Source organism: Triticum aestivum, chromosome 7D, assembly GCF_018294505.1.
Source record: "Triticum aestivum cultivar Chinese Spring chromosome 7D, IWGSC CS RefSeq v2.1, whole genome shotgun sequence".
NCBI classification, from domain to species: Eukaryota; Viridiplantae; Streptophyta; class Magnoliopsida; order Poales; family Poaceae; genus Triticum; species Triticum aestivum.
In genome coordinates this window covers 11,880,607-12,017,257 of record NC_057814.1, presented here as the reverse complement: position 1 = coordinate 12,017,257, position 136,651 = coordinate 11,880,607, and the positions used below count along the sequence as shown (strand labels likewise).

The window sequence follows — 136,651 nt, the reverse complement described above, 5'->3', positions numbered from 1 at the left end:
TGTTTCTTCCTTTTTCTTGTTGTTCTTCTTTTTTTTCTTCCTTTTTTCCTTTTTCCTTTTTTCTTCTGTTTTTTTCTTCTGTTTGTTTTTTTCTTCTGTTTTTTTCTTATGTTTTTCTTCTGTTTGTTTTTTTCTTCTGTTTTTCCTTTTTTTCTGTTTTTTCTTCCTTTTTCCTTCTTTCTTCTTCTTCCTTTTTCCTTTTAAAATCAGAAAAATAAAACTAATTCATTTTAAAATCTTAAAAATACAATTATATATCAAAAAATCAGAAAAATAAAACTAATTCATTTTAAAATCCCTTGAAGGTTTGACAAAAGGTTTGATACATCATTCAGTTCATTGACCAAATACAAAGTTTGGTACAATAAATTATTACACATCAATTCTTCCCTTGTGTCCCTGCTTGCTTACGATTGTGCCGTATCCATGGAGCATCCTCATCATTTAACTTAATGCTTGGGTCAGTGTTCACTTTGAAGGGCGGAATTTCACCAAACATATTATAATCTTCTGACATGTCTGTCTTGTCCTCCACTCCCACGATGTTTCTTTTCCCTGAAAGAACAATGTGGCGCTTTGGATCATCGCATGATGTACTGATCGTTTTCTTATCTTTCCGTTTCCTCGGTTTGCTACTCATGTCCTTCAAATAAAAAACCTGAGCGACATCTTTGGCAAGGACGAATGGTTCGTCAAGGTAACCAAGATTGTTGAAATCCACCATTGTCATTCCGTATTGCTCGTCCACCTTTACCCCACCTCCTGTTAGCTTGAACCATTTGCACCGGAACAAAGGGACCTTAAAGGAGGGTCCATAGTCAAGTTCCCATATCTCCTCTATGTAACCATAATATGTGACCTTTTGCCCATTCTCGGTTGCTGCATCAAAGCGGACACCATTGTTTTGGTTGGTGCTCTTTTTATCTTGGGCGATGGTGTAAAATGTATTCCCATTTATCTCGTACCCTTGGAAAGTCGTTATAGTCGAAGATGGTTTCTTGGCCAACATGTACAGCTGATCTCCAACATCATTGTCATTCATTAAATGTTTTCGCAACCAACTGCCGAAAGTCTCCATGTGGGCCTTTCTAATCCAGGATTCAGGCTTCCCCGGGTTGTCCGAGCGTAAAATATTCTTGTGTTGCTCGAAGTACGGAGCCACGAAGCTGGAATTTTGCAGAACTGTGTGGTGTGCTTCAGTCATAGAATGACCGTCCATACATATCGTGGATTCCCTTCCGATCTTGCCTTTTCCACTTAGTCTCCCCTCGTGCCGCGATTGAGGAATACCAATCGGCTTAAGGTCAGGAACATAGTCAATACAGAACTCAATTGCCTCCTCATTTCCATAGCCCTTGACGATGCTTCCTTCTGGCCTAGCACGGTTACGAACATATTTCTTTAATACTCCCATGAACCTCTCAAAGGGGAACATATTGTGTAGAAATACAGGACCGAGAATGGAAATCTCTTCGACTAGGTGGACCAGGAGGTGCGTCATAATATCGAAGAAGGATGGTGGGAACACCAACTCGAAACTGACAAGGCATTGGACCACATCGTTCTGTAACCGTGGTAGATCTTCTGGATTGATTACCTTCTGAGAGATTGCATTGAGGAATGCACATAGCTTCACAATGGCTACTCGAACATTTTCCGGTAGGAGCCCCCTCAAAGCAATCGGAAGCAATTGCGTCATAATCACGTGGCAGTCGTGAGACTTCAGGTTTTGGAACTTTTTCTCCGCCATGTTTATTATTCCCTTTATATTCGACGAGAAGCCAGACGGGACCTTCATACTGCTCAGGCATTCAAAAAAAATGACCTTCTCTTCTTTGGTAAGAGCGTAGCTGGCACGACCTTGAAACCATTTCGGATGCCGGTCATCTGGGTCTTTCAAAAGTTGCTGGTCCTGCCGTGCTTCCTTTGTATCATTTGTCTTCCCATACACGCCCAAGAAGCTTAGCAGGTTCACGCAAATATTCTTCGTAACATGCATCACGTCGATTGCAGAGCGGACATCTAGGACTTTCCAATATTCTAGCTCTCAAAATATAGATTTCTTCTTCCACATGGGTGCGTGCCCGTCAACTCCCCGCGGAACTGATTGTCCGCCAGGACCCTTTCCAAAGATGACTTTCAAATCCTTGACCATATCAAATATCTCAGCACCAGTACGTTCCGCAGGCTTCGGCCGGTGATCTGCCTTGCCGTTGAAATGCTTGCCTTTCTTTCTTACGTTATGATTTCGGGGAAGAAATCGACGATGACCCAGGTACACGTTCTTCTTACAATTAACCAAACGTACACTTTCAGTCTCATGTAAGCAGTGCGTGCATGCATTGTATCCCTTATTTGTCTGTCCCGAAAGGTTACTGAGAGCAGGCCAATCGTTGATGGTTACAAAAAGCAACGCTCGTAGGTCAAATTCCTCTCCTTTGTGCTCATCCCAGACACGTACACCAGGTCTGGCCCACAACTGTAAAAGTTCTTCAACTAATGGCCTTAGGTACACATCGATGTCGTTGCCGGGTTGCTTAGGGCCTTGGATGAGAATTGGCATCATAATGAACTTCCACTTCATGCACAACCAAGGAGGAAGGTTGTAGATGCATAGAGTCACGGGCCAGGTGCTATGGCTGGAGCTCTGCTCGCCAAAAGGATTCATGCCATCAGTACTTAGACCAAATCTTATGTTCCTTGCGTCAGCTGCAAAATCTTTGAACACTCTGTCGATCTTTCTCCATTGCGTTCCATCAGCGGGGTGTCTCAACTCCCCGTCGGACTTACGGTCCTCTTTGTGCCATCGCAACGACTTGGCATGCTTTTTGTTCATGAACAGACGTTTCAACCGTGGTATTATAGGAGCATACCACATCACCTTGGCGGGAACCCTCTTCCTGGGTTTCTCGCCCTCAACATCGTCACCAGGGTCATCGCCTCTGATCTTATAACGCAATGCAGTGCATACAGGGCATTCATTCAAATTCTCGTATTCACCGCGGTAGAGGATGCAGTCGTTAATGCATGCATGTATCTTCAGAACCTCTAAACCTAGAGGGCAGACAACCTTCTTTGCTTCGTACGTACTGGCGGGCAACTCGTTATTCTTCGGAAACATATTCTTCAACATTTTTAGCAAATTTTCAAATGATGAGTCACCTACACCTTCCTGTGCCTTCCATTTTAGCAAATCCAGTGTGCAGCCCAGCTTTTTCAGACTATTATCGCATCCTGGATACAACGACTTTTTGTGATCCTCTAACATGCGATCCAAATTCTCCCTCTCATTGTCAGTTTCGCAGCGTCTCCGTGCATCAGCAATGGTCCGACCAAGATCATCAGCGGGCTCATCATGTGCCTCTTCTTCACCTTCACTTAACCCTTCCCCACCTTCAGCATCATCCTCCATGAAAGTATCACCGAAATGATCATGATAGTTGTCATCGATATCATCCCCTTCTTCATCTTCTTCCATTCTAACCCCTCTTTCTCCATGCTTGGTCCAACAATTATAGCTTGGCATGAAACCGTGCCGAAGCAGGTGCATGTGAACGTCTCTTGAGGAGGAGTAACCCTTCTGATTCTTACAGACAGCACATGGACAGATAATAAAACCTTGCTGCTTGTTCGCATTTGCCACTACGAGGAAATCTTTCAAACCCGTAGTGAACTCGCCGGAGAGTCAGGGACCGTACATCCATTGCCGATTCATCTGCATTATTATTATATAAAGTATATAATTAACCATCATGCATTTGTTAAACTAACTAGCTAGAAATAATACAAATTAAACAATGAACTACACACATGCATATTTTATCAATGACACATGAAAGGTTCAAGTTGCTAACCGCGATCGCGGAGGAAAAATAAATGAGAAAGCTCAAGTGTGGCTCGGACACTTCATATCATGTTTGTTTCAGGCTCTCGGGCATTTCATCAAACACCTTGTGTGCATAGGAGGAACCAAAAGCAAACCCACCACCCCTTCTGAAAATTGTGAAGTGAGCTGAGTCCTATATATAGGGATGGGCGTTAGTCCCGGTTGGCCTGGCCAACCGCAACTAAAGGCCTTCGGGGACTTTAGTCGCGGTTGGCCAGGCCAACCGGGACTAAAGCCCCTCCCGTCCGCCAGCTGGATGGGCCTTTAGTCCCGGTTGGCCTGGCCAACCGCGACTAAAGGCTTCGGGGACCTTTAGTCCCGGTTGGCCAGGCCAACCGGGACTAAAGCCCCTCCCGTCCGCCAGCTGTCGACCGAGCGCGCTGGGCCCAGATAGTTGGTCGCGGGTCTCCTCCCGAACCGCGACTAAAGACCCCTTTGGTCGCGGTTCGATTGTTTTGGGGACTAATGGAGGCGTATGGAAGCCTCTTTTTCTACCAGTGCTGGATCATTCTAATTTCTGTGAAAACCCTCTACATTTTTGTTTAAGGGCATGCACCCTCCTCCCCCCCCCACCCTTCAATTGCCACTTTCTTGGCAGATACTAACAAATGATGATTTGATGTTTTTTTATATGTGGTTGTATATTGTGGATATTAGGATTGCTTGGGTCTTTTATGCTCTCGTATATATTGATGATTTATTATCTTAACCAAGTTCATAGTGATGATGCCTGCGACTTGACACGGCAAATGCAAAGACATTATCCAGCTGTGGTCATCTACTACACACTGAGCTCAAATTGCTATGACCAGGGAGGGGATAATCGTAGTACTTCATACACGCCCACATGCTCATTTTATGGTGAGCATGAAAGCATTCATCGCATGGTTGTTCCACATATTGTATCAAGTGGTACGGTAATGTTTGTGATAGTGTTCCTATTTAAGCATGAGAAGAGAGATGGAACATGATCATAACTCACAACAAAACTATTCTGCATAGGACACGCAAAGCGTAAAAGCTTAGTTGTTGCTAGGTTCATACTAGCATATACCACATAAGCAATGTACCCAAGTTTTTCGTCTTGGTTGGAATAGATTTTGATATGCTAGGTTAATACCAACATACATCATGTGTGTACGTGATGGAACAAGTTTTGCACTTAGTTGGAAACTTCTTTTGCCATGTAGTCGAAACCCAAAGACATCCTAGGACTCGGAAGCATTAGGATCTCCGACTAAACTAGATTGTTTCCTCAACCAAGTTGCATTCCCCCTGTTAGTTAGCTTGAGGAGTCTTATTTGGAGTACAGTAACGGAACCGGGACACTTGATTGGCGAAGTACAAAACATCACCATGTGTGTTCTGCCCATGCGCTCAATCCGGGTCAGCATACCGCGGTCCATGGTGTGTGATTTGATCTATGTGTAAGACTTGGTCGAAAGTGGACTAGACTGCAGCCATAACCTAAGCCATATGAGAGCCTATAGACAACTTCAAATACCGCCGCCGCGTTTACTCAATTAGAAAATGACATGTTGGCAACACGAAAAGGCTAGAAACGAGACCATTTTGCTGGAGGCCACAATTGTTACTTAAAGTGAGGCCCATCCAGAATTTCTTTGTGAGATTTATGTATCTGCTAGTAGTAGTGATGTTTATGCCTTGCTACTTGGTTCCAAAATTCTCTGTCTTGCTAAACACAAACACTTCTTTTCTTATATAGTCGTAATAAAAAAGAGAACTAAGTAGGCTTTGACCCATTAAAGGAGTCAATGGCATGCACGCAAATCAGGAGGAAATCGGTGCCCTACGAGGCCAGCGAAGTCGACACTAGTAGGCGGAGTAGAGGCAGCAGTTGCAGGCTCTGGTGCAGATGAATCGCAATCAATATTCCTACTAGCGCACATGCCGCGCGTTGCAACGGGATAATAAAGTTACATGCCTCTAGCTCAATATAAGAATGGATCAAGAGGGATATTCCCTTTTGCTCCTACGTGCATATGCACCCATTGTCGAAATACACATTTCGAAAAGTTGAAAAATTCGGAACAAAAATCCCGCGTGTATATCCGGACATTTTATGTCCGTTCACAAGGTTTCGGTGAAAATCGACGTTTTTTGTGGCTTGTGTAAAAAAGACAATTTCTGATGCTTCGTTCTAACTATTCACGAGGCATTTCTTTATCTTTTTTACACAAGCCACAAAAAACGTCGTTTTTCACCGAAACCTTGTGAACGGACATAAAATGTCCGGATATACACGCGGGATTTTTGTTCCGAATTTTTCAACTTTTCAAAATGTGTGTTTTCGACAATGGGTGCATATGCACCTAAGAGCAAAAAAGCCGCGTCCTGGATCAAGACCCCTACATGTCCATATTCTCTAGTTCAACATGGCGCCATTTAATTAGAACCAAACCAATATATTCTCTTTTATCGGCACGTGCCCACAATTTCTTTCAATTATAATTAACCACTATATTCTTTTTTATTGGCACTGAAAGCTACCACCGTCAATAATTTATGATGTCCCTTGTTCTGAACAATCCGACTTAGCTCGATGTCCGGATGCGGAGCAAGCCCAGTATGTGAGTAATCAAACTCATGACCTCAAAGACCCGATCACATGTTGCTAGCCACTAAAACAAACACGTCCTGCTAACCAATGCTCAATGTGAATATTTAAGAGTATAGTACAACATCAGATTCGAAACATTTCTTCATTTTTTTGAACTTCCCAAAAAATCATAATGATGAACTACAAAATATAGTTGGCAATGCGAACAACTTTCCAAATTACAAACAGTTTATTAAAAAATCCATACATTAAAAAACAAAAAAAGTTGAACGGAACATTTTTTGAAATTCACAAACATTTCTTAAAAGCATGAACCTTTTATAAATATACGAACACTTTTCAAATTTGTGAACATTTTTTGAAATAGGGACATTTAGAGGAAATTTAGAAAATGTATTTTTAATGGAAAACTTATTTACAATTTTTGAACATATCACTAAAACAAGAATATTTTTCAAATTTGTAGCATTTTTTAAATGCATTTTTAATATCTTGAACAAATATGGAAAAATTCAAACATTTTTTAAAAAATGGGAATATTTTTTAAAATTTCAAAAAAAAAATCGGAACGATAAAATATTCAAGAATTTTTTAAATAGGAACACAATTTTAGAATTCGTAACATGAACTACCAAATACACTTGGCAACATGATTTTTTTTTCCAAATTATGATTTGTTTTTGAAAACTCAATGCATTTTTGGGAATAGCAAGAGCAAAAATTTGAATGGAACATTTCTATAAATTCACATATTTTTATTTATTAAAATAGGAATAATTTTGAAGTTTTTAACAATTTTTAAATGGGAACATGTTTTCAAAATTAAGAAGAAATTTCGAAAATGTGTTTCTTTATGTAAATATTATTTTCAACTTTTGAACGTATCGCCAGAACAAGAATATTTTTTGAATTTGGAACATTTTTAAAATCTTGAACAATAATGATAAATTTTATAAAATGTTGACCATATTCTGGATAGACAAAAAGTAAAATTCCAAACAATATTTAAAATAGGAAAACATTTTTAGAGTTCGTTACTTTTTAGAAAAATTTAACAAAAATTAAAATTCTGAACATTTTTCTAATTTCGAATTTCAGAGAAAAAAAGGGAAAAATAGACTTGTAATGTGAAAATTAAAAAAGAAATACGAAATAAAAAGAGAAGGAAACAGAAAAAGAAAAATATAAACATTAACATAACACGGAAAAAATGGGCGGCCCAGTTTTGGGCCTCCTGTGCATAGCTTGAACTATTTGCCGCATTGCGCGGGAAATAGGATATTTTATTGCTGCATGGGCAGGAAAAAATGGGCTGACCTTACTGGGCCATGGCACACGCGGCCCACCTACGAAATTCTGGACATATCGTTTTTCCTTGGTAACAGATGCACGTACAAAAGTTTAGTACCACCTCGGATAGAGAAAATATTTTTTAGCGGTGAACAGATGAAAAAATCGGAGAAACACACCTTGCTTTATTAGTAGGTATAGATTTGGGGTTGGCAGAGTTGGTTGAAAGCATAGTTGTCGATAAGCTGGTATTAGTTTCATTCTCTCTATTCAAAAATCCAATACCCAGAACTGGTAAATCAAACAATGTAGGCACATTTCTGTAAATAAGAGATGTCTCATCTGGTTGAGCTGTCGCAATCAGCCTTTCTTTTCCTTTCTTAGTAACAGATCACATGACTGTATTAAAACCTTAAGAAATCAAGGTTAAGCTAACTCATTGCCTGAAAGTGGAGCTCGCATTATACACCTTGACCCCCACAATTTTTTGAATCATTCCACCATATATATTGTTATATAAGATAAGTCCCATAACTTCCTCATTCAGAAAGCCATAGTAGGCATTACGTTAGTACATTCTTAGGCGAGCAGTGGCTTATATCACCCCTATTTTGTTTGGACCTTATTCCTGTTTTAGGCATGGGACCTAACCGGGGTTGATCGGAGTTGAGCATTCCAATATAACTCCCCTTCAGACGACTTTTCTGCGCTTTCCCAACAACTTTGGTTTTATGGACCAGTACCAATTTAAGCTTAGACCATGGTCAAGTCATAACTGATTGGATAACATTCTCTTAAGCACCTGCAAAACTCTATAATGTGGATGATCAAATGTAGCTTCCGATGTGTATGAGAAGGAAGCGTCTCACATGACTCTTACATAGAAACCAACATGGTCTATGAATTAGCATGAACTGTTTATTGAATTTGCTTGCCCTTGTAAAGCGATCGTGAAGAGAGTAGCAAAAGAAGCCCATGAAACATATCGATTTTTTTTCCTGACTAGCAAGTGGATAGGCTCAGATGGCATAGTTGATGTGTTCTGGTATGTATCTTTTATTTGCCATTTTTGTCTTTGTCTCAAGGGATTGATGACTTTCCTCTACACTGACGGAACCATGGGGGCTGGTAAAATAAGAAGGAAACATGCCTGCGTACAGTTGGTAATAGAACCCACTAGAGATCATTCAATCGGACGTCTTCCACAAAGTAAAACTAGAGTAAGTGGCGTAAGATAAGATACATGTTCACTTTCATCGACCAATATACTTGAAATTCCTATACTTAAAGTCGAGAGCTAGAGAGAGTAAATGAGACGTTTAAAGGATGAAGCTAAAGCTTCCTTTGCCTTCCTTGGCCACTAGGGAGTCATCAAAGTCTAAGTCCATACACTTTCTAGCTAGTATTGAATCATGGAAGATTTGATTCTATTTTTGTATGTCTCCCAAGGGATCCAATCAGAAGGAAGTCCCTCGCTTCGCTCATGATAGTCGGTTGAGTCCCCTTTTTCTTTTTCGTTGAGTTTCTCCTCTCCTCCGTTCCTTGTCTCCGATCTGATTGATTTGCATCTTCACGGAAGCACTTGGTTTGCCCCTTACTATAACCATCCCACTCAATCTTTTACACCGATGTTTCATATTCTCTCAACCAGGTCATGATAAGAAATACTGCCAAATCTTTCCGAAATGAGAGAAGAATGAAAGGCACGCTATAACTAACTGCTGAAAAAGCCAAGATTAGCGCTAAGAAAGAACCCTAGTTTAAGTACCAGCATTTCACCCCAATGTTTTTGTACTTCAAAATGCTTTCCCCCGCTTCCTACTTGCCTTAGTCAGACATGGCTTATGTAGTGGTGGCACTCCTACGTGCTCCAAATGATCCTCATTGGAGATTATATGAAAGGTCTTGAAAACTGTCGTGACGCTTTGGTGACGAAGGTCATCAGGGTGACTATGGAAGGATTTCCCGGTAGTCGTTTCGTGGGAAAAAACATCACATTTCACAAATTCAAGGTGGGCCAAGGATCTAAAAACAGAGAAGTTAATATACACAGTGTTGTACCACCGCACAAAACATGATAAAGCCACCAAAGGCCAAACTAACCCAAATGTGATGACTTCGACAACACTCTCACCTTGACGATGACATGTACTGATACAACTAAACACAATGGTTGTGACGGCGTGTGCAATTTGCAGTTTTCATGGGTATTCATCTTTTGCAGTGCTTTGCCAAAAAAATCAAGTATTCCCCCTTTCTACATGATTTAAACATATTTTTTATACTGTACTATTATAGGGTGTAAAACGGAGGACCAAAATACCCTTGTTGCCCACATGAGGTCAAAGCTGGCCAAACGGGCCGGGCCGGCCTATCGTAATTGTGCCTGGCACGACACGGCCAGCCGGGGCATGATTATTATACGGGTCGTGTCGTGCTGGCCTACGTGCTACAGCCTGCAACCCAGGCACGACCCAACTGCTAATCGGGCCGGCACACTGGCCCGCCTGCTGTTTAGCCTACTGGGCATTTTTTGGTCCTATTTTTACCTACCGGGCTAGTATTAGGCCATATATATACAAAATAGAAAATATATAAAAAAAGATGATTGGGATGTGTTGTGCCGGCCCGCGTGCTCCGCCTAGCAGCCCAAGCACAGCCGAGGGCGTGCCACGCCTGGACCATGGCGGGCCGTGCCGGCGTGCTCACGGGCCGGCCTGGTTGGCCCGGTCCATTTAGCCAGCTTTGCATAGGCTTGAACCCTAGGCAGTTCCAAAAAAAAAGGTTGAACCCTAGCCCCCGATCCCCATTTCCTTGTCCCTTCTCTTCCTCTCCCACGGCGGCGCACGAACACGCAGCAGTCGCCGATTGTGAGAGAGAGAGAAGAGAGGGTGAGAAGAGAAGCGCCACGCCTTTCCTTTAGAAGACCAAACCGAATCCCCACCCGACCACCCAGATGGCACCGCCGGCGACGTCCATGGCCGATATACCGGATGTGATGCTCGAGGAAATCTTCCTCCGCCTCACAGCTGCCGAAGACCTCGCCCGCGCCTCCACCACCTGCCCCTCCTTCCGCCGTGTCATCGCCGACCACGCCTTCCTGCGCCGGTACCGCGCTCTCCACCCGCCGCCTCTCATCGGCCTGCTCCAAGACACCTTCAGCCCAGCCCAGCCGCCGCACCCCTCCGCTGTCGCCGCTCGCGCCTTCCTTGGCTTCGACTTCTCCTGCTCATCCATCCTCCCCTCCACCCCCGGCCATACCTGGCGTCCAGTTGATTTCTTTGACGGACGCGCCCTCCTCGTCGGCCCCCCAAACAAAGAAGACCGCCAATTTTGGGTCAAGGACCTCGCTGTGTGCGACCCCATTCACCACCGCTATGTCCTGCTGCCCGCCATTCCAGACGACCTGAAAGCGCTGGCTCCTCAGCTGGACCTCCTCACTCTGGAGGCCTTCCTTGCTCCCGGCCAGAATGAGGAGGGCCCTTTATCATTCAGGGTGATGTGCGTGGCGCAATTTGGATGTTTTTCTGTGGACGTCAAGACATTGCAGGTCGAGTTTTTCGCTGAGCTTAGCAAACACTTACCTGGACGACTATATGCTGGTTTCCCACCATCATTGTGTGCACCAACTATTTGAAGCGGTGAGCGTCTTATCTCTTACTCTTTGCTTACTCTTATTTAATTTGGTATCCGTGTTTGTTATACAGCAAATAGCAATGTGTTGCAGGGATTTGTTTGATGATAACATGCTTTGCCACTTTGCTCCTTATATGCTTGCAAACAGTGCTGGTTATGGATGCAGCCAAGTCATATCTTGCCCAGCATTTGCCGTGTATTAATACTAACCTTGTCTGCAGTTCAATACTAACCTCTGTACCAAAATGCAAGACATTTTTGGTTTTGCTTTTTTTTTTTTTTGCATAAAAACGTCTTACATTTTTTTATGGAGGGAGTAGCAAACCCAACCCCTTGTTTGTAGGACTGTCAAAGGCGATGAGGTAGTTCTGCCAGTTCGTTTTTACATGGTTACAACCACTGGCTGTTTACAAGACCTTTGAATCTCTAAAAGAATAGGTGTGCCCTACTTAAAATATGAGTTTGCTTGATTCAGTGTAATCCTGTAATGACAAGATCTAAACGAAATGATTTGGCTTGGGAACCAGATAGCAGATTGGTTTCAAGTCACCATGTGTTGTGGATGTGAAAAAGATTTACGGCAGGAGACCTTGTACATGTTCAACTGAATTTAAATACTAGATCGTTGATTCGCTGGGCATAAGGACGCTTAGAAAAAATGCATTTTGCAGCAGATCTACGGTGCAATTGAGCTTTCAAAGCCATGTTGCTTTTCAAGCTGCAGGAGCACTGCTGCTGAGAAGCATTCAAAGGGCGTCAGAAAGAAACGACGAGGCTAGCAAGGGTATTATGAATGAGAAACAGCGCTCACTTTTCACAAACAACTAGGCCACTTTTTTTCTGATGCTAGTTTTCACAAATGGCTAGGCTAGCATGGGTGTTATGAAATCTCAATTTCCAGTTGATTACCTTGGTCAGCTATACCTTGTGTGAGTAGAAACTAGAAATTATCGAATACCGCCTCTTCGGGTTTTTTCTCCTCTGAATAGTAGTTTTAAAAGTAATGAGGTACTTCTATTGTCAGTTTGTTTCCTACAAGGAATTGAAATCCACTATAGTTGTACAGTTGGATTTTTACGTATAACTTTTTTTTTTGCGGAAGTGATGAACAGCTAGGAAGTTGCATATAGTGGAAGTTATCATAGGACTACAAGGAGAATAATAGTGTTATTCTAAGAAATACTATGTGCACTATTTGTTCCCTCGCCTCATATATTCAATCAGTTGGCTTCTTTTATAGATGACCTTTCTACATCTATCATTTCTTGAAAAGCATCTATCTAGGAGGATGACACGTCTCCGGCGATATGCCCCGGGCGACTCCAACGATCGATGGTGCCCGGCGTGGTACATCCCAACCAAAGGGTGGTCGTAGTACTCATGTACCACTGGGTGGCGGTGGTGCGTTGCGCCTCTAGCTACCACGAAGCTGCTCCTCGTTGACGAGAGCGTATGTGTGGTTTGACTCACGAGTGAGTCGAGGGGTGCTCCTGACCCTGTGCGCTATGGTCACGTTTTCGTGTCACTTCGCGTGCATCGAGGATGCAGGGCAGTGCGATGCGACGCCCACCTCGGGACCCGATCATAGTAGAAGTGCGGGCCATGGGGGATTTAATTCGAGTGGTTGGCCACGTGGGTTAACTCGCTCGCGTTCTGTATTCCACTTCATCCCCTACCTTGGTCAGTGTGAGGCGTCTGCTCCCAAACCTCCTAGTGCAAGCGAGCGTGAGCATGGTGGAGATTGAGGAAGAGAAGATGTGGATGTTTATGGGTGGGGATGCGAGGAATTGCGCCCGTCTGCTCGAGATCGAATCTTGGTTCAGCGGCAAGGGGGAATTGCAAGCGGAAGCGTGAGCGATTCTAGATGGCCTGACAAAGGAGGTGGCAGGGCGAGGCGCAGGCACTCACTAAAGATCCTCATGTGGGTGATGGATTAGGCCAATTCGTCGGTGAGGGCGACGACGCAGAGGTGGGTAGCGTTCGTCTCGTTCGACACCACTCCATTGGCTCTGGCTATGCGGGCATGGGCACTCAGATCCCACGAGACGGTGCTAGCCCTTCTAGCGCCGGCGTCGGCTCTGGCCCCGATTGTGATCCAGGACGGGCCGGTGGTGACTCACATGCCAGAGATGGTGCCCCAGACCGCTCCACTTCGGCGTTCCACCCAGCTAGCACCACCTCCAGCGACTCCGACCCCCCACCGCTCGGCGCAACTCATGGGAAATGATGCATGAATTCTACGCTAGCCAGCAACCGCTTCTGGATGCTGGCTAGCGAGGATTCAGGTGATGATTCTGATGGGGGGGGGCGTTAGTGGCTCCAAACTAGGTTTGGATTTTCCAGATCGTATTGATTCTCGTTACCTTCACCTAGTTACTGATGTTGATAGTGGGAGTTGGGGTAACAATATGAAAATGCAACGTGGTCGTATTAGAGGAGCGAATCATAGAATTAAAACTCAAATGAACGAATGTGTTCAGAGTTTGCTCCTTAAAATGGAGAACAAAAAATAGAGGATGAATAGATTGGGGGTGCTGTAGATTGTCAGAATCATCTCCTGTCTGTCAATTCTCCTGATTGGGGAAGATACATAACAAAAAAATTGATTTAGCATTGATAAAAATTAAGCATCCCATTCCCAAAGCTTGTGATTTATGTCGTCTTCCTGGATATTTGATGGATATAGAAGGGGAAGATGATTTCACTAGAAAGGGATTAGAGGAAAAAAATTATGTATCACGGATGTTGAGCTTGAAAAGATTGGGATGACTAACATAATACCTATCAATGAGATGTTTGAGGATTTTTCTTCTGAGCTCAATTGGGAGGGGGATTCAGATATTTGAGATCTGTAGCTTGAGAAGTGAAAGCGGATTGGGCCTAGGAACTACTGATGAGGGCTTTGGGCCTACTAGCGCTGGGCCTAGTGGGATGCCTTGGTGTGGAGGTCCAGATAAAACTGGGGGGCTAGGGGTATTTAACACCTGGACTCCGCTCCCTCCCTTGTCGGAGCCACACTTGTCATCAAAAAACCCTAACGAGAGTGTGGCGGCGGATAGAGCTGGGAGGGAAGAAGTAGAAGAAGATCTGTTGATGGAAGAAGCAAGGATGGCTGGGAGACAAGATAATTGGCGTCTAAGGATGAGCAGAGGTGGTTTGGGGGGAGAGGGAACTCGTTTGTTACATTTGGGAACAATTATAGCAGAGATTTTGGAAGGAGAGATCATAGAGACCCGGATAATTTCGACCATAGAGAGGGAGATGGTGGTTTCAGAGGCGGATCTGGGACTAATAGTAGTGGATCTGGAAGAAAAGGGGATACAATTGGACAAGGGAATGATTTTGTTGGTTAGGCAAGAGGGTATAACTCTGTTAGATTTATGGGTCAGCAAGATAGTTTGCAATTTGGGCAGAATTGTTTTGGGACTGGTAATGGATTTGTAGAAGGTAATTCAAGTTTTCAATAGCCTGGTGGACTGGGGAGCAATTTACAGATGCAAGGGGGGGTTGTTGTTATGCCGAACCAGAATTACCCTCAAATGGTTCATGTTGGCTTGGGTTTGGGCCAATTTGGATTTATGCATTAGGAACAAATTGCACAGCAATATTAGTATTTGCTTGCCAATGTACCTAAGCAGGCGGTTCTACAAACTCAAGGAGCTGGAAAAGAAGATGAGGGCAAAGACTCAAACAAGAAAAATGATGCTAGTGGGTCAAAGGAGTTGTTCTGTGCCAAGTGTAAGGGAGAGGGGCATCTAAAAAACGAGTGCAAGGTAAGGTGTTCAGTGTGGTCTGCCAAAGACCCTCACATAGCACAAAAGAGTGTATTGTGTTGAAGCAGACTAAACTTGTTGCAAAGTATATAGGATATAGTGCTAAGGGGCTTGGTTGTCTGCTGGTGCAAAATAAAAAAAGACATCTCTATTGTAGAACATGCTAATCCTAAGGCGCTGATAACTGTTTACTCAGGACAGCTGAATCAAACTACTATAGCTCAAGGTTTCAGCAAAATAATAATAATGGGGATGGACATGGAGAGATAAATTTCAAAGTCCAAAACCTTTCTTAATGAGATTACCTAACAAGGCCAAGTTGGCGGAATTATAGTTTTTCAGAAATTCACTCTGTTGGGAACAGGGGCCATAGTGGAGGTTGACTTCTGGAGCCTGACACTTTGAGACATTATCGAGGAATCTATGAGATTGGATCTGCTTTGGGGCCTGTGGTGGAGGTTGATGTAGAACATATTCATTCAAACGAAGAAATTGGATTGAAAGTTGGGGTGAGAGACTTGCACAAGATTCTAGCTGGGACTAAAATCACTACAAAAGATATGTTGGTGTATGACATTGGTTTTGAATTCGAGTCCATTGCAGAACAGGGATGGTATAAGTTTGATGATGGGAACAAAAGGAAAACATTTGACTTCTTATCTTTGGAAGGTGTGCCTAAACAAAGAGACAATGATCTGCATAAGAAAAACAAACAAACTGACCCTGTCAAACACAATGTAAGTTTGGGGAGCCTGGGGTTTGTACAGTACGAACATGTTGTGCATGGGGATGGGTAGAGCAAAGCTTTTGTTGGGAGGCTATAGTGGTAATATATATAGAGCAAGAGGTAGTTGTGAACAAGAAAGAGGAACATAATTTGCTCATGAGTCTCAGATTGGCAGAGGAGATGGCTGCCAGACTGGCTGCTCAGCTAATGATGGAAGAGAAAAAGAGGAAACAAATAGAAATTATTAAACAAAGTCTAGAGAGAGAGGTTAAAAGTCATCATGAACTGCTACAAATTAATCTAAAGCCAGTTGATGAAGTGAGAGAATCTCAATCTGATGATAAAAGTCTAGAGAGGGAAAATGAGACTTTGGATGGTGGTGAGCTTAAAGGGGATGGTGTGGCTACAGGAAAAGGCATGACATAAATGGAATTGCTTGAACAGGAAATAGGGATGGGGTACTTGGAGGCACTTGATTATAATGTCAGCCAGGAACAAGATTCCTTTGAAACTAACGTCAAAATGACAGGAAGAGGAGAACTAGACCCAAAAGAAGAAGGGAGACTTATAAGATGTGAGAGGCTCAAAGGAAAAGAAGATCGCAACATTACTGCTTTAGCAAAGAGAGAGCTGCTAAGAAGGACAACTAGGGTGAGCATAATTCTCTTGCTTTATTGCTTCCATCTCATAGTTACTTGCGGAAAGTGGCTAGTCGTGTGGAGGTTAGTTTAGGTAAAAATATTGATGTGATTGAACGCAATATTAAGCTTATTAAAGCAGTGGAACATGCTAGAATTGATTTGTGGGTTGCTAATAATAATACAAATACAAAAGATGTCCACATTCCTGAAATAACACATATTATTGAAACTGGGGAGCATAGCTTAGAAGAATTGATAGAACATGATGAAGAAAGTAATGATGAAGACAATGTTGATGATTGGGATAAGTTGAGAGGGACTTTCTCTCCAAAAAAAAGGGAAACATAAAGACGGAAACACTAGAAATTCTGGTGGCAAAACTTTTATTATTATCAAAACCTTTGAACAATCTGGGGAAAAAAGATGAGAGGTGTCTTTTGGAATATGAGAGGTTTTGGTGCTGATATTAAGAAAAGATTTCTTAGATAAATGATCATGGATATGAAAGTTGATTTTCTTGGCTTACAAGAAACTATGAGACAACAATTTTCTAGAACTTATTTGCAAAGTGTATGTGCTGGTAGAGATTTTCATTGCACTAGTAGGAAAAGGGGCTTTTACCCCGGTTCATAAGGGCCTTTAGTCCCGGTTCAGGAACCGGGACTGAAGGGTCGTTACTAATGCCCTAGCCCTTTAGTCCCGGTTCTTACACCAACCGGGACTAAAGGCCGTCCACGTGGCCGGTGCGGGGAGCCCAGGCAGGAGGGCCTTTGGTCCCGGTTGGTGCCAATAGGCATCCACGCGTCAGCACCTGGCAGGAGCTGAGGTTTTTGTTTTTTTTTTGAAAGGGGGGGGGTTGGGGGTTTTGGGGGGTTAATTTAGGTTGTTATTAGGTAGCTATTAGAGAGAAGTGTCCTCTCTTATATCTCCGTGCTTGGTTCACCAACGCTACGTACTGCTATGCCTAAACATGGCTTAGATTGAAGTGAAGGCAACATGTGGTGCATGTCGAAAGTAATACTAATCCGGACTTGATCAAGTTTGGATTGTACTACTTTCGACACGCACCACATGCATGTTGCCTTCACTTCAATCCAATCCATGTTCATTTCACCCGCTGATATATAATAACTCTTCATGCACGCATCATGCATCATCATATATAATAACAAGTCCTACTAATCATCATCATACAACTTCTACTCGTTATTAATAACAAGTCATACGATCGATCATCATCCTCACAGTCATCGAACCAACCCTACTTAATTGTTCTTAGCACATGATCATCAGTATTAGGTAGGACCGAAATACCCTCTTTAAGGTAAAATAGCATAAAACAATATAGACCCTGACTCTCCATTATGGAGAATGGAGATCATCCTGTCTCCAATTCTTGTGCCTCGCTTCCTTTTGCTTCCAAGAAGCTCCTTGCGACTGTCCATACATTTTTTCCATTCTTTGATTTGCATGTCTCCACTTCTTTTAGAAATCCGGTATGGACAGTTGAGATTCGTAGGATGACCTGGTTGTATATTCAAAACATCAAGCCTACCATTCTGATACATCAAATGAGGCACACAATCCTCTGGGATTATCTGTTGAAAAACATAGTAATAACTTCATAGTTAGCAATGATAATGCACTAGTTTTAGAACTATGCAAAATATGCACGGATGTCGTAATAGTAAGAAATCTTACCAGGGTATCTCCATAGTAGTTACCGTAGTTCACCACGTGCACTAGTGGCACGTATGGAGGACCATAATGATGAGGAGTTTGATTGTAGATATTGTAATTCTCAATATCAGTACAAAATCCGACCAGATGAGTTTTCTCCTTGTAAGTTAACTCAGAGCCATCGGTGTAGTAGGTTCTGTCTACCATGTTCTGCACATTGTTTGAACAATCAAAATAAGCTGTCAATGAAAATAAGCTATCAACTATTTTGAAATGAACAATATAAATTAGCTAATAACTATGTTTGAGAAACTCACATAGCGGTAGAATTGGAGGCGTATCAACAAGGACCCAAATGTCCATATTGTCTTGCTCGATGTCAGGATCACCAAGATCCATGGTGACAAGCATACCCTCATCAAAACCATACATCTTGCAAAATGCTTCCCAATTTTTGCAACCAAAATGGGTTACGCTCTCAGAATTATATAGCTTTACTTCAAAATCTATATCATGATGGGTCCTTAGGTGAATTTTCTTTGTTTCCATACTTTCATGGTCTTCAAAACCCATCCTCTCCAAGACGTAGCGTCTTGCATGGCATGGGATAAGCTAGCCGAATTGTAAAAGATGAAAAGTACACGTTGAAATAGTTGAAGTCGTGCTTAATTACGAAAAAATAACACTTGTCGTCGTTGCGTACCGTTTCAACATCGAACGTCTCCTCCAGCTTAATACTGAAGCGCCGATCTTCGTCCAGGTGAGGCCTGTCGCACTGACCTCGGTCGTCGTGGCACCAGTCGCACTCCCCCGGGAGACTTCCGTCGTCCGAGTACGACATTTCCTATGTTCATATATAATTCAAATATTAAACATCTACAATTAAATATATGTACTAAAAAACTTAAGTTAGATCATTATTATTCATCACGGGTTGACTATCGGTTTGTCGAGTCTTTTCTTGAAAACTCTCAGCTCACGTGGTGTATACATTCGACCATTGGTGATGGTCGCTCCTCCCTTTGTCCCCGTGTGCATTACACCAAAATGTCTAGCTAGCACATGGGAACAAAGGAGAAGCGACCCCCACGACAACAGTCGGGATTCTTCGTCCTCTCATATATATATGGTGGAACTCTCCTTCACTGATTCCTCTCTGACATTTGCGACCGTCGGTGATGGTAGCTCCTCCTTTCGTTCTCGAGTGCATTACACCAAATTGTCTAGCACACGGGAACGAAGGAGAAGCTAGTAAGAAACTCTAGTACCGGTTCGTGCCACGAACAGGTACTAAAGGTGCTCGTGGGGCCACAGCCTCATTAGTACCGGTTCATGGCACCAACAGGGACCAAAGGGTGGAATTGGTCCCGGTTCGTGCCACCAATGGCATGTTACAAAACGGACAATCTCTTTCAAAGTATTAGGATTTCATCCGGAAACTCGTCTGTTACAAAGGGATTTCATTTTTTAAAACTTATTTGAACTCCTGACTTTTTGTGTGTTCAAAATGCACCATTCAAAGCCACATCATCATTTGTCAATCCTTTCTGACTTCATTTGTTATTTTTCATGCATTTACTAATTATTTTGAGCTATAAGACCCTAAAATTGAAAAGCATTTCAAATGAACTCTGAAAATGTTGAAAATTGGCATGATATCATCATTTCATCCATATAGCATGTGCAAGAAAGTTGAGAGGGTTACGGCATAAACTGGATGCACTTCGTGTACAAAACGGACAATCTCTTTCAAAGTATCAGGATTTCATCCGGAAACTCGTCTGTTACAAAGGGATTTCATTTTTTTAAACTTATTTGAACTCCTGACTTTGTGTGTGTTCAAAATGCACCATTCAAAGCCACATCATCATTTTTCAATCCTTTCTGACTTCATTTGTTATTTTTCATGCATTTACTAATTATTTTGAGCTATAAGACCCTAAAATTGAAAAGCATTTCAAATGAACTCTGAAAACGTTGAAAATTGGCATGATATCATCATTTCATCCACATAGCATGTGCAAGAAAGTTGAGAGGGTTACGGTATAAACTGGATGCACTTCGTGTACAAAACGGACAATCTCTTTCAAAGTATCAGGATTTCATCCGGAAACTCGTCTGTTATAAAGGGATTTCATTTTTTAAAACTTATTTGAACTCCTGACTTTTTGTGTGTTCAAAATGCACCATTCAAAGCCACATCATTATTTTTCAATCCTTTCTGACTTCATTTGTTATTTTTCATGCATTTACTAATTATTTTGAGCTATAAGACCCTAAAATTGAAAAGCATTTCAAATGAACTCTGAAAACGTTGAAAATTGGCATGATATCATCATTTCATCCACATTGCATGTGCAAGAAAGTTGAGAGGGTTACGGCATAAACTGGATGCACTTCGTGTACAAAACGGACAATCTCTTTCAAAGTATCAGGATTTCATCCGGAAACTCGTCTGTTACAAAGGGATTTCATTTTTTAAAACTTATTTGAACTCCTGACTTTGTGTGTGTTCAAAATGCACCATTCAAAAGCCACATCATCATTTTTCAATCCTTTCTGACTTCATTTGTTATTTTTCATGCATTTACTAATTATTTTGAGCTATAAGACCATAAAATTGAAAAGCATTTCAAATGAACTCTGAAAACGTTGAAAATTGGCATGATATCATCATTTCATCCACATAGCATGTGCAAGAAAGTTGAGAGGGTTGCGGCATAAACTGGATGCACTTCGTGTACAAAACGGACAATCCCTTTCAAAGTATCAGGATTTCATCCGGAAACTCGTCTGTTACAAAGGGATTTCATTTTTTTAAACTTATTTGAACTCCTGACTTTGTGTGTGTTCAAAATGCACCATTCAAAGCCACATCATCATTTTTCAATCCTTTCTGACTTCATTTGTTATTTTTCATGCATTTACTAATTATTTTGAGCTATAAGACCCTAAAATTGAAAAGCATTTCAAATGAACTCTGAAAACGTTGAAAATTGGCATGACATCATCATTTCATCCACATAGCATGTGCAAGAAAGTTGAGAGGGTTACGGCATAAACTGGATGCACTTCGTGTACAAACGGACAATCTCTTCCAGACGCATTTTATTTTTATTTATTTTACTGCTGCTATTTTTATTTATTTTACTGCTGCTATTTTTACTTAATTTATTAAGGTTTATTTATTGTAGTTACTATAGTTTATTTTATTTTATTTTATTAAGGTTTATTTAGTTTTATTTATTTTATTAAGGTTTACTTATTTTATAAATATAAGAAAATGAAAATAGATGCGCTTATAGAGAAAATTCAACCTAAATTCATAATAAATTTCTATGAAATTTACTGTGAATTTAGGTCAAATTCCCTGTATAAGGGCATCTATTTTCACTTTAAAAGGCAGAGAGGGACGGGCTTATAAACTGGTGTGAGCCCCCTTCGGTTGGCGAGGTGGGACTAAACACTGGCCGCAACTAGGACCAGCCCTTTAGTCCCGGTTTGTGGTATGAACCGGGACTAAAGGGTGGTGGGCCAGGAGCGTGGCCCATTGGTCCCGGTTTGTACCACCAACCGGGACCAAAGGGTCCGTACGAACCGGGACCAATGCCCACGAGAGGGCCCGGACGGCCCCCTGGGCTCACGAACCGGGACCAATGCTCACATTAGTCCCGGTTCGTGACTGAACCGGGGCTAATGTGAAAACTGCCCTGTGACCTTTGCCCCGTTTTCTACTAGTGTTGGCATGTTTCTCCTAGAGGTAAATATGGGGGCATGTTACTGGTGGTCAATTATACTATGCTTGATGTGATTTCACAAGGTGAAGGTGAACAACACATCAAAATGACTGTTCAAGATTTGAAAACAAGGCTGATTTGGGACCTGATAGTAGTTTATGGGGAAGCCCAACCAGATAGAAAGGCTGCTTTCCTTGCTGAATATATAGAATTTGCCAAGATAATGTTAACCCTATTTAAATAGGTGGAGATTTTACCTTAAATAGAAAAGTCGCTGACAAAAACTACCCAGGATCTCCTGATCACTGGAGCTTCCTCTTTAATGCTATTTTGGAACAAGCTGGGGCTAGAGGATTAGAAATGCATGGTAGATAATTCACCTGGGGAAATAATCTCCCTGTCCCCACCTTTCAAAAGGTTGACATAATTCTCTGTAGTGTGGAATGGGAAGAGACATTCCCTTTGTCACAGGTTTCTGCCTTGGTCAGAGAAAAATCTGACCATACTCCTCTTTTTCTAGATTCTAGTGATATACAGAGATCTAATCCTATATTTAGAATTGAAAATTCCTGGCTTTTGAGAGAAGGAATTGACAAAATTGTATGTGATGTTTGGCATGATCCAAACATTACTGGTAGCAATATAGATAAATGCCGAACTAGGTTTAGATTACTTAGACCTAAATTAAAAGGGTGGAAGAGGAACATGAATGCCTCGTACATAGAGCTAAAAAAGATGTACTTTGTAAGCTTGATGCTATTGATAAGCACTATGAGATTTTTAGGCTCACTACTGAAGATAGAATTGAACAAATGGAACTTAGAGCCCCATTGGATAGGCTCCTTGAACAGGAACAAACTAAATGGAAACAAGGTGCTAAAGTAGATGAATTGCTAGAGGGGGCTCCTCCAACATGAAGAAACTAAATGGAAACAAAGTGCTAAAGTAGATGAATTGATAGAGGGTGATGGCAACACTAAACATTTCTCATGCCAAGGCTAATGGCAGGCGTAGGATAAAGAAAATTATTTGTCTAGACCAAGAGGAAGGGAGAATTGAAGGAGATAAAAACTTGATCAATTACATCACTCTCTTCTACAAAAATATTTTTGGTCCTCCTGATAATTCCTCTTTTTCATTAGATGCTGATAATGCCAAGAAAAACTCCGAAGAACACAGTGACAAATTGACTAAGAAATTCTCTCTAGAGGAGATTAATTATGTTGTTTTTATGGCTCATAGTAAATCTCCTTGTCAAGATGGCTTCACTACTAAATTTTATCAGCGCTTCTACGATTTATTTTGAGAAATGATTTGAAGGCTGTTTTAGATGATTTTACAGAAGGATCAACAGATATCAGCAGACTGGACTATGGCATTATTACCCTAGTGCCCAATATAAAAAATACAAATCAAATTCAAAAATTCAGATCCGTTTGTCTGTTACATGTGAGTTTTAAAATTGTTACCAAAGTCTTGATGAACAGACTCAACTTGGCGGCTGGTGAAGTTATTTCTCCAATTCAAACTGCTTTTGTTATAGGTAGATATATTATCGAAGGGGTCCTGACTCTTTATCAAGCTCTAAATAGTATACATAGAAAGAAACAAAGTGCTTTGCTTCTTAAAGTAGATTTTGGAAAGGCCTATGATAAAATAGTTAAATGTGAGTTTTAAAATTGTTACCAAAGTCTTGATGAACAGACCCAATTTGGTGGTTGCTGAAGTTATTTCTACAATTCAAACTACTTTTGTTAAAGGTGGATATATTATGGAAGGGGTCTTAACTCTTCATGAAGCTCTAGACAGTATACATAGAAAGAACCAAAGTGCTTTGCTTCTTAAAGTAGATTTTGAAAAGGCCTATGATAAAATTAAATGGTCTTTTTTTCAAATGTGTAAAATGAAGGGATTTCCATACAAATGGATAGATTGGGTTATGAAAACTATTAGAGGAGATAAAGTTTGTGTAAGGTAAATGATAACTTGGGGACTTATTTTCCCACTAAAAAATGATTAGGACAAGGGGACTCTTTATCCTGCCTAGTATTATGACTCGTCTGCAATTGTATACGTAGTTAATTGGTGTTATGTATTGTTGGTGCATTTTGTGATAATGTACTGTCCAATTTACATGTAACTGGAAGCTTTACTAACCTCGGAAAGCAATTCTCATCAAGTGAACGCGCATATGATCATCTTATGACTGCATTACTCATAAAAGGAAACAACTTTACTGTTATCTTCTAGTAATCCAAAGTTGGCATCGGGCTTGTATATTTGACTGGCCCTTGTTTTGACCAGCATGCTCACATCATTTTCAATTTATTGCCTTAATCGATACATTTGTATCTTTATATATAACATTTGTATTAGTATAATCAAATAACAACAACCCTTTGTTTGCTCTCTGAGTAGCAATTTTAAAACCGATGAAATAGTTTCGTGAGTTTGTTTTTACATGGTTACAGTCCACTGGCTCTTTTATAAACCCTTGAATGTCTAAAAGAATAGGTTTGCCATGCTTAAAATATGAGTTTGCTTGATGCAGTGTGATCCTGCAATGACAATATCTAAATGAAACAGTGTATGTATTACTGAATGAACTGATTTGGCTTGGGTGAACTAGATAGCAGATTGGTTTCAAGCCAGCATGTGTTGTGGATGTGAAAAAGATTTGGGGCAGGGAACATCGTACATGTGCAACTGAATTTACATACCAGATCGTTTCACTCAGCAAAAGGATGCTTAGAAAAAAATGCATTTTGGAGCAGATCTACGGTGCAATTGAGCTTTCAGAGCGATGTTGCAATTGAGTTTTTTTCTGAACTGATAAACAGCTAGGAAGTTGCTGCATATAGTGGAAGTTATCATAGGAGTACAAGGAGAAAAATAGTATTATTCTAGGAAATACCGGTGTACTGTTTGTTTCCTCACCTAATAATAATATATTCAATCAGTTGCCTTTTTTTATGATGACCTTTCTACATCTAAAGTTCTTACTGTTTCTAGTCTTTCCATAATTCCTTAGTGTTGGAAATATGCCCTAGAGGCAATAATAAATGGTTATTATTATATTCCTTTGTTCATGGTAATTGTCTATTATTCATGCTATAATTGTATTGTCCGGAAATCGTAATACATGTGTGAATACATAGACCACAACCTGTCCCTAGTAAGCCTCTAGTTGACTAGCTCGTTGATCAGCAGATAGTCATGGTTTCCTGACTATGGACATTGGATGTCATTGATAACGGGATCACATCATTAGGAGAATGATGTGATGGACAAGACCCAATCCTAAGCATAGCATAAAAGATCGTGTAGTTTCGTTTGCTAGAGCTTTTCCAATGTCAAGTATCTTTTCCTTAGACCATGAGATCGTGCAACTCCCGGATACCGTAGGAGTGCTTTGGGTGTGCCAAACGTCACAACGTAACTGGGTGACTATAAAGGTGCATTACGGGTATCTCCGAAAGTGTCTGTTGGGTTGGCACGGATCGAGACTGGGATTTGTCACTCCGTGTAAACGGAGAGGTATCTCTGGGCCCACTCGGTAATGCATCATCATAATGAGCTCAATGTGACTAAGGCGTTAGTCACGGGATCATGCATTGCGGTACGAGTAAAGAGACTTGCCGGTAACGAGATTGGACTAGGTATTGGGATACCGACGATCGAATCTCGGGCAAGTAACATACCGATTGACAAAGGGAATTGCATACGGATTGATTGAATCCTCGACACCGTGGTTCATCCGATGAGATCATCGTGGAGCATGTGGGAGCCAACATGGGTATCCAGATCCCGCTGTTGGTTATTGACCGGAGAGGCGTCTCGGTCATGTCTGCATGTCTCCCGAACCCGTAGGGTCTACACACTTAAGGTCCGGTGACGCTAGGGTTGTAGAGATATATGTATGCGGAAACCCGAAAGTTGTTCGGAGTCCCGGATGAGATCCCGGACGTCACGAGAGGTTCCGGAATGGTCAGGAGGTAAAGATTTATATATGGGAAGTCTTATTTTGGTCGCCGGAAAAGTTTCGCACTTTATCGGTATTGTACCGGGAGTGCCGAAAGGGGTCCGGGGGTCCACCAGCCCCGGGGGGCCACATGGGCTGTAAGGGGTGCGCCTTGGCCTATATGGGCCAAGGGCACCAGCCCCAAGAGGCCCATGCGCAAGAGATAAGAAAAAAAGGGAGAGTCCTAAAGGGGGAAGGCACCTCCGAGGTGCCTTGGGGGCGAAGGACTCCCCCCTGGCCGCACCCTTCCTTGGAGGAAGGGGCAAGGCTGCGCCCCCCCTCCCTTGGCCCTATATATAGTGGGGGGAAGGGAGGGCAGCAATATCTAAGCCTTTGGCGCCTCCCTCCTCCCCTGTAACATCTCTCTCTCTCTCGCAGAAGCTCGGCGAAGCCCTGCCGGAGACCCGCTACATCCACCACCACGCCGTCGTGCTGTTGGATCTCCATCAACCTCTCCTCCCCCCTTGCTGGATCAAGAAGGAGGATACGTCGCTGCACCGTACGTGTGTTGAACGCGGAGGTGCCATACGTTCGGCACTCGGTCATCGGTGATTTGGATCACGGCGAGTACGACTCCGTCATCCACGTTCATTGGAACGCTTCCGCTCGCGATCTACAAGGGTATGTAGATGCACTCCTTTCCCCTCGTTGCTAGTAGACTCCATAGATGCATCTTGGTGAGCGTAGGAAAATTTTAAATTATGCTACGATTCCCAACAGTGGCATCATGAGCCAGGTCTATGCGTAGTTACTATGCACGAGTAGAACACAAAGCAGTTGTGGGCGTTGAGTTTGCCAATTCTTCTTGCCGCTACTAGTCTTTTCTTGTTTCGGCGGCATTGTAGGATGAAGCAGCCCGGACCGACCTTACACGTACTCTTACGTGAGACAGGTTCCACCGACTGACATGCACTAGATGCATAAGGTGGCTAGCGGGTGTCTGTCTCTCCTACTTTAGTCGGAACGGATTCGATGAAAAGGGTCCTTATGAAGGGTAAATAGAAATTGGCAAATCACGTTGTGGTCATACGTAGGTAAGAAACGTTCTTGCTAGAAACCTACAAACCACGTAAAAACTTGCAACAACAATTAGAGGACGTCTAACTTGTTTTTGCAGCAAGTGCTATGTGATGTGATATGGCCAGAAGATGTGATGAATGATATATATGATGTATGAGATTGATCATATTCTTGTAATAGGAATCACGACTTGCATGTCGATGAGTATGACAACCGGCAGGAGCCATAGGAGTTGTCTTTATTATTTTGTATGACCTGCGTGTCATTGAATAACGCCATGTAAATTACTTTACTTTGTTGCTAAACGCGTTAGCCATAGAAGTAGAAGTAATCGTTGGCGTGACGACTTCATGAAGACACAATGATGGAGATCATGATGATGGAGATCATGGTGTCATGCCGGTGACAAAGATGATCATAGTGCCCCGAAGATGGAGATCAAAGGAGCATAATGATATTGGCCATATCATGTCACTATTTGATTGCATGTGATGTTTATCATGTTTTTGCATCTTATTTGCTTAGAACGACGGTAGCAAGTAGGATGATCCCTTATAATAATTTCAAGAAAGTGTTCACCCTAACTGTGCACCGTTGCGAAGGTTCGTCGTTTCGAAGCACCACGTGATGATCGGGTGTGATAGATTCTTACGTTCGAATACAACGGGTGTTGACGAGCCTAGCATGTACAGACATGGCCTCGGAACACACGCAATACACTTAGGTTGACTTGACGAGCCTAGCATGTACAGACATGGCCTCGGAACACGGAGGACCGAAAGGTCGAGCATGAGTCGTATAGAAGATACGATCAACATGGAGATGTTCACCGATCTTGACTAGTCCGTCTCACGTGATGATCGGACACGGCCTAGTTGAACTCGGATCATGTTTCACTTAGATGACTAGAGGGATGTCTATCTGAGTGGGAGTTCATAATCAGATGAACTTCATTATCATGAACATAGTCAAAAAGGTATTTACAAATTATGTCGTAGCTTGCGCTTTAGTTCTACTGGTTAAGATATGTTCCTAGAGAAAATTTAGTTGAAAGTTGGTAGTAGCAATTATGCGGACTGGGTCCGTTAACTGAGGATTGTCCTCATTACTGCACAGAAGGCTTATGTCCTTAATGCACCGCTCGGTGTGCTGAACCTCAGCGTCGTCTGTAGATGTTACGAAACATCTGACATACACGTTTTGATAAGTACGTGATAGTTCGGTGCGGTTTAGAATTGTGGCACCAAAGACGTTTCTGAAACGTCGCAGAACATGTGAGATGTTCCGAAGACTGAAATTGGGATTTCAGACTAGTGCCCACGTCAAGAGGTATGAGACCTCTGACAAGTTTCTTAAGCCTGCAAACTAAGGGAGAAAAGCTCAATCGTTGAGCGTGTGCTCAGATTGTCTGAGTGCCACAATCGCTTGAATCGAGTGGGAGTTAATCTCCCAGATGAGATAGTGATAGTTCTCCATAGTCACTGCCACCAAGCTAGTAGAGCTTCGTGATGAACTATAACATATCAAGGATAATTATGATGATCCTTGAGCTATTCGCGATGTTTGACACCGCAAGAGTAGAAATCAAGAAGGAGCATCAATTGTTGATGGTTAGTAAAACCACTAGTTTAAGAAGGGCAAGGGCAAAAGGGATACTTCATGAAACAGCAAGTCGTTTGCTGCTCTAGTGAAGAATCCCAAGGTTGAACCCAAACCCGAGACTAAGTGCTTCTGTAATGAGAGGAACGGTCACTGAAGCAGTACTACCCTAGATACTTGGTAGATGAGAAGGCAGGCAAGATCGACAGAAGTATATTGGATATACGTTATATGAATGTGTACTTTACTAGTACTCCTAGCAGCACCAGGGTATTAGATACTGGTTCGGTTGCTAAGTGTTAGTAACTCGAAATAAAAGCTGCGGAATAAATGGAGACTAGCTAAAGGTGAGATAACGATATGTGTTGGAAGTGTTTCCAAGGTTGATGTGATCAAGCATCGCATGCTCCCTCTACCATCGAGATTTGGTGTTTGCGTTGAACATGATTGGATTATGTTTTCCGCAAAACGGTTATTCATTTAAGGAGAATAATGGTTACTCTGTTTATTTGAATAATACCTTCAATGGTCTTACACCTAAAATGAATCTCGATCGTAGTGATACACATGTTCATGCCAAAAAGATATAAGATAGTAATGATAGTACCACATACTTGTGGCACTGCCACTTGAGTCATATTGGTGTAGAACGCATGAAGAAGCTCCATGTAGATGGATCTTTGGACTCACTCGTTTTTGAAAAGATTGAGACATGCGAACCATGTCTATTGGTATATATGCATGAAGAAACTCCATACAGATGGATCGTTTGGACTCACTTGATTATGAATCACTTGAGACATGCAAATCATACCACATGGGCAAAATGACTGAAAGTTCTCGTTTTCAGTGAGATGGAACAAGAGAGCAACTTATTGGAAGTAATACATTTTGATGTATGCAGTCCAATGAGTGCTGAGGCATGCAGTGGATATCGTTGTGTTCTTACTTCACAGATGATTTGAGTAGATGCTGAGTGTATTTACTTGATGAAACACAAGTCTGAATTATTGAAATGTTCAAGTAATTTCAGAGTGAAGTTGAAGATCATCGTGACAAGAGGATAAAATGTCTGTGATATGATCATAGAGATGAGTATCTGATATACGAGTTTGGCGCACAATTGAGACATTGTGGAAAGTGTTTCACAATTAATACCGCCTGGAACACCATAGTGTGATGGTGTGTCCGAACATCATAACTGCACCCTATTGGATATGGTGCATACCATGATGTTTCTTATCAAATTACCACTATCATTTATGGGTTAGGCATTAGAGACAACCGCATTCACTTTAAAAGGGGCACCACGCAATTCCGTTGAGACGACACCGTTTATAGAAACCTAAGTTGTCGTTTCTTAAAAGTTTGGGGCTGCGATGCTTATGTGAAAAAGTTTAAGGCTGATAAGCTCGAACCCAAAGCGGATAAATGCATCTTCATAGAATACCCAAAAATAGTTGGGTATACCTCCTATTTCAAATCTGGAAGCAAAAGTAATTGCTTCTAGAAACGAGTCCTTTCTCGAGGAAAAGTTTCTCTCGAAAGAATTGAGTGGGAGGATGGTGGAGACTTGATAAGGTTATTGAACCGTCGCTTCAACTAGTGTGTAGCAGGGCACAGGAAGTTGTTCCTGTGGCACCTACACCAATTGAAGTGGAAGCTTATGATAGTGATCATAAAACTTCGGATCAAGTCACTACCAAACCTCGTAGGACGACGAGGATGCGCACTACTTCAGAGTAATGCGTGATCCTGCCTTGGAAGTCATGTTGCTAGACAACTATGAACCTACGAGCTATGGAGAAGCGATGGTGGGCCCATATTCCGACGAATGGCTCGAGGCCATGAAATCCGAGATAGAATCCATGTATCAGAACAAAGCATGGACTTTGGTGAACTTGCCCGATGATCGGCAAGCCATTGAGATAAATGGATCTTTAAGAAGAAGACGGACATGGACGGTAATGTTACCGTCTATGAAGCTCGACTTGTGGCAAAGAGTATTTTCACAAGTTCAAGGAGTTGACTACGATGAGTTTTTCTCATCCGTAGCGATGCTTAGGTCCGTCGGAATCATGTTAGCATTAGCTACATTTATGAAATCTGGCAGATGGATGTCAAAACAAGTTTCCTTACCAGTTTTCATAAGGAAAGGTTGTATGTGATACAATCAGAAAGGTTTTGTCGATCCTAAGGATGCTAAAAGGTATGCTAGCTCAAGCGATCCTTCCATGGATTAGAGCAAGCATCTCGGAGTCAGAATATACGCTTTGATGGGGTGATCAAAGTTTTTGGGTTTATACAAAGTTTGTTAGAAACTTGTATTTACAATAAAGTGAGTGGGAGCGCTACAACATTTCTGATAAGTATATGTGAATGACATATTGTTGATCCGAAATGATGTAAAATTTCTGGAAAGCATAAAGGGTTGTTTGAAAGGAGTTTTTCAAAGGAAGACCTGGATAAAGCTGCTTACATATTGGGCATCAAGATCCATAGAGATAGATCAAGACGCCTGATGATACTTTCAAAAGACAGCACACCTTGACATGATTTTGAAAGAGTTCAAAATAGATCAGCAAAGAAGGAGTTCTTGGCTGTGTTACAAGGTGTGAGTATTGAGTGAGACTCAAGACCTGACCACAGCAGAAGATAGAGAAAGGACGAAGGTCGTCCCCTATGCTTTAGACGTAGGCTCTATAGTATGCTATGCTGCGTACCGCACATGTAGTGTGCCTTGCCATGAGTTGGTCAAGAGGGTACAATGGTGATCCGAGAAAGGATCTCATGACAGCGGTCGAACTTATCCTTAGTACCTAGTGGATTAAGGAATTTTCTCGATTATGGAGGTGGAAAGGAGTTCGTCGTAAAGGGTTACGTCGATGCGAACTTTGACACTAATCCGGATGACTCTGAGTAGTAAACCGGATTCGTATAGTAGAGCAATTATTTGAAATGGCTCCAAATAGCGCGTGGTAGCATCCACAAGAAGACATAGATATTCGTAAAGCACACGGTTCTGAAAGGTTCAGACCCGTTGACTAATAACCTCTCTCACAAGCATAACATGACCAAACCAGAACACATTGAGTGATAATCACATAGTGATGTGAACTAGATTGTTGACTCTAGTAAACTCTTTAGATGTTGGTCACATGGTGATGTGACTAGTGAGTGTTAATCACATGATGATGTGAACTAGATTATTGACTCTAGTGCAAGTGGGAGACTGTTGGAAATATGCCCTAGAGGCAATAATAAATGGTTATTATTATATTTCTTTGTTCATGGTAATTGTCTATTATTCATGCTATAATTGTATTGTCCGGAAATCGTAATACATGTGTGAATACATAGACCACAACCTGTCCCTAGTAAGCCTCTAGTTGACTAGCTCGTTGATCAACAGATAGTCATGGTTTCCTGACTATGGACATTGGATGTCATTGATAACGGGATCACATCATTAGGAGAACGATGTGATGGACAAGACCCAATCCTAAGCATAGCATAAAAGATCGTGTAGTTTCGTTTGCTAGAGCTTTTCCAATGTCAAGTATCTTTTCCTTAGACCATGAGATCGTGCAACTCCCGGATACCGTAGGAGTGCTTTGGGTGTGCCAAACGTCACAACGTAACTGGGTGACTATAAAGGTGCATTACGGGTATCTCCGAAAGTGTCTGTTGGGTTGGCACGGATCGAGACTGGGATTTGTCACTCCGTGTAAACGGAGAGGTATCTCTGGGCCCACTCGGTAATGCATCATCATAATGAGCTCAATGTGACTAAGGCGTTAGTCACGGGATCATGCATTGCGGTACGAGTAAAGAGACTTGCCGGTAACGAGATTGAACTAGGTATTGGGATACCGACGATCGAATCTCGGGCAAGTAACATACCGATTGACAAAGGGAATTGCATACGGATTGATTAAATCCTCGACACCGTGGTTCATCCGATGAGATCATCGTGGAGCATGTGGGAGCCAACATGGGTATCCAGATCCCGCTGTTGGTTATTGACCGGAGAGGCGTCTCGGTCATGTCTGCATGTCTCCCGAACCCGTAGGGTCTACACACTTAAGGTCCGGTGACGCTAGGGTTGTAGAGATATATGTATGCGGAAACCCGAAAGTTGTTCGGAGTCCCGGATGAGATCCCGGACGTCACGAGAGGTTCCGGAATGGTCCGGAGGTAAAGATTTATATATGGGAAGTCTTATTTTGGTCGCCGGAAAAGTTTCGCACTTTATCGGTATTGTACCGGGAGTGCCGAAAGGGGTCCGGGGGTCCACCAGCCCCGGGGGGCCACATGGGCTGTAAGGGGTGCGCCTTGGCCTATATGGGCCAAGGGCACCAGCCCCAAGAGGCCCATGCGCAAGAGATAAGAAAAAAAGGGAGAGTCCTAAAGGGGGAAGGCACCTCCGAGGTGCCTTGGGGGGAAGGACTCCCCCCTGGCCGCACCCTTCCTTGGAGGAAGGGGCAAGGCTGCGCCCCCCCCCCTCCCTTGGCCCTATATATAGTGGGGGGAAGGGAGGGCAGCAATATCTAAGCCTTTGGCGCCTCCCTCCTCCCCTGCAACACCTCTCTCTCTCTCGCAGAAGCTCGGCGAAGCCCTGCCGGAGACCCGCTACATCCACCACCACGCCGTCGTGCTGTTGGATCTCCATCAACCTCTCCTCCCCCCTTGCTGGATCAAGAAGGAGGAGACGTCGCTGCACCGTACGTGTGTTGAACGCGGAGGTGCCGTACGTTCGGCACTCGGTCATCGGTGATTTGGATCACGGCGAGTACGACTCCGTCATCCACGTTCATTGGAACGCTTCCGCTCGCGATCTACAAGGGTATGTAGATGCACTCCTTTCCCCTCGTTGCTAGTAGACTCCATAGATGCATCTTGGTGAGCGTAGGAAAATTTTAAATTATGCTACGATTCCCAACACTTAGCTCTCATTCTTCTCTCCTCTGGATGCATCTTCGTCTTTATCCATTAGTTTTAACACATCTTCTCTATCTGACCCTTTTGCTGTATAAATTTCCGGCTGCATAGTTTATCTGTTCCTTTTTCAATTGATAAATACTGAATAATAAACTGCTTAGTCTTTCATTTTTTTCTTTGGATTTAACCCAAGGAAATAAACTAAATTGATTTCTATAATGAAAATTTCCTCTTATTGATGTGTTATTGTGTAAACTTCAGGATGTGAAGTCACATGCACATTTTGATACACATTTGCAAAAATCAGTTTGTTGCTTCACGCCATATGCACTTTAGAATGAAGCAAAGTAGCTACTGATCTATCTGATGTTGTTATATAAATAAATAAATGTAAGTGGTAGGCTTCTATTCATGTGCTTCCTATTATATTCCGAGGTGTGGTAAATTCATCTTGTTTCATCTATGCACAGACACCAGCACCACTTGGAAAGAAGGTTGATTCCACTGAGCGTGTCATGTCCCAGGAAGACAAAGTGATACCGGAATGAGACGTATTTACTAGTTCAGCGCTTGGTCCTGTACTCCAGTGATGTTGTATCGTCTTTGAATTGCTAAGTAGCACTTTCTGAACTTATATAAAGCTTGAGTCAACTCTGAAGCAGGCTGAAGATATTGCTTGCCATTGATGTTCTGGCAGAGATGAGGTGCCTGGATTAAGTTCTTTGCTCAAGTGTAACATATGCTGTCCAATAACGAATGCCCTAGTCGACAGTAGAGTAGACTTGTTTTGACATTCTTTTTTTGAAGTTTGTATGTTTTGTTTTTAAAGGATTTGAGGTGTGTTTGTATGTATGTACGTCATCCACCTGATTACATGCTTGAGATCCGCATCATTGTCTGCCTTCTTTTTCTTTTGTATTTCATCGAGTATATTGGACACTGCTTTCTTTTTCTTTTTTATTTCATCGAGTATATTGAACACTGGTTGTAACTACATCTCAATGACTGTACTCTGGTTTTGGAAAAGCAAGCAGAGTACTCTGTTTGTGGAGTTCCAACTCTCTTGTTACTCTCTGCTTCCAACAAGATCATGATATATATATTAACCTCTAAAAGGATACATACATGTAAGCACTCTAGAAATAGTTGCTCAAGAAAGGCCGGAGCTGAACAAACTTCATTTGGTCATTCTGTTTGTATGTCAACTGAATTATTCTATTTTTGTGAACATCTCTCTACTAGTATGTTTGTGTTTAAGGGCATACACTTATACAAGATTGGCCTCCTCCCCCAGCCCAACCTTCAATTGCCTCTTTCCCGGCAGATACTACCAAATGATGATTTGATGTTCTTTTATATGTGGTTGTATATTGCGGATATTATGAGTGCTTAGGTCTGTTTCTGCCCTCATATGTAGTGATGATTTATTAGCTGCTTTACCACATTCATAGTGACAATGTATGCAACTTTGAGACGGTGAATGCAAAGGCGTTATCAAGTTGTGGTCATCTATTACACTTTGAGCTCGAATTGATATGACCAGAACATCTATTGGTGAGCTAATATATTGAGGGAGGGGATAACCATAGTAGTTCAGACATGTCCACATGCTCTTTTTATGGTGGTATTGAACTGCATGCATGAAAGCATTCATCGTATGGTTGTTGCACATATGGTATCAAGTGGTACGGTAATGTATGTAGTGTTCCTATTTAAGCATGAGAAGAGAGATGGAACATGATATAACTCGCAACCAAACTATCATGCATAGGCCGAGCAAGGTGTAAAAGCTTGGTTGTTGCTAGGTTCATACTAGCAAATACCACATAAGCAATGTACCCAAATTTTTCATCTTAGTCGGGATAGATTTTAATATGCTAGATTAATATCAATATACAACACGTGTGTACACGATGGAACAAGTTTTGCCCTTAGTTGGAAACTGCTTTTGCAATGTAGTCGAAACCCAGAGACATCCTAGGACTTGGAAGCATCGGGATCTCCGACTAAACTAGATTGTTTCCTCAATGAAGTCACATTCCCCCCTTTCGTTAGCTTGAGTAGTCTTCTTCAGGGTATCGTCATGGAACCAGGACACTTGATTGGGGAAGTACAAAACATCACCATGTGTGTTCTGCCCATGCGCTCAATCCGGATCAGCATATCACGGTCCATGGTGTGTGGTTTGATCTATGTATTAGACTTGGACGAACATGGGCTTGACTACTACCATGACCTTAGCCATATGAGAGCCTATGAACAACTTCAAATGCTGCTGCTACATTTACTCAATTAGAAAATGACATGTTGGCAACACAAAAAGGCTAAAAACAAAACCATTTTGCTGGAGGCTACAATTGTGGAAGATCATGTTGCTATGATATTATTGGTTTCAAGTCATGCTGCTGTGAGAGATTATGTTGCGATGATGTGACTGATATTGCTGTGATGAGATATTGATTCCAAGCAAGCAAAATTATGTTGTTGATGTGAAGAACTACTGTTATGTTTTTATTAGGTGACATTTACAATTTTATAGCAAGTTTGTCTAGCTATGATGCTATTTAACCTGTCAAGATTGGATTGTTAACTGTTTTGCATCATTTTTGTCTCAATATGGCAATCCCTCCCTACCAAATAGTGTTATATATGGAGGCGATTGTGCCTGCAGGTTGGGGGATGTGAGGGGATTGAGTGGAAGAGGGGGATTCACCAAATCCCCTCCTCACCAAACCACCCAATCCGCGTGAGAGCTGTTATGTCTCCGCGTGATCTCATCCATTTTCCTTTTTTTTTCTCCCAACATAAAAATGATTAGGCCTATCTCCACCGTTTCCTCTCCATTGCATGGCTATGCGCTTGCCCTAAAAAGCAGCAGTTGCACTTATGAGAAATTGTGTTGATCTTTTGCCAAAAACTCTTCTAAGAAATTGTGTTGATCCTTCTACCAAAAGAATTCCACTATTTGACAATTTCTATATGATTTAAACATATTTCCATATTATGCTTTTTTAGGGGTATTATGCCTTTTAAGTGAATTTTCATATTATTATGCAGTGCAAAATGCATGACCAAAATAACCATGTTGCCAAAACCAGCCCACATGAGGTTGAATCAGCCCAACTCCCACATGAACCAACCCTAGCTGGCCCCCGATCCGATCCCCATTTCCTTCTCCCCTCCTCACTCCCGCGGCGGCGCGCCAACAGAGAGCCAAGTGATCCGGCGACGGAGGAGCAGCAGGTGGGGGAGAGGGGCGGCACGCTGTTGAAACCGGCCTCTGTTCCTAAATATTTGTCTTTTTAAAGATTTCAAATGAACTACCACATACGGATGTATATAGACATATTTTAGAGTGTAGATTCACTCATTTTGCTCCGTATGTAGTCACTTGTTGAAATCTCTAGAAAGACAAATATTTAGGAACGGAGGGAGTAGTACACATTTCAAGGCTAATCCCTAATTGGTAGGTTCTTTTCATGTAATTCACAGCATTACCGGGCAATGTAATATCCACTGTCGACATGCTCCCTGTTTGTGAGTCGAATGACTAGTCGCAACTGTAGGCTCGACTATTCACGAGTCGCTACCTCAGAACAACTCAAAAACTTTGGACATGCTGCAGCTGATATATTTGCCTTCTATTATATGTACTTGACAGCCTCGTATTCTTACTGGTTCCTAGCTCATATAGAAAGTTCGTGTTCCTTCTGTCCACAGATGCTGATGCCGTGTCGAAAAGGAGTTGGTTCCAAGGAAGAGAAGGTGACGTGTGGATCAGATGCATTCGCTTGTTCAATGCTTGGTACAGCTCCCGGCGTGTCGGCAGTCTCATGTCTGGATCAGATGTATTCGCTTGCTCAATGCTGATGCCATGTTGTAAGCTGTGGTTTTCTGACTGCGTGGTATCCTCGCGTACAATTTCTTTTTCCAGTTGCAGCATTTGAAGTGTGTTCTAGCTTGTGAACTCTTGGGTACTGATGGCTATGTACAAAGGTTTTTTCTCTCCAAAAAAAATTCTGCTTTCCCCAGCGGACCAAAAACTGAAAGAAAATGTCAATTTAAAATTCAATGTAAAATCATCTATTTTAGCTATCAATATTCATAGCATACCGGGAAGCGGATTTGTAGCATTCGGGTGCTCCACACCCCTATATGAACATTAAATTCAAAAAAATACCAAGAGATTTGAAAAAAAAAATCTGAGATTTTGGGATATCAAATCTGGGTTCCCGATCTATGCCCGTGTGAAATTTTGTGAAAAAAAATACCAGGAAACATATTCAAAGACAAAAATTTCCTATGTATAGGAAAAACTGTTTGGATGGGTTTTTGTTCAGACAGTATTTCCCTCGCCACGGATACATTTCTTGGTATTTTTCCACGAAACTTCTCACGGGAGTAGATTGGGAACTCATGTTTGATATCCTCAAATTTCAGATTCTTTTGAGTTTCTTTGGTATTCCTTACGATTAATATTCATATAGGGGTGTGGAGCACCCATGAGCTCCTGTGTATTTTCCTAGCATACCGCAACTACACTCATATTCAATAAAAATTCCTTTGTGGCATTTCGTCGAACACGTTCGGTGCGCCGGGCTCACTTCTGGAGTTCAACGGCGATGGGAGCGAAGCCGGATGGCGACAGAAGGGAGGCCGAAGGCTGTCCGGGGTGAGGGGGGGGGGGGCGTCGATGGCAGTTTCGGCCGCGGGACCTTGCCCGTCTCCTATTCGAGCTCGCCGGGTGGCGACGGCGACCATCTTCGTGCAGCGCGGCGGCGGTGACAACTAGTAAACGACCGGAATCTATGTGACTGGCCGTCAGTGTGGCGACCTCGTCGGGCGTTAGGGCGGCTCTGCAGACAACGTCGAGGGACAAAATGGGGCGGAATGAGGGTGTTGGCCGCACGGTGGTCGTGACGAGGCGGTGGTTAGGTTTGGCACCACCTTTTTTGCTAGTAGAAGCCCAAACGTACCACTCCTGTAGCAATTTCTTTAGGGAACCTATAGCAGTTTTTGGGATGCGACAAAAACTGGTCCCATGTAGGTTTTGGTCAGTTGTTGAAGGCTTGGAGCAGTTTTTCTCACAACTGTGTTTTTGGATGTGCTGTTGGAGATGCTTTTAAGTTCCAAGTTTGCTCTTGGATTTGGTAAACATCTGCAATATCTAGGTCCACAAGAAACAATGTTGCTATTGGTTGGAATGGCCTGGCTTTATCCATATGTATCTTTATTCACATTGGTAATACAAGGTAATATACTTGTCAGACTAATTTGAGGTAGTTGATTCGTTAGGCAATAAGGACACCTCGCCTAGCAAAAAAGAAAATTGAATTACAAAAAATTATATCATAATTTTAAATATGTAAATTCTTAGCTCATATATTTCTCATATAATAAAGGGAAATTGAAATGAAAAAGAATGTGATTTAATAATTTTAAATCATGAAAATTTCTAATTCTTATATATTTTTAAACTGGCTTTAACAAATTACGTTTTCTCTATTTTCGAAATATTAAGACGGGAAGAAGATGAAAAGGAAGCCCATAGCCTGCCTTGCCGCAGGTTGCTGGGCCAGCCAAGCCGCCTTACATGCGGGGGTGCCACAAGCGCGGTCCCCCCATCGCAACGACGAAGCGGTCTTTTCATTTCACGATCATTTTGACAATCATGAGCATTTTTTTTGTTAAATTCAAAAAATGTTCCTCATCTTCTTGAAATGTTCATGAATTTGAAAAAATGTTAATATAATTCAAAATTACATCTAAGTCAAATATTTGTTCATACAATTCAAATAATTGAAATCGTGAACAATTTTTTTACTAACATTTGTTTTGAAATCATGAACAATTTTTGAAAATCGTAAATTTTTTACAACCCAGAAGCATTTTTTTTGAAATCGTGAATAATTTTCAAAATCAGGAACTTTTTGTTTGCATCCTGAAAAAAATTTCCGGAACCGACGAACATTCTTCAAGTTTGCAAGCGTGCTTTCCAATCGGGAACATTTTTTCCAACTCAAGAGTATCTTCTGAACTCGGGATAATTCTGATTCCGAGAGCATTTTATTTTTGAGGATCACGTGAACATTTTCTAATCTAATGAAGCAGAAAAATAAACAGGGGCACCCCGCCCCCAAATGGGCCGGCCCAGAATCGCGCTCCCTCGCTGCCCCACCGCGTGCGTGTGTCTGGGAATAGGCGGCGCTCCCTGCGACTCCCATTCGCCGCCGCTCCCCACTCCCGCTCCGCTCCCAGATCACGCCGCCGCCGCCGGACGGGTCACGCCGCCATCGTCGCTGCGGAGGTGAGCATCCAACCCCCTCCTCACACCTTCTTCTTCCCCATCTCCACTGCCCTCCCTTCCCGTCCCCATCATCCTTCCGCCGGCGCGCCCCTCCCCGCGCCTCCTCCCCGTCCACCGGCGCGCCTCCTCGCCGCCGTCGAGGTACTGCCCCCGTCCACCGGCGCGCCTCCTAGCCGCCGTCGAGGTACTGCCCCGTCCCCCCATTCCTCCCCCCCCCCCCCCCCCCCCCTCCCCCCTCCTCCTCGGTCACCTTCTGGTCCTTCTCTCCCTCTCCCTCTGACGGCCGACGGCGTGCATACCCCTTCCTCCTCTCTTCTCCACACCCCTTCCCCGTCGCCCAACAGCGCCCCCACTCTCCCCATCCACGTTTCTCCCCCTCTTATGCTCCAGGTCTGTCCATGCATTTCTGAGCTGATTAGGGGCTTGTTTTGATCTGGAAGCTGCTGCTAACTACTCTATCTAATTACAAATGATAATGCAACGTCATTCTGATGCACCTATTTGGAAATGTGCATATATATGGTTCCATGCTAAAATTGGTTGCAAATGATGTTTACATATGATGATGCCATGTCTTTGTTGACTAGTTTGGTAGAGGTGCAAGTATGTTTATCTTAGATGATGGCGTTTCCTGTTGGGCTTGGCTCGTTTGCGTGAATGCAATCATGTATCAACAGTAGAAGCAATATATTTATTATGATGGGTGGCATCGGCAAGAGAATGGCAACTGCTAATACTGCGAGCAGCAGAGTTGGTTCCTGTTCCGGGTTCCTACACGGCCATGATACTTACAAGGGTTGGAATTAGGAACAGTATTGAGCAGCAGTCGATGCTCAAGAGAGACATGGTTAGGCTGTCAAAATTATGTTTTATCTACCACTCGAATGAGACCGATTGCTGCAGCCAGCTTATGATGAGTAGGGCCCCATTTCTTAACTTTTGTATCTTGTTCCGTGATAGAGAGTTGTTGCAATACCCATTCCAACCCGCAAGGTCCACGCGAGTCCTCATCACTTTCTCCTCTCTGTTTCAACAGGTCGCCGCTGCTGGGAGAGCTTAAGCGCCAGCAGCCATGTCCATCAGATCTCTCATCGCCGCGGCCAGGTCCAGCCATGCCCTCGCCACTGCTACCATCTCCCAGGTCAGGCGCCCCTCCCCCGCATTTCTTGGACCTCTTTCTTTACAACCCAAGGAGGACAACGATTCACAACATCTTTGAACTGATCTGATGTGTTTTACTGCGATTGATCAGGCGGCCTCCAGGGCGCACCAGCACGCCGGTGTGCCTCCGCTGCTCTCGAGGCTTGCACCACTAGCCCGCGCCTTCAGGTATCTCTTGTTACTATCTCAAGCCTTTGATGCCAGCCTGCCTCTTGCTTGTGGAAAGACCTGAATGAGTTGTTCGTGCTATATGTGTGCAGCTCAAGCCCTGCAGCAGCGGATGTCGCTTCAGATGTCCCTGTCATGGAAGTGCAGGTGTGTTACTCCCCTCCCTAAATCAATCATGTTCTGCTAATTGTGTGTGAGTGTAGGATCCATTTGTAAACGAGTAGCTGCTAGCAGAATATGCGCACCTTGCCTGATGTTCTGCCCTGACTGATGTGTTGTTCAGAACCATTTCAAATTGTTGCTTTAATGCTATATGTGTATATTTAGCTGATGTCAAAATGGAGATAGTTTAGCAGAGAGAGAAAATAACACCTTTTTTTCTTTGTACGGATAAATGTAAGTACATTAGATAGTCAAAGCCAACGTATTAGAATAGCACCAGAAAACCAGAATGCTATTACCAAGGGGAAATGGCGGGTCTATTATATCCTGGCAATACATTGCACTTGTTAAATTGAACCACACACCATAATGTGTTAAATTGTGTACTTTGTGGACGTCATATGAGCTTTATAGGTTAACAGCGCTGCTCTACTTTCTGTGTATATATAATGAACAATCCATGAATGCATGCATTCTGATTTTGGTAAGACATTATCTGCCTTGTACTTCACCAAAAACAGAGCACAAGAAACAAGTACTGGGTATTCATACGCGTAGTGGACTGTCTTTCGAGACAATACACCACCATCACAACTTGATTTGCATATACCTTACAGCAGAGAAATTTTGCACCCATTCTTTATTGCTAGATCAGCAAGCAAAGTTTATACCGTGGCATCCTGCATCCAATAAAAAAAAGGGATACAGTGTCAAAAGAGAATGATATGCTATGTATGCTAACTGCTAACTGAAAGTCTGAAATCTTACACGTGTCGGATGTCTGGCCTGGATGAAAGAAGGGAGTGATGCTAGAGAAAAGGGAGTAGAAATGGTTCAGTTGATTCAGTGATCATGTATTATAGTTGGGTTCCGTTAAGTTAATACAAAATGAAACTGACATCGAAGTACTAAACTAGTTCAGGTCAAGCATGATTGAAACCACATGTGCTGTATAACTAAATATATAGATTAACAGCAGGGTTTTTAACATTTTCCTGGCCCAAACTTTTATATAAGATTGTAAATAGAAAATAAATATGAAAACTCAAAACTAAATTCTACTGGATAGAAACGTGCTTCTACTGGTTGCCCATATTGTATCCATTGAATCTCATATGGACGGTCCATAGTTTAGGGAACAGCAGGCATTGTGTGGAAAATATCATGTAGAGATGAGGGGATATCTGAAGAATTGACAAGAGACATGAAAAAATAATACTCCCTCCGTTCCATATATCTTGTCATTGAACTAAAACCACCGCAAGAATTATGAAACAGAGGGAGTATGTGGATAAACTTGTCAAAGCCACAGGTATATCAACATCTATTCTTCCTCTGTAACCTGCACCCAGATTCAACTTGGCCTTTTGTATATATATTTAAATGGGGAAGCATAAGAGAAAAATGCAAGAGGGTTACGCAGTGATGAAGTGCAGTTAATCATGTGATGCTCAGTTGATCTAATGTTGTGTTTTGATGATGATGATGACGCCTTCAATTGGTAGTTGATTAGTAGTGATGCTTCTGGTAAAAATTGCTAATAAATAATCTGTTTGTGCAGAAACGGCGGGTGGGCAAAAAGGCCAAGGGCGCGAAAAGCGGAAAAGCCATGATGTTCCCACTCCATTTCCACTACGAAGATGTGTTGCGTGAGGATCTGTTGCTCAAACTTAACCACACCAACACCATGGAGGTCCCTGGGTTGTTTGAGATCAGACTGGTGCCCAAGTCTACCACGGGTGCCAAAATCCAGTTTGGGAAACTGGCCATGGAGATTCTGTGCGGCCAGAGATGCATACAGGCGGAGCTGCCTGCCCATCTGAAAGGAAAGGCGACCAACGCATACCTGGGGTCCCAGAAGGACGCCGTGTCCCTGAGGCAGAGCATCATCCGTGGGCACGGCATGTACAACTTCCTGGTAAGGGTCCTGACAGTGATGTCCATGTTGGATTCCAAGGTGGCGATCGAGCAGGGGAACTGCGTAAAGTTCTTCATGGCCACGGAGTTCTGCGAGTTCTCCCCCGAGATAGAGGACCACTTCGAGATCTTTGAGACCATCGGAGGGTTCAACGTGACCATCGTCACCACGGCCTGCTCGAAGGAGGAGACCTCGCTGCTGTGGAGCGGCTTCTTGCTCAAGGATGAAGGTGAGATCAGCTAAGTCTGATGCTTGAGTGAGATCACCAGCGTCACAGCTAAAGACGAAATGAGACGAAAGCTTCTACCATTTTGTGATCTGATCTTTTCTAGCTAGAGTCGATGACCAGCTTTTCATTCTGGAGCAATCTTGTTGGGGGATGGAACTGAATTCCTCTTGTTGTGTTTATCTTCAGAAGAGGCTCGTTTTACTTCTGATATGCAGAGATTCATTGGTTTCTACGCTGGCAAATTTCTAGATGGTGATTATCCTAGTTGAATCCTGATAGGCTTGGCCATCCTCTTCATGTGAGGAGAACTAAATAATAATGCATTTGATTAAATCTGTGGCAAATATGATATGTATGGCTAGTTTTGCTATGCCTGCAGCAACCCTAGATGGATATGCATCTAGCCTTTTCCCTCATTATTTCGGTCGTGCGCTGTCATGTGCCATGTTGGTCTCCATTTTGATTCTTTTGATTCGTCGTGTATAAATTTTAATTATATTTCCATAGTGCAAACTGAGTGGACAGCTGGCCGCCTGGTTTCGATGCTGTTGCTGCTGCTGCTGCTGCTGCAAGTTTGTAGCCATGCTTAAACTGATGTCATTTTTGTCAAGTTTGTTAGAGAAAAGTGTTGTTCACCGTAAACGATTTGTTTACTACTCCCTCCGTCCCATAATGTAAGACGTTTTTTGACACTAGTGTAGGTTTATTTCTGTGAACGTAACCATCTACTCCCTCCTTTCCACAATTTGAGAACGTGTTTGTTTTGCTCTCAGCCAAACCTTTTGAAGTTTTACCAAAGTTTAGAGAAAGAATTGACAACATCTACCATATACCAAACTAATGTCAGATGATAAATCTTCAACCGTGTTTCCATAGTGTGTATTTATTTAGGTAATTTATAAGATGTTCATACCTTTTCGATGCATCAAATCAACTGTAGCATCTAGACCGGGGATTTCCTGCAGCCTGAGCAAGAGAAGACTGGGGATTTCTGTGTAAGTGATGTTTGCCGTAAATGATGGCGTTTTCCATCAGGTTCATTTCTGTGAATCTGATCTGATCATCTAGTTCCTCCTGCCCGAAAGTAAGACTGTTAGCTTTGTTCGAAGTCGGTTTCTGTAAAGTTTGGACTAGTCTGTAGAAGAGGAAAATAACAATATCTCTGGTCTAACTCATGAAGTAAATCACGAAATACATATTACACCATATAAACCAACCGTGCAATAGCTGGCCTATACACATTTTCAATACACGAGGCAACATTCAGAGTCTTTTGCAATCCCATGCTTAATCAACAGTTTGACAACAATTCATAGTGTAAAAGTGCACCAGAGAATGTTGTAAATTCAGATGGCCGGCCTTCCTTGCTGCAAATGCCACAAGAGGAGATGTAAAGAAGCATGCATGCAGGGTCCATGAAGAGCCTGCATCTCCTGTACATTTCCACCTCTTCGGTTGATAAAAGTCGTTGGATAAGCTTACAACACACACAAAAAGGAAATACTCCAGTAAATAAGACCAAGGCTCCAACCCAAGAGGCAAGCTTAATTCTTAATCAGTGAAAACAATAGGATACAGAGTTCAACAACAACAAAATTCTCATAGTATCACATAGAAAATACTCCCTCCGTCTCAATAATGTAAGACGTTTTTTGACACTAGGGTCACATTATGGGACGGAGGGAGTAGCATTTATGACTGACCCCTCCATCCGGGGCCGGCCCCTTTGCTCGAGCGTTCCAGGCTTCACCACAGCGTTCCAGTTGAGCGGGCAGCAGCGCGCCAGTTCTCACTAGCAGTGTACTTCATGAATTTAAGTTCCTAAAAAGGGTAGGAGACACGCGGCTGAGAAATAGGCGTCACGGTGGTATGGATAAAATGCATAACAGAGACAGCAATGGAGTGATTGTCGGAAGCACATGAGCCACTAAAACTTGGTAAAGAAACTGATCAATACCTTTTGCTTAGTTGTTGTATTGGCAACTAATTCTGGATTTGTCAGCAGAACTCTGTCACAGTTGCGTTAGAACATTCATTAGCCAGAGCAATAATCCTCTCTCTTGGCATGTTCTACCAGAGTTGCTCCGGGACGGTTGGGATTGTCATCTGCTTCATCCCAGGCTTTGTCCGAGCGTTCCAGGCGAGCGAGCGCAGCTCGCCACCTCCCACTTGTAGTTCTTCATGAATTTAATAAGTTCCCTAAAAAGGGTAAGACACGCGGCTGAGAAATAGGCTTCTCAACGATTTGTAGTTTGATTTGTTGTCTTTCGAGATCCACCCTGCAATATGGGGTCAAAAAGCCAAAAAATTTGGATAAAACGCAAAACAGACACAGCAAAGGAGTGATTGTTGTAACCATGAACCACTAAAACTTGGTAAAGAAAATGACCAATACCTTCTGGTTAGTTGTATTGGCATCTAGTCCTTCAACTGCCACGGTTCTGTTAGGACAACCGTCGGAGCAATAATCCTCTCTCTTTACATGTTCCACCAGAGTTACTCTGGGACGGTTGGGATTGTCATCTGCTTCATTCCTGATAGTAACTTCTGCGGAAGCGATATCAGAAGATGCCGCGCCCTGTTTGTAGAGGCGAACTTGTGCATTTTTGAGTCTTGGGAGGTGCTCGATACCCAGGAAAAACCCATAGGCATTAACCATTGATACACAGTAGATTAGGCTAAGATCCTCAAGCATTGGCAGTGCCCCTTCCATAAACAGAAGGTTTCCCGATGGCAATACAGAAACATCATACACAAATTCCTTCAAATGCTGGAATCCTCTGCTGTAAAAAATAAGCCTTTCTTTTCTGAAAGTCTGGCATGTTAGCCCCAGGTGAAGCAAGGCAGGCATCTCTCCAAGTATGCACAGATCCGTCTGCGTTACTTCCACTATATTAATTTCTAGGTATGCAAGACTGGTCAGTGCTGGTGAAATCCAGCATGGAATCCACTTGAAACTGTAGCAGCCACTCATCTCAAATCTTTGGAGGGAAAATGGCGGAGGGAGCCATGATTCTAAGAACTTGACATCACCAGGGCACTTCCTCCATATCCTAAAAGACTGTAGCTTGCAGCTACCAAGCTTGATTAATGAGGAGAGGAACCTGTCTTCATGCCTCTTGTACTCGGATCCTATTCCCCAATACTGTACATCGAGCTCATTCAAATTGGTCAAGTTACCGAGCTCCTCTAGTGCACCAACAGAACCCGAGCTGATACCACAGCCCAACAATACCCGTAAGTTCCTCATATTCCCGATTCCATCTGGTATCTTTATTCCAGGCATTACATAATCTGTTGAAGCGATAAGATGTTGTAGCTTCGTAAGGTGGACAATTTCAGCAGGCAACTCTTCTACATGTGTCTCCCTAATATCTAGGGTCTCTAGATTACGTAACATCACAACTTCTGATGGTAGATGTGATATCCAAGTGCCCCTAAGGCTCAGGTACTTTAGTTGGAAAAACTTGCCAAGACCCTTCATGTGATACTTTTCCAATCCATCACACCCTTCAAAATCTAGTACACGCAAATTTTCAAAGCAAGCAAGACTAGGCAAGTGTTCGATGCAACTTGATGATGTTACTGTTAAAGAGCGAACATGGCTTAGATCTTCATTTGCCAATACAGATGCAATATTCTGGTCAATGTGCTGGACTGATAGCCGTCGAATACAACCATGGCGATTTACCAAACCAGTCTGCCTGCTACGAATCACCATGACAAAATTATCCTCAGCTGACTTCGAAATGATGAGTTCAAGCATCATATTATGGACTCGACATGCACGAGCCTTACCATCATAGCAGATGTCCACTGCTTGAATCATACTTCTATTGATAAGCTCATAGAAATACCACTCTGCGACCTCTTGCTGACTCTGCCCATGATTTTCAGAGATAAAGCCTTCTGCTATCCACCGCCTCACTAATCTCTCTCTCTCAATCACACAGCCCTCAGGAAAATTACTTAAATACAACAAACAAGTCTTGAGATTATCTGGAAGAGCATTGTAGCTAAGGCATAGTATTCTGTTCATTTCCTCTAGACCTATGTCTTTGTCCAATGCACTAACTTTTTCCCACTCCTCTTTGTTAGCTGGCCTATTTGCCAATAAACTAGATACACTGATAATTGCCAATGGTAGGCCTCCACATTTTTTCAAAATTTCATTTGAAACTTCTTCCAGCATATCGGGACTATCCTTGGACCCAAAAATTCTTCTCAAGAACAATCTTTTAGAATGAAAATCACTCAAGGGTTGCATTTCATACATGCGGTCATCTTGACCCATACAACATGACCTTGCAACTTCAATAATGCGTGTAGTAGTTATAACTCTGCTAGAACAGTTATTCTCTGGAAAAGCACACTTGATAATGTTCCATGCCGATATGGACCATATATCATCAATGACAACAAGATACCTAGTATTAGAAAACAGATTCAATTATTATGCTAAGTAATTCAGATAGAAAAGGTAAAAAATCCATAAAACTCCAATGGGTACTCAAATACTCCCTCCGTTCCAAAATACTTTAGTACAAAGTTAGTACAAAGTTAGTACAAAGTTGGGTCATCTATTTTGGAACGGAGGGTATTAAGTGCATCATGCTATTGTTTCACTGTTCCTTATATTTCCATATCCAATTTTATGCGTACATCAGTATTGCATCCACTTAACTGAAGTTCACAGCATCATTTAACAACTAATATTTGTTTGATAAGGATGGGTAGTTATCAGATTGTTACTATTAAGTTGCATCCACTCAGGAGCCAAAGATGATACGTAATGGTGAGCAATATACTTACTACAACTCACCTCTAATCTTCCTCATACCGAGTCTTGGAATTTAGTTCAGTTAATCATTTTGCATATCTGTTTAGTGCTTCTAACTAACACCGATTTCTTGATGTTTTTTCTTTTTACCTCCGATTATAAGTGCACCGTAATCAAGGCAATATTATCGATAAGACGAGAACATAAGGAATAGTTATTGGCTATTTGGCTATGCATACTTTCATATGACAGAAGTTTCCTGCATTGGACGTTTTTTAGCCATATTTCAGAAGGGTAATTCAGGACCAAGGTGTATACAATATTGTACTCATTATTTGGACATAATAGTACTGCATAGGCCATGATGTAAAAACTAAAGTAATGCTAGAATCGTAGTGGTGTTCGTTGAGAAAAACAATTGTACAAGCAGTAACTACAGTCAAAATTAATGAGAATACGCATGAGAGATGATACATGTTTTGGAGGAAAGAATGTGGGCTGAAATTACCTCTTATCCTTTAGCAGTTCTCTTAGCTCTCTAATTAATCTCATTTTGTCCCAATTGTAAGTATCTTTCGTGAATCCATGGGGAGACACTTGGGAGATCAAGTTCATGAGAATTTTCTTTATATCCGGCTTTTGTGAGACTGATACAAAAGCCTGACAATGGAAATGCCCTTTAGCCTTGCGATACACCTCATTCGCTAGTGTTGTCTTTCCCAATCCGCCAAACCCAACAATAGATAACATCCTGCAATGATGCTTGGCTGAGCTGTTTCCTACTTCGACCGTCCACTTGGCAAGATCATCTCTTGGACTGTCAATGCCCACAAGGTGTGCAGAATCAACAAAAAGAGCAGCCAACTGGGGATCCACGGTGGAATGGCAAGATGTGATGCAAGCAGTATCATCCATCTTGTAACTACTCGCTTTCAAGTTCTTGGCACGATCTTTCAGCTCATCGATTTTTTCTGCAATTTCATGCTGAGATCCAAGCGTCTTCAGCTGGCAAGCAGTCTTGCCGAAGATCTGCTTGAATCCGCCATGATGTCCGCCATTGTCGAGCTGGTGAATGAACTTATCAATGTAATCCTCTGCATCATAGGAGAACTCCCTCAGCAACGATAGCCATAACTTCACCTGGACATCTGGATCTTCTAGCATCGTGTACTTTCTCACCGCCGTATGCATCAATGTCAGCTCAGATTTGAGGGCACTGACTTCATGGAGGACACCTTCCAAGTTGCCATACTCCTCGGCGAGCAAAGCATTGAGCTTGTCCAGTAGGGGGTCCAAGGTGCCATGGGAAGCGCTCACCACCGCCATCGATTTCCCGATTCCACTATTCTGCATATTATTGCGCCATTGTTCTTCTTGTGCTAGCACCTCCATCAATGTCCCTATTTGTACATTCAGCACTCTGTCTGTCATATCATCTTGTTGTTCCAGGGTATGCTGTTCTTGCTCTTGTGTCAGCACCTCCATTGATCTCTCTATTTCTCCATCCCGCACTTCCTCTCTCACTTGTGTCTGTGTGCTTGAAGTTGAAAGAACTTCAGGAAGAGGATCAAGCAATTCCTCATGAATCTCGTGTTGTCTTTCCAGAGTTACATGTTCCTGTTCATATGTCAGGACCTCCATCGATCTTTCTATTAATTCATCCTGAACTCCCTCTCTTGTTTGTGTCAGCACCTCCCTTGAGCTATCTGTTCCTCCATTCTGGCTTCCATCTCTCATTTGTGTTTGTGTGCTTGGAATGGGAACAAGTTCAGGAAGAGGATCAAGCGATTCCTCTTGCATCTCATGTTCTTCTTCCAGAGTCCAGTGTTCTTGTTCTTGTGTGACGGCACTCGTATCGTCCTCACCATACAAAATCCGATCTACACATTGTACTGTGATTATAGGAGAGCATGGATGATTGGCAATGGCGCCACTCAATGCCGACACCGCGTACCTTTTATCAGATTCATCCGCACCAGTGCCCCCAACTTTTGCAGTTATCTCTTTAAGTTCTATCAGGTACTCTAAGCCAGCAACTATCTGGCTGTATTGCTCCATTCTATTAGCATTGAATGCTAGCTTAAGCTCCCGGACACTAGGCATTGATCCTATCAGAAATGCCAGGCATGGGGCAGCACATGTAAACCTGAAGTATTTGAGAATTGAGAACCCCTCACTATCAAAGACGACCTTTCCTACAGGGGCAGTCCAAACGTACAGCGAGAGAGCCATGAGGGCTGGCAATCCTTTGAGGATATCAATATCTTTCCTCAACAACTTCCTAACTGAAATCTTCAAAATGCAGAGATTGCCAAGTTCTTTGGTCCACTCGGGTAGGCTGGCAAAGATGCAACAGCGCCCCGACAGCTCAAGCCTCTGAAGAAGGGGTGGGGGAGAGGACACGCTGCTCAAGACATCGCCAGTAATACCCAAGATTGCACCACCAGCATCGTCTAAAACATCTGGATGAGAGGAGGCTGCACGTACTAGAGTTAAAGACTTGAGGTTGCTGAGTTTCCGGAGAATTGAGCCCAGGCATTGCATATTGTTCTTCAGGTTGTCAGGGTCTGCTATGTTAGACCAGGTGAGATGAAGGTCTTGGAGATTGTTCAGCTCGCCAAGGCTCTGTACATTCTCTATTGAGTTCTTGCCGAGATCAAAATAGCCCAGAGTGCGAAGTAAGGGCAAGCAACTAATATCCGATGGCATATCACTTACTGGTGCATGCAATTCTAATGTCTCCAAGAATCGTAGCTGCTGAATCTCATCTGGCAAATGGACAGTGATGTTGCAATCAATTTTCAGATACCTCAGCTGAAACAGTTCGCTAATTCTAGTGAGGTCAAATATTTTGCTTTGATCAGCCCAGATATGAAGAATCAGAACTCGAAGCAGCTTATATTCCACAAAGGAAGGTACACAGTTCAAGAAGCCAAAAAATATAAGCGATCTAACTTGAGTCATCATAAAGTCTGCCGGTATATTTGCACATTTTGCACCACCGAACTGGACAGACAGTCGACGAACCTTGTCAGGAAGACCTGTAGTTGTTTGAAAACAACTCACATTAATGATGAAATTCTCCTCCAGAGATTTGTACCTAATAAGATCTAGTACCATGTGGTGAACTGTACATGTCAACACCTCATCGTTATAATTTCTATCAACAGGTTGGATCATTCCTCTACTCACAAGGTCATCAAAGTAATACCGTGCAATTTTCTCCCTGTCTTGCCCTTCGCCGATAAAATCTTCAATTACCCATTGTGTCACTAATTCGTCCTTGCTGATAGTGCTTCCCTCTGGATACATAATAAGATATAGCAAGCATGTCTTCAAATATGGTGAAAGATTGTCATAAATAATGTTCAGAACTTCTTTCAACCCTTCCGAACTAGGGTCTGTCCTCAATCTCAAAACAGAGGGTAAAGAATCTCGTATGTGCTTCCATTGATCAAAGTTTAATTCACATGCTAACATGCTGGCTATATTTTCAGTTGCTAATGGTAAACCTCCACATTTTCGAATAATCTCATATGTAACTTCTTTGAAATCTGGAGGACAACCATTTTCAGACCCAAAAACTCTACCGAGGAATAACTGTCTTGACTGATCACCATTAAGAGGACTCATCTCATACATGTACTTAAACTGATACCTACTGCATCCCAATGCTACATCCTTGATTTCCGTGGTTACTATTATTCTGCTGCAACAATCACCATCAGGAAAAGCACGGCTAATAATATCCCATGTCGAGGAGGCCCACAAGTCATCAATTATAATCAAGTATCTGCAGAATATTTTATTCACAATAAACATGTTTGTCAAGCTGACAAAAAAACAAAAAAAGAAGTATAACCAAAATAAAATAAATAAATAAACCACAAATTACAAGGAAATTGGTATTATTGTTAGTAATCTTAAAGTAAGAAATACTATATCCTAAATATCACGGGCAAGAGAAGTCACGGGCTTGATAGGTTCGCGAGTTGCCAGCGCGCAGTGGATAAGGGTAAGGCCATTAAGGAAGATCAAGCGGGCAGTGAAGTAAACAATTGAAACGAGTAATTTGCTACACCGGAAAAAATGCATTAAGAAAACTTATGCTCTTAAGATTACATAGGAGGCAACTTTGTCTATTCCCCTGGGCTCTAGATTGGTACATGTACATGTGTATACATAAGGAATCCAAAAATAATGGTTTACTTTTCCCAATTCATCAACTTCCTGCAATCAAAATTCATGAAGAATAGAAAATTGAAAAGGTTTATTTTTCCTAAATCCAACCCAAATAGCCTCTTAAGATATACAGTAGTGCTTATTTGCTCAAGACATTTATCATTGTTTTTCAACAATGCATCGTTTGTCCAGTTAAAAGATATACTCCATGGACATGTACCTTTTGCATTCCAGATATTCTCTATTGTTCATGTACCTTTTGCATTCCAGATATTCTCTGACATGGTCAATAAGGTCCTGCACATATTCCTGAATGTACATGTTCAACAATGCAAAAGGTACATGTACATATTCCTGATGGACCGGTGGTGAAAGCACACTTGATCGTGTACATCAGGATTGAGCATTATCATTCCTGATGCACAAACTGAAATGTACATACAATTGAAAGGTACATATGCACACAAGGAGTATTCAGTACTAGTAGAATATGTACCTTTTGCATTGCAGATATTCTCTGACATGGTCAATAAGGTCCTGCACATCAGGAAAGCCATGAACCGGTGGCGCCTTAATTTGTGAGAGCATGCTGGAAAGTATCCTCCTCATATCTGGATTTCGAGATACCCGCACGAAAGCCCGGCACTGGAATTTCCCCCCGAAGTTCCGATAGAAGGTTCTGGCAAGTGTTGTTTTGCCAACACCTGCAGATCCAAAGATGGGTACCACCTGAACTAGTTGCTCTGTATCTTCACTGTCAAAAGCCAGCAGCTCTGCAATCTCTTGGTCGTCCAAAGCCAGCAGCTTGACAAGCTTATCCATGGACTCCTCAAGGCCAATAAGTCCGAGGCTCTTGGAGCGGCTGACATTGACTTGTCCAAATTCAGGTTTGATGGTTGCTGGTCCAAGCTGGAAACTTTGGCGTCTTTGACTCGCATCCTTGGCACGAGCACACAGATCTGAGAAAGCTTCTGCAACCTGGCGCCGCCGCTTCAGTTTTCTGGGGATTGAAAGAATGAGGGTGTGAAGAGCGCTTCTGCCGGCGCCGGGGGAGGAGCGCGGGACCTCGTTGAAGAAGTCCTCTGCGTCGTAGCGGAGCTCCCGCACCTCCTTCATCCAGCACCTTGCCGTGAAGCTGGGGTCGTCCGCCTCCGACACGATCTTGAGCTCGGTGAACAGTGTCTCCAGATCTTCTTCGAGGCGCCGGACCTGGCCCTCGCTAACCCCGTTTGGGAGATTGTTCTTGGCGGCCCTGAATGAATGGAGCTGCCGGTGGAGGGGGCCAAGCGAAACAGTAGCAGGAAAATCCATCGCCGCCGTCCCCTGAAGCGAGAGCGACGCAGCATCCAGTTTATCCGCCGCTGCCGACGCCGCGGCCGCCGCCGCCTGAAGCCATGCGGCGATATACCGGAGCACCACCTGTAGCCAAGCACTGATAAATCGGAACATCGATCCCCGCCTGTAGCTGAAGCAAGCAAAAGATAATTCTAGTCATGGATGAGAAGCCAAGCAGCAGATGAAACATGTAAAAAGAGGGCGGAATTACCTACACAAAGAGATTTCGATTGAGGAGCGCAAGGTGGAGCTACGCCATGGCAGCACAGGTGTGGTGAACGGGACTCATGGAAGAAGAAGAAGAACCCAAGAGAGATGTCAATGTTACCCCTAACCTGTCTCACGGTTCAGATTACGACCCCTAAGAGCATCTCCACCATATAAAAATTCAGAGCAGTGACTCCCTACTATACCTGGCCATGGAAAACCCGGCCCGGTCTTGCCCACGGGCCGGGCCTGGGCCTGAAATCTGAACCCAAAGGCTGGGTTGGGCCAGGCTTGGGCTTGGCATATTTACATTTTAGGCCTAGCTTGAGGCCCGACGGGCTTTTCCTCTGATGGACCAGGTCTAGGCCTGAAATCTAGGCCCAGGCCTAAGTTTTATGCTACGGGGGCTTTATTAGGCCCGGCTCGGTCAGCCTGGTCTTGCCCATGGGTCGGGCTTGGGCTTGGCATATTTTCGTTTTAAGGAAGAGGCCCGGCCTGAGGCCCGACGGGCTTTTCCTCTGATGGGTCGGGCCGGGGCTGAAATTTAGGCTCGGGCCTAGGTTTTCTGCTACAGGCTTTATTAGGCCTAGCCCAATCTATGGCCAGCTATACTCCCAACTTTACCCGCTGGCACAACTTCCATACATGTCGCCGCCTCATGTCCTATTTTTTGGTTTTTGCTTCTGCTTTTGTATCTTTTCTACTTTTTTTTAAAAGCACAAAAACTCCTAAATAGGGACTTTTTGCTTCGGCTTTTGGCTTATGAATCAATATCTTTATACGATGGTATAAGCCAAAAGCCTAAGCAAAAGCACATATTTAAGAGTTTTTTTGGCTTTTTGTCAAAATGGAAAACTACAAACGCAAAAGTAAAAACCCAAACAGACATGGCCTCATTCCCCCTCGTCTTCCCTGTTTGATGGCTTCATTGGTAATAAGAGGAGCGGAGAAAGGTCCATCAAAACTGACCCCTCAAACGCCCGCGAATGCGCCCAGGGCACTGTCACGACACTGTTTAATTTCTGTCCTCCACATCCGTGTATCTCATATCTGATACCCTATATCCATACTAAGCATGCAACAAGAATAAAAAGTATGTAGATCATCGCGCGGACTATGAAACGGACATAGATATGCACAATTTGATCACCAATGGATCTGCAAATGCTAGTCAAAGTTATACCTGGCCATGGGAACCCGGCCCTGCCGGCCTGACCCGACCCAGCCCGGTCTTGCCCACGGGCGGGGCCTAGGCCTGAAATCTGAGCCCGAAGGCCGGCTGGGCCAGGTTTGGGCTTGCATATTTGCGTTTTAGGGAAGAGGCCCGACCCGAGGCTCGACGGGCTTTTCCTCTGATGGGTCGAGCCTGGGCCTGGGCCTAAAATCTAAGCCTGGGGGTCGGGACGGGCTCGGGCCTATGTTTTCTGCTACGGGCTTTATTAGGCCTGGCCCGACTTATGGCCAAGTACAGTCAAAATTCAAATAATCCGCATATATATGACGAAACGATTCTAACTAGAGTACTAAAAAACTAGAAATTAACGATGGAGACAGCGGAAATTCACCACTTTCTTGTTGGGCCTTTGCCCTTCCAGTTGCCGGCGTAGCTGTAGGATTCCGCAGTAGGTGGTGGATTGTCGGAGTCAAAGTCGTGGTCATCGTCGTCCAAGGAGCAATCGGAGATGATGATGAGGCCCTTCATCCGCCGAATGGCCCGGTGCTACCGCTTGAGCTTGGCCACCCTTTCACCTCGCGCTTCGATTGCTCAATGGCTAGCCGGACCACCTTGGCGTTCTTCCTCCGGAGATCTCCGCCGTCATAAGCAAACGACGGTAGACCCAAGCGAGGAGCCGCTCCTCCTTGTCGGGCTCCGCCGACAACCCGTGCAGGTGGCGAACGGATTGCTCCGTCGTCTCCCTCTACCTTGCCCGCTGCCTCTAGTGGCGGGCGACGCACGCCTCCAATTCCTACATGCGCGTCCACAGGGTTGGCGGAACGGCACTAGTACCCAGCACTGGCAGCAACTGGTGCGGGAAGGCGACGCCGGAGGGGCGGCGCAGACTAAGCAACCCTCGCAGAGTTGCACGCGGGCCGGGAGGGGCCAGCTCCGGCGTTCGCGCTGCTCCAGCAGGGAACCGGCAACGGGACAGATCTGGAACTGTCCCCCGTGTCCACCTTGGACCCCCCCTCCAGCGCAATGCAGACGGCCAGCTCCTCATTGACATCTAGTTCAGAGTCGGCGCATCTTCCGGAGCCCGACATGCTCGCCAGAGTCATCGAATTCGATCCAAATCGGAGAAATTGGATGAGGGGAGAATAGGGGACAGAACGAGAGCGAAGAGTGAAGTGAGCTAGGTTTCCGGATTGTGCTTTTTGTGGGGGACGGAGTGGGGTCAGTGGTGGGCCGAGCTGACGTGGCGGACGCGCCCAGACATTTTGGGTTTGATATGAGGGGTGCCGGATGGCCCGGGCGTCTGGGACAGGTTTGAGGCGCCCCTGGTGGGTTGGATATTTTTGACCGGTCAGTGACCAATCGGCCCGTCCGAGAGTTTGGGGATGGTTTGGGGTGCCTGGTTGTAGATGCTCTTATGTGGAGGTCTGCTATGCCTGCATGTGGTGGGGTACGGGACACACAAAGAAGATAGAAGAAGAGAAATCAATTCTATCACTAACCGGTCACATGGTTCATATTATAACTCCCACAAGTCAAGTCATATCTACGGTCACCATATGGCATATAGAGTACACTCCATATGGATATCGAGGGCGCGACCACAAACACATATTTGGAGGAGGTCGACCTCCTCCTATGGATATGGAACCGCGACCATATCTTCTTCTTCTATTTCTTTGCATCAACTTAAAAATTCACACACATAATTTGAAGGATTCGAAAACACTAATTTGGGACAACATTGCATCTACAAAGTGATTAACTATATTCAGTGGCCAAAATGTGCCGCTTTACATAAACTTAGTGACAAACATCGTTTAATGATATTTTCAAAACAAGAAGTGTCTCTGACATTGCTACCTACACTGTTGGTGGCCGACATCGTCCAGTTACGGGTCTTCTCCTCCTCCTTTTCCTCGTCCCCGAGAGATCGTCGAAGTGGGCGTAGGAACAGACTCTCGAGCAGGAGCCACAAGCTGCCATTGCTCCTCCTCATCGGTGAGTGCGGGGGCATAACCTCGGAGGATGCGCTACTCGTTGCGAGCTTCGAAGATGTAGAGCCTCAACACGCCGTCAATGAGGTCCTCAGACTACGGCACTAGCTAGGCCTTGACAGGGACAACATCGTTAACCGGGACGAGGGGTCCCGCGGGACCAATGGAGGCGGCGTCCTCCTCTTCCTTCACCCGGATGAGGGGGTTAGATCTCGTGCCGCTGCCAGATTCACCGCCGCCACGGGAGGAGGATCCAGAGGCAATTGTGGCTAGAGAGCCGTTGTGAGAGTTTGCGCTGGTGCGCAAGGGCGGGAGGTTCTGCTCCACTACCAAGTCCAGCCAATATGTTGCGTTCTTGCATGGCGAGATGGGAGGGAAGCAGGAGGTGGGAAGGGGGAAGGAGGCGGCTAGGGCTTTGGTGAAGGGGAGGCCTCGCCGCCGGGATTTTATAGTCAAGGAAGAAGTCGCGTGGCCATCTGAATGGCCGCCTTGGGAATCGAGAGGAGTGATGGAGGCCATTAATGTGTGGGTGGTTACCGGTCACATTGCCCCACTCCCCAGTGATTAATCAGAATGCGAATACGCATGTGCAGGTGACGCTCTGCTTTAAACTCGACCATGGCATGAGGAGGAAGAAGCTGAAACTTTTCTCCCGCGCTTACACTGTATAGAGTGAGCTCCGTACCGCCCCCGGCAGCCTCCAAATATGGAGGCCTCCAATATGGAGGCTACAAGGACATTTATCGAGTGAGCTCGATAAATTATGTCGATCGAAACTCATATTCTAACTATGCTCGAGTGCTATTTTGGCTTAAAATGTTCATATTGGCAGTTATTATGGAAAGCGAGGCCACATGACGACTCTGTAGAGTTGCTCTAATAGAAATTCTACTAGAGTCGCCTACGGTGAGTCGGTGACTCCATATGCGTATGGAGCACTTCATATGCATTATGGATGTTGTGAAACGTAGTAGAAAAACAAAAATATTCGTGATACGATCACGGTCCAGGAACACTATGAAGATGCATATGAAGGGGAACGGAGCATGAAAATCAAAAAAATTCCTATGAACACCAAAGATCTAATCTAGGAGATGCAAAGTAACGAGAGGGGATGTGTCTACATACCCATGTAGACCGAAAGCATTAATGTAGTAACGCACTTGATGTAGTCGTACTCTTCATGATCCAATCGTGATCCAATCCGATCTAGTGCCGAACGGACGGCACCTCCGAGTTAAGCACACGTATGGCTTGGCAGCGTCCTCTCCTTCTTGATCTAGCAAGTGAGGAAGAGGAGGTAGATGAGATCTGAACCAAGATGACGGCGTGGTGGTGGTGGCAGCGAAATTCCGGCAGGGCTTCACCAAGCGCTGACGAAACATGGAAGAGGACTAACGGGAGGGAGACGGGGCAAGCGTGGAAGGGTTGGCTGCCCCGTGCGCCTGTCCTCTATATATAGGGGTGAGGGAGGGGCGTGCCAGCCCTAGCCCCCCTCCCAAGGCAAGGGGCGGCAGCCAAGGGGCGAGGAGTGCCCTCCAAGCCAAGTGGAGGGCCCTTCCCCTAAGCGCATGGGCCAAGTACGGGCTGGTGCGCCTGGCCCAATAAGGCCAGGGCGCCCCCCTACAGACATGCTACTGTTTGGGACGTGGTGGAACCCTACAAAGACTTCCGGACCCCTCAGGAACCTTCCGGTGACTTTCGAGTACAGTAGCGAAAAAACCAGACTTTTTCCCGGAACCCCGACAACAACTTTCCATATATAAATCTTTACCTCCGGACCATTTCGGAGCTCCTCGTGATGTCTCGTATCCCATCCGGGACTAAAAACAACCTTTGTACTTTCCACTATTAATATCTATACCACTCTAGCGCTATCGAACATTAAGCGAGCGACCCTACGGGTTTGAGAAATCATGTAGACATGACCGAGACTCCTCTTCAGTCAATAACCAATAGGGGACCTGTATGCCCATATTGGTTTCCACATATTCCACGAAGATCTTTATCGGTTGAACCACGATGTCGAGGATTCAGTTAATCCCGTATACAATTCCCTTTGTCCGGCGATATGTTACTTGCCCAAGATTCGATCGTCGGTATCTCCATACCTAGTTTAATCTCGTTACTATCAAGTCTCTTTACTCGTTCCATAATATAAGATCCCGTAACTAAACTAATTAGTCACATGAAGCTTCTTATGATGTTGTATTACCGAGAGGGCCCAGAGATATCTCTCCGTCACATGGAGTGATAAATCCCAGTCTTGATCCATGCAACCCAGCAGACACCTTCGGAGATACATGTAGAGCACCTTTATGATCACCTAGTTACGAAGTGACGTTTGATAGCACACAAGGTATTCCTCTGGTGTCCGGGAGTGGCATGATCTCATGGTCTATGAAACTAATACTTGACATGAAAAAAGTTGTTGCAAATAACCAAACAATCTGATGCTAAGCTTACGGTTGGGTTTATTCATCACATCATTCTTCTAATGATGTGATCCCGTTATCAAATTACAACTCATGTATATGGTTACGAAACCTTAATCATTTTTGACCAACGAGCTAGTCTAGTAGAGGTTTACCAAGGACACAATGTAGTTTATGTATTTTTTTCACACATATATTTAAGTTTCCGGTCAATACAATTCTATTCCCTCCGTCAGAGTTTACAGGGCGTACTGAAAAATCTCTAGGACCAAGGTGATTAGTGGTTGGTTGTACCACATACTGAAAAATAGCATCAGTTGTTAACTATGACGCCTAATTAGCAGAGAAATTAACTCAGCATTAATTGTCATGCAGTGGTGGAGACTGGACAGAGACGTTCGCACTATGCATGAAATGTTTCAACCCCGCGTATACACCTGTGAAGGAAAAGCACTGCTTTCATGGGATACAGCTAGGCGCACTCAAAACGGCTTAAGTAACTTAGCATTAATTGGCCACACGCCTTAATCCTCTCCTATTCTAAAAATGCATGAAAACTGAAGTGCGCCTTTTAAACCGTGACTGAGGCAGTAGCATGAATAATAAAAGTTATCATGAACAGGAAATATGATAATAACCAATTTATTATTGCTTCTAGAACATATTTTTAACAACATAAGGGGTTTAGATCAGATCGTTACCAACTATGAGTTGCAGCGGAAGAAGAGTTGGTGTAGGTCATTGATGAAGTCCATCAAATTGTTCATGAATGATCCTCCGAACCAAAGGCCGAAAACACGACCTCTCTACAGATTGCAAGTGTACGGGCTTCACGATCTGGCAGCACTTTGCCGTTCAGAGCTAATCGCCGCCGGATAATTAGAGAGAGAAGAAGAGAACCGCACGGGGCTTCTCTATTAAGGGAATTAGAGAGATCTATATCTAGCTCTAATTAGATCAACTCCAGATTAAAACTAGAACTAGAGAACTAGAGGAGGCTCCAAAACTTTTGTTAGGGGCTGCCCCTGCCCCTGCCCCTCTATTTATATGTTGAGCCCTTGGGTCGCAACTTGGGGAGAGGGCCTCCCCAAAGTCAATTTGGACCACAAGGAAGAGTCCTTCTCGGATTCCAACATGAAACGCCAAGGTTCCTGGCATTTTCGGAAACAACACGGACCTCAGCGTTTAGCCCAAGGGGGAAACGTCAGGGACCCTGGCGTTTGGCCCATGTCCTCAGCAAAAACCCTTTTTGCACTGATCTAAGGCCTCATGGTCCTTACCCCTTTGCTCAGCCAAGGTGTCCTTGCACCAAGGACCCTTTGGATCTATCCAGAATCTATCGGAACAATTCTGGAAACATCTGAAACTCTTTCGGAGCTCTCTCGAAACTATTTCTTATATTTCCGGAACTATTCCAAGAATATTTTTCATAACTCTCACTCCACTAACACTCAACAGATCATGATTCCCTTAAGATTGTGACCTTGTAGGTTTGGTAAAACATAAACATGAACCAAACTACCTTTCGTTCAATGACCAATAGCGGAACCATGGACATCCATATTGTTCCCTATGAATACACGAATGATATTAGCGTGAACCTTTGGTTATCATGTGCTATTCCCTTTTCTTCGCGATACTTTACAAAGCCCGAGGTGAGATGTATCGGTTTCCTCTTGAGTCATTCTCATGCTCATTATGCCAGTCTCCTCGTTACCGGTTTTGTTCTTCTTTCTGGTTGACATGTTCCGGCATCCCTGTGACCTAGTTACCTATGTCTGGCCAGACGATGATGGATGCTGTCACACCGAGAGGGCCCTAAGAATATCTCTCCATCATCGGAGGAGCAAATGTCACTCTTGAGCTATCTAGCCCCTTGTCAAACTCTCTGATGAACTTGTAAGTTGTCGTTATGATCACCGTGTTACAGATCTGATGATGTTTGAGCAACCCCAAAGTCCCGCACGGTAAGAAGTGGCTATGATACTCTCATGGTCTAAGGAACTAAAGCATATGTTAATTTTCTGTGTTATATTGATTGACATGTGACGATAGTATCTCAAAGTATAACAAACATGTTGGGTCAATTTAGTATGATCGTTCTTCTAATGTCATGTTCTCAAAGTTGTTTCGGGACTATAGTTACACTTAACCATATCCCAAGATCTGGAAAACATAATCACAAACAACACTTGAGATAGTCCTAGAGGCAAGACTAGGAATCGATTTTACCGTTCATCATTCCACGCGTGCTAATGAGTTTTCCACTCAATCGCATATTCCAGAATCATTGTAGTTATAGTATAGAACATAAACTCTTAATTATAAATGTGGAAACAAATAATACAATATTATTGCCTCGAGAGCATATTTCCAATAGACTCTCACTTGCAATAGAGTCAATAATCTAGTTACATAGCTTCTTTAACACCAATGGCTATCCAGTGTTGCTCATGTTTTGCTCGTGGTAGCGGCTTCATGATTGGGTGTGATACATTCAAAATCCGTGTGAATCTTGAGTACTTTCACAAAACCTTTCTCGACATGTTGTCGGATAATGTGATACTTTTGCGTTCGATATGTCTGGTATTCACCTGGGAGGTTCCTTTGCTTGAGCAATGAAACCACTATTATCACAATAGAGTGCCATTGGGTTCATCGCACTTGGGACCACATCAATCTCTTCAAGAAACTTCTTGATCCAGACTGCCTCCTTCGAAGCTTCTAAAGCCGCAATATATTCTGCTTCTGCTGTAGAATCCGCAACAATGTTCTGCTTGAAACTCTTACAAACCACTGCACCATCCTTAAGGGTGAAAACATAGCCTGATTGAGACTTAGGGCATGTTCCGTAGTTGCCCAGCTTCGCAAAATCTTCAGCTCCCACTCCGCATGCCAGCTTCCCACTTCTACCGGCCGAATCATCGCTAAGAAAATTGTTCGATGCCATTGATTCAGCTTCTATTTTTTGTACGGGCCGCCAGCCCAGGAAGGAGCGAAGTTGGCCCATTAGTGAGGTAAGGTGGCTCGTTCATGAGAGATACCATATCAGGAGAGGGGAGAGAGAATGTAGTGAACTGGTACGCGCCCGTGGAGTCACTTGGCGGTGGCATTCGTTCATAAATTAGGCTAACTCCAGATCTCGTTTTTCCTGGGATCACCCAAAACGTTGCTCCAGTTTTTTACACGTAAAACCTCATCCGATCCGGGAAGGCAGCTTCTGGGAGCCGGACTGTTCGGCGCAGATCCACTGAGGATTTGATGGATCAAGAAGCTAGATAACTATCGAACAGGCCCTTATATATAGTCATCTATATCAGTCATGAAGCTAGCATCGGTGTAACCATTTACAACGAGCTCTTCATCTCCAGCATCCACAGGTTAGTTGCCGATGAACAAAAGGTGAAACACTTTCTTGCATGCTATTATAAGTCCCAACATGGGCTGTTTCAAATTGATTAACCGAACATATCATGTTGTTCACCGTCATATGAATTTGTGGGATTGTTGATGCATGAGGGTTAGGATACAAATGGGATGTCTTTACTGATTTTGGAGCAAAGTGGTAGCCTCTTTGCAGTCTTTGTTTTTTGTTTTGTTGCGCTCGGGCATGTTTGGTTGTATTCCATTTCAGCTACAACATCTCTTGAGACAAAATGATATTGAGACCTTGTGCGTATATATCAAAATCTTTGCTTCCTATTTATATTCTTCCTCATTAGCTTATTTGAAGGAACTTAAATTTAGGTGCCCATTTAGGTGTATGGTAAAGTGCACAAGAAAATCCTATCGTATTAAATTAAGGCAATGCACATAGATCACTAGTAAAACATGGTTTTATCAAAATAATACCGAATTCAGCCAACTAGTCGTCAACCCGTGCACCTGCACGGGCTAGCATTTTTAATATCAGATATAACATATTTTTGACAAATTAGAAATATGAAACAATCATTTGGATATCTTGATATAGGTTATTATTATTACACATGCACATTGGATCCAATGAAGTTACATTGCTTTGACTATTTTGTGATTGATTGTTTATGTCCAATTGTGTGACGACAGTATAAAAAATATCGCTATGTGATGGCAAATCACGTCAGATTTATAGAAGATTTGTGGAAATATGGATGTGCTACTTTATGAAGGTTATATAAGGTATTTTTTTATGTTGGTAGAAAACATGGTTACGAATGCAAAAGTTATTGTGTGTATCATGCACTCGTGATCTATAAGTTTCTAAAAGGCATAAAGGTCAAGTGTTCTATTGTAGCCTTTCTTAGTTAACCTAAAAGAAGAAATACATGTTTTTTTGCCACGGAAGAATGGTAGAATTATAAAAACTTTGTTTCTATACACAATAATGGACACATGCATGCATAACTTTCGGTCAACATACATGATATCCTAGCAAATAATATATGTATGGAAGTTCTATATTCTCATTATACTATAAGAACCATAGATTATTCACATTATAAGTTTTTGTGTGTACCAATGAATTCTTAAAAAAATTCTGTTATGATTAACATGGATGGAAAATTACATTTTTCTATCCATACTATATATATATATATCTAATATAACGCATAGACAATCATGTGTTTATATGAGATCTTTGTGGCGCATGACACCTCCAAATTCTTTTTGTTGATGCACTAATTTATACGGATATAAAGATGTTTTATTGGCTAATTCTTGTCTTTGTTATAAGGATAAAAAAAGACATGCATAGCCGTGCTATATATGCAAATACGTATTGGCAATCAGTACGTCCAATGAATCATATGAAACCAATTCTAGAGTATATGTTACGTAGATTTCCTTTTTTTAGGGAGATGTTTTTCCTTTTTTGCGTGAGTATTTTTTCCTTTCTCAGTTGGTAGAAGAATCTATTTATGGACTTTTTCTGCGGGGAATTTATGGACTTTTAATGGACGTCAAATGGATCTGTCCTTTTGAGTTTTTATTATGCAAGGAGATTATCGTTTTTAAGGAACCGATGGATGATTTCCTTTCTTTTAACACCAACTGTACGTGTCTGTAGCATAAGTACGTATGAGATTCCCTGGTAGATATACACATGTATGTGCTCCGTGTAGGACAATTAGTGTGATAGTTTCTTTTTATTCGCAAAAAAAGATTGTTTTTTTTTTGTATAAATTTGTGTGATGGATTACAACTAAGTATCCATAGATTCTTTTAGCATAAATTAGTGTGATGGATTACAACTAAGTATCCACGTACATGTATGGTCCTGTCACCAACATATGTGTACTTGTACGTGTCAAATGTTTGTTTTTTTTGGACGGAACAATTTATATTGTAAGTTTCAGCGGCCAAGGACTCGATGAAGAGATGTTTTTACTTTTTTCCGTGAATGATTTTCTCTTTGAATCGGGAAAAGATTTTATTGCCGGAATTCCGATGGTCATTAAATGGATTTTATTTTCTTTTCGTCGGTGGAATTTTTATAGAAGGAGGCTATCCTTATTTTAAGAAACCGTGGATGCTTTCCTTTTGATTCACCGACGTCAGATGCAATCTTTCTTTCTTTTCATCCATGGAGTTTATATGGTAGGAGGCTATCGTTAAAAAAGAAATCGTGGATGCTTTCCTTTTTTTCCACCAGTATTGAATGTGTTTCCTCAAGAAAGGAAAAAGTTCATTTTAAACCCTGAATTCGTAAAGGTTCGGCGAAACAAACCCTCAAGTCGAAATCCCGGTCGATTGCACCCCGAACTATGCAATCCCGGTCTAAACTGAACCCAGGAGTCGTTTGGCAAACCAAGATCAACGACCTGTCACAGGATGGCCGGGATTGGTGCCATTTCGCCGCACTGTTCCCCATTGGGCCGGCCCGCTTTAGTTTTTTTTTCTTTCTTTTAAAACGCGCCGTTTTTTTTATTCTTTAAAACTGCAAAAAAGGAGCACGTAGGGTGACTAGAACCCGCGACCTGCTGCTGTTAGTCGACGGAAGTAACCACCTGGACAGCACATCATTGTTCACATTATCCCTGTTTCTTCTTTTTCTTCTTTCTTTTTCTGTTCTTTTTATTTATATTTTTCGTTTTTTATTTTTTGTTAAATTCATGGACATCTTAGTAGGGAATACCAAAGGAAAAAAAAACCTCGTGAACCAATTTTTCAAAAGGAAAAAAAGGCCGCAATTTTTTAATAAAAATTTCACGGATTTAGAAATAAATTCAAATGTTTTCAAAAGAAGTTCACAAATTTTCAAAAGAAAAGTTCTCGGAATTTTGAAAGAAGTTGTAAAAATGAAAAGAGTTCGTGGATTTGAAAAAAGTCCACGGATTCAAAAAAAGTCCACGAGTTCTATAAAAAGTTTCACGCATTAGATAAAAACGAAAAAAAGCTAAGAAATTGGAATAAATTATTCACAAGAGGTGAGGTGGCGTGGTTGGTAAGGACAGTTTTTGCACCAAAAGGGGGAGGTTGCAAGTTCAAAACACCTTATGTGCACACCTTTTTTTAGCAGTGTAACAGAAAAAAGACATTTTAACAGGCAAAAAAAACAAATTCATTGAAAAGTTAGTCAACTTGAAAAGTTCATCAAATTTAGAACATTTTCATTATTTTGAAAACAAGTTCATTGAATTTGAAAAAGTTCATGAATTCAAAAGATTCGGAAAAAAGTTCACAGAAACGAAAAAAATTCATAAACTCGAGAAAAGTTCACGAAATTGAAAAAAGAAGAAAAATGGCACAAAAAAGCAAACAAGCTGGAATCTAGCACAAAAAATTGATCGTTACTAAAAATAGAATGGAAGAATAAACTATCACGAAGCGGATGTTTTCCTGCATGGTTAGCGCACTCGTACATTGCCTGTGAGGTGCTGGGTTCGAAACGTCATGGCGCACGTTTTTTGAAACGTTTTGCAGAAAAACGTAAAGAAAAAAGAGTATGATGGGCCGGCCCAGTGCGCGCTGTGGTCAACATCGCTGCTGCTTGGCCCGCAAGCCAGACAAATCCCTGCCACATCAGCGTTTTTATGTATCAAACCATGTCAAGGTTCGATTTAGACCGGGATTGCATAGTTCAGGGTGCAATCGACCGGAATTTTAACTTGAGGATTCATTTCGCCAAACCTCTACGAGTTTAGGGTTTAAAATGGACTTTTTCCCTCAAGAAAAGAAACACTGAACGTGTCAGACGCAATCTGTTATTTTTTTTCCTTTCCATCCGTCGATGCAATCTTTTTCTTTTCTTTTCATCTTTGAAGTTAATATGTAAGGAGGCTATCCTTAAAAAAGACCCTGGATGATTTCCTTGTATTGTCTCTCCAACGTTTTTTTATTTCACCAATGTTAGACGTGTTTAAAAAAAATGTTGAACGTGTCAGATGCAATCTGTTATTTTCTTTTTCCTTTCCAACCGTGGAGTTTTTAGAAAAAACGTGGCTGCTTTCCTTTTTTTGTTTCTCAAACATTGAACGTGTCAGATGCTTTTTTTCTTATGGCATGACCGTCTATGTTACATAAGTTATCCTTTCATCTTAGACGTAAATTCTATTATCCAACGGTGTAATTAATTTTGATGATGTGAATTAATAAGAAGGCTTGAAAGGTGCTTCCAATTAGTGTATATATATATAAGATAAGATATAAGATTTATAAGTATTAAAATTTAGCATATGATTCAATGTTAAGACACACACCAATGGATCATGCCACTATCACATGGATAATCAAGAACAGAAAAACACAGTTTTACTGGTGATACCAAAGCAACCTATAACCATCAACCTATAACCGCCACCATGTTGAATAATCAAGAATAGCAAAAAAAAATCATAACCCATATATTGTATTACTAGTGCCTATCCCTCTACTGATATACTCCTTTTGTATCAAAATATAAGACTTTTTGCAGGCCATATTTTGGTACAGCCGTAGTATATGAAAATTGCGGAGCCAACCTGTCTTCGGGACCCTTCTCCTGTTATGCGGAGCCAACCTTTCAGATTATCCTCCTCCTCTGCACCCCTTATATGTGTGGTCAGCCTTGACAGCTTATCCTCCTACTCTGCATCTCTCACTTATTATGTGTGTTCAATATACATTTGTTTTAGGACTTCAATAAACATTTGACATCATATTTTTAGGGATAAAAAACTGATACCCTCGGATATGTCGGATCCAGATCGAGTATTTAACCAAAAACTACCACATTTGACGGAGACGTGACAAAAAACTACCACTCTACGATTTTGTGCGAAAAACTACCAAAATTTTCCTAAACCGTGGCAAAAAACTACCAACTCTCGAAATCGCTCGCTTCGGCCGCGCTAACCCTGAATCTGACCCCTTGGGCCCGCGATTCAATTGCCACGCTGGCGAACGGACGCCCGCCGTGCGTTGACGGCCGTTAACGGCCCGTCCGCTGTCGGAACGGCGACTGTCGGTCGGGTGCGGGTCAAGATCTGATCCGTTCCCCTCTCGCTGCACTCTCTCCCTCCTCCCTCTCTCTGAACTAGGTGGCGGCCGCCATGTCGTCGGTGGTTCCGGAGCGGGGCGTGGGCGATATGGGTGGTGGAGGCGGCAGTGGCACAAGTAACTTGGACGCTGCGGGCTCAGTCGACAATTGGTTGGGGAGCACCAGTTTCTCGACGTAGGCCGGCTCGCAGCAGCAGGAGGCACAGCTTGCCCAGTCATCGCAATGGGTTGCAGGTATGGAAATATCATCTGCTAGGTTAGCTGCTTCAATCTGGCAAATTGGTTAGCTGCTTCAATCTGGCAAATTAGTAAGATGTGTTTGTTTCTGTTTGTTGGACATGTGTAGTAAACTGTATTGCACTTGTAGCTCTGTCAATTTCAATTCAATTCATGAGAACCTATTTGTGCAGTTTTGCTGACAAGAAGTGGGAGATATGGTTTCATTTAGAAGGAAGAAACCCTGTGAAAAGGGGTATATATGAGTCAGATATATCTTTTCTTACTCTACAATCACTCATTGCTAGTGAAGGGTATGGGCAGAGTGATTACATGTACTATGTGAAGGAGGAGGAAATTGGATCTGAAAGAGTAAAGTATTTAGGTAATGTAGCTAGTGTTCATGAAATGTTGGAGTTTTTTAATCATGTCAAGGTTGTGAACATAAGGGTTGGGAGAGATGTTGAACCTGGAATAAGTACACAAGCTAATCAGAATTACATGAACACTCAAGAGAGTTGTTGTTTGAAAAAGGTTGTGGAGCAATCTGAGCTTCAGAATGAGATAGATGATAGAAAGGCTCAGCTTGAGAGGAGCAGGATTCAAAGAGGGGCAGATTTGAACCACTTTGAAGGAGACACTGAAGTGTATGAATTTTGTTCTGATGATTCAGTTCATTCAGATGGGAGTGCTGAAGCTGTTCAACAAATGGAAATAGAGTGTGGCTCTGAAGAGGAAACAGCATTGCAAACTACTGCTATTGTGAAACATGTGAAGAACCCTGGTCCAACTAGCAGATGTCACAATGAGGTAGAGAAAAAACGTTTTGAAGATTGGTTTCCTGAAGCAGATGAGTTTTGTTTTGCTGGTGATGCAGGCATATGTGATGAGGAAGAAGAAGATGAAGTTGAACTACCATACCTCATGAAGAAGCCAAAGACAAAGAGTAGTAAGAAAAAGATGAAGGAAAGGGTATATTTTGACCCCTCAATTCCCAATCCACATTTACTCTTGTGCAAGAGCTTGTGTTTTGATTCTGTTTACCAGTTCAGAGAAGCATTAAGAGATTTTCATATAAGGACTTTGAGATCTTTTCACTACCACAGGAACACTCCAACAAGAATTATTGTTTGGTGTTCACAGAGAGAGCATGGATGTGAATTTTACATGTGTGCCTCCAGGATAGCTCATGAAAGAACATTTTGCATTAAGAAGTGTAACATGGAGCACACTTGTCCAGCATTAGCAGAGAACACAAAGGTTACTACTAAGTGGCTTTCCAAAGCAGTTGAGCCTTCTCTTAGAGCAGATCCTAGAGCACCTGTGGATTCACTTATTAAAAACAGCAAAGTCAAGTTTTCAGTTGATGTATCAAAGAGTGTGGCCTATAGGGCAAGGAGGAAGGCTATTAAGGTTGTACAAGGTGACCAGAAGGAGCAGTACTATAGACTAAGGGACTACCTACAAGCAGTTATTGATACAAACCCTGGTAGCAGGTGTATAGTTACAACATTTGAGGATCCAGAAAACCCTGCCCCAACTCCTAGATTTAAGTACATGTTCTACTGCTTGCATGCATCAAAGCAAGGATTTCTTAATGGTTGCAGGCCCTTTATAGGGCTTGATGGTTGCTTCATCAAGCTAACCACTGGACAGCAGATTCTTGCAGCCACAGGAAGAGATGGCAACAACAACATCTACCCCATAGCCTTTGGTGTGGTTGATAAGGAAGATTCAGAGAGTTGGACATGGTTCCTAACCCAGCTAAGATTTTGCATTGGAAGTGGAAGCAAATTTGGAACCTACACCATTATTTCTGACAGGCAAAAGGTATGCAACCTATCTTAGCCAGTAGTTCAGATAAATATAGTTATTACTGGCTTTATTTCTTTTTGTTCATGACCATGGTTATTAATTTACAATCAGGGTCTTCTTAAGGCTATAAATGAGGTGTTCCCTGATTCCCCTCAGAGATACTGCCTCAGGCACATATATGCAAATTTTCAGTCAGCTGGTTTCAGAGGAGCAGAACTAAAAAAGCTAGTAGATCAGGCAAGCTACTCATTCACCAAACATGGCCATGAATTAGCAATGGCAGAGCTTAAAGCAGAGTGTGAGGATGCCTGGAAGTGGCTTACAAAAATTCCAAAGGAGACTTGGTGTAGGTCTGCAATGGATTACAATTGCAAAACTGATCTTGTTGTGAACAACCTTAGTGAGGTTTTCAACAAAATGATCCTTGATGTTAGGGCCAAACCAATTAGGACTATGTTTGAAGGAATTAGGACTAAGCAGATGATCAAAAGGCAGAAGACTAGGGAAAAAACAGAGAACAGTAGGTGGATGATCACACCCAACTATTCAGAGAAACTAGAGGAGAATAAGAAGTATGCCAAATTTTGTGAGGCACATAAGGCTGGTCCTGACATTTGGCAAGTGTCTAGTAAGGAAAATCAGTACTATGTCAACCTAGCTACTAACTCATGTGACTGCAGGAGGTGGGACATGACAGGTGTGACATGCAGTCATGCAATAGCAGCAATGAGCAAGATTCACATGCACCCAGAGGACTATGTGCATGAATTTTTCAAGAAACCACTATATATTGAAGCATACAAAGACATAGTGTACCCTGTCCCTGGTCCTGGATTCTGGCCTGACACCCATACTCAGGATATAGAGCCACCAGTGTTCAAAGGAAAAGCAGGGAAGAAACAAACAGCTAGGAGAAAGGGCCAGTTTGAGGTGCGTGCACCAAAAGACACAAGCAGGATGGGAACAATTACATGCAACAATTGTGGTCTACAGGGCCATAGATATACTTACTGTGGGAAAGCTCTAAACCCAAGTCTTCAGATGAGAAAGAACTTACACCAGGTCATTTAAAAATGTTGCATTCTTTGTTTAGTTATTAGTTGTTTAATTATTTTAGGTCTGCTGTATGTACTAACTATTTTAATTCTGTCATGCAGGAGAATAGAGAAATTTTTAGGGGTTCCTCTAGTGCTACACACCCACCTCCAGAACCACCACATCAACACCAAACTTCACAGATGCCAGCCTCATCTGCTCCACCTCCTAAAGCAGTGAGGAACAGAAAAACAGCAGCAGATAAGAGAGCTTCAGCATCAACAGTTTCAGCAGGAGCAGCCAGGTCTTCACCAGCACCTCCAACAGGATCAACATCAACAAGAGCTCCAAGAGGATCAACATCAACAAGAACATTCAATGCACCAAGAGCATCCACTGGAGAACCAGGGATATTAGCAGGCAAGAGGAAGAGGAAACCCCCTAGCAAGTTTGCACTATATTTCAGTGCTAGTGGAAACAAATGAAACTCTGTTACTAAGTTTGTGTTCTGCTACTTAGTTTGATTGTATGGTACTAAGTTTTTGTTCTGCTACTAAATGCGTGTTGTGCTACTAGACTGCTTAAATTCAGACACGTGAACTTGTGGACAATGTTGAATGTATGGTACTTCTTTATGCCCAATACCAATGGGCTAAGTGCTAGTGATTTGTTTTATTTGTTTTACTTTGCCATTTCTACAGTTTAGGTGCATGTTTTAATTGTTTTAATTTGTTTTATTTGTTTTACTTTGACATTTCTACAGTTCAGAAGTTACTGACAAATTCATTTTAGAAAAAATATCTGCACAAAAAAAAGTCTGGCCTGGGGCTCGAACCCAGGACCAGTTGGTTGTAACCATGCGTTCAGTACCAATGGGCCAGTGCTAGTGATTTGTTTGACTAGTATCGGCCAAACTTATTATATGTTGTTAGCCACGTCGTCTGTTCAGCGTGTGTTGCGGCCGGCAGCGTGGTGAGCGTGCCTTGAGTAACAGAAGCCGTTTCGGATTCTATGCCTTTAATACGTGTCCACCCACCACGCTCTCTGCTCACTCGCCCACTCGCCGCTCGCACCGCCCACTCCACTTCCCCCTCTCTCATGTCAAAATCGCCGCCGACAACCACCCCCACCGCCGTCGCCATGGACTGGCAGCTCGCCATCGAAGCTCTCGCCGGCAACAACCAGGAGATGCGCGCGCAGTACAGGGAGATCACGCGCTGGTTCCCAAGTCTTGAGATGATGAGGAACCACGCCCACGGCCTGGTGAAGGTGATGACAGCTGCTGAAAAGCAGCGCGCCTTCCCTGCCGGCCGCACCATCCCGCCGGCGACCATTCTGCTGTGGGCGATGCGCGAGGTGCAGCGCTCCCCCGACCCCAGGCAGCGCGCCCGATGGTGGATGTACCGCTCATCCACCACGCCGCCGGCCGCCGCGGACCACGTCACCGACGCCGTCCTCGCTCTCCCAGCCCCAATCAACAACGCCTACTGGGAGAGGCGCAATCCATGGGTCCTTGGGCCCTCTGACGACTCTGACGGCGAGTCTTCAGACGACGAGTCCTCTGACGATGAGTCCAGTGACGATGATGAGGACGAGTCGTCTGACGACTCTGACGACGAGGTGGATGAGGTCGTCGTCCTCTCCGACGACGAGCCTGAAGTGCAGCTGCTGGCTCCCGTCCTCGACGCCGTGGAGGGGGACAGGAACCTCTCAATCCATGTGGATGCGCCGCCAGAGGTCGATCTCCCAGACGGCGTCGTCGTGAAGCAAGAACAAGATGGCGGCGAGGAAGATGTGGTGGAGTCGGCGCCGGGCAAGAAGAAGAGGGCGGCCGTGACTGCGGTGCGCCGCTCCCAGCGCCTGAAGATGCTGAAGAAGGAGGAGTGAAGTGCTGCGTTCAGTTACTTCAGTGCAAAAATATTCAGTTTCGTCAGCCCTGAACTTTCGTAAGTTCAGTAAGTTCCTAGGTTCAGTTTCGTCAGGCACTATCTACTACTAGTTGCTATCTATGTCAGGCACTATCTACTACTAGTTTCTATATATGTCAGACTATGAATGGCAGTACTATCTATCTATGTCAGACTATCTATATATGTTACTTGCTACTTGCTACTTGCTACTTGCTACATATGTTAAGTTATTTGTCACACTATCTAAGCTACTTGCTACTTGCCACTTCCAACTATGTCACTACTGTCAGTTATCCACACATGATATATGCAGAGTAAAACATTCATAGATAAAACATTCTTACTTACTTAACTTAGCATGAGTACTCACTTAGCATAGTAGGTCTTAACATAAAAGTCATTACATCATAGATAAAACCAACTAGTTCTTAAACCATAACAGTACCTCCCTCCCTCATACCATTCTGAAAGCACATGAAACTTTCCCAAAATATACACCTAACATGCATGACATTCGAAGGCCAGCTATATATATAGGCCTACTAATTACTTAACCCACACACCAAGCACTTCACTCATTCATAATTGCCTTGATCCTCTCCAGCTTATCTTTGCTGGCATGCCCAGCATTGAGCAGATCAGCAATCAGATACTCCAGCTTCTTCTTCTCTTGCTTAAGTAGGTCCCTGTCCCCCTCCACTTCCTTCATGGCCTTCCTCATGTTCTGAATGATATCTGCTTGGCTTTGAAGAATGCACCTTTGCTCCTTGGCAAGCTTCAACTTTTCGATACTTAACTCAATCTTTGCCTGATCCTCAAGTTGTTTCTTCTTCTCAGCTAGTTCATTGATTGCCTGACTGGTATAGTCCATGTCATGAGACATCTTGCCATCTTGATAGTCAAAAAGCTTGGATACATCTTCCACCAACTGGCTGTAGTTGTTTGACAGGAAATCAATTTCCTTCTATAGCTTGCCAACCTCTTTCTCATGGGCTTGTTTGTCATTCACCCTCCCCAAGTTCTGCTCATGGTACATGTCCCAAATCCTTGTTAGGCACCTTTGTAGAATCTCTGGCCAAGGACCATCCACCCACTCCACAACCCCACAGTTCACACCTACATCCTACAGAAGCAATTATTTATAATTAAGCACAAAGCACTTAGTAACAAACTTAGTACAGATAACTAAAGTCATAAAGTCATTTCATTTAAAACCCTTTGTTTACATTAATATGCTCTCTGAATTATGCAAACATAATTCTTTCATAGTAAGCACACAACACCTGACTTGGCATTAGAGATAAATTCAGTTAACAGCTATATTTAGCAGTAGATATAAATTCATTTAACTCTGTTCTTTTTCAGTTAACACCTAACAAATACATTCAGTTCACAGTACACTAAAGATCTCTGCATGTAGGTGTTCTCAGGTTCAGTCATGTATTGAATTCAGTTAACTAAAAGTCTACTTTCACATATAGCTTCCATATGTATGGCACTTTCAAGTTTCAGTTCTAAACTACAGCACACATCTCTGCACATCACACATCTCTGCACCACATGCTGCACCACACATCTCCAGCAGCAAAACACATCACACATCTCCACCAGCAAAACAAGTTAGCGTGCAAGATTTAATACCTGCTGCACAAGACAACCCAGGAATCACCTCCCAGTCAAAGCACCTTCAAAAGCCACCATCTTCTTCGGCCTCTGATGATGCATCATGCACGTTGGCTCAGATTCAGTGTAAGAACCACAGAAAGATGGTTCCACCACACTGTCAGGGGTTTCCTGCAAAAGAAACTTCGAATCAAACCAAAAGGAACTTGGAATCTCCAATTTTGATGAACTAACCCTAACCCTAACTCTGTTCCACCATTATGCACTTACAAAGAGCTGAGGATCCATTGAAACCATGTTGATGTCCTCGTCCGAGCTCTCCTCGTCATTCCAGGATGGCATCCTCAACTTCTACCGACAGCAATGGCCGCGGCGGCGACGGCGATAGGCTGAGCTCGCTCAGAGAACCAGGGAGAGGGAGAGGATGAGGACGAGTGAGAGCGAGCGAGGAGGAAGAGAATGAGCGAGTGGCTGAGCTCGCTCTGACTTATTGGCCCACTGACAGCCGCCGTTCCGACAGCGGACGGGCCGTTAACGGCCGTCAACGCGCGGCGGGCGTCCGTTCGCTAGCGTGGCAACTGAATCGCGGGCCCAAGCGGTCAAATTCGGGGTTAGCGCGGCCGAAGCGAGCGATTTCGAGAGTTGGTAGTTCTTTGCCACGGTTTAGGAAAAATTTGGTAGTTTTTCGCACAAAATCGTAGAGTGGTAGTTTTTTGTCACGTTTCCGTCAAATGTGGTAGTTTTTGGTTAAATACTCATCCAGATCGAACACATGTCAATTAATTGCTGCAGCATGACAATTTTCCTGTTGATTTTTTTACGCTACATGACAATTTTCACTGTAGAACATAAAAAAATCCTTATACACAAACACAGTAATTTTATATGTTTTTGCATATCAAATCTGGTCGTCAGATTTTTAGCGTTAGATTTTTGACATTTCCACTTGTTTTAGGACAGTGTAGTGATCAAATTGTCCACCTTGGAACATGATACATATATAGAAGAACAACACCAATTGTATTTCCGCCAAATAATCTCTTCTCTTCTCTCTCCTTATTTAAAAATGTCGTAAGTTTCCATGGTCCGCTCGTCCGACCATAATATGTACAATTCCCTTCTCTTTTCCTATTTTGATTTTTTACCAACATATCTCTGGTTTTCCATCGGTTTCATTGTTTCAGAAACCCTTCAACTGCTGCACCTCTTATTGACCTACCAATAACAACTGGAACGCTATGGCTCACCCGACAGATAACTCTACGAGCGTCGACAATTTTTCTGTAGGGAATCGTAGCATAATTTTAAAATTTTCCTACGCTCACCAAGATGCATTTATGGAGTCTACTAGCAACGAGGGGAAGGGAGTGCATCTACATACCGTTGTAGATCGCGAGCGGAAGCGTTCCAATGAACGTGGATGACGGAGTCGTACTCGCCGTGATCCAAATCACCGATGACCGAGTGCCGAACGTACGGCACCTCCGCGTTCAACACACGTACGGTGCAGCGACGTCTCCTCCTTTCTTGATCCAGCAAGGGGGGAGGAGAGGTTGATGGAGATCCAACAGCACGACGGCGTGGTGGTGGATGTAGCGGCTCTTCGGCAGGGCTTCGCCGAGCTTCTGCGCGAGAGAGAGAGGTGTTGTAGGGGAGGAGGGAGGCGCCAAAGGCTGTAGCTTTTCTGCCCTCCCTCCCCCCACTATTTATAGGACCCCTTGGGAGGGGGGAGCCGGCCAAAACCCATCTAGGGTTGGGGGGGCGGCGGCCAAAGGGGGGAAGGGGTTGCCTTGCCCCCCAAGGCAAGGGGGAACTCCCCCCCCTAGGGTTCCCAACCCTAGGCGCATGGGGGGGAGGCCCAAGGAGGCGCCCCAGCCCACTAGGGGCTGGTTCCCTTCCACTTTCAGCCCACGGGGCCCTCCGGGACAGGTGGCCCCACCCGGTGGACCCCCGGGACCCTTCCGGTGGTCCCGGTACAATACCGATAACCCCCGAAACTTTCCCGGTGGCCAAAACTGGACTTCCTATATATAATTCTTCACCTCCGGACCATTCCGGAACCTCTCGTGACGTCCGGGATCTCATCCGGGACTCCGAACAACTTTCGGGTTTCCGCATACATATATCTCTACAACCCTAGCGTCACCGGACCTTAAGTGTGTAGACCCTACGGGTTCGGGAGACATGCAGACATGACCGAGACGCCTCTCCGGTCAATAACCAACAGCGGGATCTGGATACCCATGTTGGCTCCCACATGTTCCACGATGATATCATCGGGTGAACCACGGTGTCGAGGATTCAATCAATCCGTATGCAATTCCCTTTGTCAATCGGTATGTTACTTGCCCGAGATTCGATCGTCGGTATCCCAATACCTAGTTCAATCTCGTTACCGGCAAGTCTCTTTACTCGTACCGCAAAGCATGATCCCGTGACTAACGCCTTAGTCACATTGAGCTCATAATGATGATGCATTACCGAGTGGGCCCAGAGATACCTCTCCGTTTACACGGAGTGACAAATCCCAGTCTCGATCCGTGCCAACCCAACAGGCACTTTCGGAGATACCCGTAATGCACCTTTATAGTCACCCAGTTACGTTGTGACGTTTGGCACACCCAAAGCACTCCTACGGTATCCGGGAGTTGCACGATCTCATGGTCTAAGGAAAAGATACTTGACATTGGAAAAGCTCTAGCAAACGAAACTACACGATCTTTTATGCTATGCTTAAGTTGGGTCTTGTCCATCACATAATTCTCCTAATGATGTGATCCCGTTATCAATGACATCCTATGTCCATAGTCAGGAAACCATGACTATCTGTTGATCAACGAGCTAGTCAACTAGAGGCTTACTAGGGACAGGTTGTGGTCTATGTATTCACACATGTATTACGATTTCCGGACAATACAATTATAACATGAATAAAAGACTATTATCATGAACACAGAAATATAATAATAACCATTTATTATTGCCTCTAGGGCATATTTCCAACATTTTCTTCGTTTCAGATATGATTTTGATCAGTCGGCTCGGGAGCAACATCTACCAATAGTCTAGGTTTGCAACTTGGCAGTCGTTGCAAATCCTTTTGACCATAACAAGGGGTCTATTGCAGATGGATCCCACAGAGGCGACGACACATGTCTATCCGGACGACCGACGCAGATCCCACGACATCTATGACAACACCGGTCCCGCTGTTAGCGGCCTCCCTAACTTAGTCAGATACCAATCCACACACCCCTTTTCACTCGCTGTAGGCCGCCAATTTCAATAGAAATCTTCCTCAAATCAAAGGGTCAGATGGTAGGAACACTAGTGTTTCCTTTGTCAACAAATTGATGGGATTTTGCTGCGATCGGAAAAGAGGCTTTGTTTCAAAGGATAAAAGGACAAGGAGAAAACAAATCAATCATGGGATTGTATTGCAGTCTTTGTTGCGACTGCAACAAAGGCCTTGTTTAGAAGGAAAAAAGCGGTCCGGGAAGATTGCAACAAGGCTCCGGTTGCATAGGGCCGAGCGTAACACTAGCCTTGTTGCAAAGACTCCCTCAAAAAAAAGCCTTGTTGCAAAGACCGGCGCTCAGGAGAGATCAGGCGGCTATTCGGGGCTCCATCCAACAGCGGGCGAGACAGTCAATCTTTTTTACATTATCACTCGATGACACATAGCACTGCCCTTATGTTTTCTTTGGTAAGTCAATGAATGCTTACCAAATAAAATACTTTATTTACACAATCACATTTATATGGATATGTAAATCACGGGCTAATCTATTAAAATACTATGCTCCCGTTGCCACACACAGATGATTGTGTAGTAACAATAAAAAAAGTAATAGAAATGACTATCTCTGTCCTAAAACCAACAATTGGAACCAAGTAATCTACATAACTTTGAAGAGATACATCGACCCAGCACAGAACAGTAGTCAGTGAAGAAGAACGTCAGGCCTTTTCGGGTGGCTCCTTGCAGTTTTCTTCCATGCATCTTTTGTTCCTTGATCGACTGCAGAATGCAGCCTGATTTCCTTTAATCCTTCTAGGCGTCTGATTTCGATGCCAGCAAGACCATCTAAAGATTCACAGATCATATGAAGCGAAGTAAGATGTGGCAGAGCTCCGGTCGTTACAGAGTGCAGACTTTTCACGCCGACGAGCCATATGCGCCGGATGCTTGGGAAGTGCTCGTGGCGTATTTCGAGAGGCCCGATGTTGTCTTCGATCAGCTTCAGATACTTAAGTGTATCCAGACGACTCCCAGATAGAAGAACACCCCGGCTTAGGTTAGTCGACGACAGACACAGCTCCTCGATTCTGTTCAGCTTCGTAACAAACTGAGGGAATCCGCTGAGTTTGCCGCGCAGCTTCAGCGAGGCAAGACTGCCAGGGGCCTTCAGAGAACCCAAGAATGGGTCTGAGCATTCTTGGAAGTCAATGCATAGGGAGCGATGAGGCCATTCGTTCCCATCACGAATGAACACCTTAATGGCTTCTTCAAGTTGGTTCAGGTTTCTTCTGCTTGCGGTGGATTCACACCATATTTTCACCTTCCTCAGCCGCTTCATGTGCCTCATCAGCTGTGGAAATCCTTCGCTCTCTCCTGTAACAAATCCTGAAAGTGTCTCCAGGGTACATCTCTTAGACAAGTACTCTGGATTTATCTTTCCGCAGTCACCTTCAATAAGCTGAAATTTGCCATGGAGATGTTTTAATTGGGGGAGCTGGATGACTTCTATGGGCACCTTCTCTATCTTTGTTCTTCTCAGGTCCAGTGTCTCCAACCATTGCAGCTTGGCAATTTTCTTTGGAACCTCACTAATGCGCCCCCCGAGGCTCAGATATTTCAGAAACACAAGGTTGCATATGTTCTGGAGGTGCCCGTCATTCAGACCATCACATTCTTCTAAATCCAACACTCGCAGTAGGTCATACTTGGCAAAATTCAATGTAGGTCCGTGTTTAGCAGCATCCCCGGTAGGGAATACCGCCAGGGTCCGCAGACGAGATAAGCCCTTGGGCAGTTTTTCAGCACAGTAATCATGGAGAGAAAGTCGGCGAACGTAGTCCCATTCTCCGGTCGTCTCACTCTCACCACAAAGCAAGGTGATGAAATTTTGAGACATGGACTTGCGGACAATGTACTCGAGCATCATCCCAGGAGGTTGGCATCTCTTCACATGCCCACAGGTGCTCACTTCCGTGGACTGAATGATACTGCGGTCAATCAGGGTCTCCAAATTCTCAATTGCGATGTCTTGGGGTGTTGTGCTCACTGCATCCCCTGGTTGTACATGCACAAGTCCTTCCGCCAGCCACCGCCTGATTAGAGGATTCCGCCTGACACGATGGCCACGCGGGAACATACAGAAATATAGCAAGCACTGCTGGAGAACAAGGCTACATAGACTCTCGTAGCTGCTGGCGAGAACCCCATGCATTCTTCCCAATGTGTCATCACATCTTTCTGGAGCACAAAGCTTGCGGCAGGCATCTTCACATTTACTCTTTGTCAGGTCTTCCTCACTCTTCAGAAACTTTGCTTTGCTTTCAAGGGCAAGCGGTAGGCCGCCACATTTCTCCAGGAGGGCAGATGCTTTCAACTCCGTTGCATCTGCAACTGAATATTTACCCTTGGAAAATACTTCGAAGAACAGCTTTCTTGAATCATTGTCGTCAAGTGTTTTCATTTTGTACACACGGCCATTGGCAGAGCTGCAGCGTCTTGCTATTTTCTTAATGGTTGTCGTCACAATAACTCTGCTGTCCACTCCGTCATCCACAGGGAATACAGATGTTATGTTGCACAACTCTTCTGTTTGCATGCCATCAATTACAATCAAATACCTACAAGACGTAAATTAAGGAAATAAAAATAGTAAGTGATAGTATATCCCTTCTCCTCTGCAGCTAAATAGATCTTGAGACGGACTAAATAGTAAGTAATATACTAACTAAACTTACTCTCGAGACTGACCGAACAATCAGAACTAGATCTTACAAAACAGAGTTGAGTTTAAATGTTTCCACTTAGATTTCTATGTCAGAATTAATCACTTCATACATACTCCTACAAAAGATTGTCCAGAGCAACTATTCTTGTAAATTCTTGGTTACATATGAAGAACTCATTTAGCTGTTGAAATTACAGTAGTATAGATTTACCAAATTATTCCATAGCACGGAGTATCTTTTATATGTGTAAGCTGTGAACTTGTATATATGCGTGTAGAGAAAATTAATCAACAAAAACAAAAGATCACCTTTTATTCTTCAGGTATGATCCTAGACGTTGTTCGATGAGCGTCGTATCATCTACAGCGTCCTGGTGAGCGTGAGTGCCCTCCTGAATAGCCTTGCCCCTGTCAGCTTGCCTCTTCATCTGGACATTCTTGTTCCCATCAACTTGTGCAACGATCTTGGTGCTTGTGGAGATACTCGCATTTGCAGTAGCGCTATGCATGTCTGCAGACTCAACTTGGAGAGAAGAGGCTTGCACCATGTTCGCCACGGTGAACGCCGGGGACAAGATGTACAGCATTATCGTCGCCAGAGTCCACCAAACTGCTTGGAGGCACTGGCGCCATGTACTGATGCCGTGGGCAACACTGACTGAGGCACTCTCACCATTCTGGACTTGCTCAACACCATTTTCCTCAACCTCTGGGACGGCGCCGTTGGCGTTGGAAGTGGTCGTCGTGGCCACAGGTGCAGAGTCAACCTGCCGGGCACCATCGGCGGAGGTGCCCGCACCACTCTGGAGCACTTGATCGAGCATCTCCTTGAGAACCTCCGGCGTGCCCTTGCCCGCCGCGCAAACCCAAACGCGCATAGGGAACAGGCGGCGCACATCGCCGTGATCAAACACCTGGTGGGCAAGAAGAGTCTTGCCCATGCCATGGAAGCCGACGACGGAGATCACCCTGAGCTTCCCCTCTGACGGCGTCCCAGGCTCCCGGACGAGCTCAAGAAGCTCCCCAAGAGGCTCGTCCATCCCCACGGCCGCCGCCGGAGCACCGCATCGAGCAGAAGGGACCGACGCCGCGCCGCAGTCTGGCGTCGTCGCCTCCGCCGTCTCCTCCTCGATGTAGCGCTTCAGGCGCCGGTGAATCTCCTCGGATCTGGCCTTGAGCTTGCGGATCCTGAGGGAGAACAACGTGCGGGTGAACACCGTGCTCCTGGCGGCGCGGGCGGAGCGGCGGAGGAAGCCGGCCTCGCCGTCCTCCGGCGGCATCTCCTGCCGCAGGAAGCGGTCGACGCAGTCCTCGATGTCGAAGGCGAAGAGCGTGAGGTCCCGGATCCACGCCGCCCGCAGGTGGCTCGTGTCCCGGCCGCCGGTCTTCTTGCGGTGGTCTTGGATGGTGGCCTCGATGTACCTGAGCTCCGACTGGATGGACCGCACGTCCCTGCTCCCGCCCAGCGCCGAGAGGGCCTTCGGCAGCGTGGTCTTCAGCAGCGCGCCGATTATCGCCGCCTCCATCGGTCTCCCTTTCCTTGGCCGGTGATCACCGGCACGGTCAATGGGTAGCTAGCTAGCGGGGGAGTGTGGCCGGAAGGGAAGGGGATCAGAATGGATGGGGAGGGGAAACCACCTCGCAACACTCAGGCCAACGACGAGTCAGTACTAACAAAATCAGTACTCAAAACTCAAAAGTGCTCGAAAGTATGAGAGCAACTCCAACTCAAAAGTTCGGGTCCGGACGGACACCCGACGGACGCGTGCGACATCCACCTATTTCTCTCCTGGCCCACTAGTCGGTGGCACATAGGCCATTCTTTTTCAGCGTCGCCCCATCCTATCGCCGCCGCCGCCGCCCAGTTCCGGTGCCCAGGCCAACCGTCCGCACCCATATACTCCCCCGTAGCATGTCACCTTCCAACCTCGCCGCCACCACCGCCTCGCCGCACCGTCGACGATAGCACCACCTCGCCCCGCCCGCCGGCTCTGCCTGAAGCGGAGAAAGGGCGGTGTCCTCCCTCTTCGGACGCCGCCATGCTCATCGGACACGGACATGAATCTTCAACGGCCAGCTTCTTCAACAACGCCCGCAGGTTGTTCGGCGATTTGCCCGCAAGGTACAAATGGACTCTGTCGACGAGTTCTTTTTCCACAATTTCATTTTCAAATAGACGCCCACAAGCCGTTCGACTCAAATGGACTCGCATGACAAGGTACAAAACATGGCAGGCCGGCTACGAGGACGAAAATGCATCCGCAGGTTGGAGTCACGGCTGACCCAAACGCAAAAGGGGGCACGCAACGAGCGGGTGGCCGACCCAAACGCAAGGGGCAAACAACAAGGGGATGGACGACCCAAATAGACAAAAAAAAAATGAACAAAATGTGCGTCTGTTTGGGTCCGCGCGTTGGAGTTGCTCCGAGTACTATTTTTTTTGTGTGATATTATTTCATCATGATATTTTGCGAGACGCTAATATTTTTTGATACAGTACAAATACAAACGCTTATACCTATGCACATACATTCACCTCTATGAACGCGCGCACACACCCTACCCTTACAAGCGCGTTCGAGAGACTAAGCCGACATATCATTTTGAGATTGACGAAGTCATCCCAGAAGCTTATGTAGTCGACGGGAATGTCTCCTCTGTTGGAAATATGAGCAAATTACTACGGGATTTAATCCGAATAAATAGAAGATAAATCATGACTACAGTAGCAGAGATTGAACTGATCATGCGAACTAGCATAGCAGATGAACATATCACATCTAGGGCACATACTAGAAACATGAATTCTACCACGATCTCGAACAGGAAGGATAGAATCACATACGGTGCAGCGGGAGCAGCACCGCCGACGTTGACGTTGTCGCCCATGTCGTCGAGGATGAGGTTGCCGAGGTCTGGGAAGAAGTCATCGTTCGTGAAGTCGTCGCTGCCAGCAATCGCGCGAGTGCGTTCCCCAAAAACCTGATCGCCCCTCTCCCGTACAGGATCACGAGAGGCGGGGTTCCGGAGGCCTGCTGCCCCTTCTCCCGGTGCACGCCGAAAAGAGGGATGGAGAAGACTTGCTTGGCGGCACAATGATCTGGAACGGTGGTGAGAAACCATACGAAGCGGCGGCGGCCAGGGTAGACGTCTGCCTGATTATATAGTGCGGGCCGGGTAGGTCGTGGGAGTAAACCCCACTTCCGAGTCGTCACGATCCAAAAGAATCGGAAACGGAAACGGTTCAGTAATTAACGCGTCCGTTAATTATTAATTAATGACTCATTAATTTTTCCCGAGCAGCAAAAATGTAGACAACGTGCATAGCTCTGTCCTCGGCTCGGCTCAATCCCGCAACCCGCGGCGCGGCGTGGCGCGTCGTGACGAGGCGAGGAGGAGGAGCGCGCGTGTAGGTCTCCTCTTCTGATGCTCATACAAATGGTAGAAGAGCTCACTTTATAAAGAGGTGCAACTCTCTCTCAACTTATGAGGTGGGACTAAACTTTAGCCTCACTCACTCCACTCACGTGTGTGCATGAATGGGCCAAGAGAATTTCAGAATTTTAGTTGGGCTTTGGGCCAAAAGACCACTAGCAAATTCCAACAATCCCCCACAAAGTCTCATTGGCACATTTCACCATTTGGTTCCAAAACATTGTTTATATACCGGTGCTTAGTGGAGACTGTGAAGTTGAACTTCCACTTAGAGATTTATGCTACACTAGATCACAACTTGAATAATGGACTATGCCTTGAACTACAAGTTTTCTGCGAGACTAGTTTCACACAAATTCTTGACCGATACTGGGATGCCACAAGGCTTCCCCGCGGGTGGAGCGTATACGTCGTACTCCAGGGTCTTTTCATAAATTTATTAGAAAACACCCAATTCTCACAGACTGCGACGTTAACAGTCAAATTCATATACGTGTGTGATACGTCCATTTTGCATCATGCTTTTATATCGATATTTATTGCATTATGGGTTGTTACTACACGTTATGTTGCAATACTTATGCCTATTCTCTCTTATTTTACAAGGTTTACATAAGGAGGGAGAATGCCGGCAGCTGGAATTCTGGGCTGGAAAAGGAGCAAATATTAGAGACCTATTCTGCACAACTCCAAAAGTCCTGAAACTCCACGAAAGTCATTTTTGGAAATAATAAAAAATATTGAGCGGAAGAAGTTCACCAGAGGGGGACCCACCTGGCCACGAGGGTGGGGGACGCGCCCTACCCCCAAGGGCGCGCCCCCTACCTCGTGGGCCCCCTGTTGGCTCTCCGATGGCCATCTTCTGCTATATGAGGTCTTTCGTCGAGGAAAAAAATCAGAAGCAACCTTTCGGGACGAGACTCCGCCGCCACGAGGCGGAACCTTGGCGGAACCAATCTAGGGCTCCGGCAGAGCTGTTCTGCCAAGGACACTTCCCTCCGGGAGGGGGAAATCATCGCCATCGTCATCACCAATGCTCCTCTCATCAGGAGAGGGCAATCTCCATCAACATCTTCACCAGCACCATCTCCTCTCAAAACCCTAGTTCATCTCTTGTATCCAATTCTTGTCTCCAAGTCCGGGATTGGTACTAGTAGGTTGCTAGTAGTGTTGATTACTCTTGTAGTTGATGCTAGTTGGTTTACTTGGTGAAAGATCATATGTTCAGATCCATTATGCACATTAATACCCCTCTGATTATGAACATGAATATGCTTTGTGAGTAGTTACGTTTGTTCCTGCGGACATGGGAGAAGTCTTGCTATTAGTAGTCATGTGAATTTGGTATTCGTTCGATATTTTGATGAGATGTATGTTGTCTAGCCTCTAGTGGTGTTATGTGAACGTCGACTACATAACACTTCACCATTATTTGGGCCTAGAGGAAGGCATTGGGAAGTAATAAGTAGATGATGGGTTGCTAGAGTGACAGAAGCTTAAACCCTAGTTTATGCGTTGCTTCGTAAGGGGCTGATTTGGATCCATATGTTTCATGCTATGGTTAGGTTTACCTTAATACTTTTGTTGTAGTTGCGGATGCTTGCAATAGAGGTTAATCATAAGTGGGATGCTTGTTCAAGTAAGACAGCACCCAAGCACCGGTCCACCCACATATCAAATTATCAAAGTACCGAACGCGAATCATATGAACGTGATGAAAACTAGCTTGACGATATTCCCATGTGTCCTCAGGAGCGCTTTTCCTTATATAAGAGTTTGTCCAGGCTTGTCCTTTGCTACAAAAAGGATTGGGCCACCTTGCTGCACTTTATTTACTTTTATTACTTGTTGCTCGTTACAAATTATCTTATCACAAAACTATCTGTTACCACTTAGTTCAGTACTTGCAGAGAATACCTTGCTGAAAACCGCTTATCATTTCCTTCTGCTCCTCGTTGGGTTCGACACTCTTACTTATCGAAAGGACTACGATAGATCCCCTATACTTGTGGGTCATCAAGACTCTTTTCTGGCGCCGTTGCCGGGGAGTGAAGCGCCTTTGGTAGGTGGAATTTGGTAAGGAAAAATTTATATAGTGTGCTGAAATTTACTGTCACTTGTTACTATGGAAAGTAATCCTCTGAGGGGCTTGTTCAGGGTATCTTCACCCCGACCAGTAGAGCAAAGAATTGCTCCTCAACCTACTCAACCTACTGAAAATGAAAATGTTCCTTTTGAAGTTCCTTCGGGTATGTTAGAAAAACTGCTAGCTAATACTTTTACAGGAGATGGAACAAAGCATCCTGATGAACATCTACTCTATGTGGATGAAGTTTGTGGATTATTTAAGCTTGCAGGTATACCCGATGATGTTGTTAAGAAGAAGGTCTTCCCTTTATCTTTGAAGGGAGATGCATCGACATGGTATAGGCTATGTGATGACACGGGATCATGGAACTATAAGCGAATGAAATTGCAATTTCATCAGAAGTATTATCCTATGCATCTTGTTCATCGTGATCGCAATTATATATATAATTTTTGGCCTCGCGAAGGAGAAAGCATCTCTCAAGCTTGGCGGAGGCTTAAATCAATGTTATATCCATGCCCCAATCATGAGCTCTCAAAAGAAATAATCCTTCAAAAATTTTATGCTCGGCTTTCTGAAAATAATCGCATCATGCTCGATACTTCTTGTGCTGGCTCTTTTATGATGAAGACTATTGAATTCAAATGGAATTTATTGGATAGAATTAAACGCAACTCTGAAGATTGGGATCTCGAGGAAGGTAAGGAGTCAGGTATGACACCTAAATTTGATTGTGTTAAATCTTTTATGGATACCGATATTTTCCGTAAATTTAGCACTAAATACGGACTTGACTCTGAGATAGTAGCTTCTTTTTGTGAATCTTTTGCTACTTATGTTGATCTTCCCAAGGAGAAGTGGTTTAAATATCATCCTCCCATAGAAGTAAAAGTAGCTGCACCTACTAAAGTTGAAGAAAAGATTGTCACTTATAATGATCCTGTTGTTCTTACTTCTTATGTTGAGAAACCACCTTTTCCTGTTAGAATAAAGGATCATGCTAAAGCTTCAACTATGGTTTGTAAAAGCAATATTAGAACTTATACACCTCCTAAGCAAGTTAAAGTTGAACCTAATATTGCTATTGTTAAAGATCTCTTGGCTGATAATATTAATGGACATGTTATTTATTTCTGCGGTGAAACTGCTAGAATTGCCAAACCTTGTGCTAAAGATAAACATAGACCTGTGGTAGGCGTGCCTGTCATTTTTGTTAAAATAGGAGATCATTGTTATCATGGCCTATGTGATATGGGTGCTAGTGTTAGTGCAATACCTTATGACTTATACAAAGAAATTATGCATGATATTGCACCTGCTGAGATAGAAGATATTGATGTCACAATTAAACTTGCCAATAGAGATACTATTTCACCAATGGGAATTGTTAGAGATGTTGAAGTCTTGTGTGGGAAAACTAAATATCCTGCTGATTTCCTTGTTCTTGGTTCCCCACAAGATAGTTTTTGTCCCATTATATTTGGTAGACCCTTCTTGAATACTGTCAATGCTAGAATAGACTGCGAAAAGAATGTTGTTACTATTGGTTTGGGTGATATGTCTCATGAGTTTAATTTCTCTAAATTTAGTAGACAACACCGTGAAGAAGAATTGCCTAGTAAGGATGAAATTATTGGTCTTGCTTATATTGCCGTACCTCCTAGTGATCCTTTAGAACAATATTTGCTAGACCATGAAAATGATATGTTTATGAATTAAAGAAGGGAAATAGACGAAGTATTCTTTAAACAGGAACCTATTCTGAAACACAATTTTCCTGTTGAAATCCTAGGGGATCCCCCTCCACCCAAGGGTGATCCCGTGTTTGAGCTTAAACCGTTGCCTGATAATCTTAAATATGCATATCTTGGTGAAAAGAAGATATATCCTGTTATTATTAGTGCTAACTTTTCAGAGCATGAAGAAGAGAGATTATTGAAGACTCTGAAGAAGCACCGTGCTGCTATTGGATATACTCTTGATGATCTTAAGGGCATTAGTCTCACTCTATGTCAACATAAAATAAATTTGGAAGAAGATGCTAATCCGGTTCGTGATCATCAACGACGACTGAATCCTAAGATGAAAGATGTGGTAAGAAAAGAAATACTAAATCTTCTGGAGGCAGGTATAATTTATCCCGTTGCTGATAGTCAGTGGGTAAGTCCTGTCCATTGTGTCCCTAAGAAGGGAGGAGTTACTGTTGTTCCTAATGATAAAGATGAATTGATTCCGCAAAGAATTATTACAGGTTATAGGATGGTAATTGATTTCCGCAAATTAAATAAGGCTACTAAGAAAGATCATTACCCCTTACCTTTTATCGATCAAATGCTAGAGAGATTATGCAAACATACACATTATTGCTTCCTAGATGGTTATTCTGGATTCTCTCAAATACCTGTGTCGGCTAAGGATCAACCAAAGACTACTTTTACATGTCCTTTTGGTACTTTTGCTTATAGACGTATGCCTTTTGGTTTATGTAATGCACCTGCTACCTTTCAAAGATGCATGATGGCTATATTCTCTGACTTTTGTGAAAAGATTTGTGAGGTTTTCATGGACGACTTTTCCGTCTATGGTTCCTCTTTTGATGATTGCTTGAGCAATCTTGATCGAGTTTTGCAGAGATGTGAAGAAACTAATCTTGACTTGAATTGGGAAAAGTGCCACTTTATGGTTAATGAAGGTATTGTCTTGGGGCATAAAGTTTCTGAAAGAGGTATTGAAGTTGATAAAGCCAAGGTTGATGCTATTGAAAAGATGCCATGTCCCAAGGACATTAAAGGTATAAGAAGTTTCCTTGGTCACGTCGGATTTTATAGGAGGTTCATTAAGGACTTCTCAAAAATTTCTCGGCCTCTGACTAATTTATTACAAAAAGATATACCATTTGTCTTTGATGATGATTGTGTAGAAGCATTTGAAATACTTAAGAAAGCATTGATCTCTGCACCTATTGTTCAGCCACCTGATTGGAATTTACCCTTTGAAATTATGTGTGATGCTAGTGATTGTGCTGTAGGTGCTGTTCTAGGGCAAAGAGTTGATAAGAAATTAAATGTTATCCATTATGCTAGTAAGACTCTAGACAATGCTCGAAGAAATTATGCTACTACTGAAAAAGAATTCTTAGCAGCTGTATTTGCTTGTGATAAGTTTAGACCTTATATTGTTGATTCTAAAGTAACTATTCACACTGATCATGCTGCTATTAAATATCTGATGGAAAAGAAAGATGCTAAACCTAGACTTATAAGATGGGTTCTCTTGCTACAAGAATTTGATTTGCATATTGTTGATAGAAAGGGAGCTGAGAACCCCGTTGCAGACAACTTGTCTAGGTTAGAAAATGTTCTTGATGACCCACTACCTATTGATGATAGCTTTCCTGATGAACAATTAAATGTTATAAGTACTTCTCATAGCACTCCATGGTATGCTGATTATGCTAATTATATTGTTGCTAAATTTATACCACCTAGTTTCAGATATCAGCAAAAGAAAAAGTTTTTCTATGATTTGAGACATTACTTTTGGGATGACCCACATCTTTATAAAGAAGGAGTAGATGGTGTTATTAGACATTGTGTACCTGAGCATGAACAGGAACAGATCCTACGCAAGTGTCATTCCGAAGCATATGGAGGACACCATGCTGGAGATAGAACTGCTCATAAGGTATTGCAATCCGGTTTTTATTGGCCTACTCTCTTCAAGGATGCCCGTAAGTTTGTCTTGTCTTGTGATGAATGTCAAAGAATTGGTAACATCAGTAGACGTCAAGAAATGCCTATGAATTATTCACTTGTTATTGAACCATTTGATGTTTGGGGCTTTGATTATATGGGACCTTTTCCTGCCTCTAATGGGTATACACATATTTTAGTTGCTATTGATTACGTTACTAAGTGGGTAGAGGCTATTCCAACTATTAGTGCTGATCATAACACTTCTATTAAGATGCTTAAAGAAGTTATCTTCCCGAGGTTTGGAGTCCCTAGATATTTAATGACTGATGGTGGTTCACATTTTATTCATGGTGCTTTCCGTAAAATGCTTGCTAAGTATGATGTTAATCATAGAATTGCATCTCCTTATCACCCACAGTCTAGTGGTCAAGTAGAATTGAGTAATAGAGAGCTCAAATTAATTTTGCAAAAGACTGTTAATAGATCTAGAAAGAATTGGTCCAAGAAACTTGATGATGCATTATGGGCCTATAGAACTGCATATAAAAATCCTATGGGTATGTCTCCGTATAAAATGGTTTATGGAAAAGCATGTCACTTACCTCTCGAACTAGAACATAAGGCTTATTGGGCTATTAAAGAGTTCAATTATGATTTCAAACTTGCCGGTGAGAAGAGGTTATTCGATATTAGCTCACTTGATGAATGGAGAACCCAAGCTTATGAAAATGCCAAGTTGTTTAAAGAAAAAGTTAAAAGATGGCATGATAAAAGGATACAAAAGCGTGAGTTTAATGTAGGTGATTATGTATTGCTATACAACTCTCGTTTAAGATTTTTTGCAGGAAAACTTCTCTCTAAATGGGAAGGCCCCTACGTCATCGAGGAGGTCTATCGTTCCGGTGCCATAAAAATCAACAACTTCGAAGGCACAAATCCGAAGGTGGTAAACGGACAAAGAATCAAACATTATATCTCAGGTAATCCTATAAATGTTGAAACCAATGTTATTGAAACCGTAACCCCGGAGGAATACATAAGGGACACTTTCCAGAACGTTTCAGACTCCGAAAAGGAATATGTATGTGGTACGGTAAGTAAACCGACTCCAATACAGTTTTAAAGGCAATATTTCTCCGTTTTGGAATATTTAGAAAAATAGAAAAATAAGTAGCAGTCCGGGAAGGACACGAGGGCTCCACGAGGGTGGAGGGCGCGCCCTACCCCCTGGGCGCGCCCCCTACCTCGTGGGCACCTCGTGTGCCTTCCGGACTCCGTTTTCCTGCACGATACGTATTTTGGTCGGTAAAAATTCATTATATATTCTCTCGAAGGTTTTGACTCCTGTATCACACAATTATCCTCTGTTTTCGTTTCGAGCTGTCCTGCTGCAGATTTGAGCAACATGTCGTCCCAGGACTCGGAAGGAGAAAGTTATGTGGCTGATTACCTTGCAAATCCTAAAGTCTATGGAGATGTGGAGCATTGTGGTTGGACTACGGAAGAAGAAGAGGACTATAAACCTAAGAGAAAGGAGGAGACGAGCTCAGATGAAGATGAAGTCCCTCTACCTCAACCTGGGGATATGCACGTGATGTTCAAGAAGTCTAGTCTCCCTAAGAGGGCTAAACTATCTAACAATCGATCTATTCCTTCTCGTTTTCGACAGAAAAGCAAAGAAGATTTATGTAACAAGATCTTGAAGCTGGAATCGGAGGTCGATGGTTTAAAGGAGGAAATTGCTCTCCTCAATTATAATATGGAGAAGCTGAAGGCACAATTTACATCATCATCAACCCCATCATCACCATCATCCTCTTCACCAAAGAAGGAGACATAATCACATGGGTATGGGCACTCCCCTTGGCAACTGCCAAGCTTGGGGGAGGTGCCCCGGTATCGTATCACCATCACATCTCCTATCTTTACCGTTTTTCTTAGTTCGATCCTATTAGTAGTATCTTGATCTAGTAGAATAAAGTTTATGGCATGATCTAGTTTTGAGTTTTTGCTTTATGATCTCTCTATGCAATCGAGTCCGTGAGCTATATAATAAAGATTAGTGTTGAGTCAAGGGCTTGATTGTTTTGCCATGATCATGAGTGAATAAAAGAAAAGAGAAAAATAATAAAAAGAAACAAAGAGTTCATATTGATCTTATTGAGAGTAATGACTTCACATAGAAAGAGTATGATGATTAAAAGTTGTTGGGAGTTGGCAGACATAGCTTTGGTCATCGTTGCAATTAATAGGAAGTAATAAGGAAAGAGAGGTTTCACAAATAAATATACTATTATTGACATCTTTTATGATTGGGAGCACTCATTAAAATATGACATGCTAAAGAGTTGACGTTGGACAAGGAAGACAACGTAATGGGTTATGTTTTCTTATATCTGAGATAAAGTATATTGTCATGGATCATCCAACATGTTGAGCTTGCCTTTCCCCCTCATGCTAGCCAAATTCTTAGCACCAAGTAGAGATACTACTTGTGCTTCCAAAAACCCTTAAACCAGTTTTGCCATGAGAGTCCACCATATCTACCTATGAATTGAGTAAGATCCTTCAAGTAAGTTGTCATCGGTGCAAAGCAATAAAATTGCTCTAAATATGTATGATTGATTGGTGTGGAGGAAATAAGCTTTATACGATCTTGTGATGTGGAAGAAATAAAAGCGACGGACTGCATAATAAAGGTTCATATCACAAGGGGCAATATAAAGTGACGTTCTTTCGCATTAAGATTTTGTGCATCCAACCCTAAAAGCGCATGGCAACCTCTGCTTCCCTCTACGAAGGGCCTATCTTTAATTATTATCTTCTACCTTATGCAAGAGTCATGGTGATCTTCACCTTTCCTTTTTACACTTTATCCTTTGGCAAGCACAGTATGTTGGAAAGATCCTGATAGATATATCTAATTGGATGTAGGGGAGCATGAGTTATTATTGTTGACATTACCCTTGAGGTAAAAGGTTGGGAGGCGAAACTATAAGCCCCTATCTTTCTCTGTGTCCGATTAAAACTCCGTAACCACAAATATTGCGTGAGTGTTAGCAATTATGAAAGACTAAATGATAGTTGAGTATGTGGACTTGCTATTAAGCTCTGACATAGACTCTTTCTAATGTTATGATAAATTGCAATTGCTTCAATGACTGAGAATATAGTTTGTTGGTTCTCAATAAAGTTTATGATTCGTACTCTGCATTGTGAATGGATTATTACTTGAGCATAAGAAATCATATGACAATATCTATATATGTTGCTGTTATGAGAAAAATCATGATGCCTTCATGTCCGTATTTTATTTTTATCGACACCTCTACCTCTAAACATGGGGACATATTTATCGTTATCGGCTTCCGCTTGAGGACAAGCGAGGTCTAAGCTTGGGGGAGTTGATACGTCCATTTTGCATCATGCTTTTATATCGATATTTATTGCATATGGGCTGTTACTACACGTTATGTTACAATACTTATGCCTATTCTCTCTTATTTTACAAGGTTTACATAAGGAGGGAGAATGCCGGCAGCTGGAATTCTGGGCTGGAAAAGGAGCAAATATTAGAGACCTAATCTGCACAACTCCAAAAGTCCTGAAACTCCACGAAAGTCATTTTTGGAAATAATAAAAAATATTGAGCGAAAGAAGTTCACCAGAGGGGGACCCACCTGGCCACGAGGGTGGGGGGCGCGCCCTACCCCCCAGGGCACGCTCCCCTACCTCGTGGGCCCCCTGTTGGCTCTTCGATGGCCATCTTCTGCTATATGAGGTCTTTCGTCGAGGAAAAAATCAGAAGCAACCTTTTGGGACGAGACTCCGCCGCCACGAGGCGGAACCTTGGCGGAACCAATCTAGGGCTCCGGCAGAGCTGTTCTGCCAAGGACACTTCCCTCCGGGAGGGGGAAATCATCGCCATCGTCATCACCAACGCTCCTCTCATCGGGAGAGGGCAATCTCCATCAACATCTTCACCAGCAGCATCTCCTCTCAAAACCCTAGTTCATCTCTTGTATCCAATTCTTGTCTCCAAGTCCGGGATTGGTACTAGTAGGTTGCTAGTAGTGTCGATTACTCCTTGTAGTTGATGCTAGTTGGTTTACTTGGTGAAAGATCATATGTTCAGATCCATTATGCACATTAATACCCCTCTGATTATGAACATGAATATGCTTTGTGAGTAGTTACGTTTGTTCCTGAGGACATGGGAGAAGTCTTGCTATTAGTAGTCATGTGAATTTGGTATTCGTTCGATATTTTGATGAGATGTATGTTGTCTAGCCTCTAGTGGTGTTATGTGAACGTCGACTACATAACACTTCACCATTATTTGGGCCCAGAGGAAGGCATTGGGAAGTAATAAGTAGATGATGGGTTGCTAGAGTGACAGAAGGTTAAACCCTAGTTTATGCGTTGCTTCGTAAGGGGCTGATTTGGATCCATATGTTTCATGCTATGGTTAGGTTTACCTTAATACTTTTGTTGTAGTTGCGGATGCTTGCAATAGAGGTTAATCATAAGTGGGATGCTTGTTCAAGTAAGAACAGCACCCAAGCACCGGTCCACCCACATATCAAATTATCAAAGTACCGAACGCGAATCATATGAACGTGATGAAAACTAGCTTGACGATATTCCCATGTGTCCTCGGGAGCGCTTTTCCTTATATAAGAGTTTGTCCAGGCTTGTCCTTTACTACAAAAAGGATTGGGCCACCTTGCTGCACTGTATTTACTTTTGTTACTTGTTGCTCGTTACAAATTATCTTATCACAAAACTATCTGTTACCACTCATTTCAGTACTTGCAGAGAATACCTTGCTGAAAACCGCTTATCATTTCCTTCTGCTCCTCGTTGGGTTCGACACTCTTACTTATCGAAAGGACTACGATAGATCCCCTATACTTGTGGGTCATCAAGACTCTTTTCTGGTGCCGTTGCCGGGGAGTGAAGCGCCTTTGGTAGGTGGAATTTGGTAAGGAAAAATTTATATAGTGTGCTAAAATTTACTGTCACTTGTTACTATGGAAAGTAATCCTCTGAGGGGCTTGTTCGGGGTATCTTCACCCCGACCAGTAGAGCAAAGAATTGCTCCTCAACCTACTCAACCTACTGAAAATGAAAATATTCCTTTTGAAGTTCCTTCGGGTATGTTAGAAAAACTGCTAGCTAATACTTTTACAGGAGATGGAACAAAGCATCCTGATGAACATCTACTCTATGTGAATGAAGTTTGTGGATTATTTAAGCTTGCAGGTATACCCGATGATGTTGTTAAGAAGAAGGTCTTCCCTTTATCTTTGAAGGGAGATGCATCGACATGGTATAGGCTATGTGATGCATCCACAGTGTGATTCATCCTCGACTACCGGTTTTCTATTCGGCTGATTGCCATGTCTGATGACAAAATAGTGCATCAAGATGGATCAGACTATCTACGGCGTCATACTTATCAGGGAGATAAGATTATGTCGCATGAATCTCTTGGAGTATTATGGCCCCAACATGGGCAGGCTTGTTAGATACTCGCGGCAGGATGTCGTGTGGTTTGATTTAATGTTTTACATTCCCACCCTGCTTCAAATCTAGCTAGATTATTACCGTGTGTAATCGACAAGTGTCATCTTTGGTTCATTCAACAAAAAATATAGTTGTTTGCTCGAGGTAGATTGTATGATTTTTGACAAGTGATTTCATAAAGGCGGGCATGGTGATGAGCTTTAATTCACTAGGTCACTAATGGCCTTTCTTCAAAAGTATTCAATTATTTGTCAGGAGAAGCAGTGCACCTACAACTAAATAGATTAGCTTGCTGATCAGCTCAAACAATTTGCTAAAAGTTCAAAGTCTTGATAATTTGCTCTTTGCTGATTTGATCCTCAAAAAAAAAATCTTCTTTGTTTATTTTTTTCCTTTTCCACACTAAATATATATATTTGAATTTTTCAAATTTCTTTTAAACTAATTTAAATCATTTGTAAATTGATTTAATTTTAAATTACTCTAGTTTTTAAATAATGTTCATACCATCCAAAATAATGTTTGTGACATTCCAAAATGTTCAAACATTTAAAAACTATTAATGGTATTTTCTGAAGAAATTTGTAAATTTATTGGCATGATTTAAAAAAAATTGTATTACTCAAAAAAGTACTCTTGATATTAAAAAAATGTCCATGGATTTAAAAAGTATGTTCATGACATTTTAAAATAATTTTCATAAAATGTAAAACATTTTCACGCAATTGCTGAAATAAATGTTCAATAAATTGAAAAATGTTCACACATTATAATATTTTTATGTGTTTTTGAAAAATATTCAACATTGATTTTAAAAAATTGTCCTCCTTTCCTAAAAATGTGCACTTAAATTTCAGTAAAAAATTGTACCATGAATTTTTTTCATAAGTCTATAAACAATTATAATGGAATTATAAAAAATCATTATGTGTATGAGAAATGCTCACGAAATGTAAAAAAATTACGCATTTTTTATAAGATAATCATGATATATAGGAAATTGTTAATAATACTTTAGAAAAATATCACATGCTTAGAAAAATGTTCATGGGTGTGTTAAAAAAATCGCACAATTTCTTAAATATTTATGATACGTAAAAAGTGTTCACTCCTTTTTTATATAGAGAATATGAGAATGGAAATAATAAAATAGAATAGGTTGAAAAGATAAAAGTGGTAGAAAAACAGAAAATATGAAAAAAAATTAAAATGGAACAGGAAAAGAAAAGCATAAAAGAAAAAATGAAATACGATACAGAGAAGCAAAGAAAAACCGAGCATATAAAGTTCCCAGAACAACAAAGCATACAGATCTGATGACAGGGAGCCTGGAAGGGGCAACCGCTACAACTACAAACAGATGAGTCTCGATAGAAAGCATTTAGCCCGGAAAAACCTCACTAGAGGGAGGGGCGACAGGGCCAATCCTCAAGGAGCGGCTTGGGTAGACCAGGGTCTAGTTTGAGGAATGATGAGTACCAGCGGCTCCCACATACTTTTGTTTGTAAACCAAGGCAGACTCATCCGGCTTTGGACACCCAGAGAGATGATAGGTGGCGGAGCCTAGAAGGATGCAAAGAGGAGGCCGAAGCATATTTGGGTGCCCAATGATGGTGACCGTATGACGGCTACGGAGGACTTTGTGGGGGAGAAGAGAAGAAGGATGATGAGGACCCCTTCAGTGTTTGATAGGATCTCTGAAGCTCATGATGATGCATCTGTTAGGCGTGTTTCAGTTGTGATAGGCATCAATACTCGAATCTGAACACGACCATTTGTCTTGCGTGTTTCAGTTGTGATAGGCGTCAATAGTCAATACTTGAATCTGAACACAACCATCTGTTTTGGCGTGTTTCAGTTGTGATTCGTCTTAAGATTTGGTGTTTCAAAAACATAAGTACGCCCGCCTGTTTGGCGTGACTATACACCGGCAGTGACGCCTGACAAATAGTCGTGGCTGTACAGCGGCAGTGGCGCCTGTCAAGTTGGAGTTTCAGGCCGTCAATCGTGCCGCCTGCTAATTAGGCGTGTCAAACCCTCGGCAGTGCCGCCTGCCAGGCATGGCAGACGCCTATGTGATGTGTCCTTTGTTGTTTGTCCGCGCATATGTAAGAGGTGTGTCTACATACAAAAGAATTAAGCATTTTGGTTCTTGTTTTTAGGGCGCCATGGAATTCCATTTAAGCTCCACCCCGCTCCCCCCCACACACACCCACCTTCCCTCGAAACAAGTCGTCCCCTCCCTCTTCACGGGGCAACAGTCACAGGTCACCCCACCTCGCCGGCTCCTCCCACGGACTCGGCGGCCCATTATAGAAAACATCAAAAATGGAACTAAAAAACAGAATATGTTGAAAAGATAAAATTGGTGAAAACAGAAAATATGAAAACAAAAATTAAGAAAGAACATGAAAAAACATAAAAGAAAAAAAAATGAAATACCGATGCCTTAACTTTTTATACAACTTTTTTATAAAATACTAGCACCAATGCCCGTGTATTGCAACGGGAAAAAAATAACAATTCCTATGAACCATGTTCCCGAGCCGAGAAAATCGTGGGACAACGATCGCCGATGAGAAAAAAACATTGAATCATTTGCGGACAACAACAATCAAACCAACCTAGAATAACAATTGCAGCACCAACAACAGCAAGCAAACCAACCCAGTTGGATACTAATTGCGAAAAACTTCCATAATTTAACATATCTATTTGGTCAAATCCAACTTCATCATGCAAACCTAAAGAGTTTCGTAAATAATCAGTCATTGACTTCACATGGAATTAAATTGCATTTGTACGTAGGTAAACTGTAATTGCGGCGAATGAATTGGGGACTCTAGATGGAAGTAGCAAAACACACATGCAAGCAAGCAAAGAAATCATCAAAAGGAAGGTGAGAAAAAAAGAGTGTGGATAAAAATCAGTGGCGGAAGACTACCTTTGGTTCGAGGGGTTAGTGGATCGATTTTATTATAACGGATGTGTTTTTGGAGCCTGCGAGAGAACACGTGTTGCCATATATGCATGCCCCACGGGAATCCATAGCCATAATTTGTTTAATTAACTCGCCATTATGATTAGCCAATCATAACGGCTGTGTTCTTGGAGTCGTGCATGTCTCTCAGAGATTGCCATATACTTCGTTTAATTAGCCAAACATTAATTAGCCAATCATAATTATATGCAACATGATGTCTCGTCTCTTGGGAATCCCATTCAATTAGCCCACCATTAATTACCATAATATGTTTAGTTAGCCCATCATTAATCAGCCAATCATAATTATATGCATCATGTGTCTCTCTCGGGAATCCCATTCAATTATTTCATCATTAATTACCTCATTCTCTTCCTTCCTTATCTCGTTTTGTCACGCTTTTCCTTTCCTTATTATCTCTGGGCCACGTTGTTTGAAATTCCAAATCCTCAATATCTCCTTATTGAAACCGCGACACGTATGAAGGACACGACCGACGAAAAATGACAAAAGGAAACTGTCCGCTTCCTTTTCATGCAACAGGTGCTAGATTAGTTTGTTTACGCGACGTCCTATAACTCGGCAACCAGGGTTAGATTCCCTTCAAGCGAAATTTATTTTTTGGATGCTACGTGCACATAATGGCCGGTGTGTCAAAAAAAAAATGAACGCATAGCAAAATAGGGCCTAAACAAATGGGGCCTGGCGCGACACCATCTCCGGAGCCGACCCCTCATTCTCTCAGGCGCACCTCTACCGACTTCATCAACAAGTCAAGAAGCCCTGCAGCCTGCTCATCGCACCACGTATCAGAAGCGAAAGGATCAAAGGGAAGATCGCCACCCCGGGACTTTACCTGTGGGAGGAGAGCCGGCAGGGCGTCGCGACCCTCTTGCACGACACCTCCTCGTTCACTGATGAGGAGGCCAAGACAAGACATGGGTTCGCCCACTGCGACGGGCTCGTGCTCCTACCCGCCGAGGATACCGTGCGTGTGCTCAACCCAGCCACAAGCCGAATCATCGAGCTCCCTTGGAGCCCCAACAGCGTTGCGCCACGCCGGCACTTGGTGGCACAAGGACACCAAGCATTCGGCTTCGGGCGCGACCATCGCTCCAACGCCTACAAGGTCGCTCGCTTCTTCTACCGTGAAACTCGTGCCATGGGTGGCCATGGGATGGAGGTGTTCACTATCGGAAAGGACCAATACTGGCGTGAGACGGCCGCACAACCACCGTACCCGTTTCTAGCGGGACGGATTGCGACCTTCTTCAAGGGTTCCCTGATTTGGACAGTTGACCAGTACTCACTTATGTATGAATGTGATCCCTCGCTTCTACTTCATCATGCAAGTATGACGTGCTTTGTCCGGTTTAGTCTTGAAGACGAATCATTCAGCATCATGACGGGTCCTCCATGGTTTGAAGCGGGCGACTATTTAGAATCCAGATTAGCTAAGTTGAACGGTGAGCTAGCCGTCCATCGTCTAGGGCCCAACTATGAATCTGTTGAGATATGGATGTGCAATGATGCGGAAAGCAACAACCCGCCACGGTGGGAGCAGCGCCATGTTTTCAACTTCCGGGCTTATATTCGTCTGATAGCTACATTCAACGATGAGATAGTGTACCAAGACGGATCATCGTATCTCTGGCGTCAAACTCATCAAGGAAATAAATTTATGGTTTGCATGACTGACTTGAAGTATCATAACCCCGACATGGGCACACTTGTTGAATACTCATGGGGGACCATTAAGGACTTTGATGTAATCTTTTTCATTCCTACCCTAGTTCAAATCTAGTTAGCTGGCTTATTGCTAGCTATGTAATCAGCAAGGACAATCACTGGTATTTTAACCAAATATAGTTGTTTGCACATGGTAGATTTTATATGAACTTTGACATGGTTTTTAGGGCTTGCATGATGAGAAGCTTTAGTTAACTATGTCACTAATGGTTTTTGCAGAAGTATTATGTTATTTGTCAGAAACACGCTTCCGTTGGAAAAGAAGAGGCACACACACACACACACACCTAATGGAAGATCGGGTGTTTTGCTTCTTTTTTACAATCCATGGATTTTAAATGTTATTAAATTGTTTGAGTTTGAACATGAATATTTCAATTATATCCATACAAAGGTCAAATTGAAAAGGAGCTCATATGTACAAACATAAGAGAAATATAAGAGAGAATTAATATAAGGTAATAAGTTTTTAAGGAATCAGACATGGTAGTACACTCCAAAACCTCTAAAACCCTTTGGAGGTTGCCACATAAGATTTGCTATCTTTGAAGGTGTTGCATAACCCCAAATGCCTCTTTCTTAAATCTACCAAGGCCCATAGCCCTAACAAACAACCGGCTTCCCAAACTGATTCCTCCAGAATTGATTTTTTTTTGCGGGGGAGAAAAATATATTACTCAATCACAAAGTTCTTACAATCCTCCTTCACCAAATCTAAGACCATAGACGGACCCGAACCGATCCACGTCATGGTTCTACCTTCAGTTCTTGCAAATCTAGCTAGACAATCACTAGCCTTATTTTGACTACGACTAACATGAGTAATACAAGTTTCTCGAAGACTTAACAAATACTTAACTTCTTTCACGAGAGAGGCATAGATGGATCTGTCCTCTTCACGCTTCTGAATCATGCCAAACGTCGTCAGCGAGTCCATCTCGATCTCAATTGGTAGCTCACTTCTTTGGATAGCAAAGGATAGCCCTTCCATGCATGCACAAAGTTCCGCCTCCATCGCATCTCGACAAGTAAACAACTGTCTACACGCAGAAAAAATAACACCACCAGTTTCATTGCGTAAGATCATTCCCGCGCCGGCTGAACCGTCCTCTGCAAAAGACCCGTCGGTACTCAGTTTGACCCAGCCGAGCCTCGGCGGAGTCCATGCCAAGGCCGGAGCTACAGCGCTAGCTTGCCGCACTTCTGTGTCATAAGACAGAATCATCTTTCCTTTCCCAGGATCAGCATGCATGTTTGTCTTGAGTCCCATGAGCGAATCCAAATAACTCTGAAGGAACCTGCATGATGCATTCATCGGAGGGACTGGTTTCAGGTCTATAATTTCATTCCGAATGTACCAGCATCTCCAAAACGTGAGCATCACCATACATCGCCTTACATTATCCAGCGGCTCTAAGACCTGGAACAGCCACTCTCTTCCGGTATTCAGAATTGACTTAATGTCAGGCAGCTCCCACACCTTTGTCATCGTCAGATATAGTTGGCGAGCCAACGGGCAGTTCAACATTGGGTGAAAATTGTCCTCAGTTTCCATCCCACAGATCGGACACAGACTTGAAACTTCAAGGCCAATCTTATGCTTTTTTTGCCAGGTTGGTAAAGAGTTCGACGCGAGCCTCCATGCAAAGTTCCGGACTGTCGGGGGAACATCAGCTGACCATATTAGTTTCCACAAAGATCTACTGCCATTCGGACTACTACTGGATGAAACGGCACTACCACGGTGAGCTTCGTCAAAAGCCATATCATAAGCACTTTTTACTGAAAAGAGACCAAAGCGACCAGGTCCCCAAGCTAGAACATCTTCCTCTTGTCTTGGAGATGCATGGATCTTCATAATTTCAGACACATCCGCGGGATGAAAATATTCTGACAGGAGGTTAACATTCCAAGAACCATTCTCATTCAACAAATCCGAGACAAAACGGATACGACACCTCCCTTGAAGTGTGATTGGCTTGTATGAATAAGGTCTCGGGATCCAATTATCTCTCCATATCCTTATACTTCTACCATTGTCAACCCTCCGCAGCAGCCCCTTCTTCAATAGGTCCAAGCCATGGCTGATCGCCTGACAAGAGGATGAGGCATTCCCTGAAAAAATTGTATCTTCAAGTTTCCCATTCAGATAGTACCTGGCTTTCAAAACCTGGGCACACAAACTTTCAGGTTTAACTAACAATCTCCACGCTTGTCGCGCCAACAGAGCCTGATTAAACATTCGGAAATCACGAAAACCAACCCCTCCTCTATCCTTTGGCTGTAGGAGTTGGTCCCATCCTTTCCAATGAACTTTCCTTCTCCCTTTAGATGAGCCCCAATAAAAGTTCCTCACCATTCGCGTTAGATCATCACATAGTGAATATGGTAATTTGAACACCGCCATTATAAAGGTTGGTAGCGATTGAGCCACAGATTTAATGAGAACTTCCCTTGAGCTAGGTATCCATCCCCCCATTGAATCAAACGTTTTGTCAAGCTAGTCTGCAAATTCTGAAAACGACCTTTCGACATACGCCCCTCCGGGGTTGGGAGCCCCAAATATTTCTCTTCAAAAACAGTACTTGTAACATTCAGAACAGCCCTTACTTGATCTTGTGTAGCATCTGGACAAGCAGTTCCAAAAAAGAGAGAGCATTTATCATGGTTCAACCTCTGACCTGTAGCACTACCATATACTTCCAAAGCCTCCTTAACTTGGACAACTTGCTCTTGAGACGCTTCGAAAAAAAGAAGTGTATCATCTGCAAAGAGTAAATGTGAAATACCCGGAGCTCTTCTACACACCTTCACCGGGGTAATAGTTCCATCTGCCACTCTGTGCTTTAAAATAGCTGACAAGCCATCCGCCACGATCAAGAAAAGAAACAGTGATAAAGGGTCACCTTGCCGAAGCCCACGCGTCGGTGCAAACGAATCCAAGAGGGTCCCATTTAATTTAACAGAGTACCTCACCGATGTGACACATGACATAATCCAGTCCACCCATCGGTGTGAGAAGCCCATCTTTTGCATCACCTGCCTCAAGAAACCCCAATCCACCCTGTCATAAGCTTTTGAGAGGTCTAGCTTATAAGCACAAAAACTCTTCGAAGGGTCTTTCTCCTGCTTGATATGATGCATACATTCAAAAGCCAGTAGTGCATTATCTGTGATGAGTCTCCCAGGGATAAACGCACTTTGCTCCGGAGGAATAATATCATCCAGCAACGGCCGCATCCGGTTTACTAAACACTTCGAGATCACCTTATATGTAACATTGCATAAGCTTATTGGCCTGTAATCAGAAATTCTGACGGGTTTAGAAATTTTTGGGATAAGTACAATGGAAGTAGAGTTGACACCTTCCGGCATTATACCGGAACGAAAAAATTCCTTTACCAATGCCAGAACACTATCCCTTAGAACACTCCAATTACGTTGGAGAAAACGAGCCGGAAACCCATCCGGTCCGGGGGCCTTCAAGGGGCCAATCTGAAACAATGCATCTGATATTTCTTTATCACTGAATGGAGCACAAAGTTTAGTGTTGTCATCAGCCGACACCAAGGGAGTAACCAGGTCCAATATAGGAGCAGAATCAAGTGAGTTTTCTGCAGAAAAAATCCCCTGGAAATATTCATTGACCACTTTCCCCATCGATGCCAAATCTGAATGTACCACACCTATACTGTCAGTCAGCTCACGTATCATGTTCTTTCTAGCTCTCCAGAATTGTCTATTAAATGGACTGCCAGAACTGATTCTATTAAATGAACTACGGGCCATCCAAAGTCAGAATCACTGAAATCGCTAATTCCTGAGCTTCTTTGTTGCTTCCTGCACTCACTTGACTTTTTTACAGATTTTTACCACCTCTCAAACCGTTCATCCCTCTCCTACCCTCGTCCCCTTTCTCATTTTTCCCATCTGGTTGTGGCGACGCACACATACCCTACCCCCGCCGGCACCCATGGCAGCCGGATCTAAATTCCTCCACCTCTCTGACCTCTGTCCATCATCCTCCCTGACGGAACCTCATGCGCCCCCTACCGCCCCGAGGTCGACCAACGACACCCCAAGCACACCACTCCCTGCTCTAGCCATGCCCTCAACATGCTCCATTCTCGAGCCCGATCTACTGCGCTCCACCGCCTGCCTCATTTCCATGTTGGTCCATCAACTAGAGGGTCTAGACTCTAGACATCACTGCTCTACTGTCGTGGTTGAGAAGTTGCCATGTTATTTGTCGTTCTTTTCTCTTCTCTGATGGACATTTGTTCATATCATGTGTGTTTTCTCCCGGTGAGAATGTGTATGTATGTATGTATGTATGTATGTATGTATGAATTGGAAGATTTATGAACTGTTCAATGAGTGTGATTAGTTCTGCACGTTCCATGGTTGACCAACACATTCGGGGCGTTGCAGATATTTCACAATGCTTATGATATTCTAAAAGAAAGGTAAACAATGGTAAACTCTGATTCTCAAAATCTGTAGCCACAGCTGGAATCGAAGCCACAATTGATTCTTGGGAATCTGTCGCCCAAACAAATGGGGCCTAAAGGGGCTACCAGAGCCAAAAGACTTGTCATTAGGAACTCCTCGGGCAGCACACATAACCGATACTTACCGTTGCCATCATTCCGAATTTCAACTTTCGTACTCCAAGAAAAGAATTACTAACATATTGTTTTTCAATAAAGTAGCCCTAAAAGCAGACTTGCCATTGCCATTATTCCACATTTAAGTCCAAGAAAAGAAGAAACACTCATTTTGAAGAAAATGACTAGCGGCCAAATAGCAGATTTCCTTCACAAAGAAATCAAATCATTTCTGAGGTGAGAAACAATAACTTACCTCGAATGCCGGTGTCAACTTGCCCCGACACCAACACAGGCTTGAATCGACAAAAAACTCCTCACTGGGCAAATCCTGAGCGCGAACCACAGGGCACAAGCCTTTGCACAATTAACCAACACATGCAAGACATTCTCGCCTTCATTACCAAAAATAATGCAAATTAATTGAACTTTCAACCACAAGAGATCAACAAAATATTGGAAATGCGGTAAGTAGAGCTTCTCAGTACATGGATCACTAGCTGGTAGGATTGAGCTCTGTAAAATCACATGGAGAAGTTAATCACAGAAAAATTAATCTTTGCCTTCATGACCACAAACATTACAAATAAACTGAACTTTCAAAAAACAAAAGAACGGTGAAAATATTGCAAATGCCGTGGGTAGACCTTCTAGGTACATGGATCGCTATCTGCTAGGACAAGCCCTATGTATGTTCTGTAGAATCATATATAGAAATTAATCACAACAAAATGGTATCTCCAAGGCTATTACCACAACTGTTTTGCTCGGTGCTCGGTGGCTCGGCGCGTCATTGACTGTCGCTCTAAGGAGGGGGCTGCTCGAGTTCCAGGTTTGGCCAGATAACGGATTCACCTTCGAGCATGTTCAGTGGACCAAGGTTGGTGGGTTCATTTTCAAGGCCGACCGCTGCGGACCTGCTGTGGTATGCACGAGCAGATGGGATCGATGTCTTACTCCATGCCAGAGTAGCCAAGATCCTGTTCATCAATATCGTCAGAGGTCAGAGCCGACAACGGACTTGCTGTTTCTGTGATTGTTATTTTTATTGTACGGTCTGGTGACATACTGACTTGGCATGACGATACCAAAACACTGAATTTATTCCCCGAACTTTCGATTATTTGGAGCCAGCACGACGTCGTGTTCCATGACTTAGACACACAGGGCTCCTTAACTACGCGCGCCACGGGAACGACGAGATCATCCTATCGCTGGGCACCATGGGCAGCCCGCAGCTGCTGATGCTAGACAAGTGAGTCTACGTCGGCCACATAATTTATATAAAACTTGTATGTTAGCCCTACGCAATTGCTCGGGCTGGTGCCATAGCCACTTTGTAAACATATATAAATTTTACCCTCCCCTTTCCATAACTTAATTTTCTTTCAACGTTTGTTCAAATGCCTAAACAAAGAAACCAACCTTCATGAAATACGGACGAAAACCTATACATAACCAAAAGAAACAATCTTTGTTTAATCATTCTTTATATTCTTATATATCTCAATCTACCGTTTTAGCTAATAGTTTTTTCTTACAATATCTTTGCTCTCTAGCCAATATACTCAAGCCCACCACAAAAGTGTATAGACAAAGTTCCTTTTTTTAGGAATTTCCATATATAGTTGGTCAATATCCATATATTTTTATGACTAAGAAAATAGCATCACGAGATCCCACGTGGCAACCAGCAATCCTACTCCTGTATCATAGTCGTCATATAGCATGCATTATTGCTGCATGTTGTTAGAGACAAGACTACAACCCACTGCAGTATTAACAGAGATCAATATCATCATTTTCAGATTCATCTGCTGTTGGATGAGTTGGCTATAATTCAGGAAGAGAAGTTCCAGCAAGACTTCCTGGGATAGATGCGGCAGGGCATCGCGAGGAGCCATGGGGAGCTGAAAGAGAATGTCTTGGATGTAGGCAAGGGAAGGTGCAGTATGGAATCATTGTGAGCCAAAAGGTCGTGGCCTTCAACCAACCAGTTGCTTTTGCCAGCAAGAGCCGACATTACACCATCAGAGGAAGTCGGGAATTAAGGATGGTGACTAGACTATCCGCCATGCATGCCACCCCTTGAGGAAGGTGTACTCCCTATGGTGTACCTAGGGGCAAATGTACGAAACAGGGAATTGAGTTCTTTTGGATCTTCATCAGGCCGTGGCACATCCCCGTCGTCGCCGGCAAAAGGTATAGCTCCAATCCTCTTCCGTGATTTTGTGCTCCATATGGATGATTTCGACTTGATACTGGCCGGTTATTATAACCGTGTTTTGGTTGTATGTTTAGCGGGCGCTGAGGCCTGAGGAGGGTCGTTGCTGTGTTTTGGTTGTATCAAACTACTTGGTTTCGTTAATGAAATTGGGGGAAAGATCCCTTTCTTTCTAAAAAAACGTGTGGTTGATTAGTACTTTTTGCGCGATTTGTTCTTTCAGCGATTTGTGCTCGATGGGTGGCCTACATCTCTCAACTGGTTGTTTTCTATTGAGTACTAGGGTACCGTAAAAGTTCTCAATATGGAAGCTAAGAGGTCTTGAGTTCAAGACGCCTAGTCTTTTCCATCAGATCGGTCTTTTTGGTTACATTGGTTAGAGCATGCACTTCTACAGAGATGAGGTGTCCCGTATCCTATAGGCTGTGGCACAAAGGCACGTGGTGAGGCTTGTTGCTGCCACCATGTCGAGAATTGTGGCAGTGTCGTATATACGTCGAAGATGGTTGGAGGATAAGAACGGCTCACATCAAGTTCGAATATTAAATATTTTCCCCCACAAAAAAAAAGAATATTAAATATTTCATCTAGCCGTGCCACGCCACTTTGCTAGTATGTTGGAAAAGGCCGATTCAGCATAGGTGAGCAAGGCATAGATAAAACCGAGGATATGGGTCTCCATCAGAGCACCATAAACTTACGAGGAACATTCCTTGGTAGGTGCGCAAAGAACAGAAAGTGAGCCTTTCGGCGTACAAAGGGACACCAGGCATTCGGCCGTCAGTCTCAGCGTCCGGCGAAATTTAGGCGACGGCCAGACAGGGACACGCCGACGACCTAGCTCACAAGCACACAGCTGGCGGCAGCTACTTATTGGCGGCCATTGCCTTTGTTGCGCCAGCAGACCTCGCCGTTGCCTCTCCCCAATCACCTTCCAATGGATCTTCGTCAGGCCGTGGCACATCCCCGTCGGCGGCGGCAAAAGGTATAGCTCCAATCCTCTTCCGTGATTTTTTGCTCCATATGGATGATTTCGACTTGATATTGGCCGGCGATTATAACCGTGTGGTTGATTAGTACTTTTTGCACGATTTGTTCTTTCAGCGATTTGTGCTCGATCGGTGGCCTACATCTCTCAACTGGTTGTTTTCTATTGTTTCCTGCAAGTGTGATACATGTAACACACTAACACATCACGAATACTGTCAAGTGTTCATACATTTTTTTTTGGCGGAAATCAAGTATTTATATGGGAATGAAAATTTGAGGAAAACATGTACATGTCAATGACCCTGGATTTAATTGAACCAGTTAATACTCACGGAACAGATAATTAAAGTGTACTAGTAGATAGGAAAACTGATGATCGGTCCCTTGTGGGTTCCATACTCCTACCTGCGTATCATAACGATTTTTATTTTTGTTTTGGTGAAAGCATTCTATTGGTGATCACCAAGTTGTATCATAACGATTATTTCCAGCTACGTGCGTATACGCTAAGAAAAATGAGACATTTTAAATGTATTTTAATGATTGAACCTGATCTGTTTTTGTGTGGAGCTAATGTTTTGACAGAACTGGCATATTCCATACCTGGTTTTCATGTGCGCTGTCATTATTTTGTATTCTTCAATTCAGAGAATTTTTTTTGGCAGCAACACTAATAGATGATATATTTTATTTTGAAAGATGATAAGTTTTCTAGAAATAAATCCCTCATATACAAAAGGAATCCTGATTTTATTCAATTTCTTGTGAATTTAAAAATGTTAGGATTTTAATACGGTAAAATTTTGGAATCAATTTCAATTCAGAAAGTTCAAACATAGCACTTATCTTTCTGATTAAGCACTTTCTGATATCATTAGCAATAATATATTTTAAGGTAGAGAATTGTATAAAAAAAATAAAAACTCAATTTTACTGTTGTCACAACTTCATGCTTCAATCTAATCCCGTGTGAATGTAATATTAGCTGGATGTTCTTTTCACATATCAGTAATTGCACGATGCGTCAAGATCTGAACTTCTTTGTTGCAATTGCAGAGCTATTATTAGATGCTCATGTTGATTCTTTACCTCATTATTGAGACACTTGTTATGATTTATATTGTGCATATAGTCCAGCTGTTGTATTTTGGGATGGTTATCTTGCATGATTAGATAAGCGGTAAAGGGACCCTTCCAACAGTTACGTATATGATTTGGAATTCAAAAAGTAAAAGAAAAAAGTTCATTGTGTTTTGGAATGCAATAGATCAAGCATGTACGTAATTCATAGTGATGAGGCAACACGCATGATGCATGCCTTTCCACATTTTGCAAACAGATATGGCACGCGATAATTAATGATATCACAGGAACAAATTAATTGGCATCGTGCTGTTAGGAAAAGTATGACATGCAGCAAGTTCCTTTTTTATAATTTGGAAGTAATTTTTTGTCAAATGATTGTGTAACGATTAGGGAAAACGTGATATGCAGCATGTTTCAAAATTTTGTAAAAAAAATTGTGAATTGAACACGGTACAGACGCACGCACACCCTAGAGGCCCCTCGCTGTTGACGGGGAGGTCGCCTCCCACTGAAAGAATAATTAGATTATAGTAATAATAATAATAATAATTAGCTGTAAATGTAACACCCGTGTCAAATCTGGGATTTCAACCCGGGTGAGTTTGTTCCACCACAAAGAACCTAACCGAGCTACGATCAGTTTGCATTTTGGAAATAAAATTTCCAGGCAGTCTATAGTGTGGTGATTAAGAAAAGTGTGGCATGCGACTTGCTTCAAATATTTGGAAATAATATTTGCACGCAATTAATGGCATGATTAAAAGAGGGTTGGGTAAAATCCATGGTGCACTTGTCACTCGTAGGGAGTGTTACTATTAGGTGAGATTGCTAAACACATCTATGGGTGGTGAGAGGGTAGGTTTAAAGTAGTTATGATTTTGTTGGGTGAAGAAAGACATTACAAAAGTCGCTCCTTTATAGTTAGTAGAAGATTTGCATGATTCGAGCTGTCAATCTCTGTTCCTAAAATTATCTGTAATTTCAATGACAACTATAACTTTGAGCATTGTACTTATATACATTTCAATATATATATTTATACCTTTAGATGAAGATCTCTGTGAAGACCCTCACTGGAAAAACAATTGTCATCGAGGTGGCGTCCTCTGACACGAGTGACAACATCAAGGACAAAATTCAGGAGAAGGAGGGCATTCCCCCAGACCAGCAACGACTTATCTTTAATGGAAGACACCTTGATGCTGAGTGGACAGTTTCAGATTACAATATTCAGGAGCAGTCCACCCTGCACCTTGTCCTGCGCCTTGGTGGTCCTTGTACCGTTTGTTGTTATAGATATATTAATGTGCAGATGCTCGCTGGCAAGACCGTCAGCATCGAGGTAGATCCAACGGACACGGTTGACACTATCAGGGAAAAGATTTGTGCTCCCCAGAGGCTCTTCTTTGCTGGCAAGCAGCTTGAGGATGGACGGACAATTGCAGACTACGAATTTGGGAACAATATCAGTCTGCACCTCGACTTTGGCATGCAGATTTTCGTGAAGACTGCCATTGGTAAGACCACCACTCTCCTGGTAGAGCCGTCTGACACGATCGACAGCATTAAGGAGAAGATTCAGGGCAAGCAAAGGATCATCTTCGATGGGAAACAGCTAGATGGTCAGGGCACCCTTACTGATTACAACATTAAGAGAGGCTCCACCCTATACCTTCGTCCCAGCAAGAATGGTGACATGCAGATTCTTGTGAAGACACAAACCAGCGAAACCATCAGGCTCATGTTTAAACTTTCTGACACTATTGGTGATGTGAAGGCAAAGATTCAGGAGAAGCAAAGGATCATGTTTGAGGGCAGGAAGCTAGATGATGGGCGGTCTACCCTTGCCGATTATGATATCCAGGAAGAGTCCATCTTGCACCTTGACTTTGGCATGGAGATATTTGTGAAGACACCCACGGGCAAGACCATCACTCTTAACGTGGATCCATCTGACACAGTTGACAGCGTTAAGGAAAAGATTCATGGAAATCAGATTCTCCTCTTTGGTGGCAAGGAGCTTGAAAGTGGACAGACACTTGAGGATTATGATATCCAGGGAGGGTCAACATTGCATGTTGAGGATTGTCTTACTGAAGGATGAGTCCATTGGTACCACTAGCAATGTGAAGGCTACGATCCTGATAAAGACATAAGGTGGCTATTCCCTCATAGTTCGTGTTGCACCTGTCCTTGTTTTGTCTGGGAATATACCCAGAACTAATGTGTCATCCTGGGCCAACTATCCCTCTATTAACTTTGTGCTTCTTTGTTGGATTGCATCTTTATCATATTAATTGAACTGGAAGGAGTATTAGCTTTGAATGCCCGGGTCGGGTCCGTGTATGCCAACTTGGATTCTCTATGCTTGTAACTATAAAGTCAGCATCTCTCCTGCACGGTGCATGACGCCTTCTCGTCTCCACGACATTGACACTTTTTTTAGATCATGTCAAAAAGTTTCTTTAGGCCTTAATGTATCAACCCTTATAAAGCGTAACAATGAAATTGTGTCTAGAAAGCATTTTGGTTGTTGCACTACTAGAGAAAACCTTACTAGTGGTGCTCGTTTTTTACATACCTGCTAGGGCGCTACAACTATTATTTAATAGTAGCGCGTTTCTAAACAAGCGCTGCAGCTAAAATACTTAGTAGTAGTGCCTCTTTCTCTACCAACGCTACTACTATCATCACGTAGTAGTAGCGCCCTATTTTCTTCCCACACTACAACTAGGTAAATAGAAATAAAAAATAAAAAAAAGAAGTCAGATGCAATATTCATGGAAATCAATACAAGTCCAGTGCAAATAAACTAAGTTCACAGAACCATCTCACAAACATTAACGACAATACCACATTTAATATAACCACACAATCTCACAAACTCATATATAATAGTCAACAATGCATGGATAGATCATAGTTGATAAGTCTACTAGGTAGTCATACTAGTATATATATGGTTCAGCAGCTACACACATGCATATGTAGTTCTAGATGATATCGATGACGACCATCATCCTCAAGCCTGGGCGGTGGGTGTTCCTGATAGTAATTAGGATTGCCTATCCAACATGAAGATTCTTGCCGACAAGGAAGCTCTTACACCCAACCGAGTTGAAGTGTGTGCGACCGTCCGTGTCCACGCCGTACGCACAAGTGGTGACAGAGCCCCTCGCGGTAAGGCGTATTCTAGCAGAGCCTTCTTCATTAGGTTTGATACCACAACTCTCAGATAGGCTCTTTGGCAATTTCTGATAAGAAAAACATATCAATTAATAAGTAGCCTCACACATTCTACACTATCAAAAGACAGTACTACATTTCTGCTAAGCATGAATTCTACTAATAAGTATATATGGATTCTACACTATTAACATTTATTTGGATTCTACATGAAGCATATATATCATCGGATTCACTAAGCATATAGATCATCGGATTCACTAAGCATATAAGATTCACTAATCATATATATCATCGGACTCTACACTAAGTATAACAATAAAGCATATATATCATCGGATTCACTAAGCATATAGATCATCGGATTTACTAAGCATATAAGATTCACTAAGCATATATATCATCGGACTCTACACTAAGTATAACAATGAAGCATATAAGATTCACTAAGCATATATATCATCGGACTCTACCCTAAGTATAACAATAAAGCATATCATCAAATTACTACAGTAAATGCAACATACCATGATATGCCGATCAACCATGGTACTTGTCAGGCGGGTCACGAATGGCACCCCGACGAAGTCAGCACGTGGCGGAATGATGTCCCATAGGTTGCACACCTCCTCCTCGCTCAACCTCATTCTTTGAGCTACGATAGCTTCACCAAGTGGGTCGTCATCATCCTCATCATCTTCATCATCTTCTGCTTTGTTGACATAAATCACGGCCAGCTTGGGTCTTTCTGCTCTGAAGGAGAAGCTGATCAACTCACCACCGGTGATACGCATGTGGGCGATGAAACGGACCCATCCATCTCCTCCTACTGCGTCAAATTTCGCACTTTCTCGACCTCCATAGTGTAGGGGCCCCCCAGGAGCCTCAAAGGTCACAGAGTCTCCGGTCAGCTTGTTAAATTCTGACCTCACATTGCATGGGACGATCTGTGTACAAAAAGCAAAATGATATATACACGATGCATTAATGCTAATAACACTAAAAACAAAATAGTGGTTACTAGTTTCATATAATTTATTACCGCCGCATGAAGAAAACTAGACTCGAAGTAGATGCCGAACAGCGGGCCAGTTGCAAGGCTGCTGGCGCACCTTGACTTGCACCGTCGACATGGTGGTGGCGGTGGTGGCGCCATTTCCCTAAAGCAATATGATTAAAGGATTAACGATCCAAAAAGTAAACATAAAGTTTTCAATACACATCAAGTTTTGAATAATATACACATCAGGTTCACATCATAGAGAATACACATCAGGTTCACATGGCAAGCAAAATAACAACTAAATTGTAGTTCAGTTCAGACAATAACCTAATAAAGATCATGTAACCCAAACAGAGCCTAATAATATGATAAATGGCATATTGCCATTATTGCGCAAGCAGACAAGCAAAAGTAGTTCACAAAACACAATAAGTAAACACCCATTCCACCTTTGGCATCAGATGCACAATAACTAAAACTATAAAAGGCAAACACCCCCCTTTTAGATCAGATACAACTCTCTGTCTATCTGTGTCAATTTACACCCTGCTCCTTTGCCTAAAGAGGCATTGCAAAATTGACAAAGCCCTATGGAGAACAAGGAAGCAAAGTTTATGTACAAAGATTCAATTGCAGAAACAGAATTCACAAGTGGGTGAAAATGTAGCCAACATTTTCTACTACAAAATATAAGCACCAGACTAAGAGGTAATACAAGGGAAGAACAATCGCACACACAGACAAAAGATAGCATCAACCTGTCCTAATTAACACAACAAAGTCAGTTTTCTCATTCAAGAAAACAGAGACATGAGACAGATCAGTTAACATTTTTTTTTGAAACGGGTGTTAGCATATATTCAAATGCGCACCATAATTAACAACTTGGCAATTTGAGCATCACCACATATAGATACTCTCTTCAACCTAAAAGAGTATCGAATCAATCATTGATTTTTCCATGAAACCACATAATAGTGAGGGTTTCTTGGTCATATCTTTATATGCATAACCCTAGTGTCAGGAAAGAAGGCATGTGAAACTAGAGATTCTCTAAACTCTAGAACACTAGGCACCGCCGCCGCCGCCACTGCTCCAGGGACAACAGCCAAGGAAGAAGAAACCAAGCCTCCACCATGCCGAAATCCCCCCCTCCCGCCTCTACCCGCTTCCTTTTCTATCTCCTGGATTCGACCAAGTTTGGCTGACCAAACTTGTGCATCTAGATTAGTTCCAACAACCAGTGGTGTTCATATATGTGCTAAACTTCTAATCAAGAATTGTAACCCCTCTCTCTACTTCTCTCACCTAACCCCTCTTTCTACTCTCTCCCCAATCACGCGAGGAAACAAGCCTGGAACACGTCGCATCGAAGAACGGAGCCACCGTGCAATCCCTAAGTCCCTTTCCCCCACGCGAAATCCCAAAACATGGCGAGCCGCCGTGGCGAATCGATCGGAGCCTAGCTAGTGGTGGCGCGCGCAGGGAGGAGGAGATCGAGGGGGACTTACGGGGCTGGAGCGTCGGAGGAGGCGAGAGGCGACCGGGCGTGGTGGTGGCGCACGGCGCCGTCGACGGGGGTGAGGCGACCGGGGAGGAACCCTAACCGCGGCGGCGTCGTCGGGCGGAGGGGATCGATCGATAATGTGAGAGTGAGGGGGTGCGGGAGGCTTGGGCCGGTTTTCTTTTCCTCTAGTAGTAGCGCTGGTTAGAGGCCGGCACTACTGCTAAGCCCACCAGCTGTAGCGCCCGTTCGAAACAAACGCTACATGTAAGTGGGCTACCATTTTTGCCCTACGGCCCATGTAACAGCAGCGCGGCCCAAGCTAACAAACGCTGCTGTTATTTAGTAGTAGTAGCGTGTTTTGTACCAGGCGCTACTGTAAATACCAGTAGCGTGGGTGCTTAAACAGGCGCTACTGCTAAACTTCTATCTATAAGCACTTTCCTAGTAGTGTTGTGTGGTATTTTTTTATATAGACTACCTCAGCTAAGAAGTTTTTCTAAGAAATGAATTAGTTGGATTAGTAGAGTTTGTGTGAGGATAAACGATGACAACAATAGCTATTTCAATAAAGGTAAGTGGTTATGGCAAGGGACCGTTTGTCTCCCTTGATGTTTAATTTAGTTTCACTTCTGATCGTGTACTCCGGCATGCTAGATGAGGTTGAGGCACCGTGTGCTACAACTACGGTAGGTTGTCCAGTTGAGCTCATTTCCGGTATGGAGCTGGACCTGACACTTGGGGTCTTCACCCTACCTGCAAAGCTTTCATTACGACGATTTAGCAGAGCGTTCCTCTCAGCACGTGGCACCTTTGTACATGATTTCCGCTTGCCAATTTTTTCATGACACTTCTTCGCCGCCATATTTCCCTTGCAAGATCGCTCTCTCGTCCTATGCTGAGCTCTGGACTCATGCCTCTGCTCGTCAGCTCCATTATCCGGTATTGTTAGCGGATCATTGGTTTGCTGGTCGGCACTTGTTAGGTGCTCATTGATTGTTATGAGGTTACCATCTAGAGCACCATCACCTAAGGTTCTGCTTAGATAGGCACCTACAACATTTTTGAATCATTATAAATATCTGATGAATGATTACAAAATGAAAGATGACCGTTGATTTGATAACTACCATCGATCTCGATGTTGCGAATGTACGTGGGGCCAGGAGCTGCTGACGCATTTTCGGCGGACAACGAATCTACAAAGGTTGCAGGCTTGGTGATGCACTCAAATTCAATCAGTGTGGATATAAGAAGTGAAGTGAACTGCAGATGGAGTGAATTAGCATCAGATTTGAAGGTGTGTCCGGCCATGTTCGTTGACACAGGTGATGCACCACTGTGGAAAGACGGATTGGCCACAAATGTAGTAGGTAAATCTGTACGTCGCATTGGAATGGATTCAGGGCACGGGGTGTTTTTTCTAGACATGTATCTTGTCTTTCTTTCAGCATTCATGTCCGCTCTTTTCTCAGCAGTTAAGCTATCTCGTCTTTGTATGCGTTGTTCCCGTGTCTTCCGATTTTGTTCTTCTAGGAATTTGGGTCCCAACTCCTTTTTCCTGTGATAAGTTTCTTGTCTCCGTGCATTTATCTGCTCTCTTTGTTCGCTGGTCAATTTCTCTCTGCGCTCTCTATCGTATGCCCTTTTGCGTTCTCTATCGTGTGCCCTCTTAGCTTGTCTACTGTCAGTAATGACAATAGATTTTGCTGTTGTATCTCCATCTACACCAACAACATTACATCACACAATGCAAAATTCTGCATGTAGAACATCAATATGGAAGACATAGCTGGACAATACCGTTAGAACTCTCTGCTAGATCTGAACCATTAGCAGCTGTGATAGCAATAGGAGTAGGTAATGAAGCATCATCATCTGAGATGGCTGGTTCATCCACAACTAAAAAAGGTAATCAAAACAAGGCAAGTATGGAGCTTCCTTAATGTAGAACACAGACCAGATCTGCAATTCATAATGTGTATTTGCATGGTAAGTATGGAGCAGTACCTCCACTCATCTGGGTCGGCGGATCAACATTGAGGACATGACCAGGAGGGGGTGGGTGGGTGTTTGTCTGTCCACGCAATAGTGTTTCCATGCGGGGTCCATTGGGCTTGTTGAGCAGGCCTGTGCAGATATGAAAAGCAAATACACATGTTTGATCAAATAAAAAACGGAACACATACGATAAGGTGGTGATTCGCAAGGCACATATGATACGGGGTAACATACATGAACCCATTTGGGAATGCATGTCAACGTTAGAGACATCACCAAGAGGGTGTCGTTGCAAATTTGTCGCATTCCCCGGTGCGGGTGTGATGTTTTTTGAATTCTCATTGCGAGGTCCTTTTGATTTGCTGCTTGTTGCGACCACTGTTTGAAAGCAAATACATGTTCAATAAAATTAAAAACAAAACAAAAACAAGGCAAGCCTATACATGATAAGGTGGTGAATCGCAAGGCACATATGATAAAGAGCTATGTACGTGTGACCCTTTGGGAATGCATGTCAACGTTAGAGATATCACCAAGAGGGTGTCATTGCAAATTAGTTGCATTCCCCAGTGCGGGTGTGATGTTTTTTGGACTTACATTCCGAGATCCTTTTGATTTGGTGCTTCCTGAGACCACTGCTTGGAAGCAAATACACATGCTTGATCAAATTAAAAACGGAACCAAAACAAGGCAAGCAAACACATGATAAGGTGGTGAATCGCCCGGCACATACCTGAGCCACATTTGGAATGCATGCCAACGTTAGAGATATCACCAAGAGGGGGTCGTTGCAAATTGGTTGCATTCCCCACTGTGGTTGTGATGCTTTTTGAATTTACATTGTTGGGTCCTTCTGATTTGTGCTACCTCTTGAGCACTGTATTGGATTTCCCTGAAGAGGAGAGGATGATGCAGCAGAGTAGCGTAAGTATTTCGCTCAGTTTTTGAGAACCAAGGTATCAATCCAGTAGGAGGCTACGCGCGAGTCCCTCGTACCTACACAAAGCAAATAGCTCCTCGCAACCAACGCGAATAGGGGTTGTCAATCCCTTCACGGTCACTTACGAGAGTGAGATCTGATAGATATGATAGATAATATTTTTGGTATTTTTGGTATAAAGATGCAAAGTAAAATAAAAAGCAAAGTAAAAAGCAAAGCAATAATAAAGTGATGAAGATTAATATGATGAAAATAGACCCGGGGGCCATAGGTTTCACTAGTGGCTTCTCTCAAGAGCATAAGTATTTTACGGTGGGTGAACGAATTACTGTTGAGCAATTGACAGAATTGAGCATAGTTATGAGAGTATCTAGGTATGATCATGTATATAGGCATCACGTCCGAGACAAGTAGACCGACTCCTGCCTGCATCTACTACTATTACTCCACTCATCGACCGCTATCCAGCATGCATCTAGAGTGTTAAGTTAATGAAAACAGAGTAACGCCTTAAGCAAGATGACATGATGTAGAGGGATAAATTCATGCAATATGATAAAAACCCCATCTTGTTATCCTCGATGGCAACAATACAATACGTGCCTTGCTGCCCCTTCTGTCACTGGGAAAGGACACCGCAAGATTGAACCCAAAGCTAAGCACTTCTCCCATTGCAAGAAAAACCAATCTAGTAGGCCAAAGCAAACTGATAATTCGAAGAGACTTGCAAAGATAACCAATCATACATAAAAGAATTCAGAGAAGATTCAAATATTGCTCATAGATAATCTTGATCATAAACCCACAATTCATCGGTCTCAACAAACACACCGCAGAAAGAAGATTACATCGAATAGATCTCCACGAGAGAGGGGGAGAACATTGTATTGAGATCCAAAAAGAGAGAAGAAGCCATCTAGCTACTAACTATGGACCCGAAGGTCTGAGGTAAACTACTCACACTTCATCGGAGAGGCTATGGTGTTGATGTAGAAGCCCTCCGTGGTGGATTCCCCTTCCGGCGGAGCTCCGGAACAGGCCCCAAGATGGGATCTCGTGGGTACAGAAGGTTGCGGCGGTAGAATTAGGTTTTTGGCTCCGTATCTGATCGTTTGGGGGTACGTAGGTATATATAAGAGGAAGGAGTACGTCGGTGGAGCAAAGGGGGGCCCACGAGGCAGGGGCACGCCCTAGGGGGGTGGGCGCGCCCCCCACCCTCGTGGCCACCTCCCTTCTTTCTTGACGTGGGGTCCAAGTCTCCTGGATCATATTCGGTGAGAAAATCATGTTCCCGAAGGTTTCATTCCGTTTGGACTCCGTTTGATATTCCTTTTTTGCGAAACACTGAAATAGGCAAAAAAAGCAATTCTGGGTTGGGCCTCCGGTTAATAGGTTAGTCCCAAAAGTAATATAAAAGTGGAAAATAAAGCCCAATAATGTCCAAAACATTAGATAATATAGCATGGAGCAATCAAAAATTATAGATACGTTGGAGACATATCAGGCATCCCCAAGCTTAATTCCTGCTCGTCCTCGAGTAGGTAAATGATAAAAAAGAATTTTTGATGCGGAGTGCTACTTGGCATAATTTCAATGTAATTCTTCTTAATTGTGGTATGAATATTTAGATCCGAAAGATTCAAGACAAAAGTTCATATTGACATAAAAATAATAATACTTCAAGCATACTAACTAAGCAATTATGTCCTCTTAAAATAACATGGCCAAAGAAAGTTCATCCCTACAAAATCATATAGTTTAGTCATGCTCCATTTTCGTCACACAAGAATGCTCTCATCATGCAAAACCCCGATGACAAGCCAAGCAATTGTTTCATACTTTAGTAATCTCAAACTTATAAACTTTCACGCAATATATGAGCGCGAGCCATGGACATAGCACTATGGGTGGAATAGAATATGATGATGGGGGTTATGTGGAGAAGACAAAAAAGGAGAAGATCTCACATCAACGAGGCTAATCAATGGGCTATGGAGATGCCCATCAATTGATGTTAATGCAAGGAGTAGGGATTGCCATGCAACGGATTCACTAGAGCTATAAATGTATGAAATCTCAACAAAAGAAACTAAGTGGGTGTGCATCCAACTTGCTTGCTCACGAAGACCTAGGGCACTTGAGGAGGCCCATTGTTGGAATATACAAGCCAAGTTCTATAATGAAAAATTCCCACTAGTATATGAAAGTGACAAAACAAGAGACTCTCTATCATGAAGATTATGGTGCTACTTTGAAGCACAAGTGTGGCAAAGGATAGTAGCATTGTCCCTTCTCTCTTTTTCTCTCATTTTTTTGGGCTTCTTTGGCCTCTTTTATTTTTATAACCTCACATGGGACAATGCTCTAGAAAATGATGATCAACACACTTCTATTTATTTAGAACTCTATGATTACAACTCGATACTAGAACAAAGTATGACTCTATATGAATGCCTCCGGCGGTGTACCGGGATATGCAATGAATCAAGAGTGGCATGTATGAAAAAATTATGAACGGTGGCTTTGCCACAAATACTATGCCAACTACATGATCATGCTAAGCAATATGACAATGATGAAGGTGTCATGATAAACTGAATGGTGGAAAGTTGCATGGCAATATATATCGGAATGGCTATGGAAATGCCATAATAGGTAGGTATGGTGGCTGTTTTGAGGAAGATATAAGGAGGTTTATGTGTGAAAGAGCGTATCATATCACGGGGTTTCGATGCACCGGCGAAGTTTGCGCCAACTCTCAATGTGAGAAAGGGCAATACACGGTACCGAAGAGGCTAGCAATGATGGAAGGGTGAGAGTGCGTATAATCCATGGACTCAACATTAGTCATAAAGAACTCACATACTTATTGCAAAAATCTACAATCCATCGAAAACCAAAGCACTACGCGCATGCTCCTAAGGGGATAGATTGGTAGGAAAAGACCATCGCTCATCCCCGACCGCCACTCATAAGGAGGACAATCAAAGAACACCTCATGTTTCAAATTTGTTACATAACATTTACCATACGTGCATGCTACGGGACTTGCAAACTTCAACACAAGCATTTCTCAAATTCACAACTACTCAACTAGCACGACTTTGATATTATCACCTCCATATCTCAAAACAATTATCAAGTATCAAACTTTTCTTAATATCCAACACACTCATAAAAAAGTTTTTACTATTTTTGTATACCTAGCATATTAAGATTATCAAGCAAATTACCATGCTAATTAAGTCTCTCAAAATAATCTAAGTGAAGCATGAGAGATCAATAGTTTCTATAAAACAAATCCACCACCGTGCTCTAAAAGATATAAGTGAAGCACTAGAGCAAAACTATAAAGCTTAAAATATATAAGTGAAGCACATAGAGCAAAACTATAAAGCTCAAAAGATATAAGTGAAGCACATAGAGTATTCTAACAAATTCCAATTCATGTATGGCTCTCTCAAAAGGTGTGTACAGCAAGGATGATTGTGGTAAACTAAAAATCAAAGACTCAAATCATACAAGACGCTCCAAGCAAAACACATATCATGTGGTGAATAAAAATATAGCTCCAAGTAAAGTTACCGATGGAAGTAGACGAAAGAGGGGATGCCTTCCGGGGCATCCCCAAGCTTTGAATTTTTGGTGTCCTTAGATTATCTTGGGGGTGCCATGGGCATCCCCAAGCTTAGGCTCTTGCCACTCCTTGTTCCATAATCCATCAAAAATTTCACCCAAAACTTGAAAACTTCACAACACAAAACTCAACAGAAATCTCGTGAGCTCCGTTAGCGAAAGAAAACAAAGGACCACCTCAAGGTACTGTAATGAACTTATTATTTATTTATATTGGTGTTAAACCTACTGTATTCCAACTTCTCTATGGTTTATAAACTATTTTATTAGCCATATATTCATCAAAATAAGCAAACAACACACGAAAAACAGAATCTGTCAAAAACAGAACAATCTGTAGTAATCATCAGCCAAAATAGGAAGACCTAGGAAATTTGTTTATTGATCAGCAGAAATTGGAATCACTATTTTATCACGTTCTGGTGATTTTTAACAATTGTTTTCGTGAACAGAAAGTTTCTGGAAATTACAGCAAGATCAAATAACTATCATCCAAGAAAATCCTATAGGTTTAACTTGGCACAAACACTAATTAAAACATAAAACCACATCTAAACAGAAGGTAGATGGATTATTTATTCCTAAACAGAAGCAAAAAGAAAAAAAACTAAAAATAAAATTGGGTTGCCTCCCAACAAGCGCTATCGTTTAACGCCCCTACCTAGGCATAAAAGCAAGGATAGATCTAGGTATTGTCATCTTTGGTTTTAGGGAAGAAGAGGGCAAACTTGCTATCTATAGAATTAATCTTTCTATTTTGACAAAGTACATGGCCATTAATGGTAGAAGAAAGATTAAGTATGCTGCGGAAATTGGCATCTAGGCTAGCTCTTATCTCTTTGATATATTCGTTTTGGTAAGAAAGCAAAAGAGAGGTGATTTCAACTTTCTCGTTAACGGGGTGCCCAAATATAGTTTTCATCTTTTCATAGGTGTCTATGGGATCCCCTTCAAGAAAACCCTCTTCAAAAATAGAATCCAAAACTTGTTTGAACGAAGTGGGCAACCCAACATAAAAGCTTTTTAAGTAAACCTCGCTTTGGTATTGAGGTACATAGCTAGCACGGATCCTCAATAGCCTATCCCAAGCATCTTTCAAAGATTCATCAAGTAAATAACGAAATATTCCAGAGTCAATATTGCTAAGGTTTTCATTGATAAATCCGGCAGGTTTTTCCATAGTATTTTGATTCATGAGTTTAGATAAGATAGCAGGATTGTCTAAAGCACTAGAACTCGGGAGAGAACCCCCAAATCTTTTTAGTTCCGACATGGAGAGGGAAAGGCGAGCGAAAAGAGACAAACGGAAAAGAGAGGGCGAATAAAAACGGCAAGGGTGAAGTGGGGGAGAGGAAAACGAGAGGCAAATGGCAAATAATGTAATGCGAGAGATAAGGGATTGTGATGGGTACTTGGTATGTTGACTTTTGCGTAGACTCCTCGGCAACGGCGCCAGAAATTCTTCTTGCTACCTCTTGAGCACTGCGTTGGATTTCCCCGAAGAGGAGAGGATGATGCAGCAGAGTAGCGTAAGTATTTCGCTCAGTTTTTGAGAACCAAGGTATCAATCCAGTAGGAGGCTACGCGTGAGTCCCTCGTACCTACACAAAGCAAATAGCTCCTCGCAATCAACGCGAATAGGGGTTGTCAATCCCTTCACGGTCACTTACGAGAGTGAGATCTGGTAGATATGATAGATAATATTTTTGGTATTTTTGGTATAAAGATGCAAAGTAAAATAAAAAGCAAAGTAAAAAAGCAAAGCAATAATAAAGTGATGAAGATTAATATGATGAAAATAGACCCCGGGCCCATAGGTTTCACTAGTGGCTTCTCTCAAGAGCATAAGTATTTTACGGTGGGTGAACGAATTACTGTTGAGCAATTGACAGAATTGAGCATAGTTATGAGAGTATCTAGTTATGATCATGTATATAGGCATCACGTCCGAGACAAGTAGACCGACTCCTGCCTGCATCTACTACTATTACTCCACTCATCGACCGCTATCCAGCATGCATCTAGAGTATTAAGTTAATGAAAACAGAGTAACGCCTTAAGAAAGATGACATGATGTAGAGGGATAAATTCATGCAATATGATAAAAACCCCATCTTGTTATCCTCGATGGCAAAATACAATACGTGCCTTGCTGCCCCTTCTGTCACTGGGAAAGGACACCACAAGATTGAACCCAAAGCTAAGCACTTCTCCCATTGCAAGAAAAACCAATCTAGTAGGCCAAACCAAACTGATAATTCGAAGAGACTTGCAAAGATAACCAATCATACATAAAAGAATTCAGAGAAGATTCAAATATTGCTCATAGATAATCTTGATCATAAACCCACAATTCATCGGTCTCAACAAACACACCGCAAAAAGAAGATTACATCGAATAGATCTCCATGAGAGAGGGGGAGAACATTGTATTGAGATCCAAAAAGAGAGAAGAAGCCATCTAGCTACTAACTATGGACCCGAAGGTCTGAGGTAAACTACTCACACTTCATCGGAGAGGCTATGGTGTTGATGTAGAAGCCCTCCATGGTGGATTCCCCTTCCGGCGGAGCTCCGGAACAGGCCCCAAGATGGGATCTCGTGGGTACAGAAGGTTGCGGCGGTGGAATTAGGTTGTTGGCTCCGTATCTGATCGTTTGGGGGTACGTAGGTATATATAGGAGGAAGGAGTACGTCGGTGGAGCAAAGGGGGGCCCACGAGGCAGGGGCGCGCCCCCACCCTCGTGGCCACCTCCCTTATTTCTTGACGTGGGGTCCAAGTCTCCTGGATCATATTCTGTGAGAAAATCACATTCCCGAAGGTTTCATTCCGTTTGGACTCCGTTTGATATTCCTTTTCTGCGAAACACTGAAATAGGCAAAAAACATCAATTCTGGGCTGGGCCTCTGGTTAATAGGTTAGTCCCAAAAGTAATATAAAAGTGAAAAATAAAGCCCAATAATGTCCAAAACAGTAGATAATATAGCATGGAGCAATCAAAAATTATAGATACGTTGGAGACGTATCAATTTGCCACTTGTTGTGAGCACTGTTTGGTAGAAAATACACATACTTGATGGAATAAAGAATGGAAGCAAAACAACGCAAGCTTGGACGCCATTCAAACATACACAAGTTCTATTTTTAATTGAGGTGTAGCCATACCTCCACTAATCGCGTCAAGATGATCAACTTTCGAGACATGAACTTCAGGGTGTGGGTGGGTTTCACGGAAATTTCCTAAGTGAGGTTCCTTTGTTCCTTTGTGGTTGCCTGTGTGTTTCCATGGAAAGGAATTGATTAATTTCGAGAATCGTAAGACACATATAATACACTTGAACATCCCTGTCAGGTTTTGGGAAAGTATGTCAAAGTTAGATTTGTCACGAAGAAGGCTGGGATGTCCGTCTGTGATGCTTTTAGAAGAAAATATGAATGCTTGATCACACATGTACATCAGATAGTTATAACATGGATCAACATAAGACCATGTACCTGGAGACCTTGAGTCATCACGAAGAGCGGTTTTAGGTGAATACACCTGGCTTCCAAGCCTAAAGGTTATGTCCTCTTTGGTGAATACACCTATGTTTGAACAGATAACCCAGAAACTTTGGTGAATACACCTGGTTTTCCAAGCCAGCAGGTTACGTCCTCTTTGGTGAATACTGAAGGAAATATGCCCTAGAAGCAATAATAAAGTTATTATTTATTTCCTTATATCATGATAAATGTTTATTATTCATGCTAGAATTGTATTAACCGGAAACATGATACATGTGTGAATACATAGACAAACAAAGTGTCACTAGTATGCCTCTACTTGACTAGCTCGTTGATCAAAGATGGTTATGTTTCCTAGCCATAGACATGAGTTGTCATTTGATTAACGGGATCGCATCATTAGGAGAATGATGTGATTGACTTGACCCATTCCGTTAGCTTAGCACACGATCGTTTAGTATTCTGCTATTGCTTTCTTCATGACTTATACATGTTCCTATGACTATGAGATTATGCAACTCCTGTTTACCAGAGGAACACTTTGTGTGCTACCAAACGTCACAACGTAACTGGGTGATTATAAAGGTGCTCTACAGGTGTCTCCAAAGGTACTTGTTGGGTTGGCGTATTTCGAGATTAGGATTTGTCACTCCGATTGTCGGAGAGGTATCTCTGGGCCCACTCGGTAATGCACATCACTATAAGCCTTGCAAGCATTGCAACTAATGAGTTAGTTGCAGGATGATGTATTACGGAACGAGTAAAGAGACTTGCCGGTAACGAGATTGAACTAGGTATTGAGATACCGACGATCGAATCTCGGGCAAGTAACATACCGATGACAAAGGGAACAACGTATGTTGTTATGCGGTTTGACCGATAAAGATCTTCGTAGAAGATGTGGGAGCCAATATGAGCATCCAGGTTCCGCTATTGGTTATTGACCGGAGACGTGTCTCGGCATGTCTACATAGTTCTCGAACCCGTAGGGTCCGCACGCTTAATGTTTGATGACGGTTATATTATGAGTTTATGTGATTTGATCTACCGAAGGTAGTTCGGAGTCTCGGATGAGATCGGGGACATGACGAGGAGTCTCGAAATGGTCGAGACATAAAGATCGATATATTGGACGACTATATTCGGACATCGGAAAGTTTCCGAGTGATTCGGGTATTTTTCGGAGTACTGGAGAGTGACGGGAATTCGCCGGGGAGTATATGGGCCTTATTGGGCCATACGGGAATAGAGGAGAGAGGCCAAAAGGAAGGAGGCACGCGCCCCCCTCTGGTCCGAATTGGACAAGGGGTGCAGCCCCCTTTTCCTTCTCCCTCTCCCCCTCTTTCCTTCTCTCCTACTCCGGAAAGGAAAGGGGAATCCTACTAGGACTTGGGAGTCCTAGTAGGACTCCCCACACTTGGCGCGCCCCCTCATAGGGCCGGCCTCCTCCTCCCTTGATCCTTTATATAGGGGGGCAGGGGGCACCCCAAAGACACAACAATTGATCGTTTGATCTTTTAGCCGTGTGCGGTGCCCCCCTCCACCATAGTCCACCTCGATAATACCGTAGCGGTGCTTAGGCGAAGCCCTGCGTCGGTAGAACATCATCATCGTCACCACGCCGTTGTGCTGATGAAACTCTCCCTCAACACTCGGCTGGATCGGAGTTCAAGGGACGTCATCGAGCTGAACGTGTGCAGAACTCGGAGGTGCCGTACGTTCGGTACTTGATCGGTCGGATCGTGAAGATGTACGACTACATCAACCGCGTTGTGCTAACGCTTCCGCTTTCGGTCTACGAGGGTTACGTTGACACACTCTCCCCTCTCGTTGCTATGCATCACCATGATCTTGCGTGTGCGTAGGATTTTTTTTGAAATTACTACGTTCCCCAACAGTGGCATCCGAGCCTGCTTTTATGCGTTGATGTTATGCACGAGTAGAACACAAGTGAGTTCTGGGCGATATAAGTCATACTGCTTACCAGCATGTCATACTTTGGTTCGGCGGTATTGTGTGATGAAGCGGTCCGGACCAACATTACGCGTACGCTTACGCGAGACCGGTTTCACCGTTGCGAGCACTCGTTGCTTAAAGGTGACTGGCGGGTGTCTGTCTCTCTCACTTTAGTTGAATCGAGTATGGCTACACCCGGTCCTTGCGAAGGTTAAAACAACACCAACTTGACAAACTATCGTTGTGGTTTTGATGCATAGGTAAGAACGGTTCTTGCTAAGCCCATAGCAGCCACGTAAAACTTGCAACAACAAAGTAGAGGACGTCTAACTTGTTTTTGCAGGGCATGATGTGATGTGATATGGTCAAGGCATGATGCTATATTTTATTGTATGAGATGATCATGTTTTGTAACCGAGTTATCGGCAACTAGCAGGAGCCATATGGTTGTCGCTTTATTGTATGCAATGCAATCGTGATGTAATGCTTTACTTTATCACTAAGCGGTAGCGATAGTCGTGGAAGCATAAGATTGGCGAGACGACAACGATGCTACGATGGAGATCAAGGTGTCGCGCCGGTGACGATGGTGATCATGACGGTGCTTCGGAGATGGAGATCACAAGCACAAGATGATGATGGCCATATCATATCACTTATATTGATTGCATGTGATGTTTATCTTTTATGCATTTTATTCTGCTTAGAACGACGGTAGCATTATAAGATGACCTCTCACTAAATTATCAAAGTTTAAGTGTTCTCGCTGAGTATGCACCGTTGCGAAAGTTCTTCGTGTTGAGACACCACGTGATGATCGGGTGTGATAGGCTCTACGTTCAAATACAACAGGTGCAACACAGTTGCACACGCGGAATACTCAGGTTAAACTTGACGAGCCTAGCATATAACAGATATGGCCTCGGAACACTAAGACCGAAAGGTCGAGCGTGAATCATATAGTAGATATGATCAACATAGTGATGTTCAGCATTGAAACTACTCCGTCTCATGTGATGATCGGACACGGTTTAGTTGATTTGAATCACGTGATCACTTAGAGGATTAGAGGGATGTCTATCTAAGTGGGAGTTCTTAAGTAATATGATTAATTGAACTTAAATTTATCATGAACTTAGTCCTGGTAGTATTAGCATATCTATGTTGTAGAATCATAGCTCGCGTTGTTGCTCGCCGTTTATGTTTTGATATGTTCCTAGAGAAAACTAAGTTGAAAGATGTTAGTAGCAATGATGCGGATAGGATCCGTGATCTGAGGTTTATCCTCATTGCTGCGCAGAAGAATTATGTCCTTGATGCACCGCTAGGTTACAGACCTATTGCAAGAGCAGATGCAGACGTTATGAACATTTTGACAAAAGCTCGGTATGATGACTACTTGATAGTTAAGTGCACCATGCTTTACGGCTTAGAACCGGGACTTCAAAAATGTTTTGAACGCCACGGAGCATATAAGATGTTCCAAGAGTTGAAATCGGTATTTCACACCCATGCCCGTGTCGAGAGGTATGAGACCTCTGACAGTACTTTGCCTAAAAGATGAAGGAGAATAGCTCAACCAGTGAGCATGTGCTCAGATTGTCTGGGTACTACAATTGCTTGAATCAAGTGGGAGTTAATCTTCCAGATAAGATAGTAATTGACAAAATTCTCTAGTCACTATCACCAAGTTACTAGAACTTCGTGATGAACTATAATATGCAAGGGATGACGAAAACAATTCCCAAGCTCTTCGCGATGCTAAAATCGGCGAAGGTAGAAATCAAGAAAAACATCAAGTGTTGATGGTTGACAAAGACCACTAGTTTCAAGAAAAAGGCAAAGGGAAGAAAGGGGAACATCAAGAAGAACGACAAGCAAGTTGCTGCTCAAGTGAAGAAACCCAAGTCTAGACCTAAGCGTGAGACTGAGTGTTTCTACTGCAAAGGGACTGGTTACTGGAAGCGGAACTACCCTAAAAATTGGCGGATAAGAAGGATGGCAAAGTGAACAAAGGTATATTTTGATATACATGTTATTGATGTGTTCTTTACTAGTGTTTATAGCAACCCCTCGGTATTTGATACTGGTTCAGTTGCTAAGAGTAGTAACTCAAAACGGGAGTTGCAGAATAAATAGAGACTAGTTAAGGGTGAAGTGACGATGTGTATTGGAAGTGGTTCCAAGATTGATATGATCATCATCGCACACTCCCTATACTTTCGGGATTAGTGTTGAACCTAAAATAAATGTTATTTAGTGTTTGCGTTGAGCATGAATATGATTGAATCATGTTTATTGCAAAACGGTTATTCATGTAAGTTAGAGAATAATTGTTGTTCTGTTTACATGAATAAAACCTTATATGGTTACACACCCAATGAAAATGGTTCGTTGGATCTCGATCGTAGTGATACACATATTCATAATATTAAAGCCAAAGGATGCAAAGTTAATAATGATAGTGCAACTTATTTGTGGCACTGCCGTTTATGTCATATTGGTGTAAAGCGCATGAAGAAACTCCATGCTGATGGACTTTTGGAATCACTTGATTATGAATCACTTGATGCTTGCGAACCATGCCTCTTGGGCAAGATGACTAAAACGCCGTTCTCCAGAACAATGGAGCGAGTAACAGATTTGTTGGAAATCATACATACTGATGTATGTGGTCTGATGAATATTAAGGCCCGCGGCGGGTATCGTTATTTTCTGACCTTCACAGATGATTTGAGCAGATATGGGTATATCTACTTAATGAAACACAAGTCTGAAACATTTGAAAAGTTCATATAATTTCAGAGTGAAGTGGAAAATCATCATAACAAGAAAATAAAGTTTCTACGAGCTGATCGTGGAGAAGAATATTTGAGTTACGAGTTTGGCCTTCAATTAAAACAATGGGGAATAGTTTCACAAACTCATGCCACCTGGAACACCACAACATTATGGTGTGTCCGAACATCATAACCGTATTTTATTGGATATAGTGCAATCCATGATGTCTCTTACCGATTTACCACTATCGTTTTGGGGTTATGCATTAGAGACAGATGCATTCACGTTAAATAGGGCACCATCAAAATCCGCTGAGACGACGCCTTATGAACTGTGGTTTCGCAAGAAACCAAAGTTGTCGTTTCTTAAAGTTTGGGGCTGCGATGCTTACGTGAAAAAGCTTCAACCTGATAAGCTCGAACCCAAATCGGAGAAATGTGTCTTCATAGGATACCCAAAAGAGACTGTTGGGTACACCTTCTATCACAGATCCGAAGGCAAGACTTTTGTTGCTAAGTTTGGATCCTTTCTAGAGAAGGAGTTTCTCTCGAAAGAAGTGAGTGGGAGGAAAGTAGAACTTGATGAGATAACTGTATCTACTCCCTTATTGGAAAGTAGTTCATCACAGAAATCTCTTCCTGTGACTCCTACACCAATTAGTGAGGAAGTTAATGATGATGATCATGAAACTTCAGATCAAGTTGTTACTGAACCTCGTAGGTCAACCAGAGCAAGATCCGCACCAGTGTGGTACGGTAATCCTATTCTGGAGGTCATGTTACTAGACCATGATGAACCTACGAACTATGAGGAAGCGATGATGAGCCCAGATTCCGCAAAATGGCTTGAGGCCATGAAATCTGAGATGGGATCCATGTATGAGAACAAAGTATGGACTTTGATTGACTTGCCCGATGATTGGTGAGCCATTAAGATTAAATGGATCTTCAAGAGGAAGACGGACGCTGATAGTAGTGTTACTATCTACAAAGCTAGAATTGTCGCAAAAAGGTTTTCGACAAGTTCAAGGTGTTGGCTACGATGAGAGTTTCTCACTCGTATCTATGCTTAAGTCTGTCTGAATCATGTTAGCAATTGCCGCATTTTATGAAATCTGGCAAATGGATAAACAAAACTGCATTCCTAAATGGATTTATTAAAGAAGAGTTGTATATCATGCAACCAGAAGGTTTTGTCAATCCTAAAGGTGCTAACGAAGTGTGCAAAGCTCCAGCGATCCATCTATGGACTGGTGCAAGCATCTCGGAGTTGGAATATACGCTTTGATAAATTGATCAAAGCATATAAGTTTTATACAGACTTGCGGTGAAGCCTGTATTTACAAGAAAGTGAGTGGGAGCACTACAACATTTCTGATAAGTATATGTGAATGACATATTGTTGAACGAAAATAATGTAGAATTATTCTGCAAAGCATAAAGGAGTGTTTGAAAGGAGTTTTTTTTGAAGAAAGACCTCAGTGAAGCTACTTACATATTGAGCATCAAGATCTATAGAGATAGATCAAGAGGCTTGATAAGATTTTTCAACGAGTACATACCTTGACAAGATTTTGAAGTAGTTCAAAATGGAACAGTCAAAGAAAGAGTTCTTGCCTGTGGTACAAGGTGTGAAATTGAGTAAGACTCAAAGCCCGACCACGACAGAAGATAGAAAGAGAATGAAAGTCATTCCCTATGCCTCAGCCATAGGTTCTATAAAGTATGCCATGCTGTGTACCAGACCTATTGTATACCCTGCACTGTGTTTAGCAAGGGAGAACAATAGTGATCTAGGAGTAGATCACTGGACAGCGGTCAAAATTATCCTTAGTGGAATAAGGATACATTTCTCGATTATGGAGGTGACAAAAAGGTTCGTCGTAAAGGGTTACGTCGATGCAAGTTTTGACACTGATCTGGATGACTCTAAGTCTCGATCTAGATACATATTGAAAGTGGGAGCTATTAGCTAGAGTAGCTCAGTGCAGAGCATTGTAGACATAGAAATTTGCAAAAATACTAACGGATCTGAATTTGGCAGACCCATTGACTAAACTTCTCTCACAAGCAAAACATGATCACACCTTAGTACTCTTTGGGTATTAAATCACATAAACGATGTGAACTAGATTACTGACTCTAGTAAACCCTTTGAGTGTTGGTCACGTGGCGATGTGAACTATGGGTGTTAATCACATGGTGATGTGAACTATTGTTGTTAAATCACATGGTGATGTGAGCTAGATTATTGACTGTAGTGCAAGTGGGAGACTGAAGGAAATATGCCCTAGAGGCAATAATAAAGTTATTATTTATTTCCTTATATCATGATAAATGTTTATTATTCATGCTAGAATTGTATTAACCAGAAACATGATACATGTGTGAATACATAGACAAACAGAGTGTCACTAGTATGCCTCTACTTGACTAGCTCGTTGATCAAAGATGGTTATGTTTCCTAGCCATAGACATGAGTTGTCATTTGATTAACGGGATCGCATCATTAGGAGAATGATGTGATTGACTTGACCCATTCCGTTAGCTTAGCACACGATCGTTTAGTATTCTGCTATTGCTTTCTTCATGACTTATACATGTTCCTATGACTATGAGATTATGCAACTCCCGTTTACCAGAGGAACACTTTGTGTGCTACCAAACGTCACAACGTAACTGGGTGATTATAAAGGTGCTCTACAGGTGTCTCCAAAGGTACTTGTTGGGTTGGCGTATTTCGAGATTAGGATTTGTCACTCCGATTGTCGGAGAGGTATCTCTGGGCCCACTTGGTAATGCACATCACTATAAGCCTTGCAAGCATTGCAACTAATGAGTTAGTTGCAGGATGATGTATTACGGAACGAGTAAAGAGACTTTCCGGTAACGAGATTGAACTAGGTATTGAGATACCGACGATCGAATCTCGGGCAAGTAACATACCGATGACAAAGGGAACAACGTATGTTGTTATGCGGTTTGACCGATAAAGATCTTCGTAGAATATGTGGGAGCCAATATGAGCATCCAGGTTCCGCTATTGGTTATTGACCGGAGACGTGTCTCGGCATGTCTACATAGTTCTCGAACCCGTAGGGTCCGCACGCTTAATGTTTGATGACGGTTATATTATGAGTTTATGTGATTTGATCTACCGAAGGTAGTTCGGAGTCTCGGATGAGATCGGGGACATGACGAGGAGTCTCGAAATGGTCGAGACATAAAGATCGATATATTGGACGACTATATTCGGACATCGGAAAGGTTCCGAGTGATTCGGGTATTTTTCGGAGTACTGGAGAGTTACGGGAATTCGCCGGGGAGTATATGGGCCTTATTGGGCCATACGGGAATAGAGGAGAGAGGCCAAAAGGAAGGAGGCACGCGCCCCCCCTCTGGTCCGAATTGGACAAGGGGTGCAGCCCCCTTTTCCTTCTCCCTCTCCCCCTCTTTCCTTCTCTCCTACTCCGGAAAGGAAAGGGGAATCCTACTAGGACTTGGGAGTCCTAGTAGGACTCCCCACACTTGGCGCGCCCCCTCATAGGGCCGGCCTCCTCCTCCCTTGATCCTTTATATACGGGGGAAGGGGGCACCCCAAAGACACAACAATTGATCGTTTGATCTTTTAGCCGTGTGCGGTGCCCCCTCCACCATAGTCCACCTCGATAATACTGTAGCGGTGCTTAGGTGAAGCCCTGCGTCGGTAGAACATCATCATCGTCACCACGCCGTTGTGCTGATGAAACTCTCCCTCAACACTCGGCTGGATCGGAGTTCAAGGGACGTCATCGAGCTGAACGTGTGCAGAACTCGGAGGTGCCGTACGTTCGGTACTTGATCGGTCGGATCGTGAAGACGTACGACTACATCAACCGCGTTGTGCTAACGCTTCCGCTTTCGGTCTACGAGGGTACGTGGACCCACTCTCCCCTCTCGTTGCTATGCATCACCATGATCTTGCGTGTGCGTAGGAATTTTTTTGAAATTACTACGTTCCCCAACAAATACACCTATGTTTGAACAGATAACCTGGAAACTTTGGTGAATACACCTGGTTTTCCAAGACAGAAGGTTATGTACTCTTTGGTGAATACACCTATGTTTGAACAGATAACCTGGAAACTTTGGTGAATACACCTGGTTTTCCAAGCCAGAAGGTCATGTCCTCTTTGGTGAATACACCTATGTTTGAACAGATAACTTGGAAACTTTGATGAATACACCTGGTTTTCCAAGCCAGAAGGTTATGTCCTCTTTGGTGAATACACCTATGTTTGAACAGATAGCCTGGAAACTTTGGTGAATACACCTGGTTTTCCAAGCCAGAAGGTTATGTCCTCTTTTGTGAATACACCTATGTTTGAACAGATAATCTGGAAACTTTGGTGAATACACCTGGTTTTCCAAGCTAGAAGGTTATGTCCTCTTTGGTGAATACACCTATATTTGAACAGATAACCTGGAAACTTTGGTGAATACATTTGGTTTTGCAAGCCAGTTCACGAGGGTAGTAACGCTATGTTCTCTTTGGTGAATACACCTATGTTTGAACAGGAAGCCCCCAGGTGCTTTGTAAGTATGGCGTATAAGCCGGATCAAGAGGGATATTCACAGCTATGCTCAATGAGCAGGAAGCCCCCAAGTGTCCATCTGTAAGTGTGGCGTATGAGCCGGATCAAGAGGGATATTCACAGCTATGCTCAATGAGCAGGAAGCCCCCAAGTGACTAATAAGATAAGCCAATAAAGCAGGATACCCATGTTTGAACCGCACATCCTGGCAGCAAGTTCTCTGTGGCAACCTTTAATTTTTTCTGAGAACTCGAACTTTGCGAGAGACAAATTCTTCTTGAGCCGGCATTTTAAACCGGACATTGAGAGCTTCAAAGCTTTTTGAGAGACAGATTTCCCTTGAATCGGATCTTAAACCGGAATCTTCATTTTGAGCCGGAAATTTTCTAACGGCCTTTAACTTTTCATCAATATAACAACATCCTCCGGGACCGGGTTATCTGCCCTCCAATGACCCGGGCCTTGAATCTCAATGTTTGATAAGTCATGTCACCATAGCCCCCGAGTCTTAAGACTACTCGAGGAGTTGGCTTGAGAATCTCCATGTTCGACCATGATATGACCAGTGGATTGCTGGAATGTGTCGAATCTCAGCGGATTATAATTGACCCTGTCCATTGATCCGTCCGGTGTAGGCAAGGGCCATAGTTTGATGGTCTCCTTTGCCATTATGAATTCTGCATAAGAGTTTGCACAAATGAGAGTAACTGTTCTCTAAGAAAAAATGTATCAATAAAAATTGATTGGACAACTTTCGCCTGATTTGTCTGGACAAAAAATGAGTTGTATACAGCGTCCATAGATCACCTCCAGTAACTTCAGCTATGATTTAGCCACTCTCTCATGCCTGTGGTGAAGGTGGCGGCTTAAAAGCGCGGAACCGGGCGGCTCAGAAAAGATCATCTGGGTCATGTTGACCACCGGGTCAACTTCTCTTCTTGTTGCCAACAGGGGAGCGTACAAGCTGTAGATGTGCAGGGGCGTGGAAACAGCAAGGCGAGCGGGACCGGCTCACAGGGCTCGGGCGAACAAGGGTAGGTGAGGCCGATTTCTCTGAGCAGCGGCTCACGGCGCGACCCGGGTGGTTTAGCGGTGCATAGCAGAGGCGTCGGCCTCTAAGTCCAACAGGAAACAGGGCGGTATCGGTGATTTAAGGCCGGCCGGCACAGGGCCAGTGGTGGCGAGATGGGCCACGGTGGCACAAGGCGAAAGGCTAAACCGGAGGTGGGGCGATTTGAAGCAGAGGAGACTGCTCGTGGCAGCTCACGGATGACCCGACAAAGAGCGATAGCGGCAGGCGACTCAGGTGGTGAGCAGTGGCAAGCGAGTCAGCGAGCCCCGGGGAGGGCCGGCCCACGGCAGAGCCGGCTCGATGCCGCCAGCTTCGGCGAGTTGATGGAGGTGACGATGGCGGCTCAGGGACAGCCGGACGGCGCAGAAGCGTTCTGTTGACTTCGTCGTGGCAGAAGAAGCTTGGCGTCAAGCCGGGTCAGGACCACAAGAGCGAGTTCCACATGGTGCAACGGGGCGCCGCAGGCGGAGGAAAGGCTGGCTTGCGGCGGTTGTGTGAGCGGTGTCTCGAGGCCGCAATGGTAGTCCAGCGTTTTGGTAAGGCGGGTCACCCAGCGACGGTGACTCACACAGCCGCGGGGCCCATGATACCTTCAATGATGGTCGGTTAAGAGGTGTGAAGGCTGTGGCATAACGGGTTGACTGTGGCCGTCCTAACCCAGCAGCAGATTCGGGCGGCTTGAGGTCTCCGCAGCAGCGGGCCGGATCCTTGACGGCTTAACGCGAGGCGGCCCAAAGCGTACTGGTGGAGGTGCGTGGAACGGTGAACCGGCGGCAGCGGCTCTGAAGCGGGGCCGGGTTGGATCGCGGCAGCGACGGCTCGGGGACGCGCTCCGGCGACCATGGCGGCGGCAACTCTCTGAAATAACTCGAGAACCGGATGGCGGATTGAGGCAACGCCAGTGATGGAGGCGGCTCGCTGGCTCGGCCACGGCAGGAGCGTGCCGGTGCGAGATGAGGCCGAGGCCTACTGCAGCTGAAGTGTGCAGAGACCCGCTCCTGTAACAGTTGAGGCGGACGAGGGAGTCCGGAGGTGAGTGCGAAGGTGAAGGCACGATGCGCCCGCGGCGGGAACTTGAACCGGCAAGACGAGTTGGGCAGCTCGATGCAAGGGTGCCGTGATGGCCGCAGCAACGGTGGAACAAGTCCACGCCCATGACCCCATCCTGGGTCGTCGTTGTTTTGATGATTTTTTTAATTGACGAATCATTCGCCGTGACCTTCCTTTCCTTGATTACTTTCCCTGCTCCAGCTCGGACTTGCCCACAGATTGATTTGTAAAGAAATAGTAGCACATATGGTGCCTTCACGTGACGTGGTAGTAATGGATGTACTACTTGATGAAGAAGAAGAAGAAGAAGAGGAAGAGGAAGAGGAAGAAGAAGAAGAGGAAGAGGAAGAAGAAGAAGAAGAAGAAGAAGAAGAAGAAGAAGAAGAAGAAGAAGAAGAAGAAGAAGAAGAAGAGGAAGACGAAGAAGAGGAAGACGAAGAAGAGGAAG

At 43.2% G+C, this 136,651-nt stretch overlaps 5 protein-coding genes across 7 annotated transcripts; 3 read left to right on the top strand and 2 right to left on the bottom strand.

The window, feature by feature from the left end:
* Positions 1–10,552: 10,552 nt before the first annotated feature.
* Positions 10,553–11,980, top strand: LOC123169435 (uncharacterized). Its single transcript, XM_044587309.1, has 2 exons — positions 10,553–11,398; positions 11,485–11,980. The coding sequence occupies exon 1, from the start codon at positions 10,714–10,716 to the stop codon at positions 11,392–11,394; it is 681 nt and encodes a 226-aa protein (XP_044443244.1). The 5' UTR covers positions 10,553–10,713; the 3' UTR covers positions 11,395–11,398; positions 11,485–11,980.
* A 27,702-nt stretch (positions 11,981–39,682) lies between these two features.
* LOC123164118 (60S ribosomal protein L5, mitochondrial) lies at positions 39,683–43,847 on the top strand. 2 transcript variants are annotated; one of them, XM_044581539.1, is made up of 5 exons: positions 39,683–39,839; positions 40,876–40,980; positions 41,092–41,168; positions 41,261–41,315; positions 42,892–43,847. In XM_044581539.1, exons 2-5 carry the CDS (start codon positions 40,912–40,914, stop codon positions 43,489–43,491), a joined length of 801 nt encoding a protein of 266 aa, XP_044437474.1. In that variant the 5' UTR covers positions 39,683–39,839; positions 40,876–40,911; the 3' UTR covers positions 43,492–43,847. The 2 variants fall into 2 exon arrangements, with proteins under 2 accessions (XP_044437474.1, XP_044437475.1); XM_044581540.1 differs by having other exon boundaries at positions 39,697–40,023.
* Positions 43,848–44,885: 1,038 nt separating this feature from the next.
* LOC123164117 (uncharacterized) lies at positions 44,886–54,134 on the bottom strand. 2 transcript variants are annotated; one of them, XM_044581537.1, is made up of 6 exons: positions 53,986–54,134; positions 52,936–53,904; positions 48,766–52,050; positions 45,873–47,904; positions 45,435–45,756; positions 44,886–45,298 (listed from the first exon to the last, which is right to left on the bottom strand). In XM_044581537.1, the coding sequence occupies exons 2-5, from the start codon at positions 53,886–53,888 to the stop codon at positions 45,715–45,717; spliced, it is 6,312 nt and encodes a 2,103-aa protein (XP_044437472.1). In that variant the 5' UTR covers positions 53,889–53,904; positions 53,986–54,134; the 3' UTR covers positions 44,886–45,298; positions 45,435–45,714. The 2 variants fall into 2 exon arrangements, with proteins under 2 accessions (XP_044437472.1, XP_044437473.1); XM_044581538.1 differs by having other exon boundaries at positions 53,990–54,134.
* A 24,151-nt stretch (positions 54,135–78,285) lies between these two features.
* On the bottom strand, positions 78,286–82,284 carry LOC123165352 (disease resistance protein RGA4). The gene is made up of 2 exons (XM_044582979.1): positions 80,919–82,284; positions 78,286–80,502 (listed from the first exon to the last, which is right to left on the bottom strand). Exons 1-2 carry the CDS (start codon positions 82,133–82,135, stop codon positions 78,588–78,590), a joined length of 3,132 nt encoding a protein of 1,043 aa, XP_044438914.1. The 5' UTR covers positions 82,136–82,284; the 3' UTR covers positions 78,286–78,587.
* A 25,411-nt stretch (positions 82,285–107,695) lies between these two features.
* On the top strand, positions 107,696–111,238 carry LOC123170238 (polyubiquitin-like). The gene is made up of 2 exons (XM_044588067.1): positions 107,696–107,905; positions 110,045–111,238. The coding sequence occupies exons 1-2, from the start codon at positions 107,858–107,860 to the stop codon at positions 111,098–111,100; spliced, it is 1,104 nt and encodes a 367-aa protein (XP_044444002.1). The 5' UTR covers positions 107,696–107,857; the 3' UTR covers positions 111,101–111,238.
* The last annotated feature ends 25,413 nt before the right edge of the window (positions 111,239–136,651 follow it).

Bases quoted from the DNA above. Each gene is read 5' to 3' on its own strand.
- LOC123169435 (XM_044587309.1), top strand. From the start codon at position 10,714: ATGGCACCGCCGGCGACGTCCATGGCCGATATACCGGATGTGATGCTC.
- LOC123164118 (XM_044581539.1), top strand. From the start codon at position 40,912: ATGTCCATCAGATCTCTCATCGCCGCGGCCAGGTCCAGCCATGCCCTC. The intron at 40,981-41,091 runs GTCAGGCGCCCC...GCGATTGATCAG, and splicing joins CCACTGCTACCATCTCCCAG to GCGGCCTCCAGGGCGCACCA. The intron at 41,316-42,891 runs GTGTGTTACTCC...CTGTTTGTGCAG, and splicing joins TCCCTGTCATGGAAGTGCAG to AAACGGCGGGTGGGCAAAAA.
- LOC123164117 (XM_044581537.1), bottom strand. From the start codon at position 53,888: ATGTTCCGATTTATCAGTGCTTGGCTACAGGTGGTGCTCCGGTATATC. The intron at 52,051-52,935 runs GTACATATTCTA...AATATTCTGCAG, and splicing joins GAATATCTGCAATGCAAAAG to ATACTTGATTATAATTGATG. The intron at 47,905-48,765 runs GTAATTTCAGCC...TTCTAATACTAG, and splicing joins GAACTGCTAAAGGATAAGAG to GTATCTTGTTGTCATTGATG.
- LOC123165352 (XM_044582979.1), bottom strand. From the start codon at position 82,135: ATGGAGGCGGCGATAATCGGCGCGCTGCTGAAGACCACGCTGCCGAAG. The intron at 80,503-80,918 runs GTGATCTTTTGT...TACGTCTTGTAG, and splicing joins TCATACCTGAAGAATAAAAG to GTATTTGATTGTAATTGATG.
- LOC123170238 (XM_044588067.1), top strand. From the start codon at position 107,858: ATGGATCTTCGTCAGGCCGTGGCACATCCCCGTCGGCGGCGGCAAAAG. The intron at 107,906-110,044 runs GTATAGCTCCAA...TTATACCTTTAG, and splicing joins CCCGTCGGCGGCGGCAAAAG to ATGAAGATCTCTGTGAAGAC.